The sequence below is a fragment of the Hoplias malabaricus genome, chromosome 4 (assembly GCF_029633855.1).
Source record: "Hoplias malabaricus isolate fHopMal1 chromosome 4, fHopMal1.hap1, whole genome shotgun sequence".
Lineage (NCBI taxonomy): Eukaryota > Metazoa > Chordata > Actinopteri > Characiformes > Erythrinidae > Hoplias > Hoplias malabaricus.
The window spans coordinates 32,426,178-32,568,073 of NC_089803.1; the positions used below are offsets into that span (position 1 = coordinate 32,426,178).

The 141,896-nt window shown below is 37.8% G+C and overlaps 12 protein-coding genes across 29 annotated transcripts; 7 read left to right on the forward strand and 5 right to left on the reverse strand.

Annotated features, from left to right (window-relative positions):
- The first annotated feature begins 6,319 nt into the window (after nt 1-6,319).
- slc15a5 (solute carrier family 15 member 5) lies at nt 6,320-11,533 on the forward strand. Its single transcript, XM_066668823.1, has 9 exons — nt 6,320-6,680; nt 7,316-7,538; nt 7,690-7,859; nt 8,887-9,107; nt 9,357-9,543; nt 9,875-10,063; nt 10,273-10,404; nt 10,507-10,615; nt 11,389-11,533. Exons 1-9 carry the CDS (start codon nt 6,320-6,322, stop codon nt 11,531-11,533), a joined length of 1,737 nt encoding a protein of 578 aa, XP_066524920.1.
- Nucleotides 11,534-12,489: 956 nt separating this feature from the next.
- Nucleotides 12,490-15,054, forward strand: tmem17 (transmembrane protein 17). Its single transcript, XM_066667163.1, has 5 exons — nt 12,490-12,799; nt 13,067-13,170; nt 13,257-13,370; nt 14,632-14,775; nt 14,874-15,054. The coding sequence occupies exons 1-5, from the start codon at nt 12,685-12,687 to the stop codon at nt 14,970-14,972; spliced, it is 576 nt and encodes a 191-aa protein (XP_066523260.1). The 5' UTR covers nt 12,490-12,684; the 3' UTR covers nt 14,973-15,054.
- Nucleotides 15,055-15,612: 558 nt separating this feature from the next.
- agbl2 (AGBL carboxypeptidase 2) lies at nt 15,613-29,426 on the reverse strand. Of its 3 annotated transcripts, none has more exons than XM_066667160.1 (24): nt 29,168-29,426; nt 28,573-28,636; nt 28,258-28,401; nt 25,427-25,612; nt 25,156-25,263; nt 24,847-24,997; nt 24,306-24,539; nt 23,790-24,195; nt 23,208-23,350; nt 22,962-23,121; nt 21,554-21,680; nt 20,948-21,048; nt 20,735-20,853; nt 20,291-20,357; nt 20,028-20,141; nt 19,849-19,941; nt 19,642-19,746; nt 19,191-19,269; nt 18,027-18,194; nt 17,883-17,916; nt 17,546-17,757; nt 17,100-17,226; nt 16,901-17,019; nt 15,613-15,748 (listed from the first exon to the last, which is right to left on the reverse strand). In XM_066667160.1, the coding sequence occupies exons 1-24, from the start codon at nt 29,171-29,173 to the stop codon at nt 15,681-15,683; spliced, it is 3,135 nt and encodes a 1,044-aa protein (XP_066523257.1). In that variant the 5' UTR covers nt 29,174-29,426; the 3' UTR covers nt 15,613-15,680. The 3 variants fall into 3 exon arrangements, with proteins under 3 accessions (XP_066523257.1, XP_066523256.1, XP_066523258.1); XM_066667159.1 differs by having other exon boundaries at nt 19,849-19,944; XM_066667161.1 differs by having other exon boundaries at nt 15,621-15,748; nt 16,897-17,019; nt 19,849-19,944.
- Nucleotides 29,427-30,447: 1,021 nt separating this feature from the next.
- On the reverse strand, nt 30,448-38,723 carry fnbp4 (formin binding protein 4). Its single transcript, XM_066667162.1, has 17 exons — nt 38,497-38,723; nt 37,769-37,843; nt 37,480-37,607; nt 37,144-37,309; nt 36,786-36,936; nt 36,111-36,210; nt 35,636-35,992; nt 35,323-35,524; nt 35,095-35,192; nt 34,883-34,987; nt 34,197-34,330; nt 33,190-33,362; nt 32,793-33,019; nt 32,505-32,655; nt 32,232-32,422; nt 31,950-32,107; nt 30,448-31,836 (listed from the first exon to the last, which is right to left on the reverse strand). Exons 1-17 carry the CDS (start codon nt 38,609-38,611, stop codon nt 31,743-31,745), a joined length of 2,625 nt encoding a protein of 874 aa, XP_066523259.1. The 5' UTR covers nt 38,612-38,723; the 3' UTR covers nt 30,448-31,742.
- Nucleotides 38,724-39,663: 940 nt separating this feature from the next.
- lrrc10 (leucine rich repeat containing 10) lies at nt 39,664-40,871 on the reverse strand. Its single transcript, XM_066668824.1, has 2 exons — nt 40,760-40,871; nt 39,664-40,503 (listed from the first exon to the last, which is right to left on the reverse strand). The coding sequence occupies exon 2, from the start codon at nt 40,477-40,479 to the stop codon at nt 39,664-39,666; it is 816 nt and encodes a 271-aa protein (XP_066524921.1). The 5' UTR covers nt 40,480-40,503; nt 40,760-40,871.
- A 1,558-nt stretch (nt 40,872-42,429) lies between these two features.
- Nucleotides 42,430-51,223, forward strand: cnot2 (CCR4-NOT transcription complex, subunit 2). 4 transcript variants are annotated; one of them, XM_066667031.1, is made up of 15 exons: nt 42,430-42,569; nt 43,951-44,070; nt 44,164-44,236; nt 44,340-44,487; nt 44,576-44,758; nt 45,703-45,779; nt 45,946-46,071; nt 46,254-46,378; nt 46,484-46,604; nt 48,030-48,186; nt 48,339-48,400; nt 48,536-48,585; nt 49,242-49,342; nt 49,456-49,600; nt 49,950-51,223. In XM_066667031.1, exons 2-15 carry the CDS (start codon nt 43,963-43,965, stop codon nt 50,034-50,036), a joined length of 1,563 nt encoding a protein of 520 aa, XP_066523128.1. In that variant the 5' UTR covers nt 42,430-42,569; nt 43,951-43,962; the 3' UTR covers nt 50,037-51,223. The 4 variants fall into 4 exon arrangements, with proteins under 4 accessions (XP_066523128.1, XP_066523131.1, XP_066523129.1 ...); XM_066667034.1 differs by having other exon boundaries at nt 46,487-46,604; XM_066667032.1 differs by lacking the exon at nt 42,430-42,569 and adding an exon at nt 42,576-42,705.
- A 1,014-nt stretch (nt 51,224-52,237) lies between these two features.
- Nucleotides 52,238-72,125, reverse strand: washc4 (WASH complex subunit 4). 2 transcript variants are annotated; one of them, XM_066667030.1, is made up of 32 exons: nt 71,906-72,125; nt 70,647-70,786; nt 70,479-70,532; nt 70,145-70,256; nt 69,574-69,641; nt 69,378-69,460; nt 69,222-69,264; nt 69,025-69,128; nt 68,691-68,811; nt 68,011-68,134; nt 67,722-67,849; nt 67,326-67,486; nt 66,603-66,729; nt 64,306-64,431; nt 62,405-62,512; nt 61,961-62,107; nt 59,641-59,720; nt 59,415-59,520; nt 59,122-59,238; nt 58,019-58,187; nt 57,698-57,852; nt 57,527-57,601; nt 57,222-57,326; nt 56,916-57,050; nt 56,695-56,803; nt 56,536-56,602; nt 56,032-56,118; nt 55,717-55,864; nt 55,508-55,604; nt 55,193-55,389; nt 54,027-54,123; nt 52,238-53,783 (listed from the first exon to the last, which is right to left on the reverse strand). In XM_066667030.1, exons 1-32 carry the CDS (start codon nt 72,039-72,041, stop codon nt 53,725-53,727), a joined length of 3,585 nt encoding a protein of 1,194 aa, XP_066523127.1. In that variant the 5' UTR covers nt 72,042-72,125; the 3' UTR covers nt 52,238-53,724. The 2 variants fall into 2 exon arrangements, with proteins under 2 accessions (XP_066523127.1, XP_066523126.1); XM_066667029.1 differs by having other exon boundaries at nt 52,238-53,786; nt 71,906-72,123.
- Nucleotides 72,126-76,300: 4,175 nt separating this feature from the next.
- Nucleotides 76,301-89,160, forward strand: slc41a2a (solute carrier family 41 member 2a). 10 transcript variants are annotated; one of them, XM_066667563.1, is made up of 16 exons: nt 76,301-76,469; nt 76,547-76,721; nt 76,808-76,933; nt 78,791-78,973; nt 79,490-79,567; nt 80,118-80,419; nt 80,597-80,734; nt 80,848-80,955; nt 81,576-81,647; nt 82,001-82,143; nt 83,512-83,660; nt 84,033-84,180; nt 84,391-84,470; nt 86,692-86,823; nt 88,407-88,555; nt 88,667-89,160. In XM_066667563.1, the coding sequence occupies exons 6-16, from the start codon at nt 80,360-80,362 to the stop codon at nt 88,850-88,852; spliced, it is 1,365 nt and encodes a 454-aa protein (XP_066523660.1). In that variant the 5' UTR covers nt 76,301-76,469; nt 76,547-76,721; nt 76,808-76,933; nt 78,791-78,973; nt 79,490-79,567; nt 80,118-80,359; the 3' UTR covers nt 88,853-89,160. The 10 variants fall into 10 exon arrangements, with proteins under 10 accessions (XP_066523660.1, XP_066523654.1, XP_066523650.1 ...); XM_066667557.1 differs by having other exon boundaries at nt 76,303-76,469; nt 79,487-79,567; nt 80,594-80,734; XM_066667553.1 differs by having other exon boundaries at nt 76,303-76,469; nt 80,594-80,734.
- A 4,743-nt stretch (nt 89,161-93,903) lies between these two features.
- On the forward strand, nt 93,904-110,726 carry si:ch211-106e7.2 (uncharacterized). 3 transcript variants are annotated; one of them, XM_066666842.1, is made up of 5 exons: nt 93,926-94,041; nt 102,616-102,790; nt 106,321-109,625; nt 109,738-109,794; nt 109,888-110,726. In XM_066666842.1, the coding sequence occupies exons 3-5, from the start codon at nt 106,820-106,822 to the stop codon at nt 110,028-110,030; spliced, it is 3,006 nt and encodes a 1,001-aa protein (XP_066522939.1). In that variant the 5' UTR covers nt 93,926-94,041; nt 102,616-102,790; nt 106,321-106,819; the 3' UTR covers nt 110,031-110,726. The 3 variants fall into 3 exon arrangements, with proteins under 3 accessions (XP_066522938.1, XP_066522939.1, XP_066522940.1); XM_066666841.1 differs by lacking the exon at nt 102,616-102,790 and having other exon boundaries at nt 93,904-94,041; XM_066666843.1 differs by lacking the exons at nt 93,926-94,041; nt 102,616-102,790 and adding an exon at nt 94,107-94,142.
- Nucleotides 110,727-114,505: 3,779 nt separating this feature from the next.
- On the forward strand, nt 114,506-117,184 carry amn1 (antagonist of mitotic exit network 1 homolog (S. cerevisiae)). The gene is made up of 7 exons (XM_066668260.1): nt 114,506-114,741; nt 114,853-114,985; nt 115,630-115,759; nt 115,843-116,060; nt 116,314-116,370; nt 116,657-116,768; nt 116,872-117,184. The coding sequence occupies exons 1-7, from the start codon at nt 114,713-114,715 to the stop codon at nt 116,943-116,945; spliced, it is 753 nt and encodes a 250-aa protein (XP_066524357.1). The 5' UTR covers nt 114,506-114,712; the 3' UTR covers nt 116,946-117,184.
- Nucleotides 117,185-117,748: 564 nt separating this feature from the next.
- On the reverse strand, nt 117,749-120,065 carry etfbkmt (electron transfer flavoprotein subunit beta lysine methyltransferase). The gene is made up of 3 exons (XM_066668259.1): nt 119,560-120,065; nt 118,314-118,444; nt 117,749-118,157 (listed from the first exon to the last, which is right to left on the reverse strand). Exons 1-3 carry the CDS (start codon nt 119,835-119,837, stop codon nt 117,811-117,813), a joined length of 756 nt encoding a protein of 251 aa, XP_066524356.1. The 5' UTR covers nt 119,838-120,065; the 3' UTR covers nt 117,749-117,810.
- Nucleotides 120,066-122,299: 2,234 nt separating this feature from the next.
- LOC136695011 (centriolin-like) lies at nt 122,300-139,120 on the forward strand. Its single transcript, XM_066668825.1, has 23 exons — nt 122,300-122,431; nt 122,631-122,692; nt 123,844-124,129; nt 124,258-124,355; nt 124,562-124,721; nt 124,921-125,089; nt 126,035-126,186; nt 126,271-126,375; nt 127,865-128,053; nt 129,434-129,663; nt 130,527-130,788; nt 131,032-131,093; nt 131,175-131,238; nt 132,064-132,171; nt 133,479-133,610; nt 133,727-133,800; nt 133,930-134,014; nt 134,104-134,197; nt 134,393-134,457; nt 134,552-134,653; nt 137,024-137,131; nt 137,265-137,412; nt 138,987-139,120. The coding sequence occupies exons 1-23, from the start codon at nt 122,300-122,302 to the stop codon at nt 139,040-139,042; spliced, it is 2,943 nt and encodes a 980-aa protein (XP_066524922.1). The 3' UTR covers nt 139,043-139,120.
- Nucleotides 139,121-141,896: the final 2,776 nt, after the last annotated feature.

Below are 141,896 nucleotides of genomic sequence, written 5' to 3' on the forward strand. Positions count from 1 at the left end.
GGTCTTACACTGAGTGACAAGACTGGCGAGTCAGCGAGCAGTATGGCCCTGACAAACTGCAAACACCGTATTCAAAGCCCTAATTGTTTTCATCTCATATGTAAGCTGTCTTCAATTAAACAAAAATGTGGTGGAAAAAAAGGGACCCAGAAGGGGAAAAGAACCAAACCAATGCAGAGAGGTTTCCTAGCAACAGGAGAGCACTGAGGTAAATGCCAGTTAGTGCCATTCTTTGACTTGAATATGAGAAAAGGAGTTTTCAAGCATTTTTAGCAAACATTTTGAGTGCTATCATCAAAGTTTTGCATCCATTTTTCAAGCTCAACATTTCCCTGCCCAGGTCAAGGGCTTTGTAAAGCTTACACATTAAGGGAGGCATATACAGCACTCACCAAGGCATGTTTCATCTCTAAACCACCCACACAATGTACCAATATATAAAAAAAGATTGAAGCAGTGCTTCCAAACAGTAGCAGTGAGAAAACTGATATTTCTCTGACCTTCATACAACGAGAGAGATGAGAAAAGTTCACTACATCATTCCAGTCCATACCCATTGGATAGAGAGAAAAAAAAACACATATGCATAAGCAAAACAATGACACAGTATTTCTAACTACGCCCCCACCTCCCCATCCCTAATTTCTTAATCTTCAAAGCCGCCCAGCGGTATTGTCTTGCCTTGGTATGGCCTTTTCCGACGCTATTCACCCCATTGAGGCCGCTGAGGCCGAGCAGAAGCTTCTGCAGACAACGGATCCGGGCGCGCTCTTTCTCAGGGTGTCCAGCTGCACAATGGATTTCTTCAGCTCCAGCACAAAAGAGGCTTGCGCACAAAAAAGGTCCACATTCAATGGCATTCCTCCTCACAATCAGCCCAGCACATGCTCCAGCTAACCTTCTCAGACGAAAACGTGCAGATATTTTATGAGAAGTCATCAGCATTGGGTGAGGTTAAATTTTAGAACATTTTTTAAGTGATGCAAATCTAGAGTTCTTCAGTAATGACGATCCACACAAGGATTGGTAAAGTATATTGAGTGAAGAAGTTAAAGCCTAGATAACATTATCTTCTCAACTCTAGCCTTGTATTCTGACATGAGATACAAGGAGTTAAGTGAGGAGTTTGACTAATGTAAATAAATAATCAGTTATTTTACTGTCTGTTTATGAGTTGGGAAGTATCCCTTCATATTGATGGTACTTCATGTAGTGTATTGTTGCACCCAAAGGCCTGGCTGAGAGGCTACATTAGCTCCCTTATCACATCCTCCGTCTGGGTGGAGGGAGCAGCATTGTCACACCACACAACAGCCCCTTTGGCACCCCAGTAGCTTAACATCCTGAGGCTGCTTTACCTCAATGCCTGAGTTTCCAGCAGCAGAGAAAGGGACTGGGCGTACATCACACTGCGAGCAGCCTAATCCCTTTGCCCTATACATCTGCACTGGCCGTTTTTGCACTGCAAATCAAAAGCCACCTTGCTAATTAGCACCCTCAAGCCTTTCACTGCTATCCCACCTCAGGGAAGAGATCTGTGTTCTTCTATGTATGGCCCAGAAACAAGATGCGAGCAGCTCAATGAACGGCACTGGAGGGCTCTCTTTTTTGCTTTTGCTTGTGTCTGACAAGGGCGTTTTAAGCAATTCTCTATCGCCAAGCCTATTTACCACCAAGGAAACCACTCAAGAGCAAAGATGAAAGTGAATTCTTTAGAGTTTGCTCGCCTTTTCAATGTCTTTTAAAGCTGTGTTGTGTGACTCGTGGAGCACTGAGGGCCTGTGTGTCTTTGGACAATTTCAGCATGATGTGATTAAAGTTGTCTCAACCCGAGTCTTAAAAAAGGGACTGCAGACAACTAACACTATGATTCAATGTTTTGCAGCTCTGTAGCATGATCATTAAAGCACACCTGTTGACTGTCAAACTCATTAGAGGTTATACTGTGTTCTAAACAGAACTCATGCCACAATACAACAAAAAAAGTCTTCTTATAACTCTGGCCTATGTGTAGTATATTCACATGTTCAAGTTTGCAATTAAAGCCCCTCTGAGATGTAGAGCTTGAGGGCAGAATCCAGAAACATGAAAGAGTGTTTCATACAAACAATGTAATTACACACTTCCGAAGCAGAGGAAACCTTGATTAGCAGTTCTGTGATTATTTACTTTTACTACTAACATTTTAATTGAGAGTAATGATCACCTGGTTCTGTGAGACATTTTCTCCCCATCAGTTCCGAAAGCTTGTTCGTGCTGTCATGACAAATATGTTTTTAAATGATATAAATAAAAATAAAATGCACGTACAAGGCTTTGATCAGTGGTATACTTAATGTATGCTTAAAATGTACTGTCTTGCAGATTCATCATCTTAAATATTTCAATCATGAATCTGCTTCATTATAAATCACCACAATTAACATTTTTAACTATAGTAATGTGTACTGGACCATAGGTTTATTCATTTGTTTGTTGATTGTTTGGATCAACTCCAAACGACTCTTGGTGCTACTACTATGGTAGCATGTTTCTGATTGGACCTGAGATTAATATTCTGAATTTGAATTACATAATGATTATTTCACAGGGCACAGAGCAGGGATAGTAGCAAAAGCACTTTATCTGTGCATGCTTCTTTGTAACCTCCAGGTGACCTCGGGCCATTTGTATTGTATGAGCTAACCTATAATTCCGTCCTCACATCCTACTTTTCCTAAATGTATTCAATACCTGGTGTCACTGTCTTTATCAGATATGCCCTGGACTGAATACAGATATTTCATGTCTGTATTTGGAAAACATGCAATGATATTATTATTCTTTGACCTACACCGTGGTATAATGCTGCTGCTCCCAATGACAGCCCTGAGGAGGCACTGCAGACCTTAATGCTCAAATATATCTAGTGTAAATCAGATCAGTGTTTTTAATCATTTCAAATTTGTTTTTAATAAAATCTAAATAGGTAAATCAAAAATACTGAAAGCAACTGCAATAAAAGGAATTAACTTTAATACACACACAGAGTGTAAGATTTTGCTTCATCATGATTAGAGTAAACCATTAGGTTACACAGAAACACACAATAATTATATTATATTACATTTGTAATGAGAACTTAGACATATTTAGAGTCAGATGTGTAATAGCTAAGGAAACTCATTATATACTGAAGGTAGGTCCTCAATTCTGTGGAGAACTATCAACAAGATTAATTTTACTGGCAAGTGCAACTATTGGCCTGTAATGGGTTCTCCGTTGTGTACATGACCCCAAAGTATGATTTAAAGCCTAGTAATGACCTGCAAAGCACCTAAAGCAAACTACAGCACTGCACACATTTTAACATAGCGTTCATTTTATTCACACCACATCTGAAGCGTTTCCTCTATACCTTATCCATGCCAACACAAATAGTGCCGCCTAGTGGGAAACTAGGAGAATTGCACATTAAAGACAGTGATGAGCACAAAACATCTAATTGTTAGAGCAAATGTTACTGCATAAAATGTCACTATAGATTCTCTTGTTATCACATAACCCTATTTGGCGGTCAACACGTGTGTAATCTATCGTTCCATGTACTTCCATGTTCCATGTAATCTAATGGACAGACAAAAAAGACAGTATTATGAAAAGATCCTGAAAATAATTTCATTCAAGTGTTTGAAGCTCAGGATAAAACACAGGATGGGATCCATGGCGACCAAACTGCGGGCTCATTCACTGATGCACCACACAGAGCTAGTATTCTTTCAGTCTTACTGGTTTCCTTTCTCTTTTAAACACAGCTCCGCTAGCTTAGAGATCCATTCACGCCCAGTCAGTACCACCAGTGTGGCCCTTTCTCTGCTCATAATTGGTGAGCTCAGGCAGAAATATTCAAGTCCAGCACACCGCAACCATCCAGAACTGTGAATGTGTGACGCCAAGTGGCAGTAGGCCAACAAGCACAAAGAAAGAAACTCAACATCAAAAGGTCACTCTCCTTCCATGCAATGACAAATTATTTCAGTCTCTGAAGAAAACTGAGAAATTAAATATGAATCAATATTCAAACAGGAGTACTGAACTATTGTAGGACTGTCAAATTTTCAACTACAAAATTATGAGTAACAGTTGTCTCTGTTTAAAAAAAAAAAAAAAAAAGTCAACAAAACTGTAGTGGGAACAGTGATGGCACACAATTAGTCAATATTACAAGACTAAGAAATTCTATACAGATTATCAATAGTGTCCCAAAATTATGGATTAACATTTATAAGACGTTAACAGTTAAAGCAGTGGTCAAAGCAAACGCAAGAAAATCTGCTGAATGAAAAAAAGTGTTGCTCCTAATAGCAATTAATTTCACTTTGTGATTTCTTCTAAGTGTCAAGCAGTGGATTCTTATTTTTGAATAATGTAATTTCAGGACTTATTCCGTATTCAGCTAAAAGTCACTGTCAACTAAAGAAAAAACAAACAAAAACTGGTTGACTGATGCTCGCCTAAAAGCAGCTAATGTCAGGACCTCCAATGCGTTGACGTTTCTGCTTCAAATAGCAAGATTAGCTTAAAATGTAATATTTTTACACAACTAGTTCTAGCTATTCACGTTAGCTTTTCCGTTAGCATAAAGCTGTCAAGTTAGCTTGTGTCTTTGAATAATTAAGACTCACTATATTGCATGCATTGGTTTATTAATGTTAGTCATCCATTATCTGTAACCACATATCCAGTTCAGGGTGGCGGTGGGTCCAGAGCCTACCTGGAATCATTGGGCGCAAGGCAGGAATACACCCTGGAGGGGGCACCAGTCCTTCACAGGGCAACACACACACATGGACACTTTTTGAGTCGCCAATCCACCTACCAACATGTGACTTTGGACTGTGGGAGGAAACCCACACAGACACAGGGAGAACACACCAAACTCCTCACAGAAAGTCACCCAGAGTGGGAATCGAACCCACAACCTCTAGGTCCCTGGAGCTGTGTGGCTACCTGCTGCGCCACCGTGCCACCCTTTAATGTTAGTCAAATAACTATGAATATTGCTAAGTGCTAAGCTCTACCTTATCATTTAACATGGCCCAGGCTAGTTTTAGTGTTAGCTGCATCATTGGTTTATCTGAATGGGTAGCTTCTGTCACTAAAAGCATAAATTGTTCAAATGATTTCCCTGCTATTATTCTACTTTTAGTCATGTAAATAATTCATATTTTGAAAACTTTCAAACGTGTAAGCACAACTTTATGTAGTCCTGTGTGTTTAAGTATTTCTTTGTATTTCTGAACTTGTTAGTCTATTCTGAAAGTTTGATTGTTTTGCAGTTATAACTAAGAAGGTGGGACTGGCAAATTAGCTGTAATTGATTAGTAAGTTTTCAGGGGACAAGGAAGGTTTAGACCAATCATTTGCCCCCGTTTCTACTAGGAAAGTATTTTTGCAAGTGAATATTTTTAATGTCAATGTTAAAAAAAAACACAGTTAACTTTCAAAATTTAAGCAAATGCTATGGATGTCTGTGACTTCTCAGTTGATAACCTCAGTCTAAATGTAGTAGTTCACCAAGCACAACAATCAACACTAACACTGAGCACTAGCTTTCACACAATTATGTGACATGCTGTAGGCACCTCAGATCATTAATGGTTGAATGAGATTTAATTTGCTCAGTCAACACAGACATCAGTTTGATGTTTACTTGTGAAATGAGTCTGTCAGATTTTGATGTCTTTAAAAAGGTTTTAATTTAAGTCTGTTATAGTGATACATCTACATTATAATGAAACACCAACACACATCTACAACAACTTCAAAAGATCCCTTATAAAACTAATAACAGTTAAAACACTAAACAATGTTGCCTGGGTCATAGCAAGGGCCTTGAACTTTCCTGACTCTGTCTCTCTAAACTAGCAGCTCCTTTCATGGGTCATCAGTATTAACAGAAAAAAACAAATGATAACCTAAAAGCATTGAGCAACAGGCCTTTGCAAAATATCTCACACATTCTTGCCATCACTTTCATTATAGAAGCTTGTGTCATCACCTTGGTGTTATGTCTGCTGCCCTAATGAGTGTGCCCCAGAATCTGGCGAAGACCGGTTCATGCACTGGAGAGAGAGACAGAGGTGAAAAAAACATTACTTGGAATTCACAGCAGAAGATGAGCGTGAGCTTTGGCACGTGCAGATGACTTGACCCTTTTTTATCACAGACTTAAGCTGACTTAGATGTATGTGTTTAATTGCTGTTTTTCTTCCTGGGCTGGGTACAGGGAATAATCCATTTCCCACAGCACATCTACAGTTGTGTCTGAAGAAGCAGCATGGTCTCTCTCATCGTCCCAGGCCTTCAGGATGGCCATCAGCTAAAAAAGCTCTCTACAGCTTGTCGCCCAAGTGGGATGGTCTCCCCATTTAAGCCTCGAAAAAACAGAAAGAAGCTGCAGGTGATTATTTGTATTCTTTTTGTGGAGTTATTCGAGAGGTTCACTTTCTTTGGGATTGTTTGCAATATGATCCTGTTTTGCACCATCAAGCTGGGATATCACAATTACCAAGCAGCCACAGTGAACCTATGTTTTGTTGGAGCCACTACACTCACACCTGTTCTTGTGGGCTGGTTTGCAGAGACATGCCTAGGAAGGACAAAAGTCCTCTATCTTTGTGCTCTACTTCATTTCATTGGTGAGTTGATGTCACTAAACTTCAAAATCTCAAAAGCTATTTTTAAAAAAGGTCATCAGCATATGCCAAGTGTGTTTTTTTATGTTAAAGTCTGCAGTGCCACATGAAGGAGAGGTTACAAAGTCATATTGGAGAATTCTAGAACTGTGATTTTTATTCTGATTGCCAAGAAAATCCTAGAACTAGGGTGATCAGTAGACTCTGAATTTCAGTATGGGCAGGGTGGACAAATTATTGCAAAACATTAATAATGTTGTTATTGTATTTTAAAAATATATTATTATAATTTTCTGCATTAATCTACATTAATCTGAAACACTCCTGTCACCTTTTGAAAAGTCTTAGAATGGGCTGAATGAATGTGACTTGATTTGCAATTTCTAACACAAGGAACACAGTTGTGCTTAATTAATATAACCAGAATGAACATAATTATGTATGGCACCAATGTCCAAAAACTGTTTGGGGCCACTGTATACCAACAGGACATTATATCATTTTCACAGCTTTTTTTTAATGCATTGTAAAGTTAATTCGAATATTTGAATGTAACACTAAATTGAAACTAACACTAAAATCCATGTTTAAAGACAACTTCATAGCAAATAATTTATTCACTGACATCCTTTCCACAGGTACTGCCATGCTCCCTGTTGTTGCATTCCCCTTTGAGGATTTCTACATCGACACACACAATACAGTCCATCATCTCGAGCCACACGAGCAACAAATTCTCTTCTACACTGGGCTACTGGCAGCCGCACTCGGCGTTGGGGGCATCCGTGCTATCCTCTGTCCATTAGGGGCCTATCAAATTCAGGGTTATGACAAACACCAAATACTGTCCTTTTTCAATTGGTAAGGATTATTATGTCTAAAATTATGGCAGTATATAAAACAGTAGTATAAACGTTTAGGTGCTACTAAATAATGTCTTAGTTCTTAGCCTATGTCAAATATGAGTAACTTTTCTGGAATATGTGCTGAAGATGGCATTTCATATTTACAGGCTCTACTGGCTAGTCAATCTGAATTCTACAGTTGTCTTCTTGGGGATCTCTTATATTCAGCAGTCAGTGGGCAAAAACCTGGGCTTCCTCATCCCCTTCACCTCTGTCCTGTTGGCTCTCATTGCCATTCATATGGCCCGCAATAATCTCATTTTCCGCCCAAAGAAAGGTAGTCAAATTACAAAACAAATCCATCCATCCATCCATCCATTATCTGTAACCGCTTATCCAATTTAAGGTCTAGAAACAAATAACATAACTACACTGAATGTGTGACCTAGAATGCCAACATGGCTAAACATATATACACACACACCACATATATCAGCCACAACATTAAAACCACTGACATGTGACATGGCTAATGCGTGCCCAAGAGTCACAGATGCACGTGAGGAACTTGTTTAGTACCTGCTCGCTCGAGGTTCAGTGAGCTGGAATAAACTGTGACATGTAAAAAAAAAGAAATGACTGGCCAGTGTGACTTGTCACTCTACATGATGAAATGCAGGGACCCAGCAAAATTGTACCATTTTAAAAAATCTCCAGGTTACAGTAATGATCTCATTTGTTTTTGAAGAGGTAAAATGTTCCTTGGATTGGTGGCAGAGGAAAAAATCCAATGACAGCTGGATAGTGCAACAAGGAATGAAAAAACTATACTGATCTGTCTGAACTGATGAATGACTAAGCTGTGATCAGTCTTCCCCCCCAAAAAAAATAACATGCAGATACTCGATGAGTAAACCTTGGGTCCTGGCATTCAAGTGGAAGTTACTTGGACACATGCTTTTCCTAAATACTGTTGCAGAACAAATAATCCCCTTCATGGACATGCGTCCTGCCACATGGCAAAAAATGATTCAGGATTGCTTTAAGGCACAATTTGAGGTGTTTAAGGTGTAAACTTGGCCTCCATATCCTCCAAATTTACAGATTAAACATCTGTGAGACATGTTGGAAACACAAGTCAGACTCATGGAGGACCCACTTTACAACTTACAGGACTTAAAAGGACCTTATGGAGTCCATGCCTTGATGGGTCAGTGGTTTTAATGTTATGGCTTGTATATATATTATATATGAATCCTTTACAAGAGTTGGGCTGCTCTATGGTTGATATCATTGTATATGAGTTTTGAATTTGCAACTGCTTCAATTATTTGATAAACTTTCCATGTTTTGACTACACACAGGAAGTTCATTGCTGATCACGCTGGGTGTGTTCCTGAACTCCCTGAAGATGTGCTGCCTATGTCATCGTCATCTGAGTGGTGATGTGCCAAGCTGGCTTGACAGAGCCAAGGAAAACAATGGAGGATGTTACAGTGAGACAAATGTAGAAAATGTTAAGATACTAGTAAAGCTTTTTCCACTTTTTGGACTGCAGCTGCTCTACCGTGCTTGTATTACCCAGGTACACACTGAAAACAAAGTTCTGCTACACAGTAAACTCATTTGTTTTGTATGTAATAAACATCTTATGGGAACACCCAGGACATATAGGTTCACTTAGAAGTCATGAACCTCCCCATATATCTTCAAGTGTTCTAATTTAGACTAATAGTATAGCTGAATATTCCATATTCCAAGTATATATCACATTGTGAATACAAACTTCTATGACACAGCTGTTGGATTAATAACTTAATTTACATCTTTTCAGATTCCTTCAGGATATTATCTCCAGGCCATGCATTCAAACCTGAATGTCAATGGTTTCCTCCTGCCAATAGCAGCTATGAATGTGATCAGTATCCTGCCATTGCTTATTTTAGCACCTCTACTGGAATTTCTCAGCACTTGCTATCAGTCTTTAAAAAAAGCTCCTCCTTCACCAGCCAATTTTATAAGTATGTATTTCTACCTCAGGGTGAGTCAAAGGTTGCAGGACACCCTTTTATCTGAATACCCCAGCAAGTAATGGGTGAGGGGGCCTATCTATGTACAGCTATGTTCAGAACATGGCCGCCATCTTGAAAGCCACCATTATTGGATCAAGGACAAGTTTTTCTAGTGGGAAGGTGGTCATGTAGCATACCAAAGAAATAAAAGCATGTCCTGTGTATTTTGATTCACCCTGTATCATAAATAGTGTCACAAATCCAAAGTCAACTTACTCCATTATACACTACATAAAAGTTACAAATGAAAAGAAGCTGTGCTGTATTTCTTATTTTGCAGTAATTGGACATGCCTGTGCAGCACTCTCTGCACTGGCTGCAGGGATTGCAGAAATCCAGAGGAAAGATTACCCTCAGGTGGAACAAACACTATCAGGAACAGTACTACAGGTGTCCTCCATGGCCTGTTTTCAGCTTACACCTCAGTACATATTGCTTGGCATAGCTGAGGCTTTTGTGACGCCAGCATGTGAGCATTCCTTCACAATAATGCCCTTGAAATATATAAATCTAGGTCCTATTGACTGATCCTCATATCATTTTCATTTTATTCATATTACCAATTAGAGCAATAATAAGTTTTCTATACCATAATGTTGAAAGCAGAGCAACTACAATACACCGTTGATACCTTTGATGTAAACAATTAAGCCCTTTATCCTTATTCTATTTTCTCAGGCTCCCTCATCTCTTTCTGCCTGACTCCTAATAACCTCAGAGGCATCTCGCTACACTTCCTCACTCTCTTTTATGGAGGAGGATGCTTTTTGGGTGCTCTTCTGATTCAGATCTTTTATTTTGTATCTGATGGTAAGACTATTTCACCTTATTGCATTAATTACAACAGAACAGTACTCATGGATTGTGGCTATGCCACTGCTAATAACTAACATGGATCATTTGTGCTTTCAGGAAAATTTTATCCAAGTACACTCAGCAACGGTAACATGGAGAGGTTTTTCTTCACCCTGGCAATGCTAATGGCCATAAATACACTGGTGTTTTGGAAATTATCTTACAGGTTTGCTATGATTGCAAAGGTTTTTTGTTGGCTTATTTGTTTGTTTGTTTTCCCCCTAAAAGTATTCATAAGTTGTAAAGTTGCTCATACACCACGTCTTCCACAACTACTGACATATTAGCCTTGCCCTACCCTGCTCCTTGTGTTCTATATCCATTCTAATCTAACCCTACACACCTGGTCCACATAACAAAAGAATAATAAAGTATTGTTTGTTGAATAAAAACATAAAAAACAAACAAACAAAAAACTAAAATTACAAAGCTTTACTTTAGTACTCAATATCTTCACAGATATCAGTCAATTACTGAACTTAATGTTAAACAGGACCAATGTCAATACTAACACAACAAATGCTCAGTTCAGATGTGGATTTGTCACACCTGCACCATAAAAAAATCTGAACACACATAATACCAATTATTTTTATGTGATTTATAATTTTTATAATTTTGTATTTTTTACTTTAGATAAACAGATAAACATTAGAACTGTTTTAGTGATCCAGTATCTATGAGCATAGGAACTGAAGTTACATGCAGAGTTATTGCAAAGTATATATGCTCTCACAAGCAATATTTACTTACAATAAGTAGTTACTACTCATCTCTGAGTACATTATGATTATTAATACGTTCACAACCAAAATGGTAATAAGAATACTCTACACACCAGTGTAACCATATTGTGTATGTAATACCAATCTTGTAACCATACTGTGAGTTGTAGATTGTGAGCATACTAACTAAGCTCGCTGTATGTTTGTTGTGCAGATACACGGATCTGAGTGTTGAAATGTGGAAAGAAGTTAGACAAAGTCACCTGGCTGAAAAGCTCCTACAGTATAAATCCTGTCTCAGGTTCTATGACACCACGGACTACTCTGGAACTTCAGCTTCCTTGGAAATGATTCTGTAATTCTGAATGGACATCAAGACCCATGGCACTGGTGTCACAAATTTAAAAAGCCATAAAATGACTTTTGAGATTCCTTTAGACATTTCCCTCACTTATATACCAATGTAAGCTGTGATATAGTGTGTCCCTTAAAGGGATTGATTTTATTTAATTTTGTAACTAATAAAATAAAAACTGAAAGTAAGAAAAACACATTTTAACAATAGTTATTTTAGCAGTTGCATCTGCATATTCTGTTTGAAGAAAATGCTCTCTGGGAAAACGTGGGCTGTGTTTGTTGTTGAGTTTCTCCTGCTTGGCTGCTGAAGATCACCTTGACACAGGTCAGGTTTCGGGACACACGACTTCTGGTGGCTATGCATGTGAACTACAATAATAGAGATAGTGAAATTTTAGGGAATACTTTTTTGAGATTTAGATTTTTCAAAAAACGTCTAAGTTCATAGTTAAAATATGAACAAATCCACTCAGGGTATTCTAATGTGAAGCGCTCAGTTTCAGTGTACCTGAAATATTTAGTTATTCACAGTGGTTGTGATAGGTGTCCAAAGAGTTTAAAGCCTTTAAAAGCTACTTCACAGAAAAACGTTACACAACACACGATTGTAATTCACGGTAGTTTTGGAAAATAAGTTCACAAAGAACAGGCTCACATATAAAACCTCAAAAGATAAATGGGGGTTTATTGATCGTTTTGAAGAGAAAATTTATGTCAAACAGTGAAATTATGTCACTCCAAAACATTCTGAATGTTTCGGCTCACACCTCAATGAATGAATTTGGCGTGATAAAGTTGCTGAAACTGCCCTTTAGGTTGGTACATAAAGTCTATAGTATTTTAGTTTACACTGTGCCCGTTAAGGGGAAACAGTTCGTTCCCATTAGCAAGTTGTAGAAGCACAATTAACTGCTGAAATATGGGCTGGTTTACTTCGACGGTTGTGTTTATTTCGTCATTTCACTCCTGTGAATTCTTAGTGTAACATATTTGGTGATTTTTAAACATTAACTGTATGTAACATTACACTTTAAGAGCCGTTCTGTTGAACTGTAGAGGAAAAGTATGAACCCGCCCTCCGCCGTTAGCGACTGCTGTGTTGTTAGCGCTTTAGCCAGACAGAAGAGAGACAGAAAAGAGATGCGGGTGAAATATGGATCTCCCTGAACCCATAAGAAGACGGTTAGGAGATTTCTCACGAACTGTGTTTGTGGATCCGACTCATTCACGACTTTCGCCTGAGGACCATGTCAAGTTTCTTAATCAGAGTGAGTTTTAAGCCCATAATTGAGCTGTGCAGTACACCTTAACGTGGCTAGCTAACGTTAACGCTACACTAACCAGAGTAAGGCAGTAATATTAGCTTTACTCTGTGTGTCGCTGTAAGATGAATTATCGTACTCCGTTAAATTGCTATGTTCATTTCATTACTGATAGGGTGTTTTGTTAAGTGGTTAAACTAGCTTAGCAAACTCTGTTAATTAACTCAAATCTCACCGAGGTGTACTCATTCATTGCTCCTCCGTTCTCTGCAGATAGAGAAGTGGTGTCTTATCTGCCTCTCCAGATGTCCCTCTTCTTTAATCTGTGGTTCTTTCCTGCGTGGTGGATCAGTGAAGTAGTGATGCTACACCTTAAAGCAAGTCTCCATTTAGCTCACTCAATGATAGTTTTGAGAATTACAGTAATGACCCTTTTTTAACTGGCTATTTATTTCTGTTTCAGTACCCTGTTCTCCCCGATTACTACAAATTCATTTTAATCACCATCCTTATTTTAATGACGCTCATCGAGGCTATCAGGCTGTACCTGGGTTATGTAGGGAATCTGCAAGAAAAGGTAAATACTGGAGTATTTGTGGTATTTTGACCAAAGCTTGCCACAAATGTCCTATTACCACATTAGGAACTGTGTTAACATGTTATAATAAGGGTATATGCCCTAACAGACTATTTATTTGCTATGTCAAATGAGTTAAACTAGTATTATTAAAAGGTAACATCTAAAATTGTTGGTAACTTCACATTTGTTTACATTCAGTAGTTCCACATCTTTTAAGGTATGTACGAAATGACTGTACATGGCTGAAATTTAACTTATCTCAATTTTCATTTACTGTTTGAATTACCACAGAAACTCATTTGTAACTCAATCTGGTTTTTTTTAGCATATTTGGTCTCTGTTTACTTTCATGCAATTAACAGTTTCCTGAATTTAGTGTGGATTTCTACCTGAATAATCTGAAACTGCAAAAATAAGTCAGTATATCCACCTATGGTGGAGGAATAAAGCAATATCCTCATCTCTTTTCATGTTTTTCAATGTTTGGTTGTCACTTTGCGATTTCTGCCTTGAGCAGACAGAGAGGAAGCCTAGCATGTCTGACTGAGCCACTTTGTTGTTGTTGTTGTTGTTTTTTTTAATTTCATAAATTTCAATGATAAACCCATTATTGCAGAAAACTATTAACCCAATTTCAAAGACACATTTGAGTTAGAAGACAAAATGCATGAGAACTTAAGCAGTGGTTTGTACATGTTTACATTCATTTAACTGAAACAGCCCAAAAGGTATTTATTTATTCATATTATTTTGCGCCTTGATGACATAATTCACTATTTGAAATATTCACTATTTGCAATACATTTGGGAAAACAAATTGTAATGGAAATATACACATTTTGGAGCAGACAAATACTGCTATATATATATATATATATATATATATATATATATATATATATATATATATATATATATATATATATATATATATATATCAGGTACATCCCAGCTTGATCCAGCAAGACAATGCCATGCCATGTCCTGCACATGCTGCAACAAAAGGTTTCTGGTGCTGGAACCGGACACATCCCACATCCAAACTGTTGTTTAATGTTTTAAAGTTTTATTTTTACCAAATAATGATGATTATTTTGATTAAACTAGAACACTCAATATAATTAATTTAATCACAGCATTGCTATGAAGTGCTGTTGGACTGGTTTCATTCTCCAGTTTAAAATATTTCCTATTGTCTGTTTTTAATCATATTTTTTTATTGTCTCAGCTTTCTTGGTATTGTTTGTATATATTGCAGGTCCCTGAACTGGCTGGCTTTTGGCTCCTGAGCCTCCTTCTGCAGTTCCCTTTGACTCTCTTCCAGCTTTTCAATGAAGCTATCCTCATTCAGCCTTTGGAAAGAGGAATTCATATAATTCTCTCCTTATTCATTTTGGCAGAGGTATTTAAAAACACACTGATGAGCATCAAACAAAGCTCTTTAGAAATCAGTGATTTATATCACATTCATTATTTGTTTTTTATATGTATTGTTTGCAGGCTCTCTCTGGTTTTAGTGCCCTTCGAGCAATGGTCAGACACACTGAAAGCCACTTTCACCTTCGCCAGTTTAATGGACTTCAAGAACTCGGAACATGACATTGGGATTTTCTGCATACAACATGAATAATGACTGCAGTTACCATTAATAGTGTTTATTTGACATGTTTTGTAGCATTCTTTCTTTTTCACCCAATAATGTTTTTTACAACAGTAAATCTTGTAAAGCTATTTTATATATTTATTAATTAATTGTATTTTAGGTGAGGAATAAAACGTATAAATATTGTGTCTAACAGCAGATAATTTTCATAGGGAATATTATTGCAGATGTATAGATTTAAGATACACAAACAAATAAAATAGGCTTAGTGAGGCATGGCATTGTAGCTGATATTTATCAAGTCATCATAATTCTGTTTAAAATATATACAAGGCACAATTTAACACACAAAATGCTTAATCCATCAATATTATTTTTATGACACGAGTAGTACTGCCTTTACATTTCATGTCACGTTTAAAATATGAATTCTCATTGCAGTTATACAGTATAAACATTTTGTACACTATCAAATGTATATTTTTGTTCAGTGAACATTGTCCCACAAATCAGCAACTGCAGTAAAAGTTTCTTATTGTAAGATTCCTGTAAAGTGAGTTTTGGCATTTGACAAAAAACGATGTCCACCCCAAAATGCTGTTTTCTCACATGCCAGGACTTGCTTTTTCACACTGTTCAATGAAGTTGTGATAATCCTGAAAACCCTGTGAATATCTTCTTTTCAATCCTCCATTTCATGCACTTTATGAGAGTTTATTTTTGTGCTCTTCACTAGAATGTTTCTGCAGTCTCTGTAAAACATGAGCCCTCTCTGAGAATGAGAGGCAAGGCAGCTGATGAATTTAAAGGTGAAACATGAAAAACAATTTCACTTTTTCAGTCCATTAGCAGATTCATTTGGAGAACTGGAGCTCCTGCCAAGCCACAAACCATGAAATAAAACAACCCAATCAGTTATTTTGTGATCTACCATGTCTGAATACATGATATAAAATGAGTAGGTCTGATTGTGTGCTGCCTCTTAGATAAATAACAGGTATATTAGAGTTGTCTTATCTCCCTGCCTGAGTCACTCTAATCATAGACACAGATTTATCTGAGTGTGCAAAGACATGGGTAAATGGAAAAACGCAAACAAATACTGAGAAATGGGTGTACTGATTAAATATGACGAAACTGAACAAAGTGAAAATGACTAAAAACTAGTAATATTTATGCTCCTCTGGGCATCTCACTTTGACATAAACAAGCTTGTTTTCAATAGGCGTCGAAACTGGTTGTTCCAAACATGGCTGTTTAGACAGGGCAAGTAAAGGTCTGTGTTTGATCCTTGTGGTATTTTGACCAAAGCTTGCCACAAATGTCCAATTAACACATTAGGAACTGTGTTAACATGTGAAAATAAGGGTATATGCCCACTTTAAAACCACGTTCGGCAATTCCACATCTTTAAAGGTGAAATGGTATGTATGACTGTACATGGCTGAAGTTTAACTTGTCTAAGTTTTCATTCACTGTTTGAATTGCCACAAAATTTGTAACTCAAGTTGTTCTGTTTTTTTTTTTTTTCAGTTTTGGTCTCTGTTTACTTTCATGCAATTAGCAGTTTCCTGAATTTAGTGTGGATTTCTACCTGAATAATCTGAAACTGCAAATATAAGCCAGTATATCCACCTATGGTGCAGGAATAAACAATATCCTCATCTCTTTTCATGTTTTTCAATGTTCGGTGGTCACTTTGTGATTTCTGCCTTGAGCAGACTGAGAGGAAGCCTAGCATGTCTGACTGAGTCACGTTGTTTTTTTTTGTTTTGTTTTTTTTTAATCATTCACTGGCACCGGGGCTTTGTAAACACACTGCACCAGTTTCCAGTGCACAAACGGTAAGGAAACATCCTCTGACTTTCTGATTACAAACATAATCCTCGCCTTTAATTGGCAATATATTTGAAAATATACCTGCCTTCAATATATATGCTGCCTGGTGAACCTGCATCTCCTGCATGCCCTGTGCTCCCTCCTGGCAGCTTACCCAGCCTTAAACGTCCTAGTCCAGCCTGGTCTCCTGAGGGCCTGTCATGACTGGGGGTCAAAACACTAATTTAGTGAGGGCTATGAAAGTGAAACTGTAAATAAAAAAATGATCTGAAATAGAATAAAACCTTTTGCCATGCATGTTAATGCATCTCAGGTCTGGAAATGAGGAGCCATTGTGTTTACTGAGCTGCTCTGCTTCACTGGACTGTTCAGTGTCAGGTAGGTTCATGCCTTCAGCAGGAGCCAGTGATACTGGAAAATATCTCTTAGTTGGTAATTATGAATTAGGATGTAATGTCTGAGACTAACATTGGATTTAGTAACAATTTAAACTATTATGATGGAGTTGCAATGTCAAATGGGATTGGTCCCACAATTTTTAAGTCCCAGAGTCTTTCCAAAATAAAACTGTTACTAAATAACACTTTACACTCAGTGGACTCTTGTTCATGCTGTGTACTACTGATATCCTCTGAAAATTATTTATCAATCTTTTTCTGCATAACAATTCAATTCATAACATTGGTTCTTTAGCCTTAACAAAGTGTATGTGAACATGAACTGTTCTCACCTGCTGCATTTCTCTTATTAGTCCTCAAGATTCCCATAGTGTCCTGCATGTCAGGGATGAGGTATCTGAAAGAAACTCTGTTTGAGGGGGTTGCTCCTTGTGCAAGTTTTTGTTGGTTGTCAATGTGGGTTGGGTAGACACAGGGCTCCAAGCCTCTGGCAGGAAGAAACTCTGGAATAGCTCTGCAGTGCCTTTGATCTATTACAACATTTCTACAAAATATGACAGAAATGGATAGCAGATGAGGGTCAATTGCTAAGGCAATTGTGGTGTTTGAGAAGAGAAACTGTGTATTGACTTTAATCTTTACTAAGTAATGTAAATGCGAAGTCCTTACCTTCGCAGTGAGACATTTGACACAGGACACCTTCCTGCAAAATATAATTGCAAAATAAGTGTTTCCCCCACAGTCTCAAATAACATTTTACTGGAAGTTAACTTTGAGGAGAGGCAAATATATAGAGCTAAATTATAAATGCACCTCTTACTCCTTCATGTACTTTGACATTTGAGTTGCAATGCAGGGAGTATTGCTGAACTGGCACAGGAGAGAAGTCATGCCGTACAGTAGTGATACGCAAGGGCTGACGCTGCATTTGTTTCTGGGACTGACTTGACGCATAATGGCATAGAGCTCTTCCTGTCCCATCTTTTGGGATGAGATGAAAGATATAAAAAGAATATAATGAGTAGTCAAAGGTTAGGATTGTTTTACTTCATATTTTTGTTTCTTGTCAAGAAAATACTGCAAAATGTACTCTATACAATAGCAAAGCATGGTAAGCAGGTGAATCATTCTTAGTACTGCAGTGACACTAATGTGATAGTGGCTTGTTAAGTGTATTTTGCAGTGGTACAAATGGATCAGACACAGCAGTGCTGCTGGAGTTTTTAAGCATTTCCCATGCACTAGCCATTGTTTTAGACACACCTACCTTGTTGGTCTAACTGTTAGTTAGAAACAGTAGCTCATCTGTTGCTTGCAACACAGTTTTGGTGATCCCCTAGTCTTTTCTCAGTGGTCACAATGCTGTTGGTAGGAAATTTGTGTTTTGTAAACTATTCTCAGCCCAGCAGCAATAACAAGCCGTTTAAAAATTCAAGCAGCCCTGCAGCTCTATCCACTCGAAACAGCACAATCCCCTCAGGGTTACAGTTGGACTGAGAATAATCCACCAACCAAAAATATCCTGTGAGCAGTATCCAGTGACCATGAATGAATGATGATGATCAACATAAGCTGTGTAGCAAAAGATCTGCTGCTGTCTCTGACTATACATCTACAAGGTGGGCATGTAATCAAGTTGATTATGACATGTCAGCATTACTGCAGCACTGAAAATGATCCAACAACCAACTCATACCCAACCTGTGGTGGCCGTGATGGGGGCCATTTTGAAACATTTTGGTCACATTCATTCAACAGTGATTCTGCTTTGGCCAAGATTTCTTTTGGTCAATTAACCTTTGCATATGATAATTTTAACACTAACTGAAAGACTTGCATACTTTATATTCTTCTGCTAAGTAACATTGTCTTTGAACCGACTAAATTACAGTTTGTGGGTCTTATTGCATATTTAGAAAATGCCCCAAATGGGGTCTGTATATGTAAAGAGAGAGAGAATTCTCTTCAGCCATTTACCTGAGACAGGCCGTTGACAGGATTCTCTCAAGGATCCATTGTGCAGATAGTCTGCACTAACAGCTTGCCAATACATGTTCTGAATGACACAAAAAACATTTTCCTGAACATATCATATGTATGCTAACTGCATGTTCCTTTGCAGAGACAATTTGTCACGATAAACTATAATAACTGCAGTAGAGCAGGTGAAATGATAAACTGAATCTTGGTAACCTAGAGTGTTAAATGTTGCACATCTGGTACACGATTTAAGTTTAAAAAATGTATATGGGTAATATATAGTAAAATCATACCTTTGAATGACATATATGCTGTTTTTTTTTTTTAATTTCCTAACCATTTTGAAATATTTGCTATTTTTTTTTAAATAAGCAGGCTTGTACAGAATAAGGCACTGGGTAAGCTCACTGATAATATATCATTTTAACATAAGAATATAATGCCATACCTTATCTGGTTTCTGCTCCCAAAAAGTGGCATTGTCAAGAACACCAATGCGTGTCGTGGGATGTGGGATCCAAGACCTTCCTGACTGATTAACCCTCACCATTAACTGTCAGAATACAGAAACATTTACTGAATATAGTTTATATTTTAAGGTGGTTGTATATACTATATTCATTCATATTTGAAACTGAATGTATGAATGAATTACCTTTTGGCTCTTGTACTCTCTTTCTTTTTCTGGAGCTGCTGTTTTCTCTTGGATCCTTACTTTCACCAGAGCTTCATTTGATGGTAAGCAATCCTGCTAAAAGGAGAAATAATTATGACTGCTACAATAATAGGATGTAATGCTTTGGAAACTTAGTGCACTGGATGTTTGTAGCTTACAGTATTTTTGATGTTTCTTTGAAGCATTTTGGATACGGCACTCTGGGTTCGTTGCTGATGTAATCTATTCCTTTCTTTTCTGCTCCACAAATGCTTCTTTTTCACTTTTGTATTCTTGGAAGTAATAGAATATATTCAGTGGAAACAAGGGAAAGCTAGGAACAATATACTGTAAGAAATGCACACACTGCAGTCTGTAAAATACATGTATTATTATTACTTTAATTATAGAAATTGTTAAATGTATGATATAAATACTAAACCTGGTCTGAGCAGTTTAAAAGATGAACAGGCAGGCTGTCTGACTCTGTGCTATTTGATCCACTTGTGCTGCAATTATAAATACAGTGGGTTATGTTATTGTCTATTATTATATTTATTTCAAATTATTTAGAACCCAATTTTCTCTGATATATTACAGTAATTGACTCACTTTTAGGACATCAAATGTGATGATATTTTGCAATTTGTAAAACAATTTATCATTTACCACCCTATCTATCTACAAATTCATCTAGTTTAATTGTGGTCATGGATATTACTTTGCCATTGATCACTGGGTTTTGTGTGAATGTGTGCTTTGATTCAATTAGGGAGTGTATGAGTTAGCATCTTGTTCTCATGCCCCTCCTGAACGCATACACTTTTAAATATGTTAATGAGCAAAATATTATTAACAAATTATATTAACACATTTTTTTTTTTACCTTGACTCAATGTCTAAATCAGAAAGGCCCTCCAGGGAGTCAAAATCGACATCCCTACCCAGCTTCTGTCTAATGTGTTGCCTCAGTAAAGCCTCCAACTCTGTTAGACAGTGTGCCATCTGGGGAACAAAGCAAATGATAAGTGACTATATCAGATTTTTTGTGCCTTGTAGACTCAAAGTTATTATACTAGAAATTGACATAAAAAAGGACCTTGGACTGGTCTGGGTCACAGAAGTCCAGCAGCGTGTCACAAAAATGGTAGCCCATAGACTTTAAGTCTCCCATGGAAAAATGAGTCCCCTTTCTGTTCCCTTTGGGAATAAAGAATAAACATGATTATTGAATCCAGAAGTGACCACTTTCTAAAACAAGGTCCAATCACAGTACTGCAAACCTTAGTATTTAGAGTTTTTAACATACAAAATAACTTTTGTCATGGTGGTCTTTAGACATAATTTACTGCCTTTTACTGTCTTTTAGAATGTACTGCCTTTAACAGTTGAAAATTAATATTTTAATCAAAAAACTGTTTTTATACAATTGTAAGTCCAAGTTTCTGTAAAGGGGTAAATAAACAAACTGTCTCAGTCTGGAATGTTAGGCTTTTTCTCTCTCTGCTCATGGCAGAGCAAAGTCATGTGGATTTTTTAGACAATGCAGAGAACTTCAAACTTTAAAAAGCATTGCTTGAGATGAAGATATTGCTCTATGCCTGCTCCATAGTGCTGTTTCAGATTACATGAGGTGGAATGTCTTCAAATAAAAAAAGAGAACAGCGTTTCCCCACTATTGTAGACGTCCCCTTTAAGCCTTTACCTAAAGATGAGCCTCCAAATGTGGACTCCATAGTGTAGCTGTTTTGGATGCCCAGTTTCCACATTACAATACGGCCAGTGCCTTCTTTGCTCTTCTGCATTTTGAACTTACAGCTCCTGAAAGAAAACTAGAAGAAACATGTTGTGTCATGTACGGACTGTTCCAGACATTTTTGGACACAATGACCCAAACCTCAATGGATGAAAAAGAAGTAAAAATGGGACTGAAGTGTAGAATTTCAGCTTAAATACAAGGGGTTTAAACAAAACACTGCATTAAACAGTTTAGAAATTGTGACTCTCCCTTAGAGACAGGGTTAGGAGCTCGGACATCCGGGAGAGACTCGGAGTGGAGCCGCTGCTCCTCCACGTCGAGAGGAGCCAGTTGAGATTGTTCGGGCATCTGGTTCGGATGCCTCCTGGACGCCTTCCTGGAGAGGTGTTCCGGGCATGTCCAACGGGGAGGAGGCCCCGGGGCAGACCAAGAACACGCTGGAGAGACTATATGTCTCGACTGGCCTGGGAACGCCTCGGTATACCCCCGGAGGAGCTGGCGTCGGTGGCTGGGGAGAGGGAGGTCTGGGTTTCTTTGCTCCGACTGCTTCCCCCGCGACTCGGACCCGGATAAGCGGTGGATAATGGATGGATGGATGGAAATTGTGATCATGTTTACATAGCTCCTCCATTTTCAAAGGCTCAGAAGAAATCAAAACCAATTAACAATTATAAAGGTAAGATCATCAAATGCAGTTCCCCCTTGAGAGGCTTTGCCAGGATTTTAGTGCAGCCACCTTTACTTGCAGCTTGTTTAGGGGCATTTCTGCTTTCAGTTTTGTCTTCAGCGAGTGAAAAGCATGTTTAATTTCAAATTCAAGTCAGATGACTGACTCTGCCACTTTATTTATTTAAATGCATTAACAAATTCATGGGATGCTTCCACTGTATGTTTTGGATCATTATCCATCTGCATTGTATAACGCCATCCTGTCAATTCCGGTGGATTTGGTTGTGAAGGGTTTTTCTTTAACCAAGAGTTATGCAATCATATTTTTTTTGTCATCCTGAATATTTTTCCAGGCATTTTGTTATAGCTGAATTCACCAATGTATTCTTTTTTTTTTTTTAAAGAATATACCAAACAATACATTTCTGTAATAGGCTTTTGTTTTGTTGTTTCAGCATAATGATGGCCTCCTTTGGTTACACTTATTTGGACTTATTTTACTGAGAAATACAAATTACTCATTTATTGTGGTGATGTAGAAAGGCTCAGTTACTAAAACTGTTGCACTGTTCAAACAGTTCTGGTCACAAGTGTATCAGGCTGAATCACAGGCTGAATGATTGTTTTGCACCATTATGTTGTACTGCTAAAACTTAATTTACTCTACTGAGTGACATATTATCACCTTGTCCGTCGCATTCTTGCTCATCATCAAAGGAAAAATTTGCTCCTGAAGACGTAGTGAAGCATCTTTGTGATCACTGCATCCATACATGAATACATTGTTTTTCCTGCTGTGGCCATGAAAGTCACAATACAGCACCACCTCTCTCTCAGCAAGCAACCTACAGATTAAAAAAAGTTAGTAGATCTCATTTGTATAAAACTATTTTTTGGCTTGTATCATAAGTGTCCAAGGCATACTACTTACCGTTTTACCATGTTGCGAGTGTACCACACACAGGGGAAAGTGTTCCGCAGCGGAGTTCGATAATAGCGGTTCAGATCACACCCAGCCAGCGAACAGCGATAGTTTCCAACCACTACACCATCAGGATTCAGCATTGGCACCACCTACAAATAGTAAATTGTGCCCTTAGATGTTTCTATTTAACTATTGGCATGTAGGGGTACATATATTTTAAAATGCAGCAAAGTAATAAAGAAAATAAAAATATTTTAAATGCAGCTTGACTAAATTTAGATTCTGTAAACTATATACATTATTCAACAAGGAACAATCACTGAATTAGGAACATCTACTTTGTGTCTACACTCATTGTCCATTTTATCAGCTCCACTGAGGAGCATTTTATAGTTATACAGTTACATACTGTAGTCTGTTCACCCTGCTCCTCAAATGGTCAGGACCCCTAGAAGACCACCACAGATGGTACAACTGGGTGGTAATACAGACAGCGATTGTAGATAGAAAGTAGGTGTTCCTAATCCCGTGATCGTTCAGTGTATATTGGTAGAAAATACCTGGAGCATTTATCCAATATTTGCTCACCTTAAAGACAAATGTATCCCTCAGCAAGTGTGCATCAGGTGAATCACCCAGAAGAAAATCCAAGAAGCCCTGCATCATCCATGACCCATTAGTCTCTCCTGGATGCACCCGTGCAGTCACTACCACAGCTCGCCTGCTCCTTCTTTCCTGCCAGGTACCAGAGGGTGCTGTGATGGTCAAGGCATACACAGCATTTCCTGCCAGACTACGGCACAGTACTCGCACTTTACAGTAAGCTGCCCGAGCCGGGTCCGAAATTACACCACGAAGGTAGCACTGAATGTCTGAGTAGGTGTATGGATAGCAATGGGCTAAGTAACACGTGTCGTTGTCATAAGGAAATTGTAGTGTCCAGGTGAGGGAGTACAGTGCCTTTCCCTCATTTTCATTGTGATTCCGGTAGTACCTTTCATAAAAATATAGCATTAGATTGGTCTTTGCTTTTCAATCAGTATCATCAGGTATACATACTCACTTACACTACATTGAGAGATACTGACTAATCAACCAACTCACCGAATGTTGCTGCCTGCACGGCACCAACCTTTTCCCATCAGCCAGGCAGCAAGCTCTGAGTACAGCAGTGGACACATGCCTGTTTCATAGAGACTGCTGGATTTCATCAGATTGATGATAGTGAAACGATAGTTGACATCAGCCTTCATGTTCCTCACACGGAAATAGAACCATTGTGTGTGCTTCGTGGTGTACATGTCATTGCGCAATGTGAGCTCATAGTCATGAAGGCCACTAGGATGAAAATAATCGCTTATTATTGTTTCCGCATCTCACAGTATCATTTGGATAAAATTCTGAAAAATCACAAATTGGAGCCCTCTGAAATAGTGCAAAGATTAGCATAGGACCAGCTCCATTTAATTAGTTTAGTTTAAATAATGAACCTGCATCATTCCATGTTGGACAAGAAGTATCGGCTAAAATCATGTTCTCAGTCACATCTTCATAATAAATTAAAAAAAACACAGATGAGACAGGCTGTACATCTCTTCTTAATTTGAACCATGAAAGTCTAGTGACATATAAAGCAAACACTCACACTTGTACTGCTTTTAGGAGATTACCACTCTCAAACCGGGACTCAAAGGACAAGGAAGATGTTGACTGGCTGTTGGCAAATGATGAGACTTCTTTTTTGGATTCTCTTTTGCCGCCAAAACAAGAACGGGTGAAGTAGGGTGTCTTTGTGGCTTCACAAACAAAAGGAGAACCATCTTATGGGACAGTCTTATAAATTGAGGTTTCAAACCAGTAGGTAAATTATTAAACATTAATTGTGACCAGGTTTGCGCTATTCAAATAATAGGGTTATAAATCTCTTAAAAAATATCCACTAAGTGCTTCTAACCTGACTCTATACAGAAGATCGTATTTCCTTTTGCTTTTCCAACTGGCATGGGGGTGCGCTCAAGGCCTGTTTTTTGGTAAAACTGTTCAGGTTCAGGAGGGTCCCATTCTGTAACAAAATGTAGGTTGGCAATCAGGGCATACAAGTCATTTCAGCTTATTGTTTGGAAGTACTCAAATAAAAAGTATAATTTATTAAACTAAGCAACAGTGCCCTTTGAGGACATGGTAACAAATCCAAAAATGGTAATGTACTACTAAGAAACAAATACCTATGTGATGGATTTTGTCACAAACTACTTCACATTCAACAGGCCAGCGAACACCCTGGAAAAGACTGGAGGTAGAAGGGATGGTAAAAAGGTCCAGGGGTTCCCTCAAACGAGGGACAGGCCTTCCACCTTCAAAGTCAATGAGCAGCTGCCTGGTCCTAAGGTATTTCTCCACATTGAAAGAGTCTAGAAAGATTACATAATAATTAAATACAAAGTGGAAATTTACCCCTTCATACCATCCAGCATTAAACAGTTCACATTGTAACACACACTCTGGCAGCAAGAAAAGACATTTGAGAAGAGAACTCAACACTTGTTGCTTAACTAGTGAATTAACCGTGTAATTCAGAGGCAGTCTACTTTTACTTCACTGGTTCGTATTCCTTTAAACATTTACCAGTAGTATGTAGTACCACTAGTGACTTATTTATAAAGGAAATACATTTCAGTTGAGCATTTGTTAGGTCAAATGTGGTGTGTGCCTCAAACAATTAAATACAGTCATTCATTCATTGTCAGTAACCGCTTATCCAATTCAGAGTCACGGTGGGAGCCTACCCGAAGCTTTCCCAGAATCACTGAGTGCAAGGCAGGAACACACAGGAAGGGGGCACCAGCATGGGTGGAGCCAAATATTTAAAACATCTGGGGATTAGCCCATGCTCACCTCTGAAGATTTATTTGCCCATTTACAGCAGTGGTATAAATATTTTTTCTGGTCATGAACTCTTTCTAATCATTTGAGACAACAGATTTCCTAAACAAATCAGTATATCCTATGTGCAAAACATAATAGTCGCTGACAAATTTTCATTTCTGCCCCCTAAAAAGAGGCATACATTGTGGAGTGAAACTTAGGGGTTGACAAACTTCAGTGTCTGAGCCAATGATACCATCACAACACACACTAAGATTTCACCACCATATCAGTGTCACTGGAAGTGTTCACTCCCACAGATGGGTTAAATGGGGAAGACACATTTCATTGTAAGTTGTACAATGACAAATAACTGCGCATTGTTATATTTATTATAAATTTTACAAGACCCAGATCTACATCTAATGGTTTAGTACACCGTAGAAATGTATTAACCAGAGCTCTATTTCAGGGGTTCGTACCTTAGTGTAACCCCTATTTGGGTACAGTTCTGGTAGTTAGGTTCATGTTATGAATAAATGTATAAAGATAGGAATACAATACTTCTCAGTTGGGTCAATCAGAAAGATACTAGGCTCGGCTAAAGAACCAGGGCAACCAAATGAGTGAGAAACCACGCTGAACCAATAGAAGTATGGTTGGAAAAGGATAATAACACTTCCATTTAATATAGGATGGATTTATGACAAATAACTTGTTGAATTGAACATACAAAAATAGCTATTACCCAGGTAATTTAAATAAAACCAAAATCACAAATAGTCACAGGTAGGAAAATCAAATGTTCACCCACAAAAAATCTATCAAAATGATCAAAGTTCTCAATTCAACCTTGTTTACTTTAAGAATAACAGTCCATGTCCTAGGGATTCACCAGGGTGGAGCAAGCGTAGAGCTTTACAACTGTGGAGATGCAAATTTTAGCCTACCACTTTATGAAGCAAGGTGGCTCATTGTTAGTGGTGAATGAGTCCCGGGAATCAATGTACTCAATTATCTACATGCAGAAATGCTTCCAGGTTCAAGGGTCTGGGCTTTGCTCCCTATCCAGTGGATCCACCTGAATTTGATGTTCAATGTCTCTTTTCTCTCTCTCATTTAAAAAAAAAAAAAAAAAAAAAAAAAAAACTGACCTCTTACGGATGCAGGAAATTCACAGCAAATTCCCCAAAGGGTAGACAATGAAGAACCTTAATTTTCAGTTCATAGTAAGTAATTATACTTAATAACACTGTTTTGTAATGTTTTACTACACTTTCATTCTACACTTTCTACACTTTTTCATTTTATTACAGCTTGTGTTGTAGAAATCAAGAACATTTATATATATTTTGTCATTATTTAATATGTATCATGTTTTGGTCAAATTTTTCTCCCAACATATGAATTAATTATCTTTATTATTTATCTATTTTTCTTTCTTGTGACAGGTTTATTTGATTAGTCTGTTTTAACATCTGATGGCTTCTTTGCTAATCCGAGTTACATTAGCCAGCAAGCTAACCTTTGTTTATTACATCTACCAATTCATTCACTCACTGTGGACTCACCTGAAAGATCTCTCTGCTGTTCACCAACGGTCGATGGTGCTGACTCTGTTAAAGTTGAACCATTTTCTGTTGCTGACAGCTGTCTCCTCTTCAAAAACTTTGTTATGTCCCATGTTTACTATCCACCACTGCTTGCTCAAGCTTATTGAGGTGAACGACTGACAAGGTTACCAGGTCTAGTATTTGTCGAAACTCAGCTAAAAGAACTTCCACAATTGTTTTTAAATCTTTCGTTAATATTAATTAGAAGGTGATAAGATTTTTCGAAAACCTTGCTCCGCTCTGGTCTCCAGTCCTTTGCAGGGAGACACACACACACACATTCACTCACACCTAGGGACTCATATGAGTAGCCAATACACATACTAATATGTGTTTTTGGACAACTGGAGCACCCAGAATAAACCCACAAAGACACAGGGAGAACGCACCAAACTCCTCACAGACAGTCACCCAGAGCGTGGCTCTAACCCACAACCCCAGGACCCCGAGCTGTGTGCCACTGTGCCACCCCAGTTAAATACAATTAGTGTTTTTTTTTAACAAGATATCAGTTGAGATATATTTTGTGTATGGATTTATTAATGTAACTGGAAATATAGAAATTCAACAAAACCTACATTGCCCTTGATGTGATTCAGGCTCATCCTCCAAGTCTGTGCTGTCAGCAGATGAATGGATCGCAACAGTGACAAAAGAATCATGATTGCCTTTCAATGTTCTTCTGGTTGAGCCTTTTTTCTGAATAGATGATAAACCCTGGCCTAGGGTCAAAATAAATAAACAAGTAAGTATTCTTAGAACAAGTTAATGTACAAAGCAAATGAAAAAAATATATAATTCAATTAACTCAAACACAAATAGGAAAACACAGTTAGGAAATCTTCAATGAAACAAGACTTCAGAGACAGGCTGCAAAACAAGCATAGACTTACCAGTAAAAAGTCCATAATGCTTCAGGTGTTGCAGAATGAACCTCTCATATGGATCATCTGAGGTCTTTTGAACATTAACAATAATACGTAAACAGAAATTTGTAACTTTCATTTATATAAGACGAACAATTTGATAGAAAATATAACGGGGGAGGGCAGGTTTTATGTAAATTATTCTTCAGTATTTTGATCTCCACTACCTAAAAAATAAAATTATAGAGACACTAACATGGCAAGGTATGAAAAAATAGAGGCTTAAAATGACCTCTCAATTTAAGGCCCACTTTAACCCAGTTCTCTCAACTGAAACCGTTCCATCTGTTTAGAAATGTTTCAATTTATTCCTCTTTGGAGGGAACTTTTTTATATTGAGGGACTGAACTTTAAGGAGCATCTTAGATCAACAAAAGGGACATTTTATATAAATAAGAAAAAACTAAGCCTCTAGAAAACGTTCTTCCTTCACATCTCAGGGTTTCCCCTAGGAGTCATTAGACAAATAATACAAGTAGTGTTGGTTTTACATCGTCTATTATACTGCATACAGGCGCCTGCAGTAAGAACGCAGAATGCATGCGACAAAAAATCCACTCACCTGCATTTCATCGCTCTGTTTCTAAGCCTGGGCTTCAACGGCTCGTTAAAAAAACGGAGCAGCCTTGGCTAGTGCTCAACAACAGGCGACGGTAACGCAAGCTAACTTTTTAAATAAGTTTCAGGTCCGGTCCAACACATGACCACAGCGACCTAGAACTAATGTCTGACTAGAGGAAGAAAAATTGCGGCGTATTGTACACGGACAAAAGAAAATTTACGTTGAATAACTCAACGCCGATTTACTACCTTCCAAGGTGGTGAAGTATACTTTTTTTTTTTACAAATCTTCTCGTAGTTGCTAAGCAACTGACGTGGTTGCGTCGTCCTCGCCATGGATACTAAGCGCACTTTCCGCACAGCAGCTAAAACAGAGACTGAACGACGGGACATTATCAACGTAAATAAAAAACTATGGGCTGTATGAAGGCCAACAGAGTGGACCACGCGTAATCTGATGTACGAGATAACGCCCTGATCACTATGGACTTAGAAAATTCCTGTGATCTAATGAGCGACTGTAATGTACCTCATTTGTGCTGCTTCTGATGGTGTTGTTGATCAGAGGCCTACAGTGGCGGGTATTATAATGGGCAGGTTCCTCAAAAGGTCCACCATGACTATCTAAAAACCCAGTCAAAACTACAAAGGTGTACGGTCTTTTTAAGTAGATAGTTTCTTCTTTTTACACCTAAACTGAGGATAAAAGTTTGTGTTTTATAATGACATTGCAATTTAAAAGAATGCTATTTTCAAATGACATGGGTTGCAAGTACAATTCTGTAACAATTACAAATAACATTTATGAAGTTTTAAATGGGTATATTTAGCTTCTATGTAATCGACCAAACACTGCTGTGTACATGACAACTGAATGGCTTGTGTTCACAACATAAGCTGTCATTTATTACACCAGCCTGAATCTTAATTTATTGAAAATTATTGTAACTTAATTGTAATTACAATATTGATCTGAAAAATATAATCAAATTTACCTAACTTCAGCCCTGTTAAAGAAACACTACGTAATTATCTTAAAACTACAGCTTCAAAATCATTCTGTGACCTGTGAGAAGGAGAATGGAGCTCTATTCCAATCCTGGGCTGCAATTCTAGCATTGCATAAGCTAAACTTTTGTAAGAGAGTAGTTGATCATGTTATTTTTAAACATTCATTCTAATTTGGCTTTTGAATTATTACTCTTTTTTTTCATTAAACTTGGTAAGTCTGCTATTTCAGAAATTCTAAACACTAAATTTTCTTTACAAAATGGTTAAACTTTTTCTAAATTTTACAAACTGTAATTCTGAAAACCGAAAATTTATTAGATATTTACACCATAGAAAAATTCACTGGCCCCCATCCCCCAGTCAATCTTGATGCCACACAGGATAGTTCAGTGATAAACACGTGACATTTCAGTAACAGGTTGTTGTCCAGAAAGGTTGAGGAAAAATAAAGCAATTGGTACATTCAGAACAGTTACTTTTCCCCATGCAGATTCAACAAAGAATATGATGCACTGTTAGTCCTTATACAAAGCATTAGTGGAATGTTTTTTTGCTGGATCTGTCCAGGATAGGAGGAGAACAGTAGCGCAACGGGCAGTGTGGCAGTTCAGCTCCAGACTATTGGGGTTGTGGGTTGTCTGTGGGGAGTTGTGTGCATTCTCCTCATGTCTGTGTGGGTTTCCTCCCACAGTCCAAATTTACAAGCTGTTAGGTGGACAGGCTATGCAAAAGTATCCATAGGACTGAGAGAGACCGTGATGCACCGAGGCCATGTGCAAGACGTATTCCTGCCTTGCATCCAGTAGATTCAGAATAGGCTCTTGACCAACAGCCACCCTGAACAGGGGGCAAAAGTTACAGAAAACTAACAAATGTCCAGAAGATTCATTATAAATACTCAAACCTGTGCACAAGAACTTACCCCTGGAGTAAGTGGACTCTAGCTATTGTTACAGGAACAGAAACAACAAACAACATTTTTTATAATTTAACCACGTTCATTCCAGTGTGAAAGTAGTAAGAAATTTTTTTACTTTTCTTCAGGATATTAAGACAGAATAATAGCCTTGATTATTGTGGTTGCATCAATTTTTCTGGACAATCCCTTATTTTTAACAATGAACAATCTGGGATTCAAGGCTTCAGAACCCCAAAACTAACACAAGGAATATGAGCACAGTTCATATGTACAGATAGGTGCACAAAAAAAATTCTTATTGAAATAAAAAAAGGCAGTTTTCAGAACACCTTTGAACATTTATGTTTAGTGTGAGATGTCTTCCAAAAAAAATATATATAAAAATAAAACAACACTATATACACATGGGGGCCACTTTACAAAAGTCAATAAGCAGAAAACACCTTGTTTAATTTCCTTACATAAATCTGAGCAAAAGTTTTACAAAGGGGAAATGGTCGTATGTGAATATATATGTTTCTTAAAAAAAATCATTCAATTTGAGCTAATTCATCCCATGAGACAATATTACAAAAGAAGATACAGTCTAAGAAAATCTGCTCTAGATGCAAATGTTTAACAGTGTACAAATTGTTCACTACAGATGTTATGAGCTCTGCATCATCTTTCTCTTTTTCAACAGTCTCTCTCTCCAGTCATCAGGCAGGGCTTCAAAGTTAGCATTCTTTACCGCTTTTCCTCTACGTAAAAATAAATAAATAAAAAATTAATTGTAGTTTGGTCATTAAGAACATTCCAGAAACATTATTTCAGAAAGTGTGAGGAGCTAAAGTTCACTGCTGAACAGACTTACGAGGAAAGCTGTTGTTGTTTCCACTCTTCAATACGCCTGTTGTTCAGCTGGTCTCGATCTTCATCACTAGAACTAGTCTTCTCCTCTTCATCTAGCTCTTTTTGAATACTCTGCCATTTTTTCACCAACGATGGCATTTTCGTCTTACTCTTTTTCGTCTTAAAAAAAAAGGGGGGGGGGGTGGGGGTTTAAACGGTGCAAACTATTAATCTCAGACACCTTTAATAGTTTTGGGAAATAAAAGGAGATTTCAAAAAAATATATATACACACACACACCCACCTTATCCTTCTTTATCTTCTTAATTTTGTCCACAAGGGTTTTCCCAGATGTTTGTTCATTTGGGGGAAGAGGTGCAGGAGGTGGAGGTTGGGAGGGTGGAGCTGGGACTGGTGGAGCAACACTCTCTGATGGAAGAGGGGGTATAACTGCTGCAGACATTCCCCAGTAAGCATTTCCAACCATCACAGGAGCTGTGAGAACATGAAATTATCATCATGTCCCTGAAAAAGCAATTTATTCTCTGACAAGGCATTTTTAACACAGCTCTCTCACCTGAAGTAGCAGCAGGCTGGGTGTAAATTATAGGACTGCTTCCAATAGTGACGACCTTGTTTGACTGTGTTTGGCCTGGGGCTTTCCTCTTCTGGGCTTTAATTGTGGCTCCTTGTGCTGCTGCTGCTGCTGCAGCTGCTGCTTCACTGGACTGAAGACGACAAAAACTCTTTAACTGAAATGTATACTACAGTGTAAAGCAAAATTTTTTATTTATTATTATTTTTTTTTTTTTTTTTACATCAAGAGCATATGCATTTTACTTGGAATTAAGTTAAAAACACACACCCTGAATTCTTCTGTTCCAGGAGCAGGTGGCTCCGCATCCTCATCTTCCATCTCCACTTCCTCAATCTCCCCATCATCACTAAGGGGTGGGGGAGGGGGAGGTGGAGGTGATTCGGGTGGTGGTGGTGGTGGTGGAGGTTGCTCTATAGGAGGAGGCGGGGTTTCTGGAGGAAGTGGAGGTTGATGAACCGACCAGTAGGCCTGGGATTCTCCAAACGATGTCCCAGCTGAGAAAAACAAGACATTTTTTTTATATATATATTTCGAGATGACAGAACAGGTTATGTAACCAACATTATCACTGTCTACAATGAATAGTGGATAAGAATGTGACTTTATTTCTTGCTATCTATGCTCTCTCTGATCTTTGGGTAATAAGTATTTTACAGATGCCTACCTACTATACCACTGGGAGCCTCAGAAGGTAGATGACCTGCATTTCCATGGACAGTTGTAGAAGACTGAGGAGGCTTGGAATCCTCTTCTTCTTCTTCTCCTCCTCCCACCACTGGAAATTCCCACTGAGAGGCATTGGTCCGGTCATTCACATAGAAGTACCGCCTGTGATCTCTAGAGTTGGAGAAACAAACACACAAAAAGGTCTTACCAACTAGCCTTTAAACTGAGCTAAAGAACGTGAGACCCGTTTAAACTTAAACGAAGAAAGGGGGTCTCTAGTTCCCCATTGGGGGATAGTTGAGTTGGGCTTCACTTTCAGCCCAGGAGACGAGCCAGATTGGAAGGGGGGGACACTGGTGAAGAACCCACCTTATTCTCAAAAACAAAAAATAAAACAGCAAATCCTGAAAGGCTTATTGATCAACAACAGTTACAGCAATACTCACACAGAAAAAACCCACCCGAGATGCCTTTAAGACATCTTCAGCAGAGGGCAAAAAGAAAGAGCATTTACAAATTCATCAAATGGTACATGGAAAGAAAACAGTAAACAAAATAGATTGGTCTGACCTTCAGGCTCCATGGGCAAGGCACCGTCTTCACGTTAATTGATGCTTGTGTGACACGCTGCTTCCCTGTAGTCACTCTGTGTCACTCATTCTCCCATCATTTGGGGTCAGTCCTGTAAAGTTCAAAGCTCTTGCACGCGCAAGCACTTTCCTAAGAGCTAGTGAACCCTTCTGTCTGATTTGGGGCTGACTGGGCTCATCTCTGTGGGGTTCTGTTGCTTTCAGGCTGGCTCTTTACAGACGTTCTCTTATACCATAACTTTGTGCCTTTCTCCTTGTTTGATGATATTCCCCAATACTACATGAACCAGTCTGGTATTTGCCATGTAGCAGAGGTAATGTAGTCAATCACATGAATGGGATGGGAGGTTAAAAGTTTTTTGCTTTAAGGGGAAGGGGTGGCGTGATAAAGATGTGAAAGGTAAGGAGCGCGTACCTGTCCCAGTGGCAGGACCAGCCCTTGGGAGTGGCGTTAAGTTCGTAATGTTTAATATGCTCAGCAGCTTCCTGCAACCTGCGTCGAAGATAATTTCCACTCAGAGCACCCTCTCGCCAATCTGCTATCCGCGTCTAAAAGAGACAGAAAAGGACACCACGTTGAAAATTCAGTTTAGAGCATATTGTCACTGTCCAATCAAAAACACGCATCTAATCAAAAACATGTTTGTGTGGAATTTAAATTTTCCTACATCATTTGAACACAGCAGCTGTCCTTCATATTGTGGACAAATTTAATGATGGCTGTACCAATAGAAATGCTCCAAAATGACTTATATAAAATCTTTACACATTCACTTCCTTTGAAAGTTAAGAAAATTTTTCCCTTTCCCTGTAAGTTGCAATTTCGGGAGATATTTGTTTTTAATGGGACACTGACATTCAGTATCAGCTATTCTAAACATGATGAACTATATCATCTGGACAATTCGAGACTTAAACACTTCTGAGAAGCAGCCCAATGTTTTATAAATATTTAATGCAGGGTAAATAAATAAACAAAATAACATATTTGGGCTTTATAACAGGAAAATCAGGACTACAAAATACACAGTAAAATACACAGTGCTGATTTACACTTGCTCAAGTGACAGAAAACACATTAATATTAAATTTTGCTTTTACCTCCGTTTGTAACAAAAGCAGTTGAAAATTAGAGATGGCCTTTTTGTCAATTCCCAAGAACTCCATTTTGCTGGTTAGCGTATTTGCAAGCTCTCCAATCTGAAACTGATCAAAGCATTTACTCAAAATTTGTATTATACTCTGCTGCAATCTATAAACCACCTGTAAGGCTTTGCACAATCACGCACAATAATCCAACATTTAGGCATTACTTTAAGGTCTGTTGTATCCTCCTCTTGGGCCTTGGATACAGTCTTGTCCTTTTCTTCTTTTTCTTTGTCCCCTTGCTTCTCAGCTGTTTTGGAATGTGCTTTAAAACAAACCAAAAAATAAATAAATAAATAAGATAAATCATGCATGCAACTATTGATGAAAGACATTATACGCATGTTCAGTAAATACTTGTATAACAAATCATGTATTCTTCATAGTACTTGTACCTGTATCTGACTGCTCTGACGTGTCCCATCCTGGCTTATCAGAGCCTCTGCTGTTTGAATCAGGGCTCTGGGTTCGAAGAAAAGCAGTTTTCCACTTAGTCTTCTTTGAAAAATGACTACGAGACCCTTCTTGACTGGCCTCAGAACAGGGGCTGGAACCACCAGCACTGACATCCCCTTCCTCCAAAGCACGAAGCTCAGCCTGCAGTAACAAGAAAGATTTCTTTCTAAAGCAAGACAGACAACTCAAAACACATACATGCAATTCCTTGTAATTGTAACAAAATGCTAGATAAATAGGTAAGTCAGGTACCTTTTTCCTTTCTAATGCAAGCTCCAATTCCACTGTATCCTCTTCTGCCTCCTCTTCTCCATCAGAGTTTTCTGCAGAGTGATTCCTACTGTTTTGGTTACAGTGAGAGGGGCTTTCTATGTCAGCAGCAACAGTAGCAGGAGCAGCAGCAGCAGCAGGGGAACCTGAGGAAAAAGGGGTATCCACCTCCATCTCGTTCACATTCTCCGTTTTTTCCTCCAGTCCCAGAACTTTCTTCCTCCATTTCTCTTCAGATTCTTTCACTTCAACTGGTATGAGGGGTGCAAGAAGAGAGGCAGCCACTCCTTTCCTCTCCTCCTCATCACTGGTTAAAGCCACTACACCCTCCAGCAATTCCTGTGTATCAACACAGAAATAGTAATTAACCATTATAGCACACTGAACTGTAAACAAATGCATACCATAGTAATGAATAATATTAGACATGAAACCAAAAAAAAAATTAATAACATGCCTTTTTCGGTTCTTTCTTTGATGTGCTTGCTGGCAAAACAGAATGCTGTTCAGGATAACTCTCTGTATGGTGTGACATCTCATTGCCATTGAGAGATGAGCTGTGGAATATAAAGATTCAGTTGAAGAGTGACCAAGAAATACAAGCCTTAAGTGGCCCTGTTACCACCTTACCACTGCCTTCTTATGGTCAATTAATACTTCTGCATTGACTCGACGTAGAGCTTACGCCACAGTCTACACAAGAGCCCTACACCATTGAAAGTGTTTATGTTTCTACCTTGGTGTCTGTGGCACTCTGCAATTGCACCTCCACAACACTAGGTCTGATGCACACTCAAATGCACTCCTCTACACAATGTAGTTGTGTAGTAGAATTACTTTTATAAGTCTTTAAAGTGCACTACTTGGGGAGTATGTAATTGTTTGTGGAGAAGGGGAGTTCGTGTTCCTAGCTACTTCTTTGGATCAACATAAACCATGTCCATCCGACTACTGACCAATCACAGTCAAACAAATCCCATGCAAGTAAATAATCCTAAAACTCTTACAATTGTGATGTTTAGAGCAGATCATCATGTATTGTTATTATGTAATAATTAGTCTAGTTTCAGATTATCTTGATATGTTATATTAAAAACTGAAAAGATGTTATCACTCTGAAGAGATATCTCACCTTTCTGCTGTGTACTGCTGAAGATTTTGCATCTGGTCTGCCAGATAATGGGGAAGCTCCCAAGCCACCTCATTGGTCTGGGTGTTCCAATAGTAATAGCACCCTGTGTTCTCATCCCACACTTCTTGCCAGTCACCCATCTCGAGGCCAGCTAAACCAAAAATTTATTCATGGATTGTTTATCACGTTTACTGACATTCACATATTATGTATGTATTTCTGTACAATACTCTCTAACAGTGACTAAACACAATGTTTTGCATTAGTACTAACTACTAAAATATTACATATGACATTAAAACATTTGACAGTATGTTTTTCTTACTGACAAAATAAACATGCCCTTAAATTAACCCACCTCCTGCCAGAGAATATTGTGTATTATACTGAAATTCTTGTGCAGAGCCATTCTGAACATGGGTCTGCTGTTCTGCCTTGGGTTCAGGACGTGGAGGGGTGGGTGCAGGAACACAGGGTGTAGGATCGTCAGTCTGGGTTGGCTGTGTTGTAATAGCATCAATTTCCTATGACAAACATTAAAATGTTGAGAGACAATGAGGAAAAGTTACTGTATAAACTAGTCAATATTGTAGGAAAAGTCTGAATGAACACAGAAAGAGTAGTCAAAAATCAGAGAACAAAACATATCAAAGTGAATTACTGACAAAGTACTAAATATCCAAAGCAAACTCACAGCCATGAAACTGGCTAAAGTACTATCAATGTCTGCAGAACGGTTGTGCTTTCCCTTTGTGGTGGAACTTGTTTCAGAAGCATCTTCTTCCTCACTATCCTCATAGGCACCCAGGAGCGATAAGCCCTCTGCAAAACAAACAAAATGAACTTGACTACATCCTCTTCAGGCTAAGGCAATCGCTAGGTTCCAGACCCTATTCACTATATAGGACAAAAATTAAAATTGAAGAAGGAAAAAAAAAACTTCTGTACGACTGTCGAAAATATCAAGAAAGAGTTTTACTCACGCGTTGCCTTCACAGCTGGCGTCTTCATTTTGACGTTTATTTCTCTAGAGATTTCAGCGCTGCTTTCTGCTTCCTCTGCAACAAATAACGTTAATACCTTATAAATGAATGTCCAATTTCAATGTATGGTTATGCGGTGTCATTTTGTGTGTGTGTGTGTGTGTGTGTGTGTTAGTGTTACAAACAGCAGCTAAATGACAAATCATACTTTTAGCTGACATGCTAGCTACACAGCTAAGAGAGTCACCCAGGAAAGTGGTTCAGAGAAATTAGAAGAACAGACGGACCATGTGCTAAAGCAGTCAGCCACACGTTCATGTTCTGGTTAAACATTAGCTTTTAATTGCTATTTTAACTGTTTTAAAAGACCTGCTCCGTTCGCATTTCCTGTCCTAATTCAACAGCAAATTAATCCGTGTTACGTTGCCTACAGATTGGTATTCGCCTAGCGTTAGCTCAGTAGTTCACTGCAATTTAGACCCGTTTGTAGTGTAAGTAAATACCTTTAAGTTAATGTAGTCGGTCTCGGAGAATGAAATGCGATCCTGTTTATTATGTTCATCGTGTAGTTTGACATTTGAGGCGAGTAAACCCGCTGAGCAAGTGTGAATGTTATTAGCCTGCGGGGCGAGGCCCAGACACAGGAAGCTCTCAGTGAAGCTAAGTTAGCTATGCTAGCTGTAGGCCCGTTCCACACGGAAGGACCGATAAAAGACCCATTTTCTCACCCTCAGACCCGGAGCCCGTTGCCTCTTCTCTGCCTGTGGCTCCACTGCGCGCTCCCGGTGGAGAGAGCTGTAAGATCGTCCGACGGCCCGTCCCCGTGCGGCTCTTCTTTCCCATCACCGTCCACCGTCCAGCGGGGAAACAGCGCCGTTTGCGTGTATGCCTCTGTGTGTCTGAGAGAGTGTTTAATGGAGCCCTGCCCAGAGAAACACAAAATGAAACTCCGCTGAGTGAAAACTGAGCCCAGGCTCTCAACAACAGCCTTCACAATAAAAGACACCAGCACGCCACAATATCACAGACTACAATCTATGTAAATAAATAAAATATAGTCGTATTGAACATTTAGGCATCAATTGTCAAACTGAATGCTTTGATAATAAATTACTTGATTTATATTTTCATCAAATAAATTATTTATTTACATTTTATGTGATTTGCTCAGTGTACGAGCATGTGTAAGGATCCACCTAAAAACAATGTAAATGAGTGACAATTTGGTGTTTAATCAAATGGTTTATGATTATAAGTAATGACCATGCCTAGGCTGAACAGACTCCTAGTATTTTGATCTGATTTGCCAAGAAGGGGTTACCCTAATATTGTATGAGCTCATGATAATTAAGAACTAAATGTCGTATGTTTTATTTAATACAGTGTAATGCAAAATTACAAGAAATTAATCACAAAGGTTTTGATGCACAGATGTTGATGTATGGAGAAGAGTATCCTTTAGTTCTGTTCCGTACTTTTCTCTACCACAGACCTGAACCAGCAAATATGATGACAAAAACCTATTTAAGATCTTTCATCAAAATGGAGACCCAAATCTGTCACATGAAACATGCATTATTGAGGAGATGAGGTACATTGTTGGAATTTAACAATCCATCCTTGAAATACATTATCTTGTTCAAGAAAATCTTAGAAAGAAAAAATATATCAAAAAATACAAAAAAATGCTAGTATTATAGGCCTTTATTTACCACTATCAAAGATGTGTTGTTTTGATTTTTTTTTTTTCATTTTTCAGACATATTTTGATTAAATATTGTTGCATTATGAGGTCTCTCTTACAGTAAAACTTAAACAATATATTTCAGTAATATATTCTAAGTTCAGTGTCATTGTATTGAGAGATACGTAAGGCATTGTCCCACACTGCTATTTCATGACTCATGCTCTTGGAGTTGTCCTTGCACCTCTGTAGACACCTCAGCTGACTTTACTTCAGCTTCATCGTTTTCATCTTCAAAGCAGTCAGCCCAGCGACCAACCCGCCTCACATCGTCCCCTACTGAAGGTGCATTAACACAAGGGTTATGGTCATATATGACCAACTTCAGTCCCCTCAAGTTGACAAGTGATGGAAAATGCCGTATGCGGTTCCTATCTACATCAATCACTTCCAAACTGTGCATCTTCAGAAGCACTGGAGGAAACTCATTCAGCAGGTTTCCTGCAAGCCAGATGCTTCGCAACTCATTTAAATTAGCCAACTCTCCAGGCAAGCTATGAAACTGATTATAGCCCAGATGAAGAGTCTTGAGGTTGGGAAGGTTGCATATAACACATGGAAACTTGATGAAGCAGTTGGTTTCCAGCCAAAGTGTCTTTAATTCAGTGAGCTGAGCCAGCTCCTTTGGCAGTTTGTAAAGTCGATTATTGCCAAGGTAGAGGATGTTGAGCTGCTGAAGGCTGCAAATAACTGGTGGCAGTTCCTCAAAGCTGTTGAAATCCAGAGCCAAGAGCTGAAGCTTTTTTAGATTGTGGAGCTCAGAAGGCAAGCTGCTCAGATGGTTATCACTCAGGTAAAGTTTAACAAGTTCACTGAAGGCACATGCTCGAATGGGACAACGACGTAGTTGGCGACTGCTCAGATCAAGTGTGCAGTCAAGGGGCATCTCCTTCAAGTCCCCCACCAAGTATCGCTGGCATCTGTCTGATGGAATGAAGGCTGCAGCTCCACGAATGATATTTCCCATTATTCTGACCCACGGTCATGGACCCTTCATGAGAAGAGCAAATATAGAAGTACAAGAGCTCATTAATAGAAATCCAAAATAGATCATCCTTTGTCATCCATAGTTAATAACATGGATTAATCAGGTCAGTTGGCATCATTAAAATCTGAAAATAGCTTCAGTTTATTTTTATTAAAGAAATTGATCTATGACTATTATTTTAAATTTTTAAAGTCACCATACGAAATCAGCCCATTATTTTAAAGATTTTTTAGTGATGTTACTGCATCAAAATATTTACCTATTCAGAATATAGCTGTTTAGTCCCGTTCGTTTTTTCTGTGTTTTTGAGGAATGGTGTGGTATAAGGCAAAATACAGAAAAGCAAATCAGACAGTGATCACATAGATGTTAACATATGCCATGGATAAATGCTGAATTAATAGCATCAGTAGAAAAAAAGTAATACAGGACAGGACAGGACAGGACAGGGATATGAGCCCTTTGATTTTATCTCCATGTTAAATCCACATTATCTGATATTAAAACATTTACATATTGATTGCAATGAGTTTTGCCTGAAGCAGTGTATGTTTTCAAAGCAGTGTAACATTGCTACTTACAAAAATCTGAAGAGAGTCCCTCATCAAGGTATACACAGGTCCTGTATTTATTCCATTTAATCTATATTTCCATAAGGTTGTGCCATTTTGTTCTCTTGCTCTCTGCTGACACTGTCTTGCTGTGTGTGAGAGTGCCAGAGATGATTTCCAGCTTGCCCTTCCTCATTCATGTTGTATGACTTCCCAGGCTATGGAAGGCGGAGCTGACCAGTGGCAGTGATAAGTAAGAAGTGTCCTGTGATTTAGGAATGTGAGGGGAATCTAAGCCCCTCCTATATGTTCATTTATCTGGCCTCTATCCCACAACTTAACATAGACTACTTAAGTGGCGCAATTCAGCTACTCCAGTTTCACACAAGAGTCAATTAACATTCCACAACAGCTCACTGTTTGTGGGTATTCAGATTGAAACACCAAAATGTTACATTTCTGATCAAAAAAGGAAGTATATTTGTTCTGTATACATAATGACTCCTGTTTCCCATCACCATCATTTTATAGAAATTTGAGTCAGTCAATGAATCTACAATGCACAGTATGAACCACTCTGAATAAAGTTAGTTCCATCTCAGTAATAAATTATGTAAAGTTCTGAAAAATCTCTCTAATTACTGTTAGAACCATTTAACCTAATGGCATCTGCATATTAACGGCATATTAAAAACAGAAATAAAGGTATCAGTATGCAATTTGCTCAGTGTTATGAGAAGTCAGCACACATTTGCATGGCCATGTGGCAGAGTGGAAAGCTTTCAGCAAGAGCTGAAGAAAGTGAGTCATGGACTTAATACAGTCTCTAATAGAACTGTTGAGAACATATGTCAAGGATCTATTTAATGAAAAATAAAATTTTTGCACAATATGAAAAGTAAAACAAAGTTAAAGGCTTATATATGAAAACAAGTTGCAAAAAGTTTGTTTTGGGTTTATTTTTTTATTCTTCTTATTATTTTTTTACACATGATTTGCACACATGCCCCTATTAAGCTATGTAGCAGTGTATCCTCACCCATTTTTGTTGAAGTTATAAAGTTTGTTTCAGCCTGGACATCTTTTTGAATGAGGCACAATACAAGACAAAGCCCTCTTACAAGTTTAATAGGCACATGGCAACAGAGTCAATCACCAATAGTATTCAACATTCTGTTACCTGTACAAAGAAACACATATATAGTGAAATACAAAAAATATAGGTCACTATAAATATTCTATAAGGGATGCTGGCCTAGGTACATATGAAACACACACACACACACAAGCATATATATATATATATGTATATATATATATATATATATATATATATATATATATATATATAGGGTGCATGATGAGTGTATGTATGAATGTGTGAGCCTGAGGCCCATGGTAAAGAGAAGCAGTGTGAATGTACAGAGCAGGGTCAGGGTGTAAAGGCTGTTCACCCAGGATCCTCGGCTGCAGGATACACAGCCATCTTGGGTCTGCGAGGAGAGGGAAATTAATGCGGTTAGTCAAATTCTACATTTATTCACAACAACAGTGGAAAGAGAGCGCAGCGACGCTCTGCTCCACTCCGCTCGGTCCGGTTCGAACCCACGGCGAACCTGGATTCGCGGTCTCGGACGGGCTGTAACCCGCGGGTGTATGTTCAGTTTGAGCTCGTTTCTCCCGGACTCTAGGCTCTGTGTTTTTGTCCGAGCTAGCGGCGCTCGGTTAGCTCAGGCTAACAGTTATGTGTCTCAGCTAAAGGGTTTAACGCCGCTCAGAGTAGACTCTGCTGCCCATCACTTAAAGTGCCCTAAAAGATACATGTACGGATAAATAACGGATAATAACCCATCCAGTAAACATTCAAAAGAAGAACTCAGCTCAAGCTGGCTCCTTGTCTGCCAGTTTCTTTTTCAAAAATTTCCTTTCCACCTTAAATGCTGCAGCAGTGCAGGGGAATTTAAGGTGGAACAGAAAATGTCGCCTAAGGTGCCAACTTCAGCCCCATAAAAGAAACAGTATTAATATTGTTAACTGAGACAGTGTTGGTGGTCGGATCAGAATTTTATTCAGCGAGTGATGTGTCACTTATCCAATGTTTTGTCAGTAATTCTCTCGCAGTTCAGTCTTAGTTTTGCGCTTATTCGCTTTAGCTCGGCAGCTGTTTGTCAGTTAACTGTTAGCGTTAGCGGGCTAACGTTAGCAGCTTGAATATAACAATCACTCTCCATTTAATTTGCTGACGTTAGCTAGCAGTCTGCTAATACCAGCTCTAGTGTAACCAGCTAGTTAAAGAAGTGCTTCAAATTATTATACAGACGTGTTTTAAAGTGTGAAAATCAGCAGGAACGCAGCAGGGAAGTAAGTGGATGGTTGTATTGAAGTAGTCAGCCACTTAACTGCATTCTCAATCCAGCAATATATGGAATATATTGTATATGGTAATACGGACCAAACATAGCTCATCTGTGTATCATTCTCTGTACGTGTTGTTCTGGAATTAACAGTTCAGTCAGTTCACAATTTGTAAGTTGGCTTCCTGCTGTTTGTCAGTGCCAAGTGTCAAGTTCGTACAGTGTCCGTGTAAACTAAAGAATCGAAGTGGTGATAAGAAATTCAGTATCTATCCTGACCTCTTCTGCAGTGACTTTTCGTTTTCTTTTCACAAGCGATTCATGTATTCAGATTTCCTCTGGGTTCGGATTGATTATAAGCCCTGGGCTTTTTCTGTGGTATATAGGCTATAACCCCGTGATTGATACATACATCACAGCCCTGTAAAAGGCACAGTCAATTATAAAACAGGTGGCATGTGTTGAAGTGTAGAGACCAGAACAAAGACCAAATTGTAGTCTCAACAATTTTTCTCCACTTCTAACCTTTTAATCTGTTTTTATAGGTGACGAACGGTATGTTCAGTGCTACAAGAAAGAAGTTTGAGGGGGTCGAAAGTGACTACCCTGATGAGAGCATGTACTATGGCCAGCCTTCGATGTTCCCACATCGATCAGAGAAAGATGTAAGTATCATCTCAACTGACCAGTCCAAAGTGCCCAGTTGACATCATTATATTAAGAAATTGTTAGAAAAATCTTTGGTGCATCTTTTTTAGATGCTGGCATCTCCTTCGCCATCGTCGTCAGGTCAATTGTCACAGCTTGGTGCAAGTTTGTATGGTCCACAAAGTGAGTACATTTGTTTGACATAAGCTACAAAACACAGCTATGCTACGTAGTTAGACAACTGTACTACTGCATTCATATGCATGTCTGTAATTTCTTTTACTAGGTGCACTAGGCTTCTCAATAAGGGGCATGAACAACAACAACCCTCAGTTAAACCGGAGTTTAACACAAGGTACTCAGTTACCGAGCCATAGCACCCCGACAACAGGTGTACCCACAATGTCCCTCCATACTCCACCTTCGCCGAACAGGTAGGCCAACATTATTCCCATTGTCTAAGCCTGTACAACGTGATACTTATGACGCACCTGATTTAATGTCATGCATCTGCCTTGCCAGGGGGATTCTACCCATGAACTCCAGGAATATGATGAATCACTCACAAGTGGGCCAGGGCATGAGCATGAGCGGCAGGACCAACAGTATGGGCAGTTCAGGCCTCGGCAGCCCCAACCGCAGCTCTCCAAGCATCATCTGCATGCCAAAGCAGCAACCAGCACGCCAGCCCTTCACCATTAACAGGTAAAGATACTTTTTGTAATATGGCAGTTTGTAATGTCAGATTAGATGGCAATTACACAGTACAGAACAAGGTTCAGTTTCAGACTATCTTGACATAGTTAAGACTGGCTTTTATTGGTAACTGTAGTAATCTAGTGCATTCATTAACCAGTTATGTATTTTTAATCATACACAGGATAAGATGTAAAATATCTTATGCCAATCCATTAGAGCTTCACATAGGGCCCAACCCACTCTCTTTCTAGCTGCAGTCACAGAAAACCCTGTTATCACCCATTGTTCCTACACCTAACCACTAAGGTAGCCTTTTATGGTCCGATTAGCAACCAACTATCCTTAACAACTAAGGTTACACACTGAGCCGATCACATGTACCCAGACCACACACTGCATCACTAGCTCTTCACAGGGGACATCAGGTAGGCACCTCCCCTCGTCAGTGTTTTGCTGGATTAAGCCCACGAAACCTCCAGAAGGCTCAAGAATGAAGTCTGGCGTCCCGGACCCCCCCCTCCCCCCACCACCACCTTCTGAGCTAGCTTTACAATCCTACTTTAACCTTTACTATCAACAACCCTAAACCCACCCTGGCCTCCCTGGAAACTAAGGCTGTACCTAGCCCACTGGTACCAGTAATGAATACTCAGTGCCACCAGTTTCATGTGATCTTTATGTGCTACATCACCAACAACCACAACAGGATCTCTATAGTATTTCCCCAACTAGTCTGTGCTCTCCTTGTCCACAATCATTGACTTTCAGCTTTTTCTGATAACTCTTTTACAGCTGCCTTTAGTTATTAATAGTTTTTAAGGTTAACTTATATTTTGTGTAAAAGTAAAATCATCATGAGATGTATGTTAATAGGCTTTTTATTAAAATTTGAAATACAAAGAATTTTTATCAGCTATTGTGGTAGTAAAAAACTGTCTGCCATTCCTCAGTATGTCAGGCTTTGGAATGGGGCGAAGTCAAGGGTTTGGTATGAACTCTTTATCGAACAACATCTTCAATGGGACAGGTGAGTGAATGACATAGCAATCCTGATATCTTAAAAACAGTTATTTGGTGTTTACCATATTAGTTATAAATTGTGATTGTTGCCATTAAAGCATTGAAGCTTATGGTCTACCCCTATAAAACTGCTTTGTTGCGCTGAATTAAATGCTTTATGCTTCGTGTTCCAGATGGGAGTGAAAATGTGACAGGACTTGACCTCTCAGACTTCCCAGCATTAGCAGACAGAAGTCGGAGGGAAGGAAATGGCAACCCAACACCTTTGCATAATCCTCTAGCTGGAAGGGCTCCCTATGGTGAGAGATCATGTTTATCAGTAATAGAGAACTGAGTTAAATTGCCCTCAGAGGAAAAAGCAAGTACATTAACATACTCTTTTCACAGTTGCAGCCAAGATTTTTCTTTTATTATGGATTTTCATTGTAGTCGTTAAATAATTTATGATGAATTTCCATGTCTGTCTATGGTGCTCTTACAGTTGGGATGGTTACAAAGCCGTCGACTGAACAGTCTCAAGATTTCTCGATTCACAACGAGGACTTCCCTGCACTGCCGGGACCTAACTACAAGGACCCAACGTTGAGCACGGATGAAAGCAAATCAGTCAGTGTTACCTGACTTTGACTTCTTGAATTCTTTGTTTAAAGAATTAAATTAAAGATTAATATATCTTACTTTCATTTATCTATTGTTTTCATTATTACTCAGCAGAACTTGAACTCCTCAGCCAAGAGCAGCTCCAATGCAGATGGCCCAAAGTTCCCAGGTGATAAGACATCAGCACAGAACAACAACCAGCAAAAGAAAGGAATCCAGGTCTTGCCTGATGGTGAGCTTCTTGAAGAAAATCCAGCTGATTTCCATTTTCATTAACAATTTATGAAATATTTTAGAATTTATAACAAATAATTGGTTCTTGATAGTGTTTGTTACAACTCAAATAGAGTGGAGCCTAGCCCTCTCTGAGGGTTTGAAAAATGCACATTTGGGGTGGAGCGCAAACACGTGTGTGGGTGTGGCAGAGACAGTGTTGCAGGACCAGACTGTCAATATTTACCATCATGCTTATTAAAATGATGCCATACATGAACTTATGAATGAGGCACACCTAGGCCAAGGAAACTGCTTTGAAAATGTCAGGTGCAGCATAGGCCGCATGTATTGTTCCTCCTCCTCTAGTGCCGGACGAAGACCCGGCTCTAGCTGCATACAGCAGGTAGAAGATGAGGAATACTGATTGGAAAGTGCAGTGAGCCCCAGCATCTGCTAGCTACACCTTGGCTTCTTGCTGCTGTCTGTAGCCAGAGCAAAGGTCCTGTGATCTATGTAGCATCCCTCCTCCAGTAAGAAAACTTACTCATTGGGGAGAAAGTGTGTACTCCTACACTGAATACAAGGCATTTGATGGTGCAACTATAAATGAAAAGGCACAACCCACTTTTGATATAATAACAGGTAGAAACCTCACGAATGCTGTCATGAATTTGGATGTGGTTGTAGATTCAGGCTCTCAGAGTTTTAGGGACTTGGAGAGAAGAAACTCCCAGTTTACCAATAAAAATAATTTTATAAATATAATTTTTGTTAACCACGCGAACCTGAAATGGAAAAGCGGAAAAAAGATGATGATGATGATTTTTGTTAACAAATCATATAACGAATCAACCTATCAATCAATTTGTTTGTATAGCATTTTTACAACAGGTGTCACAAAACAGCTTTATAGAACTAGTACAAACCAAACTTTTAACAGTAGAATACACTATGTAGTATGAGTCTGAATATATGTTATGCTTAAATAATATAATGTAGGATTTACCTAATTCTTGAGGCCAAATTTTACGAGTTATTGAGGTTGGAAACACGTTTAAAAATAATTGCATGATAGTATTCTGTCTGAAAAAGGTGAGAATTCATCACCTTGTTGATGGGCAGGGTTAAGAAACTAACACATTTATATAAGCTATTTTTATATTAACTTAGATGTTGTTGAACACATTTTGTCATGGTCTCATATCATAATTATGCCCCACCCCCTTTAACTAATTTGATCCCCAGTACCATCATGTTAGCATATTAATTATCGTATTATTATTATAGATCTCTTAATTTTAAATGGCATTCGTACTTAAGAAACCTTTCCCTATTATTTTTACAAAAATGTTTTTGTGTTATAGTTTTGAAATAATACATTTCAAAAGATGAGCATTTATAATTGGTTAATAAAATTATAATTTTATGCACTTTTCCATAGGCAAAGTGACAAACATTCCTTCAGGAATGGTGACGGACCAGTTTGGAATGATTGGGCTCCTTGCCTTCATCCGGGCAGCTGAAACAGATCCTGGCATGGTTCACCTGGCGTTAGGAAGTGACCTGACTACACTGGGACTCAATCTCAATTCTCCAGAGTATGAGATTTTTACATTCTGACAGATCACAAGTATTCCTTCCTCCACCCCCCCCCCACCCCTTTAAGCTCATGGCTTGACTATATCTCTAGGTTTTGTTTTGTTTTTGTTGCTTGTTACTGACTAGCCTTTGCTCAACTCTTGTCAAACAGGAATCTGTACCCCAAGTTTGCATCTCCATGGGCCTCTGCGCCATGTCGACCGCAGGACATTGGTTAGTATTTATTTTATTATTTTTCATTTTAGCATTATTAAGTGTTGGTGATTATAGTTTACTTAATTTTATTAATCTGATGTAAATACATATAACAAGTGTTTAGTGTCTCAGAAATCTGTATTTATTTTTCAGACTTCCATGTTCCCTCTGAGTACTTAACCAACATTCATATAAGGGACAAGGTACGTGACATTGATGTAGAATCACAACCACTTTTAGTAAACAAGCTAAATTTGATACTTTACAGTTTTATTTATTTATTTTTTTTTTTTTTTGCACTATTTCTTGTTGCCAGGACCACCCTTTTAACTAGGACTCCTCACTCATACACAGCCTAGTACACTGGAGGAGAGTGCCAAATTTAATTTTTATTATTATTATTATTTTTTTTACAAATTACTGACACACAGCCAAGCTGGCTAGCAGTGTGAAAAGTGATGGGGCTGTCCTACCAATGCAGAGAATAAGGAGTCTAGGATTCGCAGTCTCTGACAACTGAGGCATCAAAGTTTCTTTGTTACCTCTTTTTATTACTGAGTACTTTACTGTACCTTTGCTGCTGTAACACTTTGAATTTCCTCACTGTGGGACTATAAAGGATTATCTTGTATATCTTATCTTATCACTGGAGATTGAACTACCAAACCCAGAATGTGAGCTAACATTTAGACTGGTGTTCCATACGGGAGCACAAAACTGGAATTCTTCGAATTTCTTTGTTAATAAATGTTGGGGTTATGTTTGCTATGTACATGTTTTAGTCAAGAGCATAGGTTTAAAGATTTTCCTAGCTGTCTTGAAGACGGACGAACAAAATCTATTACTTATTTGTCTATAGTTGGCTGCAATAAAACTGGCACGGTATGGAGAGGACCTGCTGTTCTACCTCTACTACATGAATGGAGGAGACCTCTTACAGCTGTTAGCTGCTGTGGAGCTGTATGTATCATGCTAAACATATCAGCATGTACATGAATAATTGGTTTTTGATGTAAGTAGTTGCTGTACAGAATGTGTGTACATATTCAGTTAAAACTTTGCATATATCTCAGCTTTAACCGAGACTGGAGGTACCATAAAGAGGAGAGGGTGTGGATTACAAGAGCACCAGGCATGGAACCCACTCTGAAGACCAACACTTATGAGAGAGGGACATACTACTTCTTCGATTGTCTTAACTGGAGAAAGGTAGCTAAGGTAAATATTATAAACTCCTACATCTCATTTTTTTTAATGCTCATTAGTATGTAAACATTTTTGAGTAAAAGATGCCAAAACGTTTTACTAATCAAACCTGTAATTTTTGATTGAATAAATATTTTGGGCAAGTGTGAGGGATCTTTTTAAAATCTGCATAACATATAGATTCTATATGAATTAATTTGTTGTAGAACTGTACATTCAAAGGATGAAAAATGTATAGGACATTTTATTATGAAGGGTGTACAAGTACACTATTGAAATTGTATTTTTAATTGTTTGCAGTAACACTACTGTAGTAATCTCAGATTTAACTAATATGCCTTTTCCCCCCTCTCATTTTAAGGAGTTTCACCTTGAATATGACAAGCTTGAGGAGCGGCCTCATGTGCCAACCACCTTCAATTACAACCCGGCCCAGCAGGCCTTCTGAAACTGAGTCGCTTAGCGTCTGAGAGCTCCAGGAGCAGACCTCAGGGCGAGCCACCTGGCATGCCCAACCACAACCTGGTTTTATTCCTCACCTGTCTGGACAAAGACTGTGGGAGGAGGGTGGGGGGTCTCCACCTTAAGAACTGAGGGGAGGGTCCCTGCCTTACAAATTATGTGCTGCCCAAAACACTCAACACTTTCACTGTTTTTAATACCCTCTTGCTTTTCTCTCTTTTCATTTTGAGCACGGGTCTGTGTTTTGTTTACGCCTTTGATCAAAAGCCCGTTTGGTCTCTGGCAGGAGAACTGACTTGCAGTACAACAATTACACAGAGGTAAAAACAATGGCATCAAAAAACTACGTTTCGTTTTCCGAAGCGTACTGTGCTAGTAAACAGGACACAAAAATCAATCCAATACATGTGAATACAAAAGGGCGGAAGAAAATGCAATGTTCATTGTTGCACTATTTAGTAATAAAAGAACACAAAAATTGTTTTGTGCTTTTTTATGTGGGGTAAAAAACTCTTCTCCTGTTTTTGTCTGGATGGGTACACACCCTGTTGTTAACATCATGGATTCTCCTCCTTGTCCTTTGTTCTCCTCCAGAACATTCCTTTGATCAGTCATCTTAATCCTGCATCCGATCCTATATCCAGTCAGGTCTTCTCTGCCTAACTTCAATAATTACAAAATCAGACTGTTTTAGTGACCATTGTGGAAACAGCTTGTGGACCATCTTCACCCAGAGGGTTGTGAGATTACTGAGCTACATTGTTCCAGGAAAAAAAAAACACTTTTCAGTCTTTGTTACAATTTTGTAATAAATGTGTACATTTTTTTAATTTTTTGGACATCACATGAATTAAGATATGTATGTACGAATGTGTATATAATATATATATATAGATAGCTGTGTCTATATATATATACATGACGTCTATTTTGGAAAAAAAAGGTAACTATTCTCTGCTCAACCTCATTTTTAGGAGGTGAGCAGTGGTGGCATTATGTGTTAGAAACAAAAAAAAAATCAAATGAAAAAAATAGTGTTAATAATGTTAAGCTGCCAGACAGGGCTTCACGTTTGTTACCCTGTGCACTTATGACCAAGATAAATGAAGAAGGAAGGCCTTCACTTTCTTGAACCAAGGACATCCATACCCTGAAACAATGAGGGTGGAGACATTAAAGCAGCTGTTTGATTAGAAGCATTTCATAGGAAAAGGAAAACCGGTACACCGCTAACAAAAGCCTGACCAGTCTTGTATTTTCTGATCACATTTAAAGCTTCTTTCTTTTCTTTGTAATAAAGCAGAATGGCTTTCCTGAACCAGTGTTTGTCTCTCTATGGGAAGGGTCTGAGGAGCACCCATTGCAAGCGATGGCCAAGAATCTGGACCAAGATTCAGAAATCAAAGTTAAGTTACTACAAATGAAGACTTGTGAGCTTGCCGTGCAAATAATTAGAATATTTGTAATGGAGCAGCAGGAAATAGCAATATTTTATGGCAAATGCAAGAACATGATTTCATGGATTCTTTTAAATCAAAAATGTGTATTTATTAGATAATGATTTGTTCAGAATGTGTAAATATGGGATTTAAATTTCTGCATTCAATTCACTGACAATTGTATTAATCTCATGATTTATTCACAGTTGTAATCATAGAATGATGGTGCTGAGTTTTTTTTTAATGGACTATCCAAAAGAACCAGTGAGCTTACCCTAGGGTCCTCAATTAAGCTATTACAACAAAGTATGAAAGAAATGTTTTCTCTTGCTACTGTGTTCTCTAAAAATGGCCTGAGATTATTTAAAAATCCTTTCAAGCCAAAACCTTACAACAAACTTTTTAAAAATTTATTTCAGCATTTTAATTAGCTTTGTTCGCTGTAGCTTTCAGAGGTGCATTTGTTTCCTATCAACACCACTGAACAATTGTTCCTCTGGAACAAAGCATTTCATATCAGTTCATACAAGTGTGCATTATTTACACTAACTATTTGTGCAGAAATTATGATTCCACTTTGAAGGGTTTATCTGCTAGTAGCAAATGCACAAATATTTTGCAATTCCTTTAAAGTAATTAACATTAATAGTCTGTTTTGGTTCTTTTCCTTGTGTAAATGATTACCAGTAGACACAGGATAATTAAGCAGACACTGCATATTAATAATTATATTTAAAAAATGTTTTAATAAGATTATAGCATTACTCATAATGGTTAATTGTACACAAAATATTGATTTACAAAAAGGTTTATAGGGAGCATGAAATTTCAACACTCTACTGGAATGTTTCTGAAACTACAAATTCCATCATTAGGCACCCACTGTGTGTGCGTCACTGTCTGAATACTGCATATTAAGGCTTGTGCAATGAGATGTTGCCTCTTCCACAGCTTTAACGCAGGCCACATTCATGTTTCTATGGCGTTTGTATCCAGTCCATTCACTTCATCAGGGGCAAAGTTCTTAAGCAACTTGTTTGTAAAATACTATTTTTGGCCTAATATATGTGGACACCCAATTTAATATTTCATTTGAAATTAATGGAATTAATTGGTAGTTTACCACCACTAGCTGCAGTATTAGGAGGGTTTTTTGTCCATTTTTCTCCTCCAGAACTTTCCTTTGATCAGTCGTCTTAATCCAGCATCCAATCATATATCAGTCAAGTTTTGTCTTTAACTCCAATAATTACAACATCAAACTGTTTAGTGAGCAGAGAGGTTGGAATATTTGTGAAAATCTGATGATATTCAGTTACAAGAGAACAGGCGAGTCTGGTATTGAAAAATGAATAATAATCCATAAACATTTTAATTTATCCCAAAATATTGGACTGAGTTTCATAGTTCAAATCCTTTTGGGCAGCTGCTCCAGTGTGTCCCATTTTATTTCATGCTTTTCTGTGGAAATTATATAATCTGTGTTAATAGTTGAACGTCTGTGTCTAATATCTGTACAATTTAAAATATTTGAATTCACTACTTAGAACCAGATCCACAGAGGGCCGTGTGGGTGCAGGTTTTCTTTCCAACCACGCAGAAGCCACACCTCATTCCACCTGTTTTCAATCATTGAATCTAATCAATAGATCTTGATTTTCAGTAGTGTGGGGCTTTTGCGTGGTTGAAAAGAACACCTGCACCCACACAGCCCTCCATGGATTTGGTTTGACACCCCTGACTTAGAATCATTGTCAGCAAACATTTGGGCATAATGTGTGTCAAACATTTTTGATGTAATAAGACTGAAAAATAGAACTCATTCACAACAATCATTTTCCTCATTTGCCATTTCCCTCTTGACAATTTCAAAGAGCTCACTATAACCTGAAAACTGGTAATGACAGAATTTTGATTTCTCTGACTACTGTATAAACTCTGAATCTGGCAAAACCTGAATATATCAGCTGAAAAAAGTAATGAATAGAGCATGTCTTACTAATAGTAGGCAACAGGTCACAGATGCAAGCCAATTCCAGAAAAAAAAGTGCAATGGGAAGTAACAAACTTGCTATAACTTTCTCATTATACCTTTCATGGAAGCCATTATCATCTTTCCCCAGCTAAAACAAGACTGATACCAACCAAAATATGGTACTCTAACCCTGCTGGATAAGTTTTTATTTACAGTCATTAATATCTCCCAAGGCTTTCTGTGAGAGTGGCTCCTTAGTTTCACTTGGATTCTGGGGAGACAACAACCTCAGACGAAGCAGCATCTGCTTTAGCAACATCTTCTGAAAAAAAAAATATATATATATACATATATATCAGTATTAAATGTAATTAATACTTTTAAAAAATATTTTTGCATTAATAATAAAATGCACCTGTTCTAGACGTCAATATTTCCCACTTTTGCCAAAGAACAATTTTGTTTACAAGGTTAGACGGAGCCAAATCATGAAGATTCAAGACAAAACATAAGACAATTGGATGAGAAATAATATGTTTCAGTCAAACAGTAATTCACCCACCCCTGTCCTTCTTTTCTTGGGTTTCCTCTGCTGCAGTCTTATCAGCCCTAAAGAAGATGCGTGCACTGCTCAGAGAAAAGTAAAGCAGCTCGAACTCCTGCCAACATAAAACATGCACAAAAAGTAGGTATGCAAAGAAATCACCAAACTATCTTCTATTCCAATTCTAAACTCTTTCATATAGAGATATACTCAGATGGGCCATTACATTATGACCACCTCTTTGTTTCTACACTATCCATCCTCTCAGCTCCACTGACCATACAGGAGCACTTTGTAGATCTTTAATTACAGATTGTCTAAATTTCATCTCTTGTTCAGCATACCTTATTTGCCCCTGAGAATAGTTCACCAACCAAAAATATTCAGCCAACAGTGTCCTGTGTCCACTGATGAAGGACTAGAGAACAACGGTTCTCTACACTAATGGCAGCGATATTGTTAAGCATTTATTACTGATTAAGTGTTCATGTGTTGATGTTTTTTGGGGCTGAACACCACTCAGCACTTGAGTTCAGACAGATGAGTAAATTTTTCATTCATTGTTGCAACATCCAACTCCCGTTGGAGTATTTTGTCAGCCACCACTTCAAGGAGCGTTTGAACCTCTTCAAGAAACATGGCATACATTTTGCAAACTGCAATTGTGGTTGGATATAAAAAACAAAAAATGATCACTACTGTACCTTGTAAATTTTACACATGGCTAGTTTATGCTAGAAGTCTGCAGTTTGTTGTGATAGCCAATCAATGTTCTGCAAGGTTTACACGTCACGTTTAGTCCCTACTTGGCTCGCTTGGAACCAAGAGCCAGTAGGGTCTAAACAGTACCCAGTTCCAGGTACCATACTTTCCTAATGGCGAACAAAATATTGAGCCAAGCAGTTACCATGCAGCGGAAAAGCGGCAATACAGTGGACAGTATGTGAACACAGGGTTTAAATCTTTCAGCAGCACTGCTGCGTTTGTTGGTAGACTCCAGTCTGTAATTGTAGAACTACAAAGTGCTCCCGTATGGTCAGTGAAGCTGAGAGTATGGATAGTGATTCCGAGAAATAAACAAGGAATGTGAAACAAGGAGGTGGTCACAATGTTAATGCTGATCTGTGCATCATACAAAAATACAAAGCATATATAACATGAAGCTGAAAATGCTCACACCATACCTGGAGATAGATATCCAGTCTCTTCTGAGTTAAGTTCATGGTCTGCATTAATTTCTCGTCTTGGTTGGTGGCCTGAACATTCTGCTCTTTGACCACTGCATTCATCTCCTTCATGTATTTCTCTCTGACTGCCTGGAACCAGTGCAATGAATCAAACTCTTGATACTGGTCCAGCAGCTTCAGAATGTAGGCAACACCTTAGGTGAAATAATGAAAATAAATAAAAACAGATATGCCCATCAGAGAAACAAACTCAGTCACAAGAGCTAAACTTTATGAGGTACATGTGCAAAAGTAACAGTATCTGATTCTTACCCATGGCAAAGCCATCATCTGTGAAGGCTGCACCATTTTTGTTCTTTTTGTTCAGCTTCTCTTTGCAGCTGATGGAGTGCTCCACAAAATTTACTGTCTAAACATTTAAAATGGAGGAGTCACAAAAAATTAAAAGTGAAATGCTATGGAAAAAAAAGAAAAATCACAACCAGCAAGAGGGAAAAAAAAAAAAAAAGATGGCTGCTTACCAAAGGTGGAACGATCATGTAAAAGTTCCTCAAGTGCATATTCTTCACACTGCGGAACTCTGGGGCAAACACACCCACAAGCATTTTGAAATATTCTGTTCCTTCTGCAGAATTACTGGTCAGGTCACTGAGGACAGAGTCTAAGAGGCTAAAGGGAAATATGTATTTATTTCATTTGTGCTTTCCCAACTGCTAAAATTATTGTCCACGTGTTTTTTTTTTATCTGAGATATCAAGTAAGAAAACTGCTCTGTAAAATTCTTATTTTGACAAAAGATATAGTAAGCAGACCCGGAGACACTGTGTGTTCTGTACCTGGCTGATTTCTGGGTCTCCTCAGAGAGACCCTCCTCCTTCACTAGCTCTTCAAAATTTACAATGTCCTCCAGGTCAGGAACAAACCTGAGAACATTAGAAAATATTTACTAGAGTAGAAATACTGATCATGGTCAAAATTGTCCTATGAGGTTGTTTGACTTGATCCAGCATGAAGTGGCCATAAACATGACAGAACATTTTCTAGTTTTGAAGTATTTTGGTATAAAAATATATTGCTACACAAATGCAGTTCTAATACAATTTGGCATTTCTAGGTCTATACCTTTTACATTAATGTGTGAACGGGTCAGACCTACAGCATTCAATAAAATTCCCTGGGTTCAGCACCAGTTTCATAAGTTTATCACAACTCAAGAAGTAATCTAGCCTTTGTTCAGCACTTCTGAGAAGATTTATGAATATAGATGCATGTTATAGATGAGTGGGCCTACTCTACAACAATTGTGCGTGTCTAAGTCTTATATGCCACTCCTCACTCACCTGATAGCACTGCTGCAGCAGTGCAGGCCTCCAGAGCGGATCATTCGCACATAACCCATTGCATTACCTATGAAAAAACAATACAGACTCTCATGTAATGTCTTGCCACCACTTAATTTTGTTAGATGCAACAATTTTATGTAAACATTAATGTCCCACCAATCTGGCTGATGAGCTGTCTGAACTGATCCAGGTAACTCTGACCATCTGGGGTAATTCCAAGTTTCCTGATCCCCCGGTTGAACTTTTCTGCCCTTTCAAATGGGTACTAATTAATACCCAGTGGAAAATTAAACAAAAGATGAACATTTGGAAAGTTTTGCCAAAATCAAAAAAAAAACAAACAAAAAAAAAAACACCAGAGCTAGCAAATTGCATACCTTCTGATCTGACTGGTCTTTAGTTTCTCTGAAAAATCGGATGTCTTTAATGAGTCTAGACTTGATGTGTTCATCGTACATAAACTGGCTGAAAATGTAAAACTTCTTCCGGAGGAACTGATATGTGAAATTTACCTGAACAGGATTAGATTTGAGTCAGTCAAACTGCCTAGAAATATATCTGCAAAAGCAATTTAGTCAGAACACTCTCAATATAATTTAGTCAAATAGTTTGTTACAACAATAATAAAAAAACAGCTTGATCATCTGCCCATTTCTATTGTTTTTTGGCAGGCGTTTACATACAGTAGTGTTCATGATGCCAGTTCCATGGGTGCGTATAGAGTTTGCGATGTGTCGGATATTGATGGTATTCAAATGCTTGTTGTTGCTAGTCTTCTCAATAAATATCTACAAAAATGTAAATCAATTGCATTAATATTCAAGTAACAAACAACTACTCAATGTCAGGACAAAATCTACTTTCTCTGTTTTTTTTACATTTTGGTCCAAATAAATGTGAAAAACATTAATTTCCATTATAACTAGTTTATCCTGAAATGTTAATTTTTCAGACAAAAGCAAACAATGCTTTAAGGAACTGGACTTGCCTGGTTGTTCAGATTGTAGAGGTATCGTGAAACAAACACGTGGATGTTCCTCATAATCTCCAAGACATCCAATCCCTAACAGATATCCATGTTAGAGAAAAAACATGAATCGTACATAATTAACATGTGACACACGCTTGTTTTGAAGTATGTTTTGGAAGTAATATATACCTGTTCCAGAGTTTGGCTGGGGAGATGGGCCTCAGTCATGACCAAGCCATAACGTTGCGTAGCTAGGTTCCTCATTTCACTGTATGTGGCCCAGTCATGGAGAGCCACTGTTGTTAGGTTATAGAATGTTTTGTCCAGGTAGTGAGTTACATAGGCTGCATCAACAACAACCATCAAGTGTTACTTATGCAACTAAATGAAAGAAACACTCTTTCCTTCCCATCACACTATTGGAAATTATTACTTCAGAAATGATTATAAAGTTTATAATGCATTTTATAAAAGCTCCCTTGCTTTTGAACATCTCTCAGTTCAAAATACCTTTGATGTCAATGAAGCGATTGAAGAAGCGGATAGGTTTGAGGGAGAAGAAGTGAGCCAGATCCTTCATGCCAACTTTGAATGGGTTCCGATCGTCAAGCTTGAGATGCGTGTGCACAGAAAGTCGCAGATCCTTCTCTATCTCCTTACACAGTTTGTCCAACAAATGCTAAGAAACAAAGACATTTTAGGGATTATATTCTTAAACACATGCACCACCATTAGAGCAAATTAGAGCCTATCTTTTTCATTAAACCCAAGTATTTGGTCTGAAAAAGATTTTGTCTGATGTAAATTAGCAATTCTTTTTAGGAGTCCTTGAGATGTGCATGTTATACTGCTCAGTTTTTTTTTCATTCATTCATTGTCTATAACTCCTCATCCAGTTCAGGGTTGCGGTGGGTCCAGAACCTACCTTGAATCATTGGGCGCAAGGCAGGAACACACCCTGGAGGGGGTGCCAGTCCTTCACAATGTGACACACACACACACACACACATTTTTGAGTAGCCAATCCACCTAACAACGTGCGTTTTTGGACCATGGGAGGAACCCAAAGCACTCGGAGGAAACCCACGCAGACACATGGAGAACACACCAAACTCACAGTCACGCGGAGTGGGACTTGAAACTACAACTTCCAGGTCCCTGGAGCTGTGTGACAGCAACACTACCTGCTGTCCCTAAAAATATTTTTAAACATTTTAATTGATTTCTAAGGGCGGCACGGTGGCGCAGCAGGTAGTGTCGCAGTCACACAGCTCCAGGGGCCTGGAGGTTGTGGGTTCGATTCCAGCTCCGGGTGACTGTCTGTGAGGAGTTGGTGTGTTCTCACCATGTCCGCGTGGGTTTCCTCCGGGTGCTCCGGTTTCCTCCCTTGCGCCCGATGATTCCAGGTAGGCTCTGGACCCCCCGCGACCCTAAATTGGATAAGCGGTTACAGATAATGGATGGATGGAATTGATTTCTAGATATTTATCATTAAAACAATCAATTACTTGAATACTAACATAAGAGCCGAAGTCCTACCGTGAACATATATTAATGAGCATTTATTTATATTTTAATCAGTATAAACCCCATCAAAGCTCTTTCTGGCTCACCTCATTGAAAACGTCCATGATCTCTTTGTCATAGCATTCCAACAGCTGTTCACAGGATTCCATGTGTTTGGCGTGTAACATGGTGGGCACACAGTCTCTGAGAGCACTGAACATATACTGAGGACACCAAGAAAATAATTGCAAAACCAGAGTTACAAACTAGATTACATGAATGTAATCAGGACTCAGGAATCAGTAATCAGTGCCTGATGAGAATAAGATATAGTGGAATTTTAGTGCATGTGGCTTAACTGTTTCACCTTTATACATAAGTGAAATACAACAGAACTTACATGAATCCTTGCTGCATCCACAGCATTGTCATACACATCGTCCAGGTAAATGGGAAAGATTGCACGGTGCCAGTACAGAAAGCTGCAGTCACACTGTACTTTGACCCTAAAGAGAGGAGAGATAACTTCTTGGCCTTTAGAATAACATGATTTTGCCTTTTATCCCTAAACAAAAATGACAGTTCTGTTCACACGACATAAGTTAAACTTAATCTACCAGTCTCACCTCTCCCTTAATTCACTAATCAGGTCCAGCTTCTTCAGCACAAGTTGTAGTGGCAGAATTTCTTCATCCTTGAAAGTTTTCTGTGAAAAATATACATAATTTTATGCAGTAAATCAGGGACTATTAATATAAGATCACAATATTGTATTATTGGGGGTAGCAAGACTGCAAAATTTATACTGATGCAAATAGATGCACAGCCCTCCCAGAGTGGTGGCTGATAGAGGTGATTGGAATATGGTTAGGATTTTGCTTAGAAGTACACTAGATTATCAGAGGTCCCAAAAATGGCAAAAACTTGTCAGAGCAGCAAATCAGCATATGTGACTTTAGACAGTACTTTAAAATGGAAATCCAGAATGACTGGAGTTTTTAGCATGCCCAGAATGTGTTAGGTCAGCTAGTGTGCCACCACACTGGTTAGAGGTCTAGTCTACATGTGGATAAATCTTTGCAAGCCTGACTTTGCATCAGTGAACTGTTTGCATTGTTTTGAACAGAATGATTTTAAAGTGCACAAAGGAGGATGAAGTATGAACACTGCGCAGAGCAACCATCCAACATTCATCACTAAATCTGACACCTAGTTTGGCCCCCTCAGAGCCTTTGTTTATGGACACTCTCATCACTGTTCTGTATTGAGATAAATGAGGAATGCAGCCCATCAGATTGTATGTTAGCTTAAATAAGTAATTGTGTGTCATTTATGTATAATACGTAAGTGTTAAAAAGCAGTCATTTCCTAAACTGGTAGATATTGGCCACTAGTCAAGAAGGCAATGTTACATGTTCATGATCATGAACTGTCCTGACCAACAATTACAATTATAAAACAGATCAAAAGTGTATGACATTGGTTTCCCAGACAGGGATTAAGCATAGTCCTGGATAGGGTTGAAAAATTTAAGGGAAATTTCAAAGTTGGGACATATACCATGGGAATTAACAGGTAATTATGCAAATTAACAGAAAACAATGGGAATATTCAAAGCTAGGTGAGAAATGTACATATTTTTGGTAAAAAAAAAACATACTGATGCATAATCCTGGCTAAAATACTTAGATATGATACCAAAGTTTCCCCTCAAACCCAAGCACATGGCATGGCTATTGAGACCACACCTCCTGCACTGTTCATTCCTCCATCACATGTATATGGAGTCAAAAAAGGGTCAAAAAGATTTTGAGCTTGTAAAACAATACTCACAGATGTAACGGACTTTGTAACTGCATTTGAGCAACTACATACACTTAAAATTCAAATCCACAAATGTATTGGAATGCACAAATTTAAAACAACAACAATTATAATTTAAATTCTCAACATTTGCTGTCACTCAACATTTGCTCACCGCTGTTAAACGCCTCCAATTCTCCATCATGGCGCTTCCAGCCAGACATACAATAGAGAGTCAGGTAAGTAACAATAGTACTTCATGTTTCTTTTTGCTAAAAAAACGAATCAGTGTTCTGACTGGTTAAACAAACCTCTTGATCCATCTAAAGCTTTCCTATTGGTCCATCAACTGGCTGTCAAAATGGGGTCAAAAATCTGCAGCTGCAAAAAGAGATTCATGCAAGCAGCAGAGTGAATGTGTGGATTTTTTTCACCACACTGAAAAACTCCCACTGTCACATTTGAAATCTCAAAAATGTTTGCTCTTGGTTCAGGAAGAAGCCTGGAACTATTAAGCAGAAATGCAGAACATGCAGAGGCCAGACTTGAGAAGCTTGTGGGAAAATAACTTTGACCTTTATTTTTTTTAAGAAGGAGGAAGGCTGCTTTGTTATACATTTTGAATAGCATTTTTTGAGGGGGGTGGCATGAGATCTTTTGCTTGTATTTTGATTGAACTTTTGATTGCTCAGTGAAAGAATTAGGCCTTTATAAAATTCTGCAGGCAACTAACTATGTGTTACAGTTATTATTTGTATTATTATGCCTTCATGTCTGATGTTGACAAAAATAAAAGAATACATTGATGATAGTATAGTTCCTGTTACATTATCCAATATTTCCAATAAATTCCCAAAATTTATATGGAAAGTTTACCTTTTGGAATATTTCCTGAGTTGGAAAGTTCTCACAGAAACTTACTGGAAATCTATTGGAAATGTTCCACCCCTTTGCAACCCTAGTCCTGGACTACACAGTATTTTGAATTGTGATTTTCCATTAAAATATACTTGTTTCTCCTCCTCCTCCTCCTCCTCAAAAAAAAAAAAAAAAAAAAAAAAAAAAAAAAAAAAAAAAAAGTTAACCAAATCCATAGCTTTATAGCACTCCATACTCAAGCACCCAAGCATGCTGAACTCTTACCATCTGAGTGCCAACACTGAGTGCTAGAGACACCACCAATCTCCTCTCTCTGGTGCTTGGTCCATTCAGAGTGTTCTCAGCCAGAACCAGAGCAGACAGCACATCTAGTCTCTGCTCACTGTATTTTTTATCAGAGATCACTCTTTTCTACAAGGGAACACAGATCATATAAGGAAAATGAATAAAAATGGTAAAAAAATACTGAAAACAAATCATAAACACACACATAGCAATGTGATATACACATTCTACTTTCCAAACACAAAGGAATGTTAGAAATTTTTTGTTTTTGCTGCACACAAACACAAAACATATATATAGACACCATATTACCCAACACGATACACAAACTTTCAATTCGTAGTTTTTCAAGCACCATCCTGTCTTCATGCAGAAAGAGGCTTAATAGCTGCAACATCAGACACCACAGAAAAGAGTGCTTACCTTAGCTGTAGAAATGGAGGCCAGTGCTTGTGACTGCAGCTGTTGAGTGATGTGTGATACAGAGTCTGCCACCACTAGAGAGCGCCGGTGAAACGTGTGTTCTACTGCCTATTTCAGAAAGTATACTGTTGTAAACAACACGGAATAAATTGTGCTACACACAAACAATTACATTTTTAAAATTTGCTTAGAAATGTATCAGAAAAAAATGACGCCGGCATGGTTCCCTGTCCAGGTTGTTTGTCTGCTTGCACACTGCCTAGCTCCAGACACACCACACCCCTGAACAGGATAACGTGGTTTCAGAACTCGAATTTATAAATCAATTAATCATCATCTCTTTGTTTTGGCTTAATCCTTTTCAGGGTTGCAGTGGCAAAATGGCAAGCAAAGAAGCCCAGGCCTCTCTGTCCTGTGCAAATTCCTGGTGGATTGATCTCCAAGCATTCCCAGGTCAGCCAGGAGAAATAATCTCTCCAGTAGGTCCTGGGTTTATTTCGGTCTCCTCCCAGTTGGCAATGCATGGCAAACCTCCAGTGGAAGGCTTCCAGGAGGTTTTCCTGTAAGGTGCCCAAACCACCTCAATTGGCTCCCCTCAATGTGAAAGAGCAGCGCTTCTACTCTGAGCTCCTCATTTGGTCAACAACCCGCCAGAGAAAAATAATTTCTGCTGTTTGTATACACAATCTCTTCTTTTCGGTCATTACCCAAATCTGTTGATCATAGATAGGGGCCATAGAATGATTGGTAAACTGAAAGCTTTGATTTACGTCTCAGGTCCCTCATTACCACTATGGTCCACACTGCAGACAATGCCCTTCATCTACAGTCTATCTTCCAATGCCTGTTCTCCTAAGATACTTGAACTCCTTCATTTGGGGTAGGTTCCCACACCCTATCTGAAGGGAGAATGCCATTTTCTGAGAGATAACCATGGCATCAGACTGGGAGGTGATGATCAACATACTGACCCCTTGACACTCGGCTGCAACCTGCTTCATTGCACACTGGAGGCCTCCATACAAAAGGAACCAGAAGGACAACATCATCTGCAAATCGCAGAGATGACACATCTCATACCTCCCTCAACAGAAGCCCTCCTGTCTCAGACTACTCCTTGCCAACCTGTCTATGAATATCCAGAATAGGATTGGTGACACGTCACAACCCTGATGGAGTCCTATGCCCACACTGACTGAACAAGCCTGTCTTACTGCCAAGAATGTGAACACAACTTTTTGTATTGTGCTGTACCTGGATATACATCTACTGACCGGTTTTTTGCATCCTCTTCCTGACAACAAAAGACACGTAGGCACAATACTCCGTGCAGTATTGTGGATCATGACTCAGTAAACCTATCACTTGAGTCTTTAGTCTTCATTTAGCTTAATTTGAAAAAAGGTCAGTTTTCATTTTTTTTTTTCCAAAATTAAACAGATTTGCACAGCACCTCCTCATCCACTTGTGGTACCATTCCACTATTCTTTCATGCAGATATACAGAAGCTCCTCTTAATCACAGGCAAAATTCCAAAGTAGTAAGTTATTTTTTCCTGTTGTTAGAGCTCCATCTCTGAATAAGAGGCCTCAAACATGTATGATAGAACTAAACCAATCCTTCCATTACTGAATACTGGCCACTGTTACCATTTTAAGATGTTACACACCCTGGTTCAGTCCTGAGTGGGCACAAAGTTTAAGAATTTCATTTTTATATAAAAATGAGTGAACAGTGACTTTTAAACACATTAGAATACTATTACACATTTTCCCTTCTCACATTCTAAAACTAAACTCCAAATTCAGACATACCTGTCAACTGAAAAATAACTTTAAACACATTTCTCAGCTCCTGAAAAATAAAACTATAACTTTTTTTTCCAAAGTAGGGAAGTTTACCTTCAGTAGCTCCACCAGACGACACAGAGCCTTCACAGATGTCTTGGTCATGGGTCTTTGCATAGACATGTACAGGTTCATGGTGGTTTTTATGATAGTGCTAATGCTATAAGCATACAGTATTCCCTGGAGAAAAGACACAAAGTTACATCTAAAGCTCTGCTCAAGGCTAGTGAAAAATCAAAGGAGAATCAAAGATGGGCAATACGATAATATTTTATAGCTATTGTAACTAATTTTGTTAATGTAACAATATATACTTTTCTAAGCATTGTCAAAACTGACACCAGCATGTTTCATTAAACAAAGAGCATAACTACTCCTGTTTACTTCGACTTCATGTGGTGCAGAATGTACATTCAAATACATTTTTTGTAACTGGGAACCGAATAATTGGGAACAAGGCAGGACCACACCCTGGAAGGGGTACCAATACATCAAAGGGCTCACACACTCACACCCATGATCCCTTTTGCACAGGCTTGGGTTGTTAGAATGGGGGAGGAAACTGCAGAACCCAGAAACACATGCAGACGCACAGAGAACACACCAAACTCCACACAAGCAATCACCTAAGATGGAGTTTGAACCCACAACCCCAGAATTTTGGAGCTGCGTTAAAGCGTGTTAAATTATCTGTTGCAGCAACCAATGCAGAACGTGAAATTTTGAAAATCACTGCATTCTGATTTTTTTACTACTGATGCAATATGTAAAGTTGAATATAGAAGGTTATGAAAAAGTTTGGGCACACCTGACAATTTTCAGGATCTTCCTTTATAAATCATTGGTTGTTCGGATCAGCAATTTCAGTTAAATATATATAGCAGACGAACTTAGTGATATTTGAGAAATTATATGAAGTTTATAGGATTTACAGAAAGTGTGCAATAATTATTTAAATGAAATTAGGCAGGTGCATAAATGTGGGAACCCCAACAGAAAAATTACATCAATATTTAGTAGATCCTTCTTTTGCAAAAATAACAGCCTCTATCTGCTTCCTATAGCTTCCAGATCCTGGTTAAAGGTATTTTGGACCATTCTTCTTTACAAAACATCTCCAGTTCAGTCAGGTTTGATGGTTTCCGAGCCATGGACTGCCCTCTTTAAATCACACCACAGGTTTCTAATAATATTCAGGTCAGGGGACTGAATGTACTTTGTACTTGTTCCTCTGAATGAATGCCTTAGTAGATTTTGAGCTGTGTTTAGGGTCGTTGTCTTGAAGTATCCAGCCTCAGCGCAACTTCAACTTTCTCACTGATTTTTGAACATTGTTCTTAAGAATCTGCTGATATTGACTGGAATCCATGCAACCCTCAAATATAACAAGATTCCCAGTACCTGCACTGGCCACACAGCCCCACAGCATGATGGAACCGCCACCAAATCTTACTGTGGGTAGCAAGTGTTTGTCTTGGAATGCTGTGTTCTTCTTCTGCCATGCATACCGCCCATTTTTATGTCCAAATAATTCACTGTATTCCAAATGTGCTTTAGTATACCTCAAGTGACTGTTTGTGGCCTGTGCACAGAAAAGGCTTCTTCTGCATTCCTCTCCCATACAGCATCTTTGTGCAAAGTGCACTGAATAGTTGAACAATGCACAGTGACACCATCTACACTAAGATGATGTTGTAGGTTTTTGGAACTGGTCTGTGGGTTGACTATGGCTGGTCTCACCATCCTTCGCCTTTGCTTATCTGGGCCTTAACTACAACTGTGCCCGTGGTCTTCCATTTCCTCAATATGTTCCTCACAGTGGAAACTGACAGCTGAAATCTCTGAGATAGCTTTTTGTATCCTTCCCATAAAAAATGATGTTGAACAATCTTTATTTTCAGGTCATTAGAGAGTTGTTTTAAGGCTCCCATGTTGCCACTCTTCAGAGAAGATGCAAAGAGGAGAATTGCAATTGGCCACCTTAACCCTTACTCATAATTGGATTCACCTGTGTATGTAGGTCAAGGGTCAATGAGTTTACGAAACAAATGTGTTCCAATAAATAGTGCTAAAGGTATTCAAATCAATAAAATGACAAGGGTGCCCAAATGTATGCACCTGCCTAATTTTGTTTAAATAATTATTGCACACTTCCAAATTTTTTCACACCACTGTATTGTGCATCACTACACTAATAACAAATGATTAAAGTGATACAATATTTTGCCATATTCACTTTAAGAAAAGGGGAAACATGGACCAAGAAGCCATGCAGAAAAGGTAGAGTATTCAATGTAACCATTCTCAATACTAAAGCTATATAAGAATTCTGAAATGATGGTCCTCTTTACCTGCACAAAGACATTACATCTGTTGCTCAGGTCTTCTGAGAGTTTGTCGGTCCTCTGCTCCTTAGACAAAATAGCTTCCATCTTCATCATCCAGGATGTGACAAACACATAGTAAGACTGCACATCCCTGGGGAAAAAGGAAACAAGATCTCAGACTGACAACAGCTATCAGGGAACATTAGTAGCAGAACAAAAAGAATGGAGGTTGAGGACTAGGGCCATTGCGGTGAAAGAACTTCCCGTTTTATCGGGGCTCAACACAGCAATATTCTTTATTACTGTCCCCAATTACTTAATTCATCCTGATTCTAATGCTACACTCCTCACTGTCACCTGGAATCCACTCTGTCACAGTTCAGATGCCAACAGTTGGGAAAAATTACACTCAACCTTTTTTTTTTTTTTCTTTTTACAACTTTTTAAAATTAATTTATTTAACATTCATTATAAACACACCCCAAAGTAAAACAAGACCATGCAAAAAAAAAAAAAAAGGAAAACATGTATACACTGAGGTGGAGACACTTCTTGCCATTCTTTGCGGTTGTCTGGTCAATAAACCGGTATTACCATATTGCGGCTATTTTGACAGCCCTATTGAGGACCAAATTTGGGTTGTAAGCAAGTTGATGGAATGTCACAGTTTCTTTGATGCCACAAAAACAACACAGACACATTACATCAAATACATGTAAAGGACTTTAGTTGTAGCCAAATACTCACTTTGTTAGTGATTGTGCCTTTTGTTGCAAGAATGTATCTCTGCTGGTACGAATGTTCTGGAGACTCTTTTTATCCATCATTTTTGCTGCTGCGGGGACTTTGCTTATCAAAAAGGTGTCAGGAAACCAGATTATGTTGGCAGTAAGTGTTACTGCAGGGACCTGACAGAGAAAGAGAAGACGTATACTGAAAAGCAAACTCTTGATTTACCAGATACATATAGTTTATGTTATGTTCGTTTTAACATTTTAATTAACAGGACACTGTGGACAATATACAAGACAAATATAATGTGTATTCAAAATCATAGTACAGCCAAAGCAGATGGGTGTATTCCCTGAATGGGCAAAGTGGTGCATGAGCACACAGTGTAAAATCATTGTTTAGATAACTAACCTTTTTACACACATCCAGAAGAGACTTATAAAGCTTCTTGTCGACAGTTCGGAAGATGTGGAAATGCAAAACAAAGAGGCCACAGACCCCTGCATATTTATCCCTCTGGTCAATCTCCGCAGGCTCCCCTGTGAACATTGATAGTCAGGAATTTTACTGGAGTCTGGTGGTATATGTCACAAGTGAATGATTCCTTTCTTTAAAAAAAAAAAACCCTCAACCATACCACTACTTATTTGCATCTGTATTAGACTAGCATTAAAATAAGGAACAAAAATAAGGAACAAACCCAGTTTTGACTCCACGTTGGCAAAGATATTGCGAATGTTGTGGGCAAATTCCTCTGCAAAGGCACTGTTTTTAGAGACCGACACTCCCTCCCCAGGATTATCAAATCTCTGATCTACACAAGCCTATGATGAACAGAAAGCTGTAATATAGTATTAAGACATACACATTCTTACTGGTGTATCATTCCAGGCAAAAAAGTAATCCTTGGTGTTAACTGTATTATTATACAGGCCAAGGATGGCTTTTTTGGGTTAGAGATTTCATTTATGTTGAAGATAATCAGAAATTATCAATAAGCAATGGGATTTAAAGACTGTTAAAGAGTGTCTGGGTTTTAAGCAACACCAGGAAATATGGGATAGATTTGCATAAATGTTTATAAGAGCAAAGTCCCTGCTGCAACAGAATGTATGTTGATCAAAAGCTCAATCTTGTGACCTACAGGCCCATAGTTTATCCACATATTGTACATTCTTCAGTTATGCCAACCTTTTCCTAACTAGAATTACATGCACTTCTAGTTTATAAGGAAAGTCCTCCCACTGATTCTCAGTCTAAACCTCAGTGTAAAACTGTTAACAGTATTGGCTCACTGATAAACAAAAGCATTTCCTGAAACCCAGTTTTTGATGAAAATTACATAAGCACCTGCTATGACAAAAAAAGAACCACACTAACCTGAAATATCATGCTGTCCAGCAGCTGACCCTCCAACTTCAGTAAAAGTTTCTCAAATGGTTTCAGTTTCTCTTCGGGAATGGCAAATTTAGATGGGTTATGGTGAACAGATTTGAGCAATCTATAAAGTCAAAACAAAATTCATTCTCACAAAAGTGACATTATGCAACAAATAAAGACAGTTCTTCTGGTGGGTAAAGCATAACACAACATTTAAATGTGATAATAAATGTATAGTCAATTGGAAAAAATATGTCAGTAAGAACTGTCACATGCTAAATTCTAATGCAGTTTAATAAAATGGCAAATGTTTAGGTTTCCAAATCCTGTTCACCTTTTATACATCTTCCAATGGTCTCTTAAAGTGGCATGGTTCTCCATTATCTCATCCAATGTGATCAAAACCACCAACAGTTCACCAAGGTGCTCATACACAGTCTGTTCAAATGATACAAATCAACATCACAGTATAAGACAAATTGAAGAGTACTGAATATATAATAAAAATAAATAAACAACATAAAAATGCACCTGAAAGTGTACACCAGTTGATTCAATAATTTTTGTGGCAGCTCTAAAGTAGAAGACAGAAAATTGATGAAGAGTCATGCTCCAGAATGGAAAGGTCATATATCACAGACCATTCTACTGATATTTATATAAAAAAAGACATGGTACACAACTCACTTGTTGCTGTTGTACAGCGCAGCCAGCTGGTGAACCACATTAACCACAACCTCAAAGCAACGTGACACAAAACAGGACAGCTCCTGAGAGAAAGTGAGAGAGAAGAAAGGTGTAAAGATTTGATTACAATCACTTAGTGGAAGGCTGGCTAATAAAATAAGGACAAGGCACACTAGGGCGCAAAAATTAAATGCACCTGCAGAAAGGAGATGAAGCGTCCCATTTGAACCTGGCACTCACCCTCCACCACACTAGTGTCTGACACTGGCAATTATAAAATAAAACATTTAGAGAAGTTCAACCAGTTTAAAAAAGTAAATTTTTTAAGCAAGTACATTGATCATGTTCTGCTCTGTTAACAACCACTCAATCGATACATTGAAAGAAACATAATGTATCATCTTTAAGCATAAATTCAGTCCTATAGAACAGCTTGATCTGAAGGTGATTAAAGAGTATGCCATCCATCAGTTCAAAGCAAATGGAAAAAGCACCCCTTTTTTAAGATCCTACAGCATCCCATATGGATTAATATTATGTGATTTCACCCAAGTTTATATCAGTATACGTATTTATAGATTAAACATATTTGCGTTCAGTGTACGAAAGGACAGCATGTTTACTGTTACCCTGAAAAATAACATTATATTACAAAGCCAATTTCTGGAAAAGCTGATAAAGTTTTGGTTGACAAACATGATAAGGTCTGTATCTTAGTTCTTAGTTTGGAGTGCATGTGAGAATAAGAATGAAACAAATGTGAGTACCTCCTTCACCATAATACAGTAGACCATTGTAGAATTTTGTCTCTGCCTCATATTTTAGCTTCTTAACTTCACTGCAAAGAGCTGCATACACTGTAATGACTTTATTAAGCACCTAGGTAATGAACAGAAACAGACAAAACACAATATTACTCATCTTCATATAGTGTTTTCTTGTTATAGACAACAAATAAGACAACAGAAATGTATGTGAGCAAAGTGTACATTATCAATTCAATAAAGCACCAGTTCCAGTTCCAATCTAGGAAAAGTCCAGTAACTTTGATTTAAAACAATCATAAATAATAACGACTGATCTAAGCACAAATGACTTTACCTTGTTTTCTGTTTTAATTAGCTCCAAAAGTGAGGATTGCTCATAGGGAAGGAGCTGTAACGAGACAAAAATTTTAAAATTTGTTTAACATAGAGTGTCTGATTTAGGTAAAGAACTATTTGCTGTTGCAAGTAATTTGAACATGGACTAAATCAAATGACAGAACACCTTCAAGGCTACTGGATCCAAAGTGAAATCCCAAACATCTCCAATGGAGTCATCCAGAGCTTCCTCAATAGCTTTGAGTTGAGAGGTATAGTCTTCCAAGAACTTAACATAGTTTTTCAGCTGCACTTCTGTATGAATTTCTAAACCACACAAAAAACTTAATTAGCAAATTTCAACAAACATCAACAGTACATTCATTTCCCTGCATTGTTCTTATGTAAAGCCACGAATAGATGAATTTCTCTAACTTCCTGGACACACAATAAGACTAAAACATAACTATAAAGCACCTGGAAAGGATATTCCTCTATAGCAGATAGCCTTAATCAAAATGATTAACTTACTAGAAAATACAGCACACATGAACTGAACCTAATTTTAGAGCATGTTTGTTGAACAAATCATTGTGAAATTTACACATAAATGTGCAGAGACATTTGTAATCAGGGTCAAACAATTTAAATGAACAAAAATGGCAATTTTTTTTTCTTGACAGTGACAAAAGGAGTTGACAAACTGAAGCCTATATGGTGAGTTGGAGTAGTAAACAGGTCAGCAGCAAGGAAATGGATGTGCTGATGACCATCAAAATTAGCACAAGTTGTATGTTGGTTTGCTGGTCAACCAGCTTGACCATACTGTGTGAGCAGCTAAGCCAACACCAGATCAGTATAACTCAGCACTTAGTCAGTGGTTCATACAACGACAAGCATTTCAGTCCCTTCTTACGTGGATTGTCAGAAACTAGCCATTATTGTAGCCATTACTTGCTGAAGCAGATCTCTGAGAACGTGTGAGCACTCTGCTGTCAGTTGTAGTCACATGATTGTCCTTAGTAACTGTGAAGTGGATTGTGGAAGTAAACTAACGTTACCCTGGACATTTCGACATAATATCTTATTTTTAAGATGCAATTATGATCTGTTTTGTAAATAACTGTTTGTACCCTTTTTTATTATTATTTAAATTCACCAGTGTATATGTTCTGACTTCTAATTCACCAGATCACGGGACGCTAGCTCAGAACTCAGTTGAGCCAAACTGGTGAAACTAGCTTCGCCTCACTGCAATAAGAAACACTGTTTCATGTGTCTTGTGTATTTAGATCGAAGCTTGGCAAATGTACTCGACTATCTGGCCCATATCACAACAACAAATTACACACGGCTAGAGCGCTAGCCTGCTGTAGCTAACTCAACTGACGCTAGATGTCTAGGGAAAGGTAAACGTTCACAGAGAATATCAGAGAGGTTTCTTACTCTGAGAACCATCGTCAAACCGATCAAACTCCCAGTCTGGAGAGAGCGACTCAACCGCCATCCTCCCGCCGTGCAACACTCCAGTTGAGCGGCTAACACACACCGCTGTCCTCCGCAGCTCAGACAAATGGTTCATATCCCAAACATCTCTTCGCTCCCTACCTAGGATACTGTCTAGGTCTCAAAGTAATCATTCTTGCAGCAACAAGAGAGAATTTGTTTAACAAAAACCCAAATTGGAACTTAGCCACGTTTACCCAGTTCGTATTGGACGCTTGCTGCATTAATTTAGGGCAGAAAGCTAAAATCATAATACACTATATAGGGAACATAATGAGATTTAAGAGGCAGCCACTTTAAACTACAGTGAGAAGCGGGGACTGCCCACGTCTTTCAGCTCTAGTCTCATGATTTGCTAAATAACTTGAGTTTCCGGAGTGGAGCTCTTTAAAGAAAACGTCTCTGTTAAAGTTAATGGTTAGAGGCGTCACGCCCATAAAACGTGTAAAGGTCTTCCCTTTCATCTCTGTTGCATGTACAGGAATGTCTGCTGCCAAGTGTCACCTTGCAGAAGAAAGTGTAGAAGGGCAAATATGGGATATAAAATAAGCAGCTGTGACAGTCATGAGCCAGTGCATCCAGATCCATTGGCCCTGCATGTCCTTGCTGGCAAAAATGTCTAGTAGGGATGCACTGATACCACATGTTCCCTTCTGATACCGATATTTCATGTTAAAGTATCTTCCAAAACCAAGTACTGATACCAACTCTGTCTATCTTAACTACTAGACAGATGCCTATAAAACCAGTTATCTATATTGCTATACTTGCCGATTTTATTTTGTCAAAGCATTGTTCGGTATCGCTAATAAGATATAATAAGCTTGAATGAACAAAATTTACTTTTTACTAACTGCACATTAAAAAATGTGGCAGGGTGGTGCAGCAGGTAGTGTCACAGTCACACAGCTCCAGGGACCTGGAGGTTGTGGGTTAGAGTCCCGCTCCGGGTGACTGTCTGTGAAGAGTTTAGTGTGTTCTCCCCGTGTCCGTGTGGGTTTCCTCCGGGTGCTCCGGTTTCCCCCCACAGTCCAAAAACACACGTTGGTAGGTTGATTGGCGACTCAAAAGTGATCATAGGTGTGAGTGTGTTACTCTGTGAATGACTGGCACCCCCTCAAGAGTGTATTCCCGCCTTAGGCCTAATGATTCCAGTTAGGCTCTGGACCCACCGTGACCCTGAATTGGATAAGCGGTTACAGATAATGGATGGATGGATGGACATTAAAAAATTATCAGAAAAAAAGAGTCAGTCTCAGAGGCATGAAAAAATAAATATTTCCACAATGCACTAACAAGTACAAATAGGAAGACTATAGGAATACTATAGTCTGACTGAACAGTTTTTACACTGTCATGAGGATATTTGTGGAGGATGGATTAAACTGTAAAACTATGAAAAACTACAATATATTACATAGTGTTGAATGCACATGTTTCCATATAACAAGTATTACCCGTAGGAGAACATAGTGAGCCACAAAACATGCTGTTACAGCCTTTCACCTCCACAACCCATTTTTACATGTTTTTTCTTTGTGAATTTAAACAAACAGCAGTGCAAATAACCGCAGAGACTTGTATGTCCATATTTACGTGTCTCCTAGGAAATGCAAGTTGTGTGTTTGGTTGGGGAATTTGGGGTCGAGTAGTGTGTTAAAATCAACAAAAACAGTCAAGTAGTGTGAAATACCCAGTCTGGTTACAATCTGCTACAACTTAAAGTCGAGCTGCATCTAGCCGGTTACTATGGTATGCTCTCTGTAGCTGATACCGATACTGTGTTTAAGTGCCAGTATTGGCGTCGATACCAATACGGTATCAGTATCTGTGCAACGCCAATGTCTAGTATTGCTTTAACATAGCAGCTCCTAATCTTCTGCATGACCTCTGCATGCAGTCTCCACTCCCTTGGGTTTAATTGCCACGTGGAAGAGTCTGCTGGTTTATCACCCCAGTTAGAATCACTGCACTTATAAAATCAGTCTGGAATATGCCCATTTCAATAGCTGACATTAGTCTTGCACAGACTGAAGAGAGCAGATTCTGCACTTGTTTATGTTGGACACAGTTGACACATTATCTGAGCAAATAATAATAATAACATGCCTGGTTTGCCATATTGTCAGGAGGTAGCACAATACCATAAACACTGTACTCAGGTCCAAGAGGTTTTTGGGTGGGGTGGGGAATCCATAAGCCAAATACAGCTCTGTGATGCACCCCAGTGCACAGCCCATACTCAGTGAGCTCACAAGCCTGTCACTGGGCAAAACCTTATGTTCTTGGCCATCAGGAGGAGACAGAGTTGCTTGCAAACATCTGGAGAAAAGTGACATAGACAGGCTGTAGGGGAGAAACTTGAACTGAAAAATGCAGTCTTCAGTGATGGGAATTTAAAAGTAAACTTGCTGTAAATTGAGAATGGGACTTTTTTTTTTTTTAATTGTCACCAGTTTGAAAATGTCTGCTCTGTGAAACATTTTGAATGGAAGCATCTTGAGGTTACCATTCAGACATCTCAGATTAAGAACTGGGCATAAGGCCCTATCCATTTGGTCATCAGAAAATAGAGCAAACACTGTAATTGCCACTACATCTTATTTTCTCTTTGGCACCCTTTGTATGTACAAATGTGACCAGAATGAAAGTTCTTACAACTGCAAGTTGGAAAAGTATATATAGGTAGGCCAGCATATCACTATGGCTGCTTAATACCTGATAAAGCGGAAAGAACCCAAAAGCTGTGATTATAGATATTCAGAGTAGGAGCTAGGACAAGTCTCTTCCTTCTACATAAGAAACAGCACAAAACCACAACAGCTTATCATTTTTTGTTCCTTTTTTCCTGACATAGATAGATAACACACAGTGTTGTCTTATTTCACAAGTTTCATCTGTTGTTTGTAGGCCGGTAGGCTCCAGATACATTTTTATTGTACTCATGAACTGAAAATGTGATATTTTTCATGTGTCCGGTTTAAAATATTTCCACCCACTTATTTTTGACATTGCGCAGTTGGCCTATTTATTCCAAAATGCATTTTTTTTTGGACTGGCAATGCATGGCACAGAAAAAGCAGTATTGGGACAAACCTTTACCCCCAGCATTCTGGTATATAGCTACACAAAGCTGTATGTTTGCAAAATAAACTCAAGCAATACATTCCTGTCACCAATCTGCCTGGCACACATGCACAGTCTACCTCTGGGTCCTAGTTAACTATGGTTAACAGGGTACAAACTTCAGTTTGCCCCATGCCCCTGCTTTCATGGAGGTTACAAATTCAGTTCAGAACTGGACAATTTTTGTGTTCTGGAGGCAGAAATATTCTCTTTCCTGAGTAAAAAATGGCAATAAGGGGAAAGAAAATCCATCAAAAAGAAAGAAAGAAAAAAAAAACAAGCATGAACAATCTTGAAAAAAGTTGGAGGATTGTATCACATTCTGCTGTTTTATTTTATATTATTTATTCATTTTTGTTTATCGTTACACTTATACGGACACTTTACAATCAACACTGCAAAGAATGCATTCAGTGCAATATTCAGTCAAAACACACACACACACTGGTAAGAAGCATCAAACAAATGCGCAGAGTGTACCCTCACAGAAGAATGGCCATCCACCTAGAGGTCTGCATTGAGCACCTAGCGATTCACGCCAATCCATATCTGGGCATACACACATTCACCTGTTTGTGATAGTGGAGATACCCTCTGGCTCTCGGCACAGGCACGCTTTGGGCATGTTCGGGGAATGTGGGGCTGTATGACCAAATACGCAGTTACCTTCGTCTTCATCTGACAGTTAAGCTTGTCAGAACAGCTAGAGTTTGATTAGTGAGAGATTGATCAATATTATTTTTTAAATTGATGTGTAAAGAGACAAATCTGAGAATGTATTGTCCACAAATGACATGAATTCCTGGACAAACAGAGATCTGATCTCTAGTGGAAGCCTCCAGGAGCACATATAGCACATAGGCAAGTGAACAGTCCAACTTTAGCCTTAGAATAAGGCTTAGATGATGTTAGCTGCGATTTTCTCATGTCATTCAGCTTGGACAAGGCCACAGGTAAACACCTTGCCACTTTATGAGACGTGCGTGAAGGTTGCAGCTAAATGTCAAAATAATATAATACAATATAACTATTTTAAATATATTAAGAAGTATACATAATGCATCGAAACATGCATTTATATACATGCATTTATAGTTTAGATAAAACAATACGTTTTAACAATCTTACAAACAGTGGAAAATGGGACAGGTATGAAAAACAAAGTTCGCATTTTGGGGAGAGTGACCTCTGCTGGCGCGGGAAAAAACCGCTCTTGCTGAAGTTATATCTAAAAACGTTGTAGATCTTCCACGGCTCCTTTATCAAAATGAACACACATTTTGAGGTGGTTTAAAGCACAGTTCGATTGTGCCTACTTGATGTTGGTTTACTTTATTTATGTTACTTTCGAGCGTATTTTATCTAATCAGGGATAGAGGTATGTGTGAACTGTATCTGCTGTTACAGAGTTAATTGAGAGTTGATTCTCCTTCAATAAAATCACTCCTGTTTCAGGTCTTAAAATTTAGATGGCTCGGTGTGGAGATTCAACCAATCTGCTGGGGATTTGATTATTCTGCATAATTTTATAGATACCAGTGCCTTCAAATGATTGATGGTAGAATGTAGGTATGAAACATACGGTAAACATTCCTGACGGTTGATACCGCTTTGATATAGCGTACCTCAGGTAGGTTACAGCATCAAAAGGACTTAGGAACAGTGCTCGCAGTTCCGCCGGCCAGCACGTAACTTGGGCTTGTTTTGTTTTCACAGGAAACATAGCGCGGTGACAGAGCCCAGAGATCTCATATCCTCGTCAGGGAACCTCAAAACTAGGGGATGATAAATCAGGGTTTGGGGAGAGGCTGGAACCACATTGGACTGAGTAAATACTGAAAAGTAAGCTAACTTGGTGTGAACGCATGCGTGGCTGTAGAAATATGCTGCTTTAATCATTTTAATTTTTAACGACAAACAAGACGCCTCAGACAACAACCAGAACGTACTCTAACTAGAATCACAATCTCGCCGCCCGGTCCACCTTAAAGGGTAGATACCGCGCTCCCTTCCAACTTAAATGGCGCTATGTTTCCCTACCTTAAATTGAGAATACATTTGAGACTTAAACATGACTGAAATCAACACTTTTTTTAAAGAAATTCTGATGTTTCCTCGAAATGGGCTGCCCTCCAGTCTGTTTGCGCGCTGGAAGCTTGCTAGCGATAGGTCAGAGGTCACTAGGTTTCCTCATGGCAGAAACGGCAAACAGACCGCCAAACGTTGACATTCACGAAAAGGATATTTGAGGACATTGCTTAATTCCTGCTCCACATGCAGGTAATATCGAATATTGCTGTTTTAAGTTATTAAAATAGGAAGCCACGTAGCTCTGCTAATTCCGTAGACTGCTTTCTGCTAAGAAATATCTCAAGTTGCAAACACGTTTCTGTGATAATTCAAAAAGCGAGTAAAACGTACAGAGAAGTTAAACATCAATCACGTACAAACAGTCTTTTGCTCCTCAAACATATCGTTCCACCTTAAAAGACACAGAGCTGCTGGACGTAATCAAAGCAGAGAGAACTGAAGTTACCTGCTCTAAATCATTCACGCGAGCTTAGCTTTCTGCACTAGGATCTGTTTGATAAACGTGCCTGTTCAAAAGGGAAATCAGTTTTTAATAAGTCTCTAGCAAATATATTGTGACTAAAACACTCAAATTGAGTTTTAAACAGGTATGATTACTGAATACCTTTTAAATATAAAACCTAATTAAATGATTCCACGTCTTACAGGTTTACCTAATGCAACCTTTAAAAACAAGACTGCAGTTTATTCATAATTTTTTTTATTAAACGTTATTTAATTAAGTGTACATTTTCTTAAATATAAAACGTGGTGATGTGTGTATTTGTGTAAGTGATTTCTGAACTTTTCAGCACATTTTAAAAATACGGTAATATGACATTATTTTTGCGAAGATATGATGATGAAAATTATGATATAAAAATTTCATTCAGTTTCATGTCTAGTGGATTGATTGTTACTTCAATTATTGAATTTCCTCATTGAACCCTTTTTACTCCTTTAAACTCAAAAATAAATTACTGCGGTTTTAATTATGGAACTCAAAACCTCCTTAGAATATGTTGTTGATTGTTTTATATGCAGAATGACGTATACACAAACAAAAATGTACATTTATTTTAAAAATAAGATTTAAATAACATCCAAATAATATTTTTTCTTTTCAAAATCTTATAGAAATAAAAAGAAATTACAGGTTTTAAGCATTTTAAAGATAAACTTACAGAGAACTGACAGGCTCTTGGTAGTGTGTGTGTGGATATGTTTATGTGGGAATAGGGACAGGATGGAGATAGAACTGGCCCTTTTTTACACCAGAGGGCATGTGGACTCCAAAAACGTGTCCCTCTGGTTCTACAGGTTGGAATCAACCTTTGAGAAAGATCCCAGTGTTGCCATAAATCAGAGCATAGCCCTTCAGAATCCAATAGCATTGGTTTTGTGTGTGTGTGTGTGTGTGTGTGTGTGTGAGAGAGAGAGAGAGATATGCGTCTTTGTGTACTCTTGTATGTATGTATCTATGTAAGCATTGTTATCTCTATCCCCCTTTGTTAACCCAAGAATGATCATTTGAATTTAATTGGATTTACATTGATTTCTAGCACTACATTGTTCTGGCCTTAATTGTACACTGCACATGGTACATTCATGTTTGTATGTTTATGTCAGTATAACAAAAAAGAGGCAGGATGTCCACATTGAGCTCTTTGTCCACCAAGTGGAGAACTGGTGTAAAACACCTGACCCACACCATATCTGCCCCTCAGTCTTGTGTGAGTGTTTTAGACGGTCTGAGGTCTGCCTGAGGTCTGAGACATGCTCAGTGTTTCTCTCAGTTCATTCAGCTGTGAGGTAAGTATTTTTAAAATTGTTCTCTTTCTTTAATTTTGCAATCATTGATGTTGTTATTATCATGTCTTGAAAAATTGTGTATGTAAAATATCTTATAATGGTGATTTTTTTTTCTGACTGATTTTTGCTGTTTTTAGTAATAGTGTACCTTATCTGTTTATTATTGTTTAACGGACTGATACTTAAGTAATGTCTTTTGTGTGTGTATGTGTATATATATAAATGTTATTTAATGTAATTGTAACTTTTTAATTTATCACAAACATGTGCAATATGTCTTGTTATTGCAAGGACGCATTATCGTTTATTTCTTTCATTAATACAGAATCCATATTTAATTCAGCTATATTTTATTTTGTATTCATTGTTAACGTTTTTTATGTCTTGTCTTGAATAAGTATATATAAATATATTTGATTTACTCTTATTTTTGTTCATTTTTTTCATATGATAAACAAAACTCCATAAGTTCAAATCAGTATCGATGTGTTCACTTCACTATGCTATTGTTAGCAGCAAAGACAACGTGGCTGAGGAACCAGGGAAAGTCCTGATATTTATCTGGAGCCGTTTTGCTTTTGTCTATGTGTTTTGGTAAGTAGGCATAAAATATTCTTACATTTGTTTTAATATTTCCACTAACAATTAATACCAAAATTTAGCATACCATATTTAACTGACCAGGCTAATGTATTGTTCTGTAGTGGCGTATTTTAGTTTTGATATGATCTTGATTTCTATTGATGTTAGTAGTGTATAAAAATGTGTTAAATCTGACTTTAGTATTTAGCTATATATTATATGTCCTGTAGGTCTATTTCATCAATTAAAATTAACATCTTTTTTTGTTAAAATACTGTGACATGAGAATATTGTGAAAGGCTATCATTAGGAACGACTCTTGAAGAGTCTGTTTCTTCTAACCACATGACTTCAGCTTTATTTTGTCACATTATTTGAAGTTGTTGGCCTGAAGGCTCATGGCAGTGAAAAGAAGTGAACTACTGAGTAACCTGAAGAAATGTAATGATGTTAAAGAAGCTGATACTGGCCTATAACAGATAATGACTTGCTTTGTCTTTAAATTCCTATATTACCCTTTGCTCTCTCACCCTTTGCTCCCATTCTGTTTCTCTCTCCATAGGATAGATGGCGACCAACCAAAAAACATTTTTAAAGCATCATAGTGAAGCCAATCATCCATAGTCATCCCTTCTTCCTCATAGAAACTTAAAATATTTTAAAACACAAGAAAATGTAACGAATGGCAGGATCGGATCACTAAGTAAATGGCCACAAGAGTGTTCCACTGTAGCACTGAATACCTAGCCTTCACACATTAACCCTTTGACAGGCCTACGTGTTTGACAAGGTTCTACAAAGACCATGGATTCATTTGGTGACCCCAATCAACAGGAAGGAAGCCTGACCTCTGCTGATTTAGAGGTTAGAAATGTTGAGCATCAGATTATTCCTACTTTGTGGGGTGGAAGCCCTGGTAGATCCTCTGATTTAACTCACACTGTCACTAAAACCATCCATAAAGAATACTCAGAGTCATGCCCCTTGCTTCCTAATGGCCACCGGTGGTCATCAGCAGCCTCTGACCCTGTTTTGCAGCAGTCTGGGGAACAGGGGCCAGTAAATGGTCCAGTAATGCTGAATGAATCAGTCTGTTCCATGGTGCTTCAGATCCTGGTTCCATTCCTCCTGGCAGGACTAGGCACTGTAATGGCTGGCATGCTATTAGACATAGTGCAGGTAAGAAGACAGTGGGAGGCATGGGGGGAAAACATAAATGATTCTGTATGAAAATAATAAATTATATAAATGATGCCAGTCAGTAATAGGATCTTTCTGTGTTTGCGAGACAGCACTGGATTGTGTTTCAGAAAGTTACAGAAATTTTCATCTTGGTACCAGCATTACTTGGTCTGAAAGGGAACCTGGAGATGACATTGGCATCAAGACTTTCTACAGCGGTGAGCCCACAACCAAGCAATACCTTTCTGCCAGTTTTCTGTCTCTTTTCTTTTGTTTTTCCCAGCTCATTCTGTCTTCATTTGATATCACATGATCTAAACTGCTCCCTTTATATTTTTTCTTGTTGACTCACAGAGGGTTCATGGTATGTCACATTTTTATCATATTATTTGACCTCACACGTGATCTTGGTTGCTGTGTGAAACCTTGCACTGTGCTGTGAAGAAAACTGTACTTAATCTTAAAGATCTCTCTGTTCCAGTGGTTAAATGACATTTACTATAACAGACTGTTTGTGGTGTGACTAGTGCTAAAGCATCATGAGATTTGTAGATTTATTACACTATGTAAATATGGAGGACAAATATAAAATAAAGTTGTGGTTAAATTTAAAAATGTAAAGTATTTAAAAATGTTTATAATTAGAAAGTTAAATTTTAGTGAGAATTACAGCATATTAACATTTTTCCAAATGTGTATTTTATAGTAAAATACGTACGGAAGCTTATGACATTGTTATATATTTTAATTTACTAATAAAATAGGCAGCTATATTAATATTAATAAGGTCATTTAAGTATCCCATACATGTTTTAAAACCATCAAATGTTTACTGCAGGTGAATGTTGGCAGAATGAACTCACCAAGGGAAAAGTGGAACATGGTCATTGGAAATCTTGCTCTCAAGCAGGTAATCAAAAACAGTAAATACTTTTATTTGTTATTGTAGTGTTTACTCCACCCAGTTCTTGGGGCCTAGATAATTGGGGCCTAGATAATTCATAATTCATAATTTTGCCTTGCCCAAGTTTCTAAAAAATCTGAACTTGAGTCTGGCAGTAAAATTTGCCAGAAAAGAAATGAATATACTATCAACAATATATAAAATTCCAGACAAGCTTATTTACAGTGAAATAATTAACTATCTGCTTGTCATCAGGGTCAGTGTTAAGTTGCTATGTTTTAATACTTACACTCTATGTGCTGTTTGATGCATGAGGTCTCACCTTCTGCCCCTGCGTTATGCTTGTTATGTTCTCTCAGGTTCAGGCTACTGTGCTGGGCTTCCTTGCTGCCTTGGCAGCTTCAGTGCTTGGATGGATTCTGGATAGGAAGCTTACACTAAACTATGCAGCACTGCTTTGCTGTAGTAGTGTGGTGACAGCATTCACATCATCATTATTTCAAGGAAAGAATACAATGTTTACATTAAATAATGACAACTGCATTATGAAACTCAGGTTATTCTGATATTAACATAGATTGTTTGTTTGTTTTTTGAATGATTTAACCATAGTTCATATATACAGTATAATAGATTTACATGAATCCTAAATGAATGAAATTCTAAATGAATCCAGAAAGCTAGGTAATTTTTATTCTTTCAGGTTTCTAGTTTAAAGACTACAAGGCCAAAGGAAATCAGTGTATATAAAAAAGAATATTTAATCTTTTAGAGTAAGAGCTTCTTTTTGTTCATCCCTCCACTGTGAGAAGATGAATTGATGCTATGTATTTGAAAGGATGTGTAGCTGCTAAGAATTGAGATAAATAATGGACCATAATGAAGACAATTTGCAAATCAAACTCAGACACTGTTAATGTTAAAACAGTGGACTAACTACCAGTGAGCCCAGATCTCACTGAATATTTTTGGGCTTGAGAAAAGCAACAAATTCACAGACCAAAGTTTACATGTGACGTAAAAATAAAAGAAAATAGCACATTTGTTTGAAGCTTTCATAAAGGCAAACTCTGGACACACTATATACAAAAATATATATTTTATGTATATGTTGAGGGTTCTTTGTAAAAATGAATAACCTGCTCCATCAGTACACTCTAATGTGGTACTGGTGCAAAAATGGTTTATTATATGTTTTTGCGTGCTAACAACAGTGCTAAGTCCTAATGAATGTGCCTGGGAAGTATATATGTTGTGTAACGTCTGTGTGGCTTATCAGTCTTCAGACTTAATGTCCTAGTCTCTCACTGAAAACAGTGTTTGTGTAAGTGGCTTCTGAATAATTTTCAGCAGAATTTTTTAGTTTTGCTGTATAGCACATTTACCTAATACGTACCTGGAGAGTTTTTGCTTGTCATTTCATGACTAATACACTCTCTGTAAACCATTTGAATGTTACACATCACAGATTGATTCAGATATTTAGCTGTTTTTTTTAAATATATAAATTATTTATTTGTTGTTGTTATTATTATTATTATTATATTTTACTTTTAAAGAGTCAGTTAATCTTGGGACTAGACAATAATTGCATTATCAACTTATCATACAGTATTTGGATATTTCTTCAGCAATTTTTGCTGACCTCAGTTAATTCTGGGACAACATATCGACCACGTATATTGTGGAAGGCCTACTTGGGACACAGTGATGAGATTTGTAGGGCTTGTGATCTTGTTCATTCAAACAGATTTTTTTCCTTATGATTCTCTCTATGAGCTGTTCTGGTTGTCATACCTGGTGCAGTAAAATGCAGGCTAGCTATATTTTGGGTCACAGGCCACTTACCTGATTGTTGTCTGCTTCTCATAGGTATCATTATGGTGGGAGTAATTATTGGCTCAAAGAGAGCTGGCATCAACCCAGATAACATAGCAACCCCAATTGCAGCCAGTGTTGGTGACCTCATCACTCTAGGGCTGCTGGCTGTCATCAGTAAAGTGTTTTTCTACTCCATTGGTAAGAGAAAAAAAGAAGACCATTTTGGATAAGACATTTAAAGCATCAAGTGCATCTCTATTAGTTTGTAAAACATTTGTGTAATTTAAAACCAAGATTTTATAATTAAACTGTTTAACATAAGTGTCAGAGAATTAGTAAACTTTAATTTTTTAAATTATTTTATTCTTAATTTTCATTATTTTATACTATGTGTTTTTTGCATTTAAAAAGGTGTATTTTCTTTTTTTAGGAATTGATATTGAATTTAGGTATTGGTTTCATCAGTATCAAAAAGGTTTTAACAATACAATATACAAGTGTTTCTGTTAGCTCCTACATTATAAAGTAATATAAATTAAATCATAACTTTTCCATTCTCTTCCTCCCCAGATGTCTCTCCCTACATTGTCTATGTGGTTTGTGTTCTTTTTTTATGCCTGACACCAGTCTGGGTAATAATTTCTTTTCGTCACCCTGAGAGCCGCAGGCTGCTCTACGGTGGTTGGGAGCCCATAATCACATCTATGGTTATCAGTAGGTCAGTGAATTCTTAATTTAATTTTATTATTAACATTTTAGCGATCCTGTGTGCAGGTGAAAAATTTCTATCCTAACACAGTAATCATACACACCTAAAAAGTTTGATGGGATCAGTATTTGGACAGTAAAATTCAACTTTTCTTTTATTGATGTTGAATAATGATGAAAAATAAATAAATAAAGAACACTTGTTCTTCTTTGTCTTCAGCCTGGGTGGACTAATTTTGGATAGAGCCATGACTGATCCAAAACTGATGGGAGCAGGAATTTACACACCTGTTATTAATGGTTGGTGAAGACAACAGTATTTAAATTATGCCTTGTTGTTATTTATTTTTTTTGGGATCAAATGTAGGTATTATCTGATATTTGAAGTGTTTAGATTGAGATTTACTTTAATGTCCCAAACCAGATGTGTGTTCAAATGTGACTGTAATAATAAACATTACCCACAGCCAGCAATCAAACCATACACAAATACAGAAAAAAGTAAGTGAAAAATGAATGTTGAAAGGACAAGGACATACAAAAAAGGCTATTTGTCAAGGCTTGGTCTGTTTTTGTATGAAATAATACATGTACAGATCACTATAATTCACCAGATGCTGTTGATGTACTTTTTATAATTACGTGGCATCATTGTCTTGTTTTACCAGCAATTAGTCTTCATTGCTTTTTAAGGTGAGCAATAAATAACAAATAGATTCTGCAAATGTTAGTCATTTCTAGAGCTTATATTAACTCATAGTGCAACGAGTAACGCTCTAAAGGCACACAGCACGCTCAAAAACAACCAAGTAGCAATTTGTTTAAATATATAAACAACAAAAATGAGGATATTCTGTTTGGTATTGGCAGTAATATCTATAAAATTCACTTAATACACTGATCAGCCATAATACAAGACTGCCCACATGATGTACAAAAAAAAAGAAATTAAATAATTTCTTAGACCAGGAATGTTCCATTGCTCCATGGTCTAGTTGTGATATTCACATATGCAATTTAGGCACTTTTGGCTTTGGGCAGGGGTCAGTATGGCTAGTATGACTGGTCTGCACCTACACAGCAAACTGCAACACAATGGGTCATGGCATTTATTTATTTATTTATTTATTTTGAGTCAGACCCAGCATTAACTTTTTTGTACTTTGTATCACAGTAGTTCTTTTGTGGTATGAGACAATGCTGACTAGCTTCATACACACTTTGCCTTGGGCATTGATGACGCTGTAAATGAAGGCAAGATGTTGATAGAGAAAATTATTATTATTATTCATGAACATGCATTAAGGACTCTGCATCTGCTTGAAAATGTCTTGTTTTAAATATGTGTTTAATTTACATCATGCCTGAAAATTTGGTGCTGCTTATGGGGAGACACGTTTTACCCTCTGAAGACAGGATTGGTGTAAATATGTTTTTTTCTAAGGCACACGGGCATGCATGCTCACACCCATCCATCCATCCATTATCTGTAACCGCTCATCCAATTTAGGGTCGCGGGGGGTCCAGAGCCTACCTGGAATCATCGGGCGCAAGGCGGGAATACACCCTGGAGGGGACGCCAGTCCTTCACAGGGCAACACAGACACACACACATTCACTCACACACTCACACCTACGGACACTTTCGAGTCGCCAATCCACCTGCAACGTGTGTTTTTGGACTGTGGGAGGAAACCGGAGCACCCGGAGGAAACCCACGCGGACACGGGGAGAACACACCAACTCCTCACAGACAGTCACCCGGAGCGGGAATCGAACCCACAACCTCCAGGCCCCTGGAGCTGTGTGACTGCGACACTACCTGCTGCGCCACCGTGCCGCCCTCATGCTCACACCCATGTGCACATATTGACAGTACATTGTATGAAGGAGAGCCTCAATCAGTTCCTCATGAGCCTCATTCTAGAAAAGAAAATCAGTTATTTAAAAAAAAAATACATGCATGCTTGGACATGTAAGATTAAAAACTAAATCTACCCCTGCTCTGAATACACACACAAGAAAATATAAAGAGAATAATGATGAAAAAAGTAGTCTGAGGTCACCACAGTGAGATCAACTCCCACAGTAGTAACCATTGCATACTGCGAACACCCTGCAAAACCTGTCATTTTGTATATGCTCTGACTCCATCGTCTAGCCATTACAGTCTGGCCCGTATCAGAATGGCTCATACACATATGCTTGCCCATGCTTCCTGCTTCCAACACATCAACTTCAAGAACTGACGGTTCCCTTTCAGTGTAATTTATCCTATCCCTTGGCATGTGACATTATAACAGGATAATTTATAAATACATTTATTCACACCTGTCTGTGATTTATAATGTTGTGGCTGATCATTTTGCATAAACTTTATTTAATTCTAACTCTTGTTGTCACTATCTGATCATTCACTGATTTCATTAAGGTTAATGATGATGTTATTCTTTTTTCTTATAGATCTTTAAAATTATTTTGGGAAAAGTATTTGAAAATCTTTACATGGTTAATGTTTAAGGTATCGGGGGCAACTTGGTGGCCATTCAGTCCAGTCGTATAGCTACATACCTGCATTTTCACTGTTCCCTGAGGGAACTTCCTGAACACGCCAAAGGCTGGTACTTCCCAACACGAACCTTCTGTGGCAGAGGTAAATGATATTTATTTAAATAATATCCTTGCTATATTTACATAATTTTATGTATGTTTGTCCATGAATATATTTGAATTTAAATAGGTATTCCTTGTCTCCTGCCAAGTGTATTTATACCCCTTGTCTTTTGTTGTATTTTGTTCATGTGCTGTAGCTGTTATTGGTTACCTGGCCATTGTGTCCAATGTTCTTTTTTTTTTTCTTGTGTTAAGTATAGGTTCTTTTAATATTGTTCTAGGATTCATTTTGAATGATATCTCAGTATGAGAAACTCATCTGAGTGATTAACCATGAAAGTATGGAAATGGAAATAGGAGGCTACTCAGTGCCCAAAATTATTTTCAGAGTATGTTTCCAATGCCATCCTGTGGGGTCTCTGTAGAGCAGGCAGAATACAAAGTAAATGTAGCTAGTGAACAGGCGTTGACACCCTAACTAATTGAGCATTTGGAACTGAGGATCGACCCTTTGCAAATCATTCAGAGATTCGACTCAATCTCAGTTTTCTCAGTTTTTCTCATTCCTTCCTGCAGAAAACATACAGTACCAGTCAAAGGTTTGGAAACGCCCACTCAGGGAGGGTTTCCTTTGTTTTGGGCTATTTTCCACACATTGTGAATATACAGTACCAGTCTTGGTTGAAATCCAACCATCCAAGTTTAGATGAAGTCTCCTTCAATTTATTTTTATTTATTTTATTATTATATTTTTATTACTATTATTTTCTACATCGTAAATCAATATGGGAGACATTAAAACTATAAAGGAACACACATGGAATTATGTAGTAAACAAAATAAGTGCTAAACAAACCACTATGTTTTATACCTTTGATTCTTCAAAGTTGTCACCTTTTGCTTTGATGAGAGCTTTGCACACCCTTAGTGTTCTCTCAATCAGCTTCATGAGGTTGTCACCTGGAATGGTTTGCAGTGAACATCTGTGGCCTCGTCAAGAGTTAATTTGAAGAGCTGTTTCCCTTCTTAATGTTTTTGAGATGATAACTCTGTTGTGCAGAGGTAGGGGCTGGTACACAGTTCTGTTCAGTGAATAGCCCTATTCCACCAATGACTAATGAGATGATGTGCCCAGTCTTTTGAATGTTACTGTGTATTTCCACATGTATATCACATATTACTCTGATCTTAACCCACTGGAAACAGTGGTTTATATGCCCCCAACGCAATTCTGTTTATCTATGGCTTTGGTGCTGTCCTGTGGAAGCTGGCAGCTCTATGAAACATGAACAGTCCTAGTAGGGGTCCATATACAGTGCATGAGGTGGGCAGTCATTGCACCAGAAGATATCTTTCCTGTACTGAGATACCAAACATTTATGCAATTAATAAAAGGAAATCATGCTAGAGAAGAGCAGCTGCCTCATATATATAGGGGTGGGCACTCTTGGATCACTGATGTGATTGGTCAGTCAGTCACCAACCATACAAATGATCATTGCTGTCTATATTTTTATGCCATGCAGATGGTGAAAACTTAGAAATGTATGCTAATATATATTGGCACCTTTATGCCTGCTTTATTTCTGCATTTTTTGCACTAATGGCACTGTGTCTTGGCAGGACCCAACAGCAGGACTTCTCAGGTACTGCTGCTTCTTGTCATCCCAGGACATGTGACCTTCCTCTACATTATTTACCTAATGCAAGGTGGCCACACAAGTCCTACAGCAATCTTCATCAGTCTTTACTTAGCAGCAGCTTTTACACAGGTTAGGAATAAAACATGAAATTCTCCATTTTTTCATTAAAAATGTTCTTGATTTTCCTGTTGTGATTATATAAATTCTTCCTACTCTTACCTTGTATTTATGTTTGGTCAGGTATTTCTGCTGCTGTGCATAGGTGACTGGATGGTTCACTGCTTGTGGAGGTGTGGCCGAGACCCAGATAGCTTTTCTATTCCCTATCTGACAGCTCTGGGAGATCTACTGGGCACTGGTCTGCTGGCTTTGTGTTTTCGATTACTGGGGTTTTTTAGTGATGAGGACAATCAATTAGGTGACTGAAATGTATTTACCATTATTTTAAACACTGGCATCTTAAAGTTTAACCCCTATAACAGTCTTTTTTCCCCCCAAATACGTGTATGAGATTTGTCTTTGTAACACTTTGTAACACTTTGTCAGGAGACATTCCTAAGTGCCTCTTCATTTTTAGAAAACATTAATCACATAGAAATAGCATGTCTTCACATTTATGTTTTATACGTAAAACCCTTAAAAAAATAAACTATTGGACCTTGTTTTAAAGTACTATTCAAACACAGGAAATCAGTGAGGATCCTTGAGGTGTTCCATTTGTGTGGGATGTACACAGAAGCAATAGAAATATTAAAGAAACTTATCATTTGTTTCTTCTTTCTCTTGGTATTATACTGTGATAGAAATATCCTGTACTGCATGTTTTCCAAACTGACAGGGCATCAGAAATGGCAGAAGAGACCAGGGCATCTTCTGTGCCCTCAATCCAAAAGTATTTGGACCGAGTGCCATATTGATATGTGCTGGAAAGCTATTTTTATGCCATACATTTGTAAATAATGTTGTGCAGATTTGCGTGCATACACACCACCCGAGCGAATGCCACCATTGTGCCTTTAGCATTGTAATATACACCTGCTGTGTGAATATTAACAGCTGATTGGAGCAGGGTAACAGTCAACTGCAATGAGGGAATTCAAGTCTGAGACATAGGGGGCACCCGTGTAAATAGTGCCCTAAGGGGTGCTGATGCCCAAAGATTGGCCATAGTCATCATTTCAGTATTGTGTGCTAGAGGAACAGTAGTCTGAGACATGGCCATAGTGGTTAAAGAAATAAACCCAAATCCCTAAATACACACCTTTTATATGAAATCCATTTAGTGGCACTGACCCTAGTGGCCTCTCTGTGGATAAAAGCTCTGTATATACCAAATGAATGGCTTCTGTCATCCACATTTTTGCATAGGGTTTTCTATGACACGTTCATTAAATTACATAAAGCTACGTATGTGTACATTCTGTTTGTGTACACAGTGTTTGGACAAGACATAAATTGTAAGTAGAAGGACCATTTTATGTAATAAATTAAGTTTCATGTTTTCTAGCTCTAAAGGCACCTATGAGATGTCCATGCACAGTTGTGTGTCTCATCTACAGAGAGCAAGGTCGTAAAACTCAAAATGTCTCCAGAACCCCTGCAGTTATCAAGTCATAAATTCAACAGAGCAGGAAAGAACTGTTTCTCCTCTACCATTCATTTAGTTGTAAACTAAAATCAATACAAATTAACAATGTTAGAAAACAACAAATAATTATTGATAAAATATTGATATGAATTTTTACCACAGCTTACACCACACTTCAAATACATGACCCTTGTTATCATACAGTGCCTGTATTCACACTGAATGAATGCAAACACTTCTGGCAGCAAATCCATAGTGCTAAGGTTCATCCTTAATGGGCCAAGCCCACACAACCAGACACTCTATTTGTGGATGGAAAAATTGCCCCTTTGTGGGGAATTGCAGCCGCTGACAATCAGGCATGGCAATACATCAAGAAAAAGAAGATACAATGTGTTTTTGTACATGCGTTGAACAGGTCTAGAGCTGCCTTGCCATGTCTATCCCATATTATCTGGCAGACTGCTTGGGGTGGAATCTCTAATCTTAACACTGGGAATGTCCAGTGCAGAGGAAATTGCCCCTTCAGTTGTGTGGCCTGATATTTGTATGTAACACCTAGTGAGTAGATTTGTGTACGTTGCTCCAAGTAGCTAGTTAGAATCTCTGAGTGTAACATGGATTGAGACAGAGTCTCAAACCCAGATATCCTCCTGAGCAAGTGGAAAATGGGGTTAAACAGCTCTTTGCACAGTTTATTTTGAATCTTAAGTTAGAGAAGTAGGACACCAGCATTTCTGTTTTTTGCTCTGCCTGACTTGGAGACGCAGAGCTGCTTCCAATCACTGGATTAGGAACACCTACCTTGTATTCGTTCATTGTCCATTCTTTCAGCTCCATTGACCATGCAAGGGCACTTTGTAATTCTATAATTACAGGCTCCATCTTTTTCTCTGCATACTTTCTTATCCCCATTCGACACTGCTCTTCAATAGTTAGGACCACCACAGAGCAAGTATGAATTGGGTAGTGGATCATTCTCTGCTCTGCAGTGACACTGACATGGTGGTGGTGATGATGTGTTATTGTATGTTGTGCTGGTAAGTTGATCAGCACACCAACCCTGCAGTGTCACAGCTGGACTGAGAATAATCCACCAACAGAATTGTGTGTCCACTGACAAAGGACTAGAAGACAACCAACAAGAACTGTGCGGCAACAGTTGTGTTACTGTTTCTGACTTTACATCTATAAGGTGGACCAACAAGGTCGGTAGAAATGAGTGAAGTGTAGAACCCACTGTAGCCTTTAAAATTATGCAGTAGGAGGAGATGTGGAAAGAGGTAACTATCTTGAACCAATGGTTTTTGGATATACTCGTTCATTTTCTCCTCCTGAGTAAGGGGATATTCTAGATTGAGCCAGAAATTAGTGCTGAGTAAGGTCAATGACACAGTCATATTCCTGACGAGGAAGACGTTCAGAAGCATTGGTTTTATTAAAAATTACAAAAACTCGTGATATGTTACTGGATTCTGAAGAGATTTGTCAGAATAAGGAGTGTCAATAAATGTGGACAGCACTTGAAATCTGGGAAATGCCAAATTATTATCATGAATAAACAGATACATATATATGTATGTAGATAATGATCAAACCAGGAGATTAGGGTGTTGTGTCCTAACTTAGGAAAATAAGCTGAAGAAGGTAATACAAAGAACAAATATCATCATCATGAAGAGCAATGGTGTACATGATCATCTCAGTAGGCAGTGATCATCTCAGTAATCCCCCTCACCAAATGGATTTCCATCCACAGCAGGTAAATGTGTGTGTGTGTTAAGTGATTCAAGAGTGTGAACTGAGGTAGGCAGGACTGGGGATCAACGAATCATCAGATTCACTGATTACTAATTTTATATTTTTATTTACAGACATTTAGACAGGTGTAGGGGATAATTCCATTTCTGAACCACTGTGGTATTTTCATCTAAGTAGAATATCTAAGGTATCTTTTGTTGCAACACCCATATTAGACTGATACTCGCATTACCTCTAACCTTACTATCCAGGTGTAAGCACCACAAAAATCAATTTAAAGTGTCATTTGACAGTACATCACAAAAAAAGTGTTTTTATTGAAGTATTTTTATTTCCATTTCACTGTATTTTTTAAAATAAGCAAAATCTGCTTATTTAACATACTCCATAATCACCAGGAATGTGTTTGCAGTTCATTGTGATTTTCAATGTCTATATGATGGTCCATCCAAATGTCCATATGACCAACATGGTTTATTTTCTAAATCAGCCACTTTTAAACAATTTCATGTATTGTGTATTTGAAAAGAATAGCATCTTTACTTTTTTCATACAGGTATCCCTGTGCATTGCCCTTGCCTACACAGTTAGGTGGTGTTGTTTTATTATGTTTTGGAATAAATAATTAAACATAAAACCTCAACATTAATGCACATGATTTATTCTGCAGTGTTGTTGTTTGCTTTTTTTAAGAAAATTATGAGGCTTGACAGTGTTTTGCACTGCCTTGTCAGTGTCATATTTTGGTGACTAACATTGCAAGAGCAAGGTTGGCCTCATCTTGTGTAGGAAGAGGAATTAGACCACCTTGGACATGATAACGGATAACCAGATGTTGAGTGTTTCCCTTTAAATCATCCGCGATAAAACTGGCACATTCGTTTTCTCTGGGATGCAGAGGACCTGGAACATCAAAGGTTTACCAAAAATAAAAGTTTATTTGCAAAGAGCTCTAGGGGAACGATGTCCACTCACTAGGAGTTCAAGACACAAAGTTCGAAGAGTATGTCACGTACACTAGATTATATAGACAAACCCCTCCCTGATCTGATTTGTACAGATGCATTGTTTTCCAACCACAGAGCTGGTTTGAACCAGATGTGGTTTTAATGTCTCACTCTTTAGTCCCTCTACTTCTTATCAAATGTCTGCTTTCTGCACTTCTGACCCCTGTTTACAAGTTATTCTGAGGGGCTTCTAAGAACTGTTCACACTTTTTGTCACCTTTGCAGTGTTCATTTCCAGTTGCCAGAGGTCATTTGGTTTCCATTCACTGATTAGATGCAGTTGCCTTCTTTCTTCACACCACATCTTTTTCCCCTGATAATGCTAGTAAACACAGACTCTTATTCTACTATCATTTGCAAGCTTTTGAATATAATTCTTAATACTGCTACAGTGCTAATAATTGTTAATGCAAGCTTTGAATACATCCTTGATTACTGCAGGCGTGATGCTGATAATTAATGTTAACCTTTCTCACACAGGGTATAGACAGTAGAACACACACTTATGGACATTTGAGTGTCCTATCCACCTACAATAATGTTTGTTGTTGTTGTTGTTTTTTTGGACTGTGGGAGGGCTGAAAACTGAATCCTAAATCTTTACTTTGCTTTTATAATCGTTTTCATTTTTATTATTATGAACACAGTTCATAAAGAGCAAAACCAAACTGAAGACAAGGTTGACTAAAAAATTACATTTTAATATTGTTTTGTAACAACCCTGTGTAGAATTACACAGCAAATGGATTTAATTTAATTTTGCATTATCAATTTATTATATTTGCATGTATTTTCATTATCAATTTATTGTTTTCATTTAAATTATTATTTGGCTTGATTTTCCCCTCTTCGGGGACTGAGGAGGTTCTCAAGTTGCCTGATCTAAAACTTGCTTTGCAGTGCTAATTTATGTTTGAAAAGTCGGTCAACAAATATTCCTTAGATGTTTATGGTGTGTATTCATGGTAATTTCCTTTTGACTCAGTGTTTCATGAAAGCCTCCTCACATTTACCTTTACAGTGGATGAAGTTCTTTCGAGGCGGGCAACACGGAAGAACACTAGTTAAGAAATGAGAACAATAAGCGGAATAACACGGAATAACACGGAAGGACGCAGAAGAAGGGGTGGGAGAAGTCGCTCTGGGCGGGAGTTTGTGTTCACCACAAAGGAAGACCCTCGCTGTTACTTCTCCGCGCATGTGGATTTGATACGTTTCACGAGGAACCGCTATCAAAACAGCAGAAAGACACAATAACTGTGAGTACGAGGTTTTATTAAACTCGGTCTGCAGCATTCATTAATGCAAACCTCATCTGAACATTAATCAGATATGCGATATGGACAAAAGTGTTATCGCGGTATGTTTTCCATATTAATCGATATCTATTTGTGATGTAAAATGTTTTATAAATCTTTGTAAAAACTCAGCAGTGAGTACACTACACGGATGTCAATGATTTTATATTATTATTATTATTATTATTATTATTATTATTATTATAACATTTAAATATTTATCAGAACACATACGTGAATAGTATGCAAATATTCAAGTTTGTAATTGCATATGTCAGTTTACATAGACTGCCCTGAACGAAAAAATAAACATAAAAATAACATACTGAAAAACTGTAACATAATGCTCTTACTATTAAAAAAAAGTGAGTGTCCTATCATTAACACAAACATTGCCAGACACAGAGTAATTTTCTTCCTGACTATCTGTAAATATACAGATAACATGAAAAAACCATCTGTCAGCTGATAATCATGTTTTATGACTGCGGTTAAGCCAGCCGCCGTTTGAGAAACCACGGTTAAACTAGCCGCACGTCAGATTTGAGTGCGCGTATACTAGTGACAGAGCGGTAATACTCAATGCGCATGAAGACCTGAGCTTATGCCCTTCATTTTAAAGAAAGTAACAGCATTTAAGCGGTTTATATATTGGTTATTTCTAATAAGCATTTCATGCAAATAACAGATATCAGTTCAGTGTGTACCACACTATGTACCTATGAAATATGAAGTGATTTTACTGTATAGTTTTTGAGTAAATGACATTCAAAATCCTCATAACTGTCCATTATTTTTAATGTTGACTTAGGTTTACTGCTTTATAAAATGGTTATTTTGAATAAGTAGTCCATACAACCAACAGATATCAGTTCTGTATTTGACATATTATGTACCTATTAAATATGAAATCATTTTACTGTATAGTTTTTAAGTAAATGACATTTAAATTCCCCATAATTTTCAATTGTTCTTGAACATGAGTCAGGTTCACTGCTTTATAATGTGGCCATTTTTAATAAGTAGTCCACACAACCAACAGATATCCGTTCAGTATTTACTATACTATGTACCTATGAAATATGAAGTGTATTTACTGTATAGTTTTTGAGTAAATGCTATTTAAAATCTCCATAATTGTCCATTGTATTTAATGTTAACTCAAGTTTACTGCTTTATAAAATGGTTATTTTTAATAAGTAGTCCACACAACTAACAGATATCAGTTCAGGATTTACTATTCTATGTTTCTATTAAATATGAAGTGATTTTACTGTATAGTTTTTGAGTAAATGACTCATGTTCAAAAATATTGGACAATTATGGGGAATTTGATTGTCAAGTTCACTGCTTTATAATATGGTAATTTCTAATAAGTAGTCCATACAACCAACAGATATCAGTTCAGGGTTTACTATACTATGTATTTATGAAATATGAAGTGATTTTACTGTATAGGTTTTAAGTAAATGACATTCAAATTCCCAATAATTGTGCATTGTTTTTAATGATGACTCAAATTCACTGCTTTATAATATGGTCATTTCTAATAAGTAGTCCATACAACCAACAGATATCAGTTCTGTGTTTGCCATACTATGTACCTATGACATATGAGGTGATTTTACTGTATAGTTTTTGAGTAAATTACATTCAAATTCCCCACAATTGTCCATTGTTTTTGAACATGAGTCAAGTTTACTGCTTTATAAAATGGTTATTTTGAATAAGCAGTGCATACAACCAACAGATATGGGTTCAGTGTTTGCAATACTAAGTACCCATGAAATATGAAGTGATTTTACTGTATAGTGTTTGAGTAAATAACAGTCAGACTTCCCATAATATTTCCAATGTTTTTAATAATGACTCTATCTATCTATCTATCTATCTATTGTGGAAAATACTATTACTAACTACTACGCTTGGCAAGCAATTGTATATGATTTGGCATTAGTTAACCTTAAAGTGACCCTGCAAGGCTTAGGCAACATAAGTATGTGCAGGAGAGTAGTCAAAACAGGATACAGAGAAGGATGGGGGTGCACAGCTAATCAGGTGGATCAGCTGAAGCAGAACAGAAAGTTCATAGAAGATGAACATAACCAAGTAGGAAGAGCAAAACAACAAGGTTGCTCAATATAGCAACCACATAGCAACATTGACCATTGACTTCATAGGGCAGAGAACGAATAATAAAAAGACACCTCTCCCTAAGTGCAGATCATATGCAGATATCTAGCAGTATATATACAGGAGTCAGAAAACGAGGTCTTAAGAGAACAGGAGGTAGAAGGCTAGGATGTATTGAATGTACTGTTCCCTCCGGAATTCCGTCTAATAAAAAACAGTTTTGATTGTTCACTCAAACTCTGTGTCAACCTCTTCTGTTCCAATTATTTGCAATGAACACGCAGGATGGATTTGTCCACACTCTATCTATCTATCTATCTATCTAGAAATAACCATATAAATCAGTACTTGATTCATAATTAAGAGCAATGGACAACTATATGGATTTTGGATGCCATTTACTCAAAATCTGTACAGTAAAATGACTTCATATTTCATTGGTACACATTAGGGTAAAAACTGAAATGATATCTGTTGCTTGAATGGACTGCTTATTAGAAATAGCAATTTTATTGAGCATGGAACTTAAATAAACATTTTAAAATATGGGGATTTTGGATGCAGTTCACTCAAACTATACAGTAAAATCACTTCATATTTCATAGGTATATAGTATGGCAAACACTTGTCGTGGGAAACAATTTTATTACTTTGTGTTTGTTGACAAATATCCTTAAATGATGATTAGTTAAATTAGCATTTATAACTACATACTCATTGTGTGAAAATCTTGTACCTTATATGCATTTATATGAATGACTAACCAGCATTTACATTATGTATTACTTACACATGTAGTTAAACATTTTGCTTGATCCTGCACTACTAACTCATATGATAAATACTCTTAAAGACATATTATAAGCTAACTTCACTGTATGGCATGATAACTCACGTGCTATTTACACATTCTTCATTCTTAACGTCTAACCTTGAACAGATGTGCACTCCAGGCTTCTAAAACACTGACATCAATCATATTGTTGATCACGGAGGCGCTGATGTGTAGCTTCTGTTTGTGGCCTTGAAGTGCGTTTCTGACTCCCTAAATTTTAGTCTCTCAGGAGAAGAGTGCTAGGAAGAGAGGCCCATTGTCAGCCTGGCCAGATAACGAATGTCTTCAAGGTCACAACATGCACCTGAATCTTGCACGTGAAGAGCTGAGTACTAACACGTGAAATTATGCATATTAATATACGCTAATCAGCCAGAAAATGCCTCACCGGCAGGGTTTACGTCATTTGGGGTATAACTGTTGGAGTCAGATCTTGAGAGGTCAGAGCTTTACTTGGGAGGGGTATTGCACTGTTCTCAATGTATTGGTTCTCCTGGATCCAGTATTGTTAAATAAATACTTTGATTTGCTTTGAACTTCACTCGACTGGTGTCTGCGACTCTTCCGTAACGAACACGCCTCCCCCGAAGAGGGAGAGTGTATTTTGGACCCTTTTGATATTTTCTCATAAGTTGGTAAATTTTAAATACTCTGAGAACGGTCCAAAAGGACATTTTTATCTTCACACTGAACTGATATCTGTTGGTTGGATGGACAAGTTATTCAAAATAACCATTTGATAAAGCAGTAAACTTGAGTCATCATTAAGAACAATGGACAGTTATGGGGAGTTTGAATGCTATTTACTCACAAACTATACAGTAAAATCACTTCATATTTTATAGGTGCATAGTATGTCAAACTTTGAACCTATATTTGTTGATTGTATGGACTACTTACTAGAAATGACCAATATATAAACCGCTTAAATGCGGTTACTTTTCCTTTAAAATGAAGGGCTTACTTTCAGGTCTTCAGGCGCATTGAGTACCGCTCTGTCACTAGTATACGCGCACTAAAATCTGACGTGCGGCTGGCTTAACCGCAGTTTTATGAAAGCAGTCACATCCATTCTGTTTGAGTTAACATTGTTTGTGTGCATTATTCTATTTTGTTTTTGTATTATATGTTGTGTATGTGTCTTTGATCACAGACCACCTTACAAAATAGTTCAGTGAAAGTTATATTTACCAGTATGTTTCTTACTAACATGTCGTGTAGAAAAATTTAGAAGACAATTATTACCAACCGTTGGTTTTAGCAAGTATCCTATGGGTAACTGAAAATTGAAGATTTGCATTGGATATAGGGAACTGAATGTGATTTATTAATTTGGAGCTAATTGGTGTTGGGGTGTTTAGATGTTTAACACTTGTTTTATATATAAAAACAGAGAAAAGAGGAATTGTGAGCATAATTGTGCAGTAGGGCTGTGCCATATTGTATCATTCGCAAATAATATCATCATAATATCTAAAACAACTTAAAAAATCAGTATTGTGATATTCTGACTTGTTTTTGCACAATGACTTCATGCAGTGGCATATGTTCATCACTTGAGTCAATTAGGCACACTAAAGTACAGTGGAAAGTGTCTCTGAGCTGAAGTAATCTGCTCCAAAAAGAGGGAGTGATTTCAGTCTAGGGCTGGACAATAATTTAATATCAATATATATTGCAATAATAAAATGTTTCAATAACAATTATATGGTTTTTTTTTTTTCTTTTTTAATGCAATTTCAATATATATTATTTACAGCATCTGTCACTGACTGACGGTCATTACAGGGTGCTGCCATCAGTTCACTGCACTCGATTTTAACTTAAGTTTAAAAAATGTAATGATGTTTGATGGGGATATCATGCTGCTTTCAGTTTTTGGCAGTTTTCTGTGGTTTTTTTTTAATGTGGACGTGGTTTGGTTACAAAATATCAGATGAACAATAAACCATGGTAATATGTACCAAATTAAAGAAGCCTATAACAACAAAAGAGTGAAACACAATCTTTTTTACCACATCAAGCAGAAGCACCTAGCTGAGGAAGAGGAAAATCAAAAATGCCTTTAGAATTGTTCAACAGAAAATGAGCTGTAACCCAAGCAGATAACCCACACTGTGATATTATTTTTGGGCTGTAATTGTTTACAAAGCCCTGTAGCCTGTTGGACAGTTGAGCTGAGTGTGCAGGGTCCAACCCTGCCAATGTCCTAATGTTCTCACCAAATGTATAGAATGAAGGGTTATCCTCAAACCATCTATGACACTGTTCTTTTCCTTACTTCTGCAAGCTATATTGAGAAATTAGACAAATGATACATTAATGTTTTCCAATAGTTAGATTTTATCAGCAGCTTTATTACAGACTTTAGGTCAAAAAAATATTCTGCTTCAGTGTGTGGGTGTGGGTGTGGGTGTGTAGCTGAGTGATTCAACTGATGTTTAAGATTATCCATTTTATTTATATCCTCTTACTCTTACCTTAAAAGTTACCAAAGATGATTTTTCATTTGTAAACATGACTGATTATTTACTTTTTATTATTTATCACCCTTATGGCCAGCCCAAAAGAGAACAAAAGTCATAAAAACCTTCATTTTCAGGGTTGTTTCTGTATGCAAGATTCAAAATATGAGTAAACAGCGTACAGGTGCTGGTGATAAAATTGATTTATTATTGGTCACGAAAAAGATGATTTATTTCAGTAATTCCATTCAAAAAGTGAAACTTTTTGAGACTGATAGACTCCATGCCATGCTGCATTGCTGCAGTAATTCAGGCAAAATGAGCCCCATCTAAGTACTGAGTGCTGTATATGCTCATACTTTTCATGTTCATACTTTCCAGTTGGCCAGCATTTCTAAAAATCCTATTTTTGTATTGGTCTTAAGTAATATTCATATTTTCTGAGATACTGAATTTGGGGTTTTCATTAGTTGTCAGTTATAATCATCAAATAAAAAGAAATTAAAAGAAATAAACACTTGAAATATATCAGTCTGTGTGTAATGAATGAGTATAATATACAAGTTTCACTTTTTGAATGGAATTACTAAAATTAATCAACTTACGATGTTATTTTAATTTTATGACCAGCACCTGTAGATTTTAGTTTAAATATCTTATGTGTTTTTTTATTTTATTTTAATTACTGAAAACATTTAAGTAAAATGTTTCATATTGATAGGTTTCAGGTTTTCTAACCACATTCTGTGGTTTAAGTTATTTGGCTATTATTTGGCTGCATTAACCCCCTGCTGTCAAAATCCCTGGCAATATACATGAAAATGGCCCAATTTTGATATAGTTTTGTCGTATCTGACACGCTTCCAATTTCAGAATTCAATTTCAATATGAGCGTTGGGAACGAGGAGTGGTTGTGTAGTATGACAGAATCAAAGATCAACGACGTGGCATCTTTTTGCCTAGTCTGACAAATACTATTGCATATTTCTTGATGACCAATAGGAGGACAGAGCGCTGTCTGGTGTGCATATGTAACACATTACCTCTTACTTAGGGCCTTATGAAATCTGTTTTATTTTTTGGCAAATTTCATTAAATTTGTTTTCGTTTATCTATTTTTTTTTCTTTTTTCACACATTTGGATTTTTAGGTTTTTCATTTTTAAAGAAAATAAATGGAATTAAACAAACATTGGTAAATGACAACTTTGTATTTATTGAAACTGCTGCAATTGAAATATTACCTAAATACCATCTTTCTCTTCTCCATATTTACTCATATGCACCAGTGTAGTGTCAGTTGGAGTAACCATTTATTAATTTCATCTGGAAACAGGGGTTATAATCAAGACTGAACTTCAGGTGAACCTTGATCTTCATTTCAGTGCCTCCTCACCAGGCAGAGAGGAACTCCTGAGGATTAAAATGATACCTTGTTTGGTGCCTCAAAGATACCGAAACTGGACTTTTTATTCAGGCCGCCAGAGGAACAACACCTCCAAAAGCACACACATAGAACTTTGTGACATATATCATTCTGAATGCCTTTTATATCCACAAAATGTAATTTCTTGTGTCTTCCATTGATAATCCTACAGAAATATAAACTGTCTAGTCTAATCTAATGGTGCCTTTATCTATATTTTTATATGCATTTTCTTAATCTGATAAGTACCCAGGGAAACTGATTCTTTACTCTCATATTAACATATGTCTTTGTTATAACAACATGTATAATTGCTAATCTCTCGTCCGACCCTTGCCAAAGCTAACAATATTTAGGTTCTTATATACTTTTACCCAACAGGAATTAAGTATTATAAGCGCACAGTGATATCTGACTCACATGAGCACGAGTCATGTGATACGAAACGAAAGACACCATTTCTGAACTAGGCCTGAGGCAAGTTCTGGACTCAGCCTACACCAGACAGCGCTCTGTCCTCCTATTGGTCATCAAGGAATATGCCATAGGATTTGTCAGTAACTAATCAGTCATGTTTACAAATGAAAAATCATCTTTGGAAACCTTTTAAGGTAAAAGTATTTGAACAGGATATACATATATAAAATGGATAATCCTAAGCATCAATTATATCAATCAGGCAAGAAATGCCCCCAAAAAAACTAAATAAATAAATAAAATAACATTTAAAAATAAACAAATTCAGGGCACATTTTATAAATATATAATTATAACAAAATAAACATTTTTAAAGAGGTATATTGGATTCGGCACAAAGAGCTACAAAATTTTCCACAAACTTATGCTTTACATCCGATGACTTTGCTGTTTCCTCGATAACTGTTTTGGACTTGAGGTGATAATTGCAGGTATCTTATTTTGTGTCCTGTCTATTGTATGTTCATATAACTTGAAGATTGTTGGTTATGGTGTTATTCTGCGTGCGCACATGAATATTTTGAGCAGGCATATTATAATCACGAGCACGTAAAACCATTTTGAGTGAGGAACAATCACTGCTTGCTGACAGATACGGCCATGACCCCACCCCAGATTTTCATTCAGAGTTATTTTCATTCTGGGAGGTGGTTTTACACATGCACACCGAGGTATGTGCATGAAAACAGAAGCATTTGTAGTAAGTACAGATACTAAAAGAACAAATTCACAGCTTCTGGATAGTGTTTTCATAGGTCCCTATGTACTCTTTGCAGGATAGACAGTCCACACTGCCCTCTTTGTAACACACAGGAATGGGTCCACATTCGTATTTTCTTTTTCTTTTCAGAACACAAAACTACCAGCATCACACATAACACTTCTGTAGCCAAGACTTGACAGACCCTCCCCGATGACATCTATACAGACCCGATGTTAAACGTATAGTGTTGCCAGTCTCCTGACCAATACACTGCATGAATTTATAGCGGTAATCTGATCCCGACATCAATGTTACAATGCAGTGTAACTGCAGAACATCACAAATTGGAATGTAAAAAAAAAATAAAACTTCAGCTTCCCTTTTTATTGACCAGCTTAAGCTTACCAAGAATGGTGCATGTAAATAAAACGTTGTATAAACATTCTGAATGGAAAAAACTACGGCAGCTACAAGTTTAATTTGGAGCTTAATTACAGGTGGCCGAAGAAGAAGAAAACTTCACCTTAGTGTCCACTCTTCCAGTCTGCTAGCTTGCCATGCACCTCTGAGTGAAGCTGGTATTTAGAGGAGAGATGGAGAAACACCACTGAAAGCATGTTTCCCAGCATGCCACACAGCAACGGGGTGCAGATCTTAGAATTTACACAGCAGGTTTGTGGCTTCTTGCTCTGCTCTGAATTCTTTTACACCTCGATACCTTTACATGAAAATTAGTCATCTGCTGCTGTGTCAATGGTTAAAATGTCAGATCGTTCACCTTTAACTTATGATCCCTAACTCTAACAAATGTTACTTACTAGTCCAACACAATAGCCAGCTAAACATCTCTTAACTTTTTAGCTATTTTGGCTCACACCAACAACCAAAACCCAGTCCAGCATTTGTCCTCTTCTGCTGGTTTACAGCCTCTTCCATAAAGTCAGAACTTGGAAAACGGAAGCTAATGACATCTTATAGATAACTGAAAACCCATAGCTGTTTGTGTGTGACGTATGCCAGAAAATGTTATGCACATCTCAAGAAAGGTTTCCTGCCTGCCTCCAAGATATACAGAGTGTTGCTTTTAAGAAGAACTTGCTTACATGACAAGAAAGGCTTTCACACTGTGGTGATGTAGCATTCTTTTAATGGTGGACACTTGTTTACTTGATGCCTCGTGTTACTTTTGTAGTAGTATGTATTTATAAATGATATTAGTATGTATTTATGAATGATCTTTCAGATCAAAATTATTCAGTCCTGGGACTTTTTTTTGCATCCTTCCTGAACAGTGTAATACTAGATGTGCTTTCTCTAGACCCACAAAACACATGTACAGTGGAGCAGCAAACACACAAGCTGCTCAATTATATGTAAAAGTGTGAGAACCACTGCATCACTGGCAGGATGAAATCTGCATATTTCCTTCAGAATCCCAGGTTTGACTATCTATGCAATAGACGTTTCTAGGGAGGCTGAGAAGTGTGATGACATGATAATTGGCTCACACTCTCCAGTACCCTTAAAAAAATAAATAATAATAATAATAATTGGCAACTACCTTGGTTTGCCAATTCAAAAAACTGTTCCGGATTTCCATTCAAAATTGTAGAGACATGTCAGCCAAGAGAGCCCCCTCCCCCAGATAAAGAGAACCTTCAGCAGTTCTAAGAATATGACATATTGGACACTGCTGGCCCTACCTCCTGTAAAGGATGCATGTTTCTTGGGTTTGGAACTGTTTTCATGCATTTACCCCAGTTTTAGTCGAACCGAAGATACATCACAGAATACGTAATCAACTATGCTCTTTGTGGGTGTGGCCATTGCTCCTTGCTCATGTACTAGACTCCTTGTAATGAACTAGACATACCCACAGATGTCGTCACAGTTCGTGTTGAAACACCTACTGTTCTTTGGTTCCTGCTGTGAACAAACTTTTTGGGTTCTGGAAAATATTTTTTGTTGGTGGAAATGTGGTGCACGGTTCAAAATTAAGTTTGCGAACCAGAACTGAGTTTCACCATTCTTGCTGGAGACTTTCCATGTAAGGCGCGTTCTCACAGCTGGAAATGTTCTACATGGTTTAGGCATGGGGCTGTGCCTGTGTAGTACATGCAGGAGGCATGGCATGAAATCGCTAAGAATTCTCTGGAAAATTACCTGCTGTGTTCACACATTGGCTCAATGTCATTACATGACATTGGACATTGTACTGGGGGGATTGCCAGATAATGTCCGGCAATTTACAGTATAACCCTTATTGCTTGTTTCATTCCTCAGGGTAATGTCCAGAAATGGGTGACTGTGCATATCTGAAAGGGCTCTCCAGTATTAAGGCATGGACTTTCAACATTCACCACTAGTATACGTGCAATGATTTGGTGTCCTTCTGACATACCTTTTTCAGCTTTCATGTTAGCTTTCACATCTGTCTGTATTCAGATTTTGAAAGACACATTCCATCTCCTTTATGATAAAATTTTGAATTAGCTCTTTAGATTTTTCCTATAAATTGTCAGCTTAATGTTGACAGATTGTAAATGTGGGTGGCAAAATGTGCAGCACTGAATATTTTACAAATCAATATTTAATTTCACTGTTAATTGTAAGCAAGTCAGCCTGCATTTGGAATGCTTATTCACTTTTGTCACATTCCTGTTACCTGTCTGGGAATTAACGTTGACATTTTCACTGAATTGGCACTTAATACAACTTGTTTTCGTCAGCAGTCAATGTTTGCACACCTTCAAGTTCTTTTTTTGAGCATGGTCCGCATCCCATGTTTTCAGAAACATATTTCCTTTGTTCAAACTATTTATTAATTCTGTGAGTTCCAAATCATGCGTAAGGAAATTTCACACCATGGATTTGCTGTTGTCTGCAGTCTCTGTATTGTGGAGAAAATTTGTTCATGTTTCTGGACTTCTTCAGTACAGATTGATCCATGTTTGTCCAAATGTGAACCAGTCACAGTTGTTGCTGTCTGCTTTGACGTGATGCATGATTACATTTCTGAAGAGGTGCATGTCAGGCTACACCTTAGGCTCTGAAACATAAATTGGGCTTTAGTTGTAGGTAAACTTTTTGCCACATCTCTAGGAATAGTGAAATGCTGATATAATTTAGAATGTGAGTGTGTGTGTGTGTGTGTCACACTGCAAAGGACTGGTGCCGTCTCCAGGGTGTGTCCAATGATTCCAGGTAGGCTCCAGACCCACTGCAACACTGGACTGGATAAGCAGTTACAGACAATGAATGAATGATATTATTTATTATATCTGTATTATGTTTTCTTCTTCTGAATAAATTTTATATTTTGACATATTTTCCTGGGGCGGCACGGTGGTGCAGCAGGTAGTGTTACAGTCACACAGCTCCAGGGACTTGGAGGTTATGGGTTCAAGTCCCGCTCCGGGTGACTGTCTGTGAAGAGTTTGGTGTGTTCTCCTCGTGTCCGCGTGGGTTTCCTCCGGGTGCTCCAGTTTCCTCCCACAGTCCAAATACACACATCAGTGGGTGGATTGACGACTCAAAAGTGTCTGTCGGTGTGAGTGAATGTGTGAGTGTGTGTGTTGCCCTGTGAAGCCCCCTCCAGGGTGTATTCCCACCTTGCGCCCAATGATTTTAGGTAGGCTCTGGATCCACCGCGACCATGAACTGGATAATTACAGGTTACAGAATTACAGAAATTACAGATAATGAACGAATAAATGTATCTTTCCTTCCATTTGTTTAACCATTTATAAATATTTATATTATTTATTTATTTGTGTAATTATTTTACTCATGGAAATGAGGGGGATTTAAATAACTTATGTGACATTGTCTCCTCGTTCTTATTAGTTGTTTGAGTTGCTATAGGAAAGTGGGACAATAATTAGTTATGTAAATACTACTTGCTGACTGGAAGTAAATTCAAATGTTATTTTGTTTTAGGTGAATGATGGAAGCCAACTCACAAGGCAAATCTAGGCTTAAAAATTTTTTTAGGGTTCAGGCAAAGACTGTAAGGCCCAGAAACACCACACTTAATTTTGTTTTTGTTAAATCTCCTGTTTTAAAGTAATTTTTAAAGATACACACAATGAAAATTTAGCTCCTAATATTTTGTTCTTTCAGTTTTTAAATTCTGGTGTTTATTCACCATATAAGATTTAACTTTTAAGTAATAATTCTGATATTTTTTTCCCCTTTCCCAGCTTATATCAACACTTGCAAATCTGTTTTGATTCCAAGAGTGATGGCAAAGCCTGGATCAGGAAATTACACCTCTGCAACCTAACACAAACTGCACCTGTGTTAACCTAAATATGAGACCATCCTGATGGACAAGCAAAGTCTTTTATGTGTAAAACAAACGGTATTTGGAAGTTGCAAGACAAGACCCCAAAAGATTCCACATCTTGAGTCCCCCCTTTAGAGGAAAAAAGACTCATTGGGAGAACTCTGTTAATGCTGGACAGAGCTGTTTTTTTGAAATAATGACTGAAACTGCATACCACATCAGCATACACTGCTGGTAACACAAAGTGGCAACAGGAATTATTAATAACTTGTCTAAGGACTACATCCAACTGAGAGGCACACTGGCCTAGACTAACTCCTGACCCAGTGTTACATCAAGCTGAAGTTGGTCATGGAAGATTTAATTCAAAGTTGAAATTACTTTCACAGCCAACACTGAACAGGCGGTCAAAAATGCAGAAAAGGAACAGGATGCATGATTCGATGCCTCACACAATTCATGATAATGCTGGGTATGGATATGATACTGAAAATGTATTTGACCATCAGAGGATCCTCACAGCTGCTTCATACACAAAAAGCAATTTAGATAATAGCATAAGACACTTTACTCAACAATTTGGCAAGAGCAATCATATTGCTTGTGCCACATCTACACAGCTTAATCTGCAAAATTATAGTATGCCTAAAGACAATATTCAGCAGAATTATGCCTCAGAAAGAGCTGTCGCTGTTGTTGCACCATTACATCAGCAACTAGAGGCATGTGCAGATATTTCAAAGTATTCAACAAAAGCAAACCTAGTATGCCTTGAAACAAGACCTAAGAAAAAAGAGTCTCTTTGTGGTAATGCATTACAAACGCATAATATTTCAGAGAAAATGCCATCTGAATTGATGCAAGAAACAGTAGTCTGTCAACACTCAGAGCAAGAAGGTCCTGCTGAATATAATGTACTTTCTAACCATAGTAAAAATGTGTACTCTTATGCTGCTGCACCTATAACTAAGTGGTCTTTTCAAAAATTGCGTACGTTGATCACTGAATCAGAGCAGAAGCAGCAAAAGATTCAGAGAAGTATTCCTTTCAAAGACATTTCCAGTGAGATTGTGAAGTTGTACTGGGATGGAGATTATCAAAATTTCTGTCGAGCTGTCAGATCAGACCTTTTTGTCAACATCATGACAGATGTCCGACTTCACTCTAGACAGGAAAACTCTGTAATACTTAAAGAAATTTCAAAAGAGAAATTGGACCAAGACTTTCACATTTTAAAAGATGACCCAGCACCAAAAACCCTGATGTACAAATCTTTCAACTGTTCAACAAAAGTAGCTGAATTTGAATTAACAGTAGAGGAGCAGAAATCCTTACAAATGACAGAAAATAAAAACTCAAACTTACCTGAAACAGAGCCTTCATCACAGGCACGAAGACAACCAGTACCAACTGGACAAGACAAAAGCTGTGCACATATTGGAAAAAAGGTGCTAATAGCAGAGCCAACAAATATGCATATTGAAAATAAAGGGATTAGTCCCATCAGAGAGAGACACGTGACTTTGCATGAGCACCTGAGTGAGACGTCATCAATTGTGACGGTTCAGAACTGCAATAATGTAACAGAGAATAGTGCAAGGACAGAGCAGCTGGTCCAAACACTCTGTGAAAATCAGACTGCAAGAGGTGAAGTGCTGCTATGTGAAAATAAACAATCACCAGCAATAAGTGATAAATGCAAGCCAGAAAATCTGAAACTCATTGAAACACAACTGATAGATGACTGTGGTAAAGCAAGAGCTACAGATAATCTTGATCAAATAAAGGTTCTTGCACCAGAAACAGCTAGAAAGGTTACAACCAATATGTTGAATGATGAGGCAGAAAGCATACAATTAGCTATGTTTACAAAAACGTATATGAAAAATGATCAAGTTAAACAGTCCGATAAAAAGCATGACGATTTAAAAAAAAAGCCAGTAAGCCACCGAAATCATGCCACTCATGTTTTAGAAAAGTACTGTTGCATTGCAAAATGGTTCGGGATTTTAGGATATGCCTATGGTGAACAATGCAAATGTGACGACAAACCTGAGCAGAGGTCTGGAAATGATGTCTCAGGCAAAGGGTTGATAGAAGAGACAAGCATTATGGAACAAACATCGACAGCATCACCTGTTCTATGTCAACCCAGCTTGGATGATCTTGAGATTACAGAGGTTATCTCAGACTATAATGATGTACTTACAATATCAAATATAATATCTGAGGAATTCACAAAAAAGCCTCTGAATGTATGTGGTGGACGTTCTTTCAAGAACAAGAAAAAGTATTACAGACACAATGCTGATGGAAATAAAAGGACCCTCCTACCCCCTTGTGGTTGGTTTGCATCAAAAGCTGATTTAATTCCTAGCCTTAGCAATGCTGCGTTGCACACAAACATGGCCTTGCCTCTGTCATCTGCAGGGCACACTAATTTTCAATGTGATGAAAAGCGTGAAGTAACCTCTAGGTTTCAGAAAGAGGGTAGATTAGTCAATCTGGTATTATATGGGTCATCTAGTAAAATGCAGAAAAGAACTTTATCAACTCATTGTTACCTGAAGAACAAGGTTTCTGGAATGACATATCTTAATAAATTGCATTTCCCTCCAGCCACTATTAATGTAAGAGTGAGCCCTCAGCGTGATCATGCAAACAGCAGTCGGAACCAGACTAATAAACAACGTATTCTGAAATCCTTGAAGAACAGATATGTACCAACAAAGATGTCTATAGAGCACAAAAGCTCAAAGTTGAAAAATGTTCAAGAGATGGAATTAAAAACAGATGATGGTAGTACATCAGCGACTAAACCAAGCACATTTTCTACAACATTTGATTTGAAAAGGCCCTTGCTGGTACATCCTGATGACAAGAAGAAACATGGATTGGAGTCTGTGAAAGGAGACGTGCCCTTCTCTGCTAAGCAACAAAAAGATCGGCCAGCCAGTAGTTCAGATAAAAGAAGACATGTAATTAGAAAGAAAAAACTAAAGAAGGGGATATTGGCATCCATTAATCCTGCTATGGAACAGAATGGAAACAAGAGTAAACCAACAGATTCATCCTTTGGACTGCACCACTCTTCTGGCAAAAATAAACAGGGAACTCACAGGGGTTTAGCACTAGATTTCAAAGTACTGCCAGAATCTTTCAACTTCAAAGATGGTATCAATGTGATGGAAAGTGATCAGTCTGTACACAAAGAGTGCAGTAAGTATTATGCCTGTTTTTCCCCTCCCCACTTTCCCACTTCTTTTATTTATTTTATTTTATTTTATTTATTTAAAATCTACAAATATGATTTTGGTCTACATTTCTTTAGAAAGCCCTGGCCTAAAATGTAAGACTGAAAATCTGAGAAAGAAGACAGGAGTTCCAGGTAAAAAAAAAAATCTTATCTACATTTTATTAATAATATACATTTTATACATAATTTTTGGCCTAACATTCTATTTGTTCTCTATATAATTAGGTGTTTGGTGTGTTAGCCCCAGGAAGAAAGTACTGAAATCTGCCCAAACCTCAGATGTCTCTCGGTCATCGAGCATGTTTCAAGAATTTAAAAAAAAGTTTGAAGATAGGAAGCAGCTTGCTTACAAAAGCTGCTTTAAGTGAAAATTGTTCAGTAGATATTGGTGAGATTTTGAATAAAAACGAAATAATCCATCATGTGGACATTTCTGACTTTGAACATCCTCATTTGATTGACAGAATGAAGCATACTCATGCTGTATTGCTTTTAATGTTTCTTGAAACATTCTAGATGTATGGTAAGCATACTGTGTGTGTTTTTTGTCTAATGTAAAAGCATAATGCTACCAAAGGCTCGTTCTGTGATCTGTATGCTATTATATTTTGTTGGGATAAAATCTTATTTTGTACATGATTAGTTTTCATTTATTCACTTTGCATTTTGTTGGCAAACTGGATCCACTGCAACCGTGAACTGGATAAGCGCTTTCAGAATATGAATGAATTAAAAAGACATTCTTAATCATCCAAACGGTGTCCTCATGCATTTAACCTGGAAAAGTATGATGTCCTCATAATATAGCTTTTTTTCTTCTTCTTTTTTTCCCCCAAAGGCTAATAAAAAACCAGCTGTAACAACAGTAGCCTGAAGATGGATGATTAGCCAACAGCTTGTATAAAAACGTGCATCCTCAGAGATAAACATGCTAAATTTGAGCCCTATCATCACTGAAAGCAAATAAAACATGAAGACTATTCTCCTTTTTAAATTGAGCCCTGTGTCTGAAATGTGACCAGTGTCTATGCACTATGAGAGTAATCATCATAGCCAAGCATCAAAGGCCATTAGAGGCATAGAGTGTTTCTATATACTTGTGGCTTTATGCGTATGAAATTGTTTAAATTAGGCTCCAGACCCACCGTGACCCTGAAGTGGATAAGCAGTTACAGAAAATGAAATATATTCATTCATTATCTGTAAGCGCTTATCCAGTTCAGGGTCGCGGGGGGTCCAGAGCCTACCTGGAATCATTGGGCGCAAGGTGGGAATACACCCTGGAGGGGGCGCCAGTCCTTCACAGGGCAACACAGACACACACATTCACTCACACTTTTGAGTCGACAATCCACTTACCTACGTGTGTTTTTGGACTGTGGGAGGAAACCGGAGCACCCGGAGGAAACCCACGCGGACACGGGGAGAACACACCAACTCCTCACAGACAGTCACCCGGAGCGGGACTCGAACCCACAACCTCCAGGCCACCTGCTGCGCCACTGTGCCACCAATGAAATAGATTGTTTAAATATTTAAAAAAAAATCTTGGTCTTGGAAAATGGCAAACAAATGAGAGCACGCATTAGAAAATGGAGACACGTTAGATAATGATAAATCAAAAAGTTGAGTGCATGAGAATTTACAATTTGATGAAACGAGGTAATGAAAACAGGCATGTTTGTCTTGTTACCATATAAACATGGAATTTGCCCTTAAAATCTGATTTTCAGACAGCTGTAACCTTAGCTCAACTTACAGGGTTGCAGAGAGATGAATCTTTAGAATGCAGATTATATACAGAATAATTTCAATAATATTTCACCATTAGCTAGTGTGAAATACCCAGTGATCGAAATCCTAATTTTTCCTGAGTGAAATCCCATGTAAAAAAGTTACAGAGAATGTTCTGAGTTATGACCCAATTTAAAAACCTTTCTTTTAACTAAATAATTCTTCTAATAGTTCATTGCCACGTTTAAATGAAATGCCATATGTGAGATATTATGCCTGCCACTGCTTCGAAACTCTAATTACCACCCCCAGCACCACTTGTCCCTTCAAGTGATTTCAAAAACTGGGAAATGCCCAGTTTGCTACGAATTGCACCCGAATGGCAAACAAAAGTATTTACCACTGGTAAAGTCGAGTATACATGAGTTTACACAATGTGACGTACCTTTTAATCCTTACCCTGGAGAAAATGGAAAATATGCATTTGAATTGTATAATTATGTATATTTTCTGTGAATAAAAGTAAAATATTATGATCAGATGTTATTACTCAAAAAAGCGTTTAGTTATTTTGGGGACATGTTTAATACAGTGGGCAGTTCTTCAGCCAAACGCCCGAACAGAGTGACTACTGCCACCTGGTATATACAACTTTCTGATGAGCACCCAAACGCAGCATAAGTCTGGTTATGATACTGGTTAGAGTTTGGTCATTCTAAGAGTGATGTTTGGAAAACAATGATACTATGCTCCAGAATCAAGTTCATTTACTTATTCCAGAGTCATCAAAGAGTTCTGTTGCCTTCTCTGCATAAAACAAGTGAACTGATGTGGAGTGTCAGCCCATATTACCCTTTGATTCAGCATCCTAAAAGCTCTTGGATATGAATGTATCCTTGGTGAAGGTAAACTCAGAGCACACTCAGCAGGGATGTAAAACACACCCGCCCCATCAGTCATTTCTGGAAGGCATTGCCACACACCCGCCCCATCAGTCATTTCTGGAAGGCATTGCCACATTGCTAAATTAAATACACAAAAAAGATTAAAATGCCTAAAACATTGCAATCCTGCACAAATACAGACAATGTAACATTTTAGGGGCACATCCATTGCTACAACAATATCATTGAATTGCTGAGCATCTACAGAAATAGAATTCGCATATATTTTATTTAATAGTGGCTATTGAGTAAATTCTAACAAGAGAGGATTTTTGTCTTTCACGGTGAGAAATGAGAAATAGCAATAAAATTTGGTTTATGGCTATTTTGTTTAATACAACAATTGTCTATTAACTCAATTCACACTGCCAAAAATGGTATTAAAACTGTTATGTTGAGGCTACAATAAATATGCCAGTAAAACATGTGTTTTATTCATCATTCATTGTCTGTAACTGCTTACCAAATTCAGGGTTGGGGTGGGTCCGGAGCCTACCCAGAATCACTGGGCACAAGGCAGGAACACACCCTGGAGGGGGCGCCAGTACTTCATGGGGTGACAAACATTCACACACACACCCACAGACACACTTGAGTCACTAATCCATGTTCCAATGTGTGTTTTTCGACCATGGGAGAAAACCCACATGGACACGTGGAGAACACATCAACTCCTCACACACAGTCACCCAGAACATGACTTGAACACACAGCCTCCAGGTTGCAGGAGCTGTGTGACTGCAACACTACCTGCTGCGCCACCATGCCGCCTGTGTTTTATTCAATTATACAATTAAACAGTTTTGTCCCACATTGTGTCAGCAATAATAAAATGATATAGTCGTATGCATTAACAACCCATTTAACTCCACTGATCACAATAACAACCGGAACAAATATATCAATGCATTTCCAGCAAATACATAAATAAGAAAGTGTCTCAGTGAAATATGTGCAGTGTGACATGTTTAGAATAAACTATTACATGACCAGAACTGCTTATGTTCTTGCTGCACCATGAGAAGAGGATGGCTGCATCACCGCTCTCAAAGAAAAGATTAATAAAGTATGTTAACATAAAGAGGGGACAATTGTTGTCTGGTGTGGATATATGCATCTTCATTTACTCAACTTTCTTTAGTGTGGTCATGGGATGAGAAAACATGTTGATGCAACAATAGTTACCAATACAATAGTGGGATAACATAATGCATCTAAATATACACTTATATACATGTATAGTTCTTCTACAAAACTGTATACACTATTTTTTTCTTTTAGCTTCACTTTTGAGTCATATTCTAAACTTATGTACATGGTTTTCCTCCCACAGTACAAAAACACACTTTGGTAGGTGGATTGGTGACTCAAAAGTGTCCATAGGTTTAAGTGTGTGTAGCCCTGTGAAGGACTGGCGGCCACTCCAGGGTGTGTTCCCTTCTTGCACCCAGTGATTTCAGGTAGGCTCTGGACCCACCATGACCCTGAACTTGATACGCATTACAGACAATGAATGAATGAATGAATACATGTTGAACAAAAGAAGCAATGTTAATGTTCTATTATCTTTGCTTTCGGTATTCATAAGGGTATTTCAATGTGTAAAATAGTCACACTAGAATATAATCTTGTGGAAATACTGGGGTCTGTTAATGAGAGATTTAAATGTGATATGAACTACGGTAGAATATACAAGAATGTACATGACTGCATAGAATGTATATGTTAAATGCATATGCACCATATCATCCCACCAGTCACAACTGTGACCAATCATAAAACAAACATTTCCACCCATTCTTCCTTGAAAATGTAAAAAAATAATGATGGATTTTTTCAAAGGGATAATAATAACATATAAATTGGATAATTATGTCTGGGGGAAAAACGAGTTAATAAGACAATCTAAAGTAAAGCAATTCTAAAGTAATTTAAGCTAAATTATTTAAATTATTTTTTAAATTAGAAACTAATAAATTGCATCACCACAACAGTAAATCAACACTTTAAAAAACATGTTGACAAAAAAAGCATAATGTCCCTATAATAATTATTTCTGTCATAATATTCCGAATAAAATTGTGAGGTTGTTAATACTGGATTTAGATTTGTAATTAGTTGTTGAACCTCCGCTTTCAATATTTTTTTTCAACGAACTTTTATTTTGAAATGTGCCCTACGACCAAGAAGTAAACAATATAGATGGATACAAACAAACCGACGTGGTATTGAAACGGAAAGACTTTAAAATTTAGGAAAGCGAAGCGAGATTCTCAGTGCTGTCAGAGTTTAATGATCCGTTGTTTAATAGGAGGCGGGAAACCGACACGAAGTGTGAAGGAGTGAAATCTCCACATCACCAGGACGCTGAGATGGCAGCCGTGGATTCTCTCCTGAATCTGTGAGTACTTCTGTAATTCTGTTCGGTTGCTAGACATTGTTAAAATAATGCATATCAAACCTTTTATATTCAGAGTTCCCTGCTGAATATAAACTCGCTGTGTGCTGGCAGGAGCGCTGCGAGTGTGGCTCAGTGTGTGGATCAGTACAGAGACTATGTGCAGACTTTACCACCCAGCGCCAAGGACAGAATTGTGCAGATCCTGACCGCTAAGGGCAAAATCACCGACAACAACATCAGTCAGGTGAACCTACAACATGAAGAGCTAAAGTATATACCGTATGTGCTGACGTAACTTCACGGACTCTGTATACATCGATCAGCCACAATATTAAAACCACACAAGGACAGATGAAACGAACAGTGGTGATTACAGTGCCCCACCTGTCAGTGGCAGAAAGTGAACAGTGAGGTCTTGAAGATGCTGTGTGAGAAGCAGGGGCAAGCAGAAGGATCTGAGTGACTTGGACAAAGGCCAAATTATGAAAGCTAGATGTCTTCAAGAACAAGGACACACTTTCGTGGTAACCGTTGGTGTTCCCTATTGTTAATGGCCTTTTTAGGCAAGATATTGCCACAAGTATCCACATTTCAGACAAGTGAAAGAGTTCAGGATTTTGAGTTGGCCCCTAAATTCCCCAGATTTCAAAAACTGATTAAGATTTTTTTGGGATTTGCTTGTAAAACAAGTCTTGCTGCTAATGTCTTGGTGCTAGATGTGTTGAGTCATTCATACGTCAGTGGGTCAGAACTGTTTTAGTGGCACAAAATATGCCCAGTGGTTTTAATGTTATGGCTGTTTTCTAGACAGTAGAAGGTTGTTGGTGTTATACTTGTGACTGATCAGTGTATATGTACTCTTTCTTAAGCCGTGTTGTGTGTTTACAGGTCTTACATCCTGGAATCTGCACACTAGACTTGCAGAACTGCAATATTTCGGACTCTGCACTCAGGCAAATCCACTGTCCAAGACTAAGGACTATAATACTTAGAAAATGTGTGAACATCACTTCAGAAGGTATATCATAACAGTCCTTTAACTACGTGCAGAATTATGTTGATTTGAAGACAAACTAATAACAATTTTAACATTTGCTCTAGGTCTGTTAAGCTTGGCGTCCCACTGTCCGTGTCTTCAAGTTGTGGATCTTACTGGATGTTCAGCTGTAACTGATTCAGGAGTTCAGGCACTGGCCAGGAACTGCCAATATCTAGAGGTCCTTTCTCTCATGGGGTGCCCCAGAGTCAGTGATATAGCTTTGACTGAAATAGGGGCCAACTGTAGGTTTCTTTACAGCATCTACTTCGGTGGGACTGATGTAAGTAGTATCATTTGTATAGACTCAGATTGGGTTCTAATGATGAGTACTAGCAGTATTTCATCTGCAGTGAATTACATTACAATGTACATTTTATATTAAACCAGTTTTTACATTTCTAGAAAAATGCTCAAATGCTGATGTAGGCTTTGATATTTTCAGTTATTTTCCAAATAAAAATGTTTTATTCTAAAGATTTGAGCTTGTTTTGACTGTGCTTCCATTCTTTAACTGGTTTGAAATTCTCCTTCAGGTTACTGATAAGGGTGTTACGAGTCTTGCAACTGGGGTTTGCTGTCAAAGTTTAAAGGTACCGTGTGTGTTTGTTAAACAAACAGTTGCAGGATGAATGAGAACCTGAGATTTTTTCAGGTTTAAGGATGTCTAGGGTTCCCAAGTGGCATAACTAGCAAAAAAAATTTGCTCCACTTATAAAAAATCTGAGGACTGCTCAGAATACTTCTGTAGAGTCAATAGTGTCATATAAATCAAGCTGTGAGAAATTAAATGGTCAATGATGGTATCAAGGTTGTTAGCACATGCTCTGCTTTAATATAAACTTCCTAAAATGCATACTTGTGTTTATTTCCAATCAGGAGTTACAGATGGTAAGATGTCATAACTTGACCGATAAGGCTGTGGCTGCTGTTTTGTCCAGCTGTGCCAACATCAGGATATTCAACTTTCATGGGTGCCCACTTATTACAGGTATGCTGTAGGATGATAAAAGGTTCTATAAATGTAAATGTTAAACACTTTTTTATTATTATTTTGGATAATGTCACTAAAACATGTATTTGAATTATTTTAGATAAATCAAGGGAAGCACTTCACAATCTCACTGGGCCAAATAAGATTCAGCATGTTTCCTGGACTGTGTACTAAGAGCCTGCGCTCCTCATCTACTGTGGAAAAAGTAAACCTGCAGCTTCTACATGAATAGAACGCTGCTAAGTCAGTTCTGTGTAAACAAACCAACATCCCATATCATTTACACCATATAAATTATTATAAGAAATATGGCTTAATGTTTGAACTGTTGAAAAATGAAAGGATGTAATGAACAGTTTTTTGCCTTTAATCTTTCAAAAAAAACAAACAAACAAACAAAACAATAACCTGGAGCACACACACATCATATTACATACAAGGAGATCCGATTAAATTTCTAAGATGAATAATTTGTTAAATTAAGAAGCACTACATTTTTGTATATTTATTTATTTAATTCACAATTCAAGGTACTTAATATGGGTCTATATTGTAGGACTGTAACTCTTATTTGTCTTAATGAATCATTGATAAAGATTAGCTGAGAACTCCAGCAAAAAATGGACTGTGGATTGTGGATCTCTTGTAAAGGCAAATATGTGAATCAGACTTTTCTAAACTGAGGCTGAGGGACTGTTGCCCATATTTCGTATTAATATTTATGTTAATGTTTAGCCTCATTAACAATAAAAAAGCAAAATGCAAAATGTTGTTATCAAATGGATGTCTAATAGTTACTTGAGGAACCATCTGGAAAAATATTAAGACCATTTATGCAGTTTAAACTCTGTTGAATATTACAGAAGTATTTTATTAACTGTACTTAATCTGTTGATGCAAACATTGTGTGTTATGTACAAAGTACCATTTGTGTTTGTAAACCAGTGTGAATCAGAAATGAAAACACAATGCTTTTTGCACCATAACACAGCTTCAAAAAAAAATTATATATAAATAAAATTATTTATATATATATATATCAGTCAGGTTGGTAAAGCCACACTGTGCTACTAGTTAATCCATAATTCTCTTCTTTAATTGAGTCCTGTAACTCAAACTGAGCCAGTTGGTGCAACAGCTTTTTGATGCTGTGACTCTCAAACTGAGCCCGTCCTGGATCTCCAATAAGGATTTGGGTTCTGTGGATCCTGACACATGCACGGAGCCAGTTATGTAAATCATTTGCAAGAGTCTCATCGTAGAACATGTCTCCCAAAAGAATGAGGTCCCAGTTCTCCGGTTCTGAGCCAATAATATTCTCAGTCAAACAGGACAATGGCTCCAAATCATTCAGTTCACAGTTGATCTGCGCGGCAGTCACAGCAACTACAACAACAAAGATTAGTGATCAATTGGAGAATGAAAATTAACGGCTCCTTAGCTAAAACAAAAAGTTTGTGTTCAGCATCCTAACTTATACACAGTATTCTACAGATGTTTCTTATTTATTTATTTTTCAAATATTTGTGAAAATTTTCTTACTTGCATCTATGTCATTGGCCACCACATGAGCAGCTCCGCTGAGTTTGGCAGCTATAGCAGATGCTCCACAACCACATCCGAGGTCCAGTACTCTTTTACCTGCTGATATTTCTGGGTTGTTAAGGAGATACCTAAGTCATAGTAAGATGCACACACTCAGAAACAAATAACAGTACAGTATATTATGGTCAGATTCACTAAGTTGCAAACAGTGTAAATCAACCCTTACATATACAATAGTGATTTTAAAGTGCAGTTGTGTTTTCTAAAGGTAATTTATATTCTCTTCTTCAGAGGGAGAGTTGAATATTTGCAGAGGTGGAAAGTACATTTACTGTACTTGAGCAGTTACTGTAACTGTAATTGTTACTGTAATTGAGTAGTTTTTTTGTGTACTCATCTTTTTTTAATGTACTAGTTTTTAAAATATGTAATTGAACTTTTACTTAAGTACATTTGCTTGAAGTATTATACTTCACTGCATTTTAAATTGCATCTGTTACTGAGTAAAAACTTAAATAAAAATGCAAGAAAAACAATTGCACAATCTACTGCTAAAATCACAAGAAATATGGAGATGGACAGGTCTGTCACCGGTGCAGTCCAAGTTATGTGCGAAACCAGTCGAATTCTGAGTTACTGTGGAAGGAAATTAACCCGTGGCCATATTTAAAAGACCACTTCAAATGCAAGAAAGGCAACATCTTTATAATGCAGTGTGAGCTGAGAGAATTAGCAGCTTATAAAAACCTACCATCACACATGCACATGTAGGGCACATTGCATGTACAGGTTAACTACAATTAACCCCTACAACTAATTTCTGTTAAAGAAAGGTGTGCTGACCTGCAGCTTAAAGCCCCACACATCAAACGAATGGCATTGGTTTCAGAGGTTTGTGATGTACAAAACCCTGACTATCTGGATCTTGGGACACTGCAGTTTCAGAATGTAAATGCTCAAGTGTTGTAAAGAATACATGTTTTGCCGATGATACTATGAAACTCCCCTGGCAAAATGTATGGAATCACCGCACATTGACAATATTCACACAGCTACTGTGTCGCAAATTTAAAAAAATCACAGAAATGACACATAACTGAATGTTACAGATAAAGGACAGTAATCACTCAGTGTTAAGGTAATTGGAATCAAAATGCTCAACAAGAAATACTCATGGAGTACTGGAAAGAAACAGTTTATATACAGAGGAACGTGTGTGTGAGTGAGAGTGAGTTTGTGTTACCTGGCGAGTGCTTGTCCCCCGGGCCAGTATATGGCCCAGAAAGGATCCGGAAAGGGCCATAACTCTGGTCTCTCTGTCCAAAATCGACACTTTGCTGTAAAGAGTCGTAGGGAGATTTCTGGAGTTAAGTTGCCATCTCTGACTATCTCGGTGTTTTCTGTGATAACACGCTTTAAGTCGCGGTCTGATCTACAGTCGTGTGTGTACCTCCGAGGACAAAATAACTTTCTCAGAGGCGCGTCTCTGGAGCGTAAACACACAAACAGCCCTCTGTTCATATCAACAACACACCAATAAAGCAGCGAACAACGCGCCTTCACCGGCTGTACGTCTGAAAATCAGTGGGTAAGGGACTACTATTCTGACAAACAGACATGCTCCAATCTGATCCACTAAACTGAAATTGAGGAAGTTCACGAAGCACTTCCTGCTCAGAGATTGCGTTCACTGCTAGACAACAAGCGTCGCCTACAGAAACACAGAAATATATTCACATTCATTCTCTCTCTCTCTCTCTCTCTCTCACACACACACACACACAATCACAAACTTTTGTAAATTGGTGTGGCTAAAGGCTTGCTGCAATACAGATTCCGGGTCTAAGTGTCCTGGGGTATGGAGGACCAAACCTGGCAAAACTAAAACTAAATTAATAAAGGACTCAATATTTCCTCCATAATAATGATAATAAATATAAAAATTAATTTAACCTGTATTTTTCTCTCCTGACAATTTTATTTTATTTTTTGTTTTATTACTATGTATTAGTTTATTTATTCATTTATTTTTATAACAATTTATTGTTTGCATTTATTTACGTCCCGATTACTCTTGAATGATAATAAGGGGGCTGTCCATCAATGATGTCACGGAGCCTGAACATTCTTATTGGTTTCATATCATTTTACACAATGTACAGTATCATGTAGACAGCACATTAGTAGATTCAACTACTTTAGCGTTGCCTATTATGGGCATAGACATTTAATAATGTAAGAATAGCTTGCATAAACTTAATAGAAAAGCATGGAATGAATTGGGATGCTAAGAAGCAGCTTCATATGGTCACTGTTCAAATAGAAACATGTATCTCCTAAAACGGTAACTTTATAGGAGAAAGAAAACCTCAACTTTCAATGGAAGTCAATGTAAAAAGACTTTATTCCAAGTAATTTGGATCATTTGTATTGGTTCTATTCATCATGTAATGTTCACACAATGTGAAGGACATCTGTGTCCAAATGATTTAGTAAACTATAAATTGTCAAATATAGAGATACATTTGTAACTGGCCAGCAACGATGAGGCCTTGCACATGCTGAATTAACAAGCATGGGTTCGAGTGGTAAGGCCCTCAATATTTGGCTGCTGAGCAGTACCTGTGCTCTCTGAATTGATAGAGCACCTTTGAAATGAGTGAGAATGAACTTTGTAATCCAGCATAATCATCACTTATCGACTTCACTAATGTTTGCATGGATGTGGTATAGTGTCTTAATAGATGCAGTATAAACAATGTTTGGGTTAACGGGCGTACAGCCATGCATATTGTCCAGTAGGGGGTCTCTTATCTTTCTAAGGAAAAAGTAATGATTCTGTTTGCTTAAGGAATCAGTTGTTAGTTTGACTCATCTGGAGTGAGATTTACTTGCCATGACTCTGTAAAGATAAGCCTAGAACACATTAAAGGTTAACAAAGAAGAACAATCCAAGGTTGTCTGCCTAAGCTACTAAGATGGCTGAATGTGATCAAAAGACTAAAGGGTTATCCTTCATCTCATAAGAAACACTGTGTGAGAAGGTTTCCAAACACTTAAAAAAAAAAACAGGTTTTTAAGTGTATATCTTAAATGATAGAAACAACCACCATTTGGTGGTGTTTCTGGTTATGGATTTCTTTCAGCCTTTTAAAATCATATCTAGTGTATGTGAGCTGTAATGGAACTCCAGTCCAGTGTCCTGGTTCTGTGACTAAGAGTAAAACATCAAATTGTGACAAAGTCTTGACAGAGAAGTGTGCAACACTGCCCATTTCCAGTATCTGTGCTCTGAGCTCACAAGCTGAGTATTCATGGACGAGGAAGGCTGTGGTCTGTATATGACCATCTCCATGGAGACAGTACTGCCAAGACTGGAGCCAACAACAATGCTCATAGAGTAAAGAGGACGCAGGGATTTGAGCACTGAATGACCAAGCGGGCAGAAAGATAGCAACTGTAAACAGCAACCTGCAGCTCAGAATGTTTATTTTTCTTCTGATATATGTGGAATTGCTATTTCGAAGGAATACTCTTTCATGTTTCATTGTACAGCACTTTCTAGGTCTGGTATGAGCAAAAGACATTTCCATCTGGACTAATAGTTGTATTTTTCTAAGTAAATGGCCTGTGTATTTTGATTATTTTTTGTTTGATAATATATATTGCTCATCATTATCTAACGTGCCAATTATCAGGGTGAGCATTCACAATTGGGCACTTAACATTGGTTGAGAAAACATCAATCAAATAAGGTACTATTTGGGTAACACTGTGGAGTCTTGTATGCTGGGTGTGAGAACTCTTGAGGCAGTGTGAAATATTACAAGGCAGAGATGCACTGGAAAAACAAGCAACCAAGTTTCCACCTGCAATGACAATGGGCAGTTGCTTTTAAACATTCATCCAAACCTTCTACGAGTGTACTGTGCTTTCCCTTCATTCACATCAAGTGCAGAGGTGAGGGCAGAGTCTTTCCCCCAATGGCAAACAGGTATTACTGGGAATGGGACTGTGGCCTGAATCCTCACAGGCTCCGGGACTCTTTCAGGACTTTAAACCCTATCTCACTCTCTGAGTTGGACTTGTGGGAGAAGGCCCTCTTCGGATCTCGGGTATGTACTGAATACACCTACAGATCAAAATCTAGACAAAGTCTGGTTCATGAACTTCTAGTGTTATCCATACATGTCATTGAATTTACACTAATGAGTAGAGAAATATTTATTAGTTTTATTGAATTTTCTCTAAAATAGTTTTGCAGTTTTGTATTGCCTTTTGTGTCTCTAACTGAGCCCTGTTTTTTTTTATAAGTCTTCAGCATGGAGTTATATGGGTTTATCTGGATCAGGTCTTCGCTCTAAAATCAGCAACAGGTCAGCAATTCTATGCAGAAATCACTTTGATTAATTCCAACACATTTTCATGAGCTGCCAAGTACTGAGTACATACACTGACATGCCCAACGTCATGGGATAGCCGTTATGTAAATTGATTGTGAATTGATGTTACCTCAGGGCATGGTTTGGGACCACCCACACCTGTATAAGTTGTGAGGTGTTCTCCTGTAAGTGAGGTTGAACACTGGTTAGCATGTATGTGGTAAGGCAGAGTGAATTATTGGAGTTTGAACAAGGGATGATAGTGCATACCAAATGAGATTGGACATACCATTTCTGTAGTTTTGCAGGCATTTTACATTTCTTGATCCACATGTGAACCAGGAATAGGTCATAGAAGGCAATACCACTCACCCATGGTGAACAATGCAGTTGCAACTCAGGGTTTCTTAAAGATCAAGAACATTGGCAGCTGGTTAGAATTGTTGATGTGAAAACACAAGAAACTATGTCAGAAATTACATCCACATGCAATGCAGGAGGCCTCACACACATATCCTGCATTCTTTAGCTTCCAAGTGATATGGGAACAGAAACGTTCTAGAGTGCCTCTGTTAACACCATGACACAAGACACAGCACCTCCCCTGAGCTTGTGAGGTTGCTAACTGGACCCTTGATGACTGACAACATGTGACATGACCTGATTAATCTTAGTACTAATTGTTTCAGGCTGATGGTAGGTTTATGTGTGGCGCAGACCCCACGAAACCATGGACCCCTCAGGCACTCTGGTTGGTCTCTGCTCCCATATCACATTGAAGCTAAAAATGTGATATGCCTGTGGGATATGCTTTGGGATTTCCTGCATTGAATATGAATGTAATTTCTGCCAAAGTCACTTGTATGTTTGCAGGGACAGCTCTATCCAGATGTCAAGGCTTATGTTATAAAAACTAACAAATATGTACCTCACCATTGAAAATGTGAGTCTAGTGTATACAACTGGACATTAATATTGCCTGTTTACCCAGTTTGTGCCTTTATTCAACAAAAAATGTACCTGTAAAGTGTATGTCTATCACTTCTTCATACTATTTTACAGCTAATCAACAGCCTGATTAGGAACATATCTTTAAGAGAGTTATCAAATAGCTTTCTGTGTTATTTTCTTTCTGTGTGTATTAGCTCTGCTCACCGTCAGTGTGGGGTGAAAGAGAGTGAATCAAATGGACTGAAAAGATGGCAGGTTGCCTCTCCTGTAGCCCCTGAAGGTACTCCTCTCTCTGTCTCCTCTTCTGGAGCTGAGCTGAACACTGCTTTGGAGGAGAGCAGCATGAGGAGGACAGAGCTGATCAAGAAACTGTGGGAAACTCATAAGCATTTGGACACTCAGACTGACCTCCTGAAAGCTAAAGAAACTGAGCTACAGCATAGTCAAAGCACCATTCAGCTGTTGGAATGCAAGCAAAAGGTCTGGAGTGAGGAGGTTGACTTTTACAAATATATTTGTTGTGTGTTATGTGTGGAGAACACAGGGAAAACATTTTTGAATTAAAATCCTCAGTCACTTCTGTCTCTACATTGGCTTTTATGTTGCAGCAGCTGACAAAGGCACTGAGTGTTGCTGAGGAGGAGAAGAATGCAGCTGAACTGAGCCGCTTTGAGGAGAGCCGTCACCGAGCAGAACTGCAGGAAAAGTAAACAACCAGGCTTATTTGCAAATTAAAATTTTTTCAAACATTAAAAATGAATTAAATCCTGGAGCACCCACATATGCAGCACCACTAACGTAACATTTGAAATGTTATAGTGAAATAGTGAAAATGGTCATTTTTACACGCAGTTCAGAAGCAAAAGTTTGATTTGCTTGTGTGTGTGTGTGTGTGTGTGTGTATGGATAAAGGGTGGTAAAGTTGGAACTGGACTTGTTGAAGGCGAAATCTAACCTTGGGAAGCGGAACAATGAAGAAAACTCAATTTCTAACATAAACCCACAGCTGAACAGGGCCGTGCCTGTACCTAAAGATGACTACCTCAGAGAGATGACATCTACTCCAACATTTGTATGATGGCCTTTACATTAATTACTTAAGAAAAATTCAGTGTCAAAACAATTATAAAATGTTACCAAACCCAGCCATGGTCAGCCTCACTGACAAACATTAGAGATGATACATTCAAAAGGACAATTTTCATATATACAAATGTATTGGTACTAATGGTAATTCATGTATATAAGAGTACAGATATATATAACACAAGGTGTTAACTGCTGCTGGAGTCAGTGCTTCAAGAGCCACCACACACAGATTTATCCAGGACACGGGCCACAACTGTCGCATTCCTTATGTCAAGCCACTCATGACCCAGACACAACGCCTGAAGCAACTTACCTGGGCCAAGGAGAAAAAGACTAGACTGTTGCTCAGTGGTCAGAAGTCAATTTTGCATTTTATTTGGAAATCAAGGTCCCAGAGGAAGAGTGGAGAAGCACACAATCCAGTCTGCTTGAGTCTAGTGTGACGTTTCCACAATCAGTGATGGTTTGGGGAGCCATGTCATCTGCTGATGTTGGTCTTATATCAAGTCCAAAGTCAGTGCAGATTTCTACAATTAAATATTAGAACACTTCATGCTTCCCTCTGCTGACAAGCTTTATGGAGATGTGAATTTTAATTTCCAGCAGGACTCGGCACCTGTCCACACTGCCAAAAGTACCAATACCTGGTTTAATAACCACAGTCTCACAGCTTGATTGGCCAGCAAACTCGCCCGCCCTAAATCTCACAGAGAATCTATGGAGTATTTGACAAGAGGTAGATGACAGACACCAGACCCAATAATACAGACGAGGTGAAGGCCACTATCAAAGCAACCTGGGCTTCCATAACACCTCAGCAGTGCCACAGGCTGATAGCCTCCATGCCACACCACACTGATTCAGTAATTCATGCAAAAGGAGCCCCAGCCAAGTATTGAGTGCATATACTGTACATACTTTTCAGTAGGCCAACATTTCTGTATTTAAAAAAATCATGTTTTAAATTGGTCTTATAAATTATTCTGAGAAAATGACTTTTGGGCTTTCATTGGCTGTAAGCCATAATCATCAACATTAAAAAAAGTAAACGCTTGACATAGATTTCTCTGTACTTAATCTTTTTGAACTGAATTACTGAAATAAATTAACTTTTTGATGATATTCTAATTTACTGAGATGCACCTGTATTTCCATATGGCTCACAAATTGACTTGGTGATGTCCTCTAAAGAGGTCAGTGACCTAATGAGAAATAAAATGTTTTTCTGCATATGGTTAATAGTGTATTGACATTAAATGAAATGTATTCATAATAGTGTAAACATGCTGTCTGTAGTGAAAAATGTGAATGCTGTGTTTCAGGGTCAGCATAAAGCCCTAAATCAAGTTGAAGAAATGAAGCAGAAGCTGAGCACATCACTGCAGACCCATTGTAAGCTGACGGCTCAGCTCAGTGAAAGCTGCAGTCGCCTGGGACAGCTGGAACTGGTGAGAAACTTATATAATATTTCTGTATATGTTGTTTTAATATTTCACATGCTGTCTCTTCTTTGCTCCAACACTCTTTCCTAGGAAAAAGGGCTGCTCTCCTCCAAATCACTGCAACTGGAAGACAGTCTGAAGGAAATGAAAACAAAATTATCTGCAGCTTTATCTGAAGTAGATCGACTGGTGCAGGTGCACACACTATTTTCAGTAAATGTAGTAGCTTTAAGTCTATAAAAATATAATTACAAAATTATACCAAATAATTATTAGGAAACTAATAATTGGAAGAATGATAAAAGAAAACCCATTTTAGAGGTGTCCAAATTGAGAAATTTTAGATGGTGCTATGTATTAATATGACTGTACAAAATAAAGAAATTAATACATTTATGTCCAAAATGCGCAATGTGTCAAATGTGGTGATCAAACCCCATGAATCTGGCTAATAACCTGACAGAATTCAACCCCAATACCAATAAAGTTGGGACGTTGTGTAAAACATAAATAAAAACAGAATACAATGATTTGCAAATCCTTTTCAAACTATATTCATTTGAACACACTACAAAGACTAGATATTTAATGTTCAAACGGATCAACTTTATTGTTCCTTTTTGCAAATATTCACTCATTTTGAATTTGAATCCTGCAACACGTTCCAAAAGAGATGGAGGCATGTTTACCACTGTGTTACATCACCTTTCCTTTTAACAACACTCAATAAGTGTTTGGGAACTGAGGACACTAATTGTTGAAGCTTTGTAGGTGGAATTTTTTCCCCTATGCAGGGGTTCACTGACAATGGTTTTCTGAAGTGTTCCTGAGCCAGTGTGATAATATCCGTTACAGAATGATGTTGGTTTTTAACGCAGTGCTGTCTTGAGGGATCGAAGGTCATGGGCATTCAATGTTATTTTTCGGCCTTGCTGCTTACTTGCAGAGATTTCTCCAGATTCTCTGAATCTTTTGATGATATTATGGATGGTAGATGACAGAATCCCAGAATTCCTTGCAATTGTATGTTGAGAAACATTATTCTTAAACTGTTGGACGATTTCCTCACGCAGTTGTTCACAAAGTGGTGAACCTCGTCCCATCCTTCCTTGTGAACGACTGAGCCCTTTGGGGATGCTCCCTTTATACCCAATCATGACACTCACCTGTTTCCAATAACCTGTTCACCTGTGGAATGTTCCAAACAGGTGTTTTTTGAGCATTCCTCAACTTTCCCAGTCTTTTGATGCCTTTTGTCTCAACTCTTTTGGAATGTGTTGCAGGCCTCAAATTCAAAATCTGTGAATATTTGCAAAATACTACTACTAATAATAATAATTTAAAAAAAGGTTTATCCGTTTAAACATTAAATATCTTGTCTTTTTAGTGTATTCAATTGAATATAGGTTGAAAAGGATATGCAAATCATCATATTCTGTTTTTATTTATGTTTTACACAATGTCCCAACTTCATTGGAATTGGGGTTGTAGATAATTTTGCATATATAATTATTTTTCTCAAAATGCTGGAAATATTAGCTAAAATATCTAAAATATTGTTTTTATATTTGAAATAGTTACAGTTATGTTTTATATTATTTAGTTATTATTAAATATAAAAATCTTTGAATATGATGAATAATTCTGATTGTGTAGTTTAGAACAGTTGTTGTTGTCTCTGTAGGAGAAAGCTGACCTGCATCAGAAAATGGAAAGTTTAAAGTTGCAGCTGCAGAGAGCTCAGCTAGGCCAAGAGGGCTTCACCAAGCAGGCATGTGAACTCCACTCAGAGCTCACTCAGGCAAAGGGCCAGGTCAGCAGGCAACAACACAACACTGTACTAATGAAAGAAGAACTGAGCTCAGCCAAAGAAGTCAGTCTTCCTTCGCAAAACACATCCTCTACCAATAACACATTTCTGCACATTTTAATGCACAGTTGCTGTTTATTAACTGAATTTAAAACATTGGGCCACAGTAAAAATGGCCAGTGCAGAGTTTATGGTACATTTAAATTTGTATCGCTTAATTTTTCTTTATCTCAAATGTTAAAAGCAGGAAACTGATATTGTGCGCTAACATTTGCATATACATTGACATTTAATTATTTATATAAATAGAAACTGTTATATTATATTAAATGTTATTTAAGTGAAGAGACTTCTGTAAGCCAAATTAACATGGCCTAATAGTGAATTGAGAGAGAGGGAAGACACACCTCATCCTCTAGGTTGAACGATATGTTAGAAATATAGAGGGAATTACATAAATAAAAATATAAAAGTGGTTAATGAAACATTACAGGTCATATTGTTATTTATTGTGATCAACAATTATATCGTATCCTCTGCTGAGGACCATTTGGAAGGTTTTGTTATCACGTCAGACTGTACATCACCAGCGTCAGGTTTTATGATGGTGGTGACAAAAAATTACTCTTTCACATGTTATGCATGAGTTGTTCACATTAGCCATCTTGTTTCCCCTCTGTTGCGAGATACTTCAGATGTCTTCTTAAAAAGTATACGTTTATGTCATAATCTAATGTAATATTTTTTATACAAAAGAGACAGTGTTGACATGTTATAATTTTGACAATAGCAGTGTCCAAAAAAAATGAACAATTTTAAGAGAAAATAGCACACTTACGGGAGCTTGAGTGATCTTGAAACATGCTGTAGAACTGATGGTTTGAAAATGGGGTGCTCAGTGATGTAGTTGACCTTGTAGTTGCCAGATTTTACGGTAGTGATGAATATTCATTCATTCATTCATTCATTCATTATCTGTAACCGCTTATCCAATTCAGGGTCGCGGTAGTGATGAATATGTGGGACACATTTAGAGCGACCACATAATAATAGTAAATATTGTTCAAAACTTACTGTTTGTAGTTTTTAATACATATTACAGTGTACTTTTTCATGTGGTAAAGATATTATTCAATTCAGTTATTACTTTTTGTTTTTTAATAAAGTTGGAAAGATTATCTCCTATCTGAGGACAACTGATTTTGTAGGCATTACGCCAGCATATAATTCTTAAATTAATGAAAATTCTAAATAAACCTATAAAAGAACCTTAAATATTTGCAAAGAACCCCCTGATTATAACCTTTATTCTTTTTATTGATGAAAATGTTATTAAATTCCAACAGAATTAGTACTGTTCTTAGTGGGACATGTTTTTGCCAAAGTTTCAAGAATCACTGATATAATAATGTATATATTTGATATACATATGTGTGCAAAAAGGTGAATGAGAAGTTGTCCGCTGACATGGCTGCAGCCACAGAGAGATTCCAGGAGACCCTGAAAAAGCTGCATGAACTGGAGGCAGAGAGACTGATCCACACCAGTCATATCTCAGCTCTAGAGTCTGAACGCCTGCAACTGATTCAAGAGAAGGAGGAGCTGATGGACGTGTTTGATCAGGGAAATCAAGATGAGCTCAGAGACCTGAGGCAGAAATGCTATCAATTAAGGTGAGCTTCAGCCAGACACCAGCCACTGCAAACAAACTGAGTAGGTACAAGATAAAATATTTACATAAAGATTAGGAAAGTGGAATCCTTCTCCTAAGCTTTATTTCCCCTGCTATTTGTCTGTATTTATTTGTCATATTTTCTACTTACTGGCTTTAACATACTGGGGAAAAAATTAAATTTAAATTTGTGAAAAAAATGAAATCAAGAAAATGAAGTCAATAAAATTAAATCAATAAAATATAAGGTACGAGATCAATCTGTCTTGCTTAACTGTGCAATCTAGCGAATCAAAATGACTGGATCGGGGTCCCACTGTCAGATGATAAATGATGTGGACAGATTGAATTATTTGCATGAAATAAATATATAAATAGTTAAATAATTAATTTTAAAATATTTAAAAAGCACATTTAAATCACATAAAATTATTTAAGCTTTTATTTCAAATTTTAAAAATTTAATGAAATTTTCATTAATTGATATTTTTAATTTATTACTTCATTTAATTATATAATATTGTCACAAAAGTAATTGTAATTATAAATGTAAATGTAATTATAAGATAAATATGCAGAAATATATGTAAATTCTATATATGTGCTTTGTATAAAATCTGAATTATTTTCACACAGATTCAGGGTCCTGGAGTTGTGGGTGTGATTCTTACTCTGAATGATACTCTGTGCCTCTGGGGGCTCCTGTTTCCTCCCTCAGTCCAAAAAAAAACACATATTGATAGACTGTTGCCCCTCCAGGGTGTGTTTCCGCCTTGCACCCAGTGATTCTGATGACCCTGAACTGAAGAAGAGTTTACAGACAGTGAATGAATAAGTATTTTTTTTTCTATTTCATACATATAGAAAATTACAGGAAGCTCTAGAGTGTGAGAAACAGGACCTACAGTCACACTGCCAAGGCCTGGAAAAGAAAGTTCGGAACATGGAGGTAGAGATTGTGTGTAAGGAGGAGAAGCTAAAGCACCTGGGACTGGAGCTGGAACAACAGATGGAGGAGCTGAAGAAAGTGGCAGCTCACTGGAATGAACGATGGCTGGATGTATCAATGACACTACAATCGACTCAGACTGAACTAGAAGAGACCAAGAAACAACAGCAGGAAACAGTAAGTATTGCTCTACTTATATGGACCAGTTTTAAAAGATAGAGTTCAGTGTCAGGCTCGCTCTACAATTTAAGGCTCATCTATGTGCAAGAAAGCAGTTGGGGGTTTGGGGGGGTGTTACTCAGGGTGGCAGGAAAGGGCTGTCAAAAAGAAACAAAAAGCTGTTTTCCAACACAGATACTGAAATTACAATTTATGTAATTTATGTATGTTTATCTAATTTATGTATGTTCTTGGGTAAAGAAAGAAGCAGCAGGAATGGTCAGCATGATGAAGACCCTTGAAGCAAAGCTGAAGGATAGCCAGTAAGTGTGTGAATAAAGGATGCTCTAGTTATGTATATAAGTGCTGGGGCTTATTCTGATAATGAGTATGTATCTCATAAGGGATCAGATCCAGAGCTTGATTCAACAAAAAACTGACCTAGAGAAAGAGCTGTGCAAAGTTAAGGTAAGTAATCCGAACATTTCTATATCTCTACATTATTATTCTATTCATATTGAAAGATTTTTTTTTCTGTTCACGTGATCTGAATTAAGGAGGTACTCTTTCTCATTATATTTGATAATAATTTTATAATCATTAAATAAAATATTTTGACTGTTTTTTTTTACATTTGAAATATTATTTTTTCCACACAAAACACTGTTTGATTTTATGTAGATTAATCGTCCCTTAAGACTGATATATTTTCATCAACATTCCACAATGCAACATTATATTTATATTATAGTGTATGTCTATGGTTGTGTGGAAATCTCTCTGGTTTGTTTACATTCAGAATCCCAGTGTCTTTTAAGGTACAATAGTATTTCTGAGGAAAGAAATGAAATGGTTGAAGTTGAACTTGTCTCCAAGTTCAAATTCACTGTTTGGCTAATTTTATGCAGTTAGTGTTCTCCTGAATTTGGAGATATTTCCCACCTAAGCAATCAGAAACAGCAAAAATAAGCAGAACTTACACACATATGGAGCAGGAATATGGGTTTATACTTTACAGTGTTCTCTCAAAGAGTTCTCTCCATTGTCTAAAACCCCCAGCCCCAGTGACAGTAAATGGCTAAAAAACAGTGTCAGTATGCTAGGCTTTCTTTCTCTCTGCTAAACACTTTAGATTTGTTTTGAGCAGAAACAGAGTGGAGAGCTAGTAAATGATGAGGAAGCTTCCTCAGAATTTTATGCAAAAGGTTTTGTGATTAAAATGATATGTTGTCTTTAATGGTGTTTCTCAGTTGCCTTCTTCTGAGAAATCTATTTATTTACTTATTTTTACAGAAGGAAGCTGGTGCATTGGAGCGAGTGGAACTGGATGCCTGCAAACAGCAGTTAGATCTAGAGCGAAGCAGAAGCCAGAGTCTACAGCAGAGGCTAATGAGAAGCCCAGTATGTTCTATGATTCTCTGAGTAATTCGTTATCGTTCGTTCTATATTTAATAAAAACACACTTTGCTTTTGATAAGTGATTCAACAGTCTTTTAAAAAACAAAACAGAGAAAATTGACTGTGAAACGAATGCAGGGACAATTTTTCTGAGCAATCACTTGTGAAAACAAGTTATTTCAGTAGCTTTCAGAGAGACGTCTGCATCTGTTCACACATAGTTTGACCCAGTTTTCCTGAGCAAATTACTCCAGCTGTCTCAGTTTTTCTGCAAACTGTAAATTTAAGCCTTTTTCATAGGCCACTTCATAATATTTTTTAATCCATTTTGGGAATTTTTCTCTGGGCTCCTTTTCTATTATTTACACTTTCCTTCTAGCCCTGAATATTCGTGAACCATTACTAAAGAAAAGTTTGCTAGTACGGACCACGCCCGTAGAGGCTGAAACCGGGAGGTGAAGTCAGAAGTCTTTGGTGAGGAGTTCATGGCTTATGAATGGAGCGAGCTGACGTAGTGAAGCAGTCGAGTCGAGATGCGTCTCCTGATCTAAGTGAAGCGAGTTTGTCTGACGCGGAAATGACGTGAATTTGCGGGGTATATATAGGGCTGAGAGAAGGAGTTCGGGCGTGGTCCTGCTCCCAAAATGATGTTATTACATGACTTCAATTTGTGTGAAAATATCACTATAATCCAACAAATCTGTGCCGATTAGATCTTTGTAGAATAAGTAATAATTGATAACTTTTCAAAATACTGCTTTAAAACCAGCATGGAAAAACACTTGAGCCAACCGTTTTTAAATTAACCTCTTTTCATGTGAAAATAAGGCATTGTTCTGGTATGAGCTGTAAAGATACCAATAAATTGGTTCATGCTGACACATTCATATTTTTCCTATATTTTGACAAAGTTTCACAACCCATAACCTACCCATCACATCTCCTGCTTGTTTCCTACTCTCAGTCCTACCGCTGTATATCAAAGGTGTTCAGTCTTTCTAATTAAAGCTTTCAGCCTATGGATACTATGTGATAGCCTGTTGGTGGGAACTGGAAATTACTAAACTGTGGGGAGGAACTGAGCAAAAATCGAACAATTGAAAAGTTTAATTTCAGCCAGTTGAGAGGATTGAACATATACTGTGCAGCTTAGATGCTGAAATAAACTTTAGGTCTGGACAAATGATAAACTAAAATGAATAAAAATGTACAGTGCTATGCAGAACCTACAGTTTGACCTGACAGTTTTACAGTGTAGAGTGCAGGGTCCATTTCAGGAGTAGTTTGTGATACTCTGCTTCTGACTGTAGGTGTCTCTGGAGGACACAGATGGGGAGCTGGTGCAGGTGAAGACTGAGCTGCAGAATGTGTGGGACATGCTGAAGAGTCGGGACACTGAGCTGGAGGGCCGGCAGCAGGAACTGCATTCAGCACAAAGTCAGGTGAAAGTTAGCTACTCAGCACTGTAGGGCTGTGAAAGTGAATATAAGGAAAGTGAAGATAAGGAAACAGCAGAGTGTGAAAGTTGTATATTGATTCATCCTTTGTATTATAATAGGTGGCCCAGAAGAACAGTGAGGTGGAGAGGCTACAGCAGCGATTGGCTGAGAGAGAGCAGGAACTGAAAGATATGTGTGTATGCCAGTGTGTGCAAATCAGAAATATTTCCTCTGAAGGGGTCTATGATAATTCATGTGGTGTTTTTTTTCCTTCCCTGATATTGTGCTATTTAATGCCATAATGAATGCTTTTTGTGGTCAGGGATTTTACTCTGAAGAATCTGATGAGTCAGAGACAGGGAGAGAAAACCGAGGCCCAAAACAGGATAACTGCTCTGGAGAAGGAGGTACAGGTTAATAAAGAACTGGTCTGTCTAATAGTAGAAAACAATAAGATTTAACTCATATGTATCTCTTCATTTCCATCCTCATGTAGCTTAATGGACTTAAAGAGCTGAAGTCAGACCAAGAGCTGTGCACTCACCTACCAAAAATTCAGGCTGTCAACTTCCCGAAAGCCCAGCTAGAGGGTAAATGCTCATTGTAAATGACTCCATTCTTGTCAAATGCTTTCATACAGTATATATTCATACTATAGTTACAGTGTATATATAGTGCTGTATAGTTATAAAATCTTGTAAATATATTTTGTAACATAAATAGTGTAGGGAAGGACCACACTATACACACACAGTGAGCGTGATGGTTTTGTTTTGTGCTAACAGAGAGCAGGACAACTGATCAGATGAAGCAGGAGAGAGATCATGCTCTACTAAATCCACATCAAATGGTACTGAAACCTCTCTATGTACAGTACACGTGCAGGTCGTCCACATATGCTGTTCCTCTAAGGTACAACTTACATTTATTTTTTGTTTGTCCAGGGGAAGAAACAGAAAATGTTGCCATTAGTAACCAAAAAGCAGAATTCAACTGGCCCTGACCTCGTAGATCCTGACCACCAGAGGAGGCTAATCACAGAGCAGGTAAATAATGCACACTGCAGGCCATAAGGAACTGCACAGTGCTAATTTATTAATGTTTTGCCTCTGTACTGCAAAAAAATGACCCTACTACTTTATCTAAGGGTTATTCAAGCATTTTATATATTAAGCAAACAGCAACACTATGTGAGGGTGGCAAGATGGGACTCAATTTTGTTTCACTGCCACACAACTCCAGGGTGCTGGGTTCAGTTTTCACCTCAGGTCACTGTCTGTGAACTGTGTGGTGTGTTCTCCCTGTGTCTGTGTGGGTTTCGAAGTGGTAAAAAAATTTGTTTAAATACTTTTATTTTCCTGAATTTAACCAGGCAATGAATACACTATAATATAATGAATATAATAAATACACTATATGTCAAAAACCTGTAAACACCCCTTCTTATACTTAATGAATTCAGTTAGTTTAAGGTGCATCTACTGTGGACACAAATGTTCCATTGTATTGTAAACACACAGCTTGTATTATCTCTTTTGAAAACCTTAAAATGGGATGCTCTGGAGTGGCTGCGCATGGACCTTTATTCACGATGCTTAATATCAAACATAGGCTGGAGGGATATAAAACTAGGGTACATGTCCTCTTTTTTAGACTTAAATGTTTTTTTCACAATTTCACAAATTTCACAATTTCACGGAATTTCACAAACGTCCGGGATTTTGTTTTTCTAGAGCTTACATAGAACTAGGAGAAGCGCTTCGTTCACAAACTAGTCCCGCCCTCCCCTACTCCGATTGGTTCGCTTGAGTGAGAAGGGGGCGTGGTGATGTAGCCTAAAATCTTCGGATTGGACGGTCTGACTGTAGAGCTACCGTTATTGGTCGATGACCTTCTCTGTAAAGATTTAATTGGTCAGTCTGCACGTCAGTAGTCCTTGTTTACGTCAGGCAAAACTCATGTACACACCCTCATCTCGAGCATCTATGCCGAAACGTAAATGTAAGTTCTCGGATGAATTAAAAAAAATACCCATGTTTTCCCATGTGTAGAAAATAAAGGTGTAAAGGACCTAAAAGCACATATAGGTTCAGCTAAGCATACCACGGCAGCGAAATGTGTCCTCTTTTTCACCATCTCAGATCTGGTCACCCTAATAAAACTTAAAGGCATTGGGTTCTGGACGACTGAAAATTCATTATGTGGAATAATGCACCTTTAGAGCTGGAGTGTTTGTAATTCAGAAAGGACCATCCACCATCAGTACCTGACCTCACCAATGATTTAATGGCTAAATGCCCACACTTCCTCACAAAAATGTTCCACCATCTAGTGTGAAAATCTTTCCCAGAGGAGCAGAGGCTGTTACTGCAGCAAAGGTGACAAACTCCCTATTAACACAATTGAGTTCAGAAGAAATGTTGGATGAAATGATGTCCACAAACTTTTGTACGACGGAGTTTTAGGGCCACAGCGATAAAAAAAAAAAATTCCGACATTAAAGTCAGAATTCTGAGAAAAAAAAATCAGAATAATTCTGAGAAAAAAAGTCGGAATTATTCGCTGCGTGTAATGGAGCAGACACAGTGTAACTGTGGAACGCAATGTGTTGCTTAAGTCGTGCTATGGTATAGATTTCAGGAATAAACACTCTTCTCTTCCACATCAGGGCCACAGTGTGATTAGTGTTTAAACCCTGAATCAGTGCACGGACCCAGGGCATGTAGTTTCACGATACAATTAATGATCACGAAAATGATGGATACAGAACGAGTAGAACTCCGGCGCCCACGAGGCTCCATCGCGTTACGGCTCGGACTCGTACAAAAAACTAAAGCCTTATGCATGAATTATTTATTAAACGCATTCACAGACATGACGCAGCCCCTGACTGAGATGCAGAAAGGCTTTAGTTTTTTTGTACGAGTCCGAGCCGTAACACGATGAAGCCACGTGGGCGCCGGAGTTCTACTCTGTTACACTGTGTCTGCTCCATTACACGCAGCGAATTATTCTGAGATTTTTTCTCAGAATTCTGACTTTAATCTCGGAATCTTGTTTTTTTTTTTTTTTTTTTTTACCGCTGTGACCCTAAAACTCCGTCGTACTTTTGATTATACAGTGTACGTAAAAAAAAGGTTCTGAAGAATCAAGGCCTGTTTAACAGGAAAAATCAAATTCTGACTTCAGATTTGTAGGTTTGAACTTGTTAACTGTGTTCGCGCTTTCTTAGTGAATTCCATATTTATATCAGCCTCCAAAACTTTATTCAGTGATGCAACTAAGCACAACTGGGTGGAAACCAACCAAGAAATCAGTCATTTGAGAGACACCAGAGACAGTCAGAACAGGCCATTTTTATATATGACAGATGTGTGTCCCTCATAACACTCTACATGTGCTCATGTCTTGTTTAGCTTAAGAGCCTGTTTAAGGAACGAGAGCTGGGGAATAGTGTGTCTCCTGCCCTTTCAAGGAAAGCTGCCTCAGTGCTGGACCAGGGCCCAAAATCTCAAGCTTTCAAGGTAGACATATCTGATTAATGCACCTTTGTTGCACTGTTTAGATGTTTAGTTCCAGTCAAAGCACAGATTTGTGTGAGCAAAATAATTATTATATTGTATTAATAAGAAGAATGCAAAACTCTTCCCAAATAAGAATCAACTGGAGCTCAGGCAGGATCTCGATGCCCAGCAGGGGTCAGGAGAGAGCACTGCAGACGGTCCAGAGGAAGCTCAGTCAGAGCCACTGGCCCCTGAGAAAGGACCCCAAGGTCAGACTAAAGGTCAAAAGCTGCACTACCCAAGTGAGTGATAATGATATGAGGATCATTAAGATGATGATGATGACAGTAGTGATCTTATTTTCCTATTCTAAAGGAAATTACATTTGGATTTTTGTTTAAAAAAAAAACTAGTAAAATAAGTAAGTCAAATGAGATGTACATTCTCAGAAAAAAAAGTACTTCACAGGTATATTATGTTTCATTAAAAGGTACACACAGTGTAAATGTACCTTTAAAAGTACAACAGTGGTTGTAAAGTCCAGTCATGTTCCATAAAAGAATACTACTTTCTATTTTTGAATATTTGTATGTAACTGGGTGGAAAAAATAGACAGAGATGAAACGGGACAAATGAAATCAACGCAAATAAAAAAATCTACAGTTAATATAGGATATAAAACAGTTACTGTCCCTATCTGAAAGCTCAAGGTACCACCACAGTGAGTTTTTGAGTGAACAATGTAAACATAATAATAATAATCCCATAATAATTCATATTGAAACTAAGCTGCTGTGATGTCATCAATGCAGTTTCACATAAACACACTTGTTCAGACAGTTTTAGCATCAATCATTTGCATAGGAGTTAAAATGTTTTATTTTTTTTAAAGAATCACAAAACACCATTAATTTGGAGTGGGATCATTTTTTTTTTGTTTGTTTGTTTGTTTTTACATAATCTTATATTGCCAGCAGTCAAAATTTGGCAAACCTGGGCAGGATCAAGTTAGATCTAACAAAGCATCGCTGTGCTCTTTTAGCCTGTCCAGTAATCCATCAGACCCACATTTTTTGGAGTTCTTGTAATACTGTATTATATCTTTATCAAAGAGCATGCTGCTGTGGCATGGGTGGAACCCGGGTGGATAATGCTGTGTGATGATAAACATACACTCACATAAGCGGCTTTAGTGTGTGTGTGTGTGGGAGAGCAGGGCTTCTGGATAAAACATAGCTGATATCCTCCCCCATTACCAGAGGAACATCTGGAGCATCTAATACTAAAGGGTCATTTCATCACTTCAGCAGTTAGATTGCTGGATATGAGTTGTTTATTTAGCACCTGTCCTTTATTATTGGTGTCAGTTTAAGGACAATAAAAGCAACATCTCTGATCTGTACCTCCACAGCAGATGTCAGCACTGAGTGTGTGAAATGGAAGTGATGTGACATGTTGAGTTCAGTCAGAATGAGAATCTCAATTTCATGTGGTTGGTCATAATCAGGAATCATTCAGATCATTCTGAAATTGTGTGTACACATCTGTTTTATGTGTCTTTCTATATCAATGAATTAATGTTTATACCTGCATTTAGTTGGTATTTCGCACAAAACAACGCCTCCCACTGGGTATGTTTTTAGGAGAAGGAAAATTTATAATGGAAATTAAATGTACAAATATTTTATTAAAACCAAATTTGGATCATTACTCTTTGCACATTCATCATGCAATTGTGGCACAATGTGAAGGGCAGCAGATATTTTCAATTAATGTAAAAATAAAACCATAACGAAAACATAAGTAGATATACAAGGCTTATTTGACAGTTTAATAAGATCAGATGTTTGCCAACATTATATTCGCCACTTTACAGCCAAGCTAAAATATCAGCAGCAGTTCCAGGATTTGGAGACTAAAGAAAAGTCTTGAGGAGATACCAAGTTTGTACCCTGTTTGCAAGGCTTCATAAATGATTAAGAGGCGACATCACACACAAGGCTATCTCCCAATATGTGCTGAAGGAACTACACCGGCTGAGATGTGAGACTCCAAGATGAAGGACCAGGAAGAACATTTTGATAAAATAAATGCATTATCTGAGTTTGTAAAGTTTATAATAGGATCGCTGTATGCTGTGTATTATTAACAAAATAAATGCACTTTAAATGAAAGGCCTTATGTTTCAAACCTTAAGTTTGGTAACCTTAACCTTAAGTCTCTGTACCTCACGACGGTACCTTTTTGAACGGTAAGACGTAAGAAGTTTGTTTACTATCTCATAATATTACAACAAAAAAAGTTGTAATTTGTCCGATGTAATTGACATGACATCTTCCAAAAAAAAAAAAGTAACTGATGCAGTAATCTCACATCTCATTCACTTCTACTATTGTAATTTTAAAATCATCTTATAGGTAGGTGCTGAAGCCTAAAATCAGTCGTTTCAAGTAAAGATATTTTACATGGTATCTAATATACTTGCCAAAATATATAATTTTTGACAGGGAGAGAAAAACAAGAGCAAAGAGAAACCAGACAAGGCTAGTTTATCCGGACCACCATTATCCATACAGCCATTGTCACAGAGGTATTTCTGGTATTTCAAAAACAGGAAAACCCAAAATATACCCTTATCATTGGAAGGTCTGGGGGAACTTGGTGCTTCATATTGATGTCTTTGTTTACAACAATAACAAATAATAAGAATCTATAAAAACAGTTTCACTTGTCAGTTGCTGACAGTGTGTGTATGATCATGGAAAGCCTGTTATTTTCTGTTTGTACAAAGCTACAAAACTGAAGAACCATGTTGAGATGACACTAAAGTAACTCGTTACCAGAAAACAACAAGATAACCTTTTAACATTTAAGTTTTTGAACATTTCTAAAACCAAGCACTTTAACATTTTATCAACCAAGTAATCTACACTCAATAAAGGAACAGGGCATCGCTGGAACTAGATATTTATTACTGACTTACATTTCTGTAAGGGTCCGACTGATAAAACAGTGCTGTAACTAATTCACAGCCTCGTTTATTTTGAGTAACACCTCGCTCTGGTGTTCTCTGGCTTTAATTATCCAGAGATTTTGCCCGTTTTTGTGTAAAGTTAAACAAAAAGCTGTACAGATGTAATTTACTCATCAGAAAGTCAGTAACAGTGAGATATGTCCGTGTATTCGTGTCGTTCTATTTGTTAAATATATAGTAGAAATCAAAAGGCTGGGTCACAGAAACATTCGCCAAACATAAAGAAGAGTCTATGATAAATATTACACCAACAACGTCCAACACATTTCTGTTCGAGACTCCAGTAAAACACTGAGCTGCACCGCGGTGGATGGAGGAGCTACAGCGCTGAAGCAGCGCGAGTGTGTCCCAATTCAGCTCTGAACTCTCTGACCCCTTGAACATTAGAACACGCAAAAAAAAGGTCCCAAAAAAGTACTAGTCCAGGGAAAAGATGCCCTCTGGTCACCGCCGAATGGTTCCAAATTTAGTTCAGGAACTGAAATGTGAAATAAGGCTGAACTAACAACAGACGGTTTAGTGGCGTCACCTTAAGTTCTCTCTTGTAATACGGTTAAATTGCGCATGCACATTTCAACATTAGATGCGTAAATGCCTCTTCCGGTTGAAAAACAATGTTATGTAACTATAATATAACAATAAACATACATATATTTGTGTGTATATGTCCGTCTCCTCGTCCCTTCACAATATATATATATAATTCAGTCCCACTGCTGTCACGGGTGTATAAAATCAAGCTGTGTGTGCTTGTGAATAAAGGGTGCTTCCAAAAAGTTTGCTACACCTCCTGCCCTCCCCTTCCTACTGTTCTTGTAGGTGAAGGTGGAGGAATCAAGAAGAGGAAAGGAACAGGAGAAACTGGGAAACTGAGCAGTAATTGGGGAAATGGGACAGTTGATCCCTTTCAAATATGGTAGTTCTGTCTATTTAATTGATTTTTTAAACTTATATTTAAAGATTATATTGCCTATATTTGCTTATGTGCTTATACCTGCTGCTTATTTGTGATTATGGTGTCACAAATTTTCTGGGTCACAAAGGAGAGCAATAAGATTGGTAGAAAAAAAAGCAGTAATTTTAAGAGTTTCTGGATGTGTTTTGCAAAATGCTGTGTTGTTCTATGAACAGTACTGTGTAAAAGTTTTAGGCACCTGAGATTATGAGATATAAAAAACGTTATTTATCTGAGCAGTAAGTGTTTATTTACTAAAACCAAGCAAACAACAAATAATGCCCAACAGTAGAATAAAACCAAAGAACATTATTCCAGTAAGTGTGATATTCTGTGTGTGAATGTGTTGGTTTAACCTTTTCTCTCTTTTTTTTATCTCTCCTCATGGCAGTCCGTATTATTTGAAGTTATTATCCAGTACCTACTTTTACCAGTTAATAAATAATGATTTTAAATAATGTGTGCTGTTGATTTAACAAATTTAAGGAGAATCTGAACAAAACATTGTTCTTCAAACTCACTATAAATATAATTATCTTAGGTGCCTAAGACTTCTGCACAGTATTGTATATGAACAGGTCTGTGGTGTATTTATTTGACCTCAGCATCTCTTTTAAATTCAGTACTAAAGTCTCATACAGAATTCAATTTAAAACAGTTCCAATCCACTCATTACTCATAGAAAGCAAGAGTGAGTGATTACAGATTACAGTAATTATAAAAGTACTACTGCTGATTAGTGCACCTGGACACTTTGCCAGATGCTTTGACTTAATTTCCATTAATGTAAATAACAA

Coding starts and splice junctions, on each gene's coding strand:
- slc15a5 (XM_066668823.1), top strand. CDS start 6,320: ATGGTCTCTCTCATCGTCCCAGGCCTTCAGGATGGCCATCAGCTAAAA. Junction 6,681..7,315: donor TGCTCTACTTCATTTCATTG/GTGAGTTGATGT, acceptor TCCTTTCCACAG/GTACTGCCATGCTCCCTGTT. Junction 7,539..7,689: donor ATACTGTCCTTTTTCAATTG/GTAAGGATTATT, acceptor TCATATTTACAG/GCTCTACTGGCTAGTCAATC.
- tmem17 (XM_066667163.1), top strand. CDS start 12,685: ATGGATCTCCCTGAACCCATAAGAAGACGGTTAGGAGATTTCTCACGA. Junction 13,171..13,256: donor TAGTGATGCTACACCTTAAA/GCAAGTCTCCAT, acceptor TTTCTGTTTCAG/TACCCTGTTCTCCCCGATTA. Junction 14,776..14,873: donor CCTTATTCATTTTGGCAGAG/GTATTTAAAAAC, acceptor TATTGTTTGCAG/GCTCTCTCTGGTTTTAGTGC.
- agbl2 (XM_066667159.1), bottom strand. Junction 23,351..23,789: donor GGGATACATTTGTCTTTAAG/GTGAGCAAATAT, acceptor TACTATTTGTAG/GTGGTGCCAATGCTGAATCC. Junction 17,020..17,099: donor ATTAACATGCATGGCAAAAG/GTTTTATTCTAT, acceptor TTTGACCCCCAG/TCATGACAGGCCCTCAGGAG.
- fnbp4 (XM_066667162.1), bottom strand. CDS start 38,611: ATGGGAAAGAAGAGCCGCACGGGGACGGGCCGTCGGACGATCTTACAG. Junction 35,993..36,110: donor CAAAGAAAGAACCGAAAAAG/GCATGTTATTAA, acceptor GTTGATACACAG/GAATTGCTGGAGGGTGTAGT. Junction 35,193..35,322: donor GTCAGAGCAGTCAGATACAG/GTACAAGTACTA, acceptor TTTGTTTTAAAG/CACATTCCAAAACAGCTGAG.
- lrrc10 (XM_066668824.1), bottom strand. CDS start 40,479: ATGGGAAATATCATTCGTGGAGCTGCAGCCTTCATTCCATCAGACAGA.
- cnot2 (XM_066667031.1), top strand. CDS start 43,963: ATGTTCAGTGCTACAAGAAAGAAGTTTGAGGGGGTCGAAAGTGACTAC. Junction 46,072..46,253: donor AGCTGGAAGGGCTCCCTATG/GTGAGAGATCAT, acceptor GTGCTCTTACAG/TTGGGATGGTTACAAAGCCG. Junction 49,601..49,949: donor ACTGGAGAAAGGTAGCTAAG/GTAAATATTATA, acceptor TCTCATTTTAAG/GAGTTTCACCTTGAATATGA.
- washc4 (XM_066667029.1), bottom strand. CDS start 72,041: ATGAACCATTTGTCTGAGCTGCGGAGGACAGCGGTGTGTGTTAGCCGC. Junction 68,812..69,024: donor CATTGGAAGATGTATAAAAG/GTGAACAGGATT, acceptor TTGACTTTATAG/ATTGCTCAAATCTGTTCACC. Junction 67,850..68,010: donor CAACGTGGAGTCAAAACTGG/GTTTGTTCCTTA, acceptor CAATGTTCACAG/GGGAGCCTGCGGAGATTGAC.
- slc41a2a (XM_066667557.1), top strand. CDS start 80,360: ATGGATTCATTTGGTGACCCCAATCAACAGGAAGGAAGCCTGACCTCT. Junction 80,420..80,593: donor TGACCTCTGCTGATTTAGAG/GTTAGAAATGTT, acceptor CCTGTTTTGCAG/CAGTCTGGGGAACAGGGGCC. Junction 88,556..88,666: donor TAGCAGCAGCTTTTACACAG/GTTAGGAATAAA, acceptor ATGTTTGGTCAG/GTATTTCTGCTGCTGTGCAT.
- si:ch211-106e7.2 (XM_066666841.1), top strand. CDS start 106,820: ATGCAGAAAAGGAACAGGATGCATGATTCGATGCCTCACACAATTCAT. Junction 109,626..109,737: donor GTCTGTACACAAAGAGTGCA/GTAAGTATTATG, acceptor ACATTTCTTTAG/AAAGCCCTGGCCTAAAATGT. Junction 109,795..109,887: donor AAAGAAGACAGGAGTTCCAG/GTAAAAAAAAAA, acceptor CTATATAATTAG/GTGTTTGGTGTGTTAGCCCC.
- amn1 (XM_066668260.1), top strand. CDS start 114,713: ATGGCAGCCGTGGATTCTCTCCTGAATCT. Junction 115,760..115,842: donor TGTGAACATCACTTCAGAAG/GTATATCATAAC, acceptor CATTTGCTCTAG/GTCTGTTAAGCTTGGCGTCC. Junction 116,769..116,871: donor TGGGTGCCCACTTATTACAG/GTATGCTGTAGG, acceptor GAATTATTTTAG/ATAAATCAAGGGAAGCACTT.
- etfbkmt (XM_066668259.1), bottom strand. CDS start 119,837: ATGAACAGAGGGCTGTTTGTGTGTTTACGCTCCAGAGACGCGCCTCTG. Junction 118,445..119,559: donor GGGGGACAAGCACTCGCCAG/GTAACACAAACT, acceptor ACTATGACTTAG/GTATCTCCTTAACAACCCAG. Junction 118,158..118,313: donor GGCCAATGACATAGATGCAA/GTAAGAAAATTT, acceptor TTGTTGTTGTAG/TTGCTGTGACTGCCGCGCAG.
- LOC136695011 (XM_066668825.1), top strand. CDS start 122,300: ATGGCAAACAGGTATTACTGGGAATGGGACTGTGGCCTGAATCCTCAC. Junction 126,376..127,864: donor AAGTAGATCGACTGGTGCAG/GTGCACACACTA, acceptor TTGTCTCTGTAG/GAGAAAGCTGACCTGCATCA. Junction 137,132..137,264: donor CAAAATCTCAAGCTTTCAAG/GTAGACATATCT, acceptor TTCCCAAATAAG/AATCAACTGGAGCTCAGGCA.